At 38.1% G+C, this 130,239-nt stretch overlaps 15 protein-coding genes, 1 long non-coding RNA gene and 2 pseudogenes across 19 annotated transcripts; 10 read left to right on the top strand and 8 right to left on the bottom strand.

The window, feature by feature from the left end:
* Positions 1–2,767: 2,767 nt before the first annotated feature.
* Positions 2,768–11,422, bottom strand: LOC114824538 (uncharacterized). Its single transcript, XM_070820308.1, has 5 exons — positions 11,359–11,422; positions 3,799–3,895; positions 3,119–3,420; positions 2,869–3,019; positions 2,768–2,776 (listed from the first exon to the last, which is right to left on the bottom strand). Exons 2-5 carry the CDS (start codon positions 3,868–3,870, stop codon positions 2,768–2,770), a joined length of 534 nt encoding a protein of 177 aa, XP_070676409.1. The 5' UTR covers positions 3,871–3,895; positions 11,359–11,422.
* Positions 11,423–14,411: 2,989 nt separating this feature from the next.
* LOC103434250 (DExH-box ATP-dependent RNA helicase DExH12-like) lies at positions 14,412–22,174 on the top strand. The gene is made up of 4 exons (XM_008372574.4): positions 14,412–14,622; positions 14,814–17,804; positions 18,234–18,623; positions 18,781–22,174. Exons 2-4 carry the CDS (start codon positions 14,844–14,846, stop codon positions 21,970–21,972), a joined length of 6,543 nt encoding a protein of 2,180 aa, XP_008370796.3. The 5' UTR covers positions 14,412–14,622; positions 14,814–14,843; the 3' UTR covers positions 21,973–22,174.
* Positions 22,175–22,318: 144 nt separating this feature from the next.
* LOC103434366 (uncharacterized) lies at positions 22,319–24,344 on the bottom strand. The gene has a single exon (XM_008372699.3). The coding sequence runs from the start codon at positions 24,236–24,238 to the stop codon at positions 22,367–22,369; it is 1,872 nt and encodes a 623-aa protein (XP_008370921.3). The 5' UTR covers positions 24,239–24,344; the 3' UTR covers positions 22,319–22,366.
* Positions 24,345–25,488: 1,144 nt separating this feature from the next.
* LOC103419519 (uncharacterized protein At4g13230-like) lies at positions 25,489–28,021 on the bottom strand. The gene is made up of 3 exons (XM_029101540.2): positions 26,427–28,021; positions 26,192–26,251; positions 25,489–26,098 (listed from the first exon to the last, which is right to left on the bottom strand). The coding sequence occupies exons 1-3, from the start codon at positions 26,547–26,549 to the stop codon at positions 25,874–25,876; spliced, it is 408 nt and encodes a 135-aa protein (XP_028957373.1). The 5' UTR covers positions 26,550–28,021; the 3' UTR covers positions 25,489–25,873.
* Positions 27,464–30,032, top strand: LOC139195111 (wall-associated receptor kinase 3-like; annotated as a pseudogene).
* A 451-nt stretch (positions 30,033–30,483) lies between these two features.
* On the bottom strand, positions 30,484–33,394 carry LOC103434248 (probable UDP-arabinopyranose mutase 5). The gene is made up of 3 exons (XM_008372572.4): positions 33,089–33,394; positions 31,958–32,091; positions 30,484–31,716 (listed from the first exon to the last, which is right to left on the bottom strand). The coding sequence occupies exons 1-3, from the start codon at positions 33,200–33,202 to the stop codon at positions 30,675–30,677; spliced, it is 1,290 nt and encodes a 429-aa protein (XP_008370794.3). The 5' UTR covers positions 33,203–33,394; the 3' UTR covers positions 30,484–30,674.
* Positions 33,395–34,502: 1,108 nt separating this feature from the next.
* Positions 34,503–37,453, bottom strand: LOC103434365 (uncharacterized). The gene is made up of 4 exons (XM_029101539.2): positions 37,286–37,453; positions 35,334–36,820; positions 35,108–35,214; positions 34,503–34,916 (listed from the first exon to the last, which is right to left on the bottom strand). The coding sequence occupies exons 2-4, from the start codon at positions 36,817–36,819 to the stop codon at positions 34,689–34,691; spliced, it is 1,821 nt and encodes a 606-aa protein (XP_028957372.2). The 5' UTR covers position 36,820; positions 37,286–37,453; the 3' UTR covers positions 34,503–34,688.
* Positions 37,454–38,807: 1,354 nt separating this feature from the next.
* LOC103408685 (eukaryotic translation initiation factor 3 subunit B-like) lies at positions 38,808–42,705 on the top strand. Its single transcript, XM_008347517.4, has 11 exons — positions 38,808–39,156; positions 39,361–39,598; positions 39,760–39,906; positions 40,000–40,128; positions 40,243–40,371; positions 40,457–40,540; positions 40,615–40,739; positions 40,826–41,024; positions 41,139–41,689; positions 41,768–41,876; positions 42,177–42,705. Exons 1-11 carry the CDS (start codon positions 39,035–39,037, stop codon positions 42,510–42,512), a joined length of 2,169 nt encoding a protein of 722 aa, XP_008345739.3. The 5' UTR covers positions 38,808–39,034; the 3' UTR covers positions 42,513–42,705.
* A 510-nt stretch (positions 42,706–43,215) lies between these two features.
* Positions 43,216–48,031, top strand: LOC103408686 (protein PELOTA 1-like). Its single transcript, XM_008347518.4, has 16 exons — positions 43,216–43,752; positions 43,879–43,961; positions 44,419–44,497; positions 44,571–44,645; positions 44,731–44,787; positions 44,923–44,968; positions 45,200–45,275; positions 45,627–45,702; positions 45,788–45,820; positions 45,904–45,972; positions 46,190–46,296; positions 46,640–46,712; positions 46,807–46,845; positions 47,325–47,419; positions 47,531–47,637; positions 47,742–48,031. The coding sequence occupies exons 1-16, from the start codon at positions 43,702–43,704 to the stop codon at positions 47,813–47,815; spliced, it is 1,140 nt and encodes a 379-aa protein (XP_008345740.1). The 5' UTR covers positions 43,216–43,701; the 3' UTR covers positions 47,816–48,031.
* A 421-nt stretch (positions 48,032–48,452) lies between these two features.
* On the top strand, positions 48,453–50,586 carry LOC103408687 (sugar transport protein 10-like). The gene is made up of 2 exons (XM_008347519.3): positions 48,453–48,883; positions 49,059–50,586. The coding sequence occupies exons 1-2, from the start codon at positions 48,760–48,762 to the stop codon at positions 50,459–50,461; spliced, it is 1,527 nt and encodes a 508-aa protein (XP_008345741.3). The 5' UTR covers positions 48,453–48,759; the 3' UTR covers positions 50,462–50,586.
* Positions 50,587–52,775: 2,189 nt separating this feature from the next.
* On the top strand, positions 52,776–59,496 carry LOC103434251 (ATP-dependent RNA helicase DEAH13). Its single transcript, XM_008372575.4, has 11 exons — positions 52,776–53,019; positions 53,121–53,198; positions 53,278–53,352; positions 53,456–53,505; positions 53,614–53,674; positions 53,761–54,165; positions 54,578–54,823; positions 54,931–55,161; positions 55,812–55,925; positions 56,012–57,250; positions 57,735–59,496. Exons 1-11 carry the CDS (start codon positions 52,930–52,932, stop codon positions 59,190–59,192), a joined length of 4,047 nt encoding a protein of 1,348 aa, XP_008370797.3. The 5' UTR covers positions 52,776–52,929; the 3' UTR covers positions 59,193–59,496.
* A 1,356-nt stretch (positions 59,497–60,852) lies between these two features.
* LOC103434256 (uncharacterized) lies at positions 60,853–64,647 on the top strand. The gene is made up of 9 exons (XM_029101538.2): positions 60,853–61,300; positions 61,932–62,023; positions 62,160–62,860; positions 62,973–63,043; positions 63,191–63,280; positions 63,356–63,544; positions 63,681–63,785; positions 63,952–64,087; positions 64,352–64,647. Exons 1-9 carry the CDS (start codon positions 60,932–60,934, stop codon positions 64,513–64,515), a joined length of 1,917 nt encoding a protein of 638 aa, XP_028957371.2. The 5' UTR covers positions 60,853–60,931; the 3' UTR covers positions 64,516–64,647.
* Positions 64,648–65,214: 567 nt separating this feature from the next.
* On the bottom strand, positions 65,215–69,022 carry LOC103434255 (uncharacterized). 2 transcript variants are annotated; one of them, XM_017331764.3, is made up of 6 exons: positions 68,645–69,022; positions 67,988–68,088; positions 67,571–67,642; positions 67,362–67,433; positions 66,604–66,701; positions 65,215–66,218 (listed from the first exon to the last, which is right to left on the bottom strand). In XM_017331764.3, the coding sequence occupies exons 1-6, from the start codon at positions 69,020–69,022 to the stop codon at positions 65,632–65,634; spliced, it is 1,308 nt and encodes a 435-aa protein (XP_017187253.3). In that variant the 3' UTR covers positions 65,215–65,631. The 2 variants fall into 2 exon arrangements, with proteins under 2 accessions (XP_017187253.3, XP_008370803.3); XM_008372581.4 differs by having other exon boundaries at positions 67,571–67,648.
* Positions 69,023–69,097: 75 nt separating this feature from the next.
* On the bottom strand, positions 69,098–71,367 carry LOC103434254 (uncharacterized). The gene is made up of 3 exons (XM_008372580.4): positions 70,864–71,367; positions 69,635–69,904; positions 69,098–69,424 (listed from the first exon to the last, which is right to left on the bottom strand). The coding sequence occupies exons 1-3, from the start codon at positions 71,084–71,086 to the stop codon at positions 69,369–69,371; spliced, it is 549 nt and encodes a 182-aa protein (XP_008370802.3). The 5' UTR covers positions 71,087–71,367; the 3' UTR covers positions 69,098–69,368.
* Positions 71,368–71,821: 454 nt separating this feature from the next.
* On the bottom strand, positions 71,822–83,945 carry LOC103434253 (flavin mononucleotide hydrolase 1, chloroplatic-like). Of its 3 annotated transcripts, XM_070820089.1 has the most exons (8): positions 83,925–83,945; positions 74,478–74,736; positions 74,100–74,175; positions 73,794–73,845; positions 72,783–72,897; positions 72,634–72,704; positions 72,433–72,520; positions 71,822–72,288 (listed from the first exon to the last, which is right to left on the bottom strand). In XM_070820089.1, the coding sequence occupies exons 2-8, from the start codon at positions 74,621–74,623 to the stop codon at positions 72,153–72,155; spliced, it is 684 nt and encodes a 227-aa protein (XP_070676190.1). In that variant the 5' UTR covers positions 74,624–74,736; positions 83,925–83,945; the 3' UTR covers positions 71,822–72,152. The 3 variants fall into 3 exon arrangements, with proteins under 3 accessions (XP_070676190.1, XP_008370799.2, XP_028957367.2); XM_008372577.4 differs by lacking the exon at positions 83,925–83,945 and having other exon boundaries at positions 72,634–72,720; positions 72,856–72,897; positions 74,478–74,768; XM_029101534.2 differs by lacking the exon at positions 83,925–83,945 and having other exon boundaries at positions 74,478–74,768.
* Positions 76,002–77,428, top strand: LOC114824537 (probable glycosyltransferase At5g11130; annotated as a pseudogene).
* Positions 83,946–89,256: 5,311 nt separating the features above from the next.
* LOC114824536 (DNA damage-repair/toleration protein DRT100-like) lies at positions 89,257–90,318 on the top strand. Its single transcript, XM_029101709.2, has one exon. The coding sequence runs from the start codon at positions 89,257–89,259 to the stop codon at positions 90,316–90,318; it is 1,062 nt and encodes a 353-aa protein (XP_028957542.2).
* A 27,865-nt stretch (positions 90,319–118,183) lies between these two features.
* On the top strand, positions 118,184–119,971 carry LOC139195208 (uncharacterized). Its single transcript, XR_011579850.1, has 3 exons — positions 118,184–118,254; positions 118,953–119,011; positions 119,909–119,971. It is a non-coding gene; the product is annotated as an uncharacterized lncRNA (long non-coding RNA).
* Positions 119,972–130,239: the final 10,268 nt, after the last annotated feature.

Below are 130,239 nucleotides of genomic sequence, written 5' to 3' on the forward strand. Positions count from 1 at the left end.
ATATTGGGTCTCACATCCCTTTCCGGGGTTCTTCATTTTATTACTACTAAATAAAAATCAGACGACAACTTTTCTGCAACAGCGGCTCCAGCCAAAATATAGTGATTAAACTCTTATTGTTTTGTCCCGCATTGCTCTTATGGCTTATCATTCTCCCCCTGCAATGCAACCACAAAAAATAAAGCTGAATATATTAATATATTTGTTATTAGCTATTTTCGAACTTAATTAATTGGTACGTATAAACCCTGATTACTGTAGAACTTAATGAGAATACCCACCATTTTCACGCCTCTGCTGAGCAAGAAACATTCGCAGATGCGGATCAATGGGTAACCCCATGGCTTCGTACTTCGGATCATACAGGGAGTTCATGATCGCCCTGCAGGAAATTATACATAATTAATTTGAGAAGATTACTGCTGAATATAGAAAGTACACATGACAGTGAAAATAACATGCATATGAAATTAATTTAACCAATGAATTTGATAATAAAAGATGATTAATAATTAATTACCTAGGGGGAGGAGCTGGAGCACTGTTGCTATAGTTCGGAACTGGAAAATTCATGCTCCCTTGCCAGTTGTTCATTGGAATCTACGTATATGTGATGGAGAATATACATCATATCACTGATAAAATGAAATAAAACGAAAAACCACTAAATTAGATTAATTAGACTATACGTACCGTTGCAGCAGGCCTCTGAAACTCTCCCGCTAGCTGGTCGTACGCATTCACGCTCGTAAAGCTCGAAGGCTTCCCTTGCTGAAAAAGGATTCGGAACCATATATATCGATCTAAGACGGTGGTGGAAAGTAATGTGTATGTCTGCTAGGTCTAAATATTGCTACATGTATTTATATGGAGAAGGCAGAGCTACTCTCTATAGGTGAATGTGATGATATTTTGAATATTCTTCTAGGGTTTTTTAAGTGTTACTGGTGTGTAAGGTACTTAAAGCACGTTCATGTGAGGACCAATTAAACGTAATCAAGAACAAGCACATTTACTTCATAAATGTGATATATATGTTCTGTGATTGTCAGTGTCAAAGGAAACAAAATTATGTAGAGAGATACTATAAAGTTTATGAAGAAATAATGCTTACTTGAATGACGATGTTCTGGTATCCGGCCGATGGAAGGCTGCCATTGGATGCTGCAGTAGACTGATTTGCCATCAGCCCATGAAATTGGATTTCTGGGGACCTATATATATGATGCAACAACATTACTTTTTTTTTTTTTTCCAAAGCAAGTACAATACTGAGTTAGTGAATACTAATTTCCATTTAATCCATATTTGGAAAGCTAATATTTTGACTGGAGAATTTTGAAATTTCGGAATTTAATTTGCCTAATATTATGTCTATTTTAATTGAAATATGACTCGATACAAAGGTAATATTTTTCAACTTTTTTTAATTTAAAAGAGAAGGTCCAATGTATCGAGTCACATATTCTCTATTTTCCAATATAAATATAAGGGATTAATAATATTGTGTATAACATTCCGTTTTCTTATATATAACTAATATGAGTTATATAACATTTCGCTCACTCTCTTTCAGAAAAAGAAAAGACTACCAATTACCAAATAACTCAGCATAAAAAATAAAAAAAATACCAACAGCTAGGTTGATTAATCGGGAATTAACTATAAACAATAATTAAAATTTGAAAATCAATAGGAGAAAATTATTTAACTATAAGACAATAATTAACTAGAAGATTCAATTCAAATATGTATAATTTACACACACACACACACACACAGAGATATATTATAAGAATTAAACTCATGGACACTTTTGATACGTGATTAATTAATTATACCCAGAAAGAGTTGCAGGCTGATGCAGCTGCATGGGTTGCTGGGAACTCAAGGAAGCAATTGCCTGCGTCCTCATGTAGGGGGATCCACCATTTCCATTATCCAACTGTGCCTGCATATATAGACAAGAACCAACATAATAGAAAATATGAAATTAATTTATGTAAGATATGAAGACCATTTTTATCATCGAATTTCACAAATAAAAATAATATCAATTAATTCCTCACCACTGGGATGTTGTTGGTGGCATTTGTGTAACCACTTGCAATGCCAGTTTCGAAGCTCCTCAGTGGAACTTGATCATCAATGGGAAAAAACATACGATTGCTTCGGCTGTCTTCAGATGCCATGTTTTGTTGAAAACTAAATAAAGAAGTAAGCAACGCAGCTAGGGTTAATGTGATTCATTTGGAACCAATTATCTTAATTATATATTATATTGAACTGGTAGTATTCATAGTATAGTGATTGGTGAATAACTGATAGCTAATATGGCACCGAAAATGGTTGTCAATATTAATTATATAATATTGTCCAAAAAAATATAATATAAAATGCTGAGGTAGTTAGTTTACACACACACACATACATAGGCATTTGTTGAAAGTGTTGGTGAAAAGACTGCTGGATGCCGCTTGGCAGAGAAACACTTGACTGCTGATTAATTCCAAGGATATGGCCCATGAGAATTTGCTCAGAGTTGACTGTGTACTTCATGGAGTCTTTGGCTGCAGGTGCATAATCCACCTAAACAATAATAATAACTGTGGTAATTTCTCATTGAGTAAAAGGAATAACATGTATGCATATGGAAGTTGTTGTGTATTGGGCATTTCAAAATATGTCATGCACTTCAAATTTACAAAAATATTAGGGAAAACTTGTGTTGAGAAGAGTGAGGATAGCATTTCAAAAATATATCATTCTAAAATTCCTTTGAATTTATTTGTAGAAATAACTATATAATATTAGACTGAACATGAAATACATATAAATATATAAAGTAGTACACGAGAGAGATAATACCGCAGATGAAGAGAAAGGTGACCATGGCCCTGCTAATGCAGAATCAGTGGAGAGTGAAGGGATCTCGTAGAACCCTGGAGTAACCGGACTGCTGCCAGCGCCAACACCTATCTCAAATGCCTCTTGGGGTTGGGGCTCTTCCACCACCGGCCTATTTGTGTATCGTAAGATGTCAATTTAAATCTATGATTAGTCCCAAAATTAGAGAACGAATTAATCTATATAGTAAAACGATATGTATAAATATTACTGTTGATCATGAGGCTGAAGCAGCATTGCTGCAGAATCCTGCTCATCATCATCGAATCCACCACCGCCAATTAAATTCTCTTGGTTCTCAGAAATAATTGGTTTCTCATTTGCCTGTTCATCTTCTTTCATCATCTCTATTTGCTCAGCTAGATCGTCCACTTGTTCATTGTTCAGAACAACTTGCTCATTTTCCACAACGTGAACTTTCTCATCAACTGCAACTTTCACTTGTTCTTTAAAATCAGGATCAGCCACAGTTACATCCATTACATGCTGGTCAGCAGTTTCTATTTGCTCCCGCTGCAGGCATTTAATTATAAGAAAATTTGATCAACTTGTTTAATTCTTTACAATTGATCAGCTTATTTTTATATAATAATTAATTAGCTATATGCGTCTACTTTAGTACCATCTGTATGCTCTTACTGAAAAATGATTAAAAGTAAACATTTTAAAAAATAATAAGCAAAATCATAATACGATCTCATTGAACAACACTCAAACTGATGCTTGACGTTGCCATGTATGCTCTTGTTTTTGTATTTAATGAGTTATAATTAATTTTTATTACATTAAAATAATAATTAATTGTTAAATTCTTAAGATTTGTATATATAATGGGAGGCAAGCATGCATATTACAAATCCATTTATATTGAAGCTAGAATTCACGCATTACCCCTTTTTCGGTTGTAGGTTTTGAAGTGACTCCAAGGATGTTGTTGCAGGAGTTGCTCTGATTGGTTGACATAGCTAGTAAAGTATATATAGAGACCCTGAAGGAAAAAAAAATACAAAAAATGTCAATCAAATTTTACGTACAAAATAAAAGTATGACAAAAAAAGTTCAAAATAAAATGAACGATTATACAAAAAAAAAATAGTTATCACAAAGAACTAAGTGAAAATGTAATGTGATTACATAAACAATATACAATATGCTAAAGAAAATAATAAATCTTTTCTCAAAAAATAAATAAATAAACAAGGAAAATGCAAACAAAACTCGTGGACCCTTTTTTTCCATATGATACACCATATTATTCAAAGCATTGTCGTCAGCAACCATGAAATTATATATTCAGAATATCTCGGCCGACAACCCTAAACTACATTTTGCATTTGAAGAGCATCCCTGGCGAAAACCTTAAGCTATTTTTTGTACATTCTGCAAGATCCCACATCGCACAGGGGAGTGATCATTAAATGTATATTCTCATCCCTACCTAGCACGAGGCATTTTGGGAGTTTATTGGCTTCGGGTTCCATCGGAACTCCGAAGTTAAGCGAGTAGCGCGCGAGAGCACTCCCATGATGGGTGATCCACTAGGAAGTTCTCGTATGAGTTCTCAGAAACAAAACCATGAAGGCGTAGTCATGGCCCAAAACGGACAATATCTTGCTACGGTGGTGAAGCGGGCACGGGAAGTGATCCGCCCCAGGCCGGGATGTGACAAATGGTATCAGAGCCAATCCCTAGCAGAAGTTTGTCGACGAGGACGTCGGGCCCCTAGGGGGTGGATTGTAAGATCCTACATCGCCCAGGGGAATGATCCTTAAATGTATTTTCTCATCCCTACCTAGCACAAGGCCTTTTGGGAGTTCATTGGCTTCGGGTTCCATCGGAACTCTGAAGTTAAGCGAGTAGCGCGCGAAAGCACTCCCATGATGGGTGACCCACTAGGAAGTTCTTGTGTGAGTTCCCAGAAACAAAACCGTGAGGGCGTAGTCGGGGCCCAAAGCGGACAATATCTTACTACGGTGGTGGAGCGAACCCGGAAAGTGATCCGTCCCAAACCGGGATGTGACACATTCGAAATTCTGAATGGTAACACACTAAGGTGCCTTTAGCTTGTCCACAGCATACAGCCGACAATTCTAAACTACATTTTGCATGTCTAGAGCATCTCGGCCGGCAATCCTAAACTACTTTATGCATATTCGCCTACTCTTTATTTTGGATAACCTTTGCATAAACTTGAATTTGAAATGTTAAAAACTAAAAAAGTTACAAATTAAACTAGTACTTGCAAGATATTGAAATACTACTAGAAAACAAAACATACAAAGGACTGAATATTGGCGGAGGAGGCGTTGCGGCATTGATTCTTAAACCCGATAAAATATTTATGTCGATATATATACAGGCCGGTCGAAATACTAACTTTGGAATTTTTAGTAAAGAAATACTAAAGGGAAAGAAGATGAAATTAAAAAACTAAATAAGGAAATCCCACGTTGGCGTTAATATTATTATTTACCATGATCTACATTACAAATTTACAATGGTTAGTGAATCCAGAAGACAATTGCGATTCTTGTTAAGTTTCACAACATAAGTAGTATAATATTTAGAATTAGGAGGGAAGCCCCGAAAAGGGAATAACTTAAATGCTGTAACTATTTGCATGCATATTATAGATAAAATAAATTTAAAATTTTTATATGATAATTCTGATAAATTTGAAAAATTAATAAGGTAGACAATTAGAATAAAACATAGAAAGTAAATATTTAAAAAGCTGCCATAATTGCATAAATATATTGACATATCCATTTTTTAACAGCTAGTACGTATGGCAATCAAATTAAAATTCCTTACGGAAAATTGTTAATATAAGAAGAAATAAGAATATGTGCATTTAACAAATTAATGGAATATCTAGATATAGTAAGACCACATGATTATTTATCGAAGACCACATGAACAGAGATGCGAGTACAAGAGACTTATCCTAATCTATTTGTCAGTTCCTCATTTTGTATATAAGGGTGCGTTTGGTACGTGGGATGGGACGGAACAGAATGGGACGGACGCGTTCCATCCCACATTTGGTGCGCCAAAATTATGTGGAACGCGTGTCCCACGGAACGAAAATGGGTTAGATTTTGGTTCCCCCTTCCCCCCCTGGAACGGGTTTTTCCATCTCGTGGGACACAAAATTATATTTTTTTGGACAACAATACCCCTCTTATTTTTCATTAATTACATTGTCTACCTCCTGTTCTCTCCCGTAACCTCCCTCTCTTCTACCCTTGTCTCTCCCGTAGCCCTTCTCTTCCTCCACCACAAACCCAGTAACCCAACTGCTAACCCAATCCCAACAAACCCATCTGACAACGACGACGTCACCATAGCAAACCTTCTTCTTCTCCGATGCCGTTTGGCGTCACGAACATAACCCGCATCTCGTCATCTCCGTCCGTGTAAGCAAGGTGGATCTGATCCGGAACACGACCCGATTCGAAGCTAAGCTCGTCATCTGAGGTGGCGAGCAGGTGGGTGGTGCCGGGGAGGGGGTTGTGGTCCTGGTCAAGGTGGTTAGGGTCGACCTCGGACTCGTTCCAGCCGAAAATCCAGAAGGAGTAGTTGAATCGGAGATTGACCAGAGGGAGGGAAATGGAGCCGGACCCAGATTTCCATGTGGGGGCGGAGGAGAGGAACTTGCATCCTATAAAGTTGTCGTGGTGGGAGGAAGGGGGCGAGTAGATGCTGAGCCAGTCGAGTCAAGAGGGCGAGTCGATGCCGGACCATTGGATTAGGACGGAGTCGCCTGATTTGGAGAGGAAAGTTAGGGAGAGAGAGTGAAACAGTTTAATGGTTCGGAGGGAAGAAGGTGGATGCTGCACGGAGGATGATGACGACGCTGCAGAAATTGATTGAAATGAATTTTGAAATTTTTCTGTGTTTGATTTGAAGAGATAGAAATTGTTTGGGGGTCTAATTCGTCATTTTTTTTCTTCTTGTAATTGTTTGGGGGTCTGATTGGTTGTCGAGAAAACGAAGGAAAACGACAAAGCTACAGAAATTGTACAAACAAGGCTAAGTTAGTCATTTAACACGAAATCCGAACCGTTCCGTCCTATGCATACCAAACATAACACGAACCTCCATTTCGTTCTGTTCCATCCCGTCCCGTCCTGTTCTGTTCCGTCCCGTCTGCGTACCAAGCGGTACCTAATTGAACATAAGCAGGTGGCGTTAGTAGATGGAATTCTATTTTTCACAAAAATATATATATATATATATGTGGGGTTCACTCCTAATTCTTTTACAACCATTCGTGCTGTGTCTATTCTTTTCCTTTATAGATTGTGAGAAATGTGTGAAAGATTGTGAGAACGTGTGAAAGACAAAGTCTAGTGATAGGTCAAAATTCATACAGGCTTCCCTAGGATTGGCTTTGGTTTTTTGTGCAGCTTGGGTGGAAGGCAAAGAAGACCCATTGAGGAGGGTCTAAGCCATTAATGAGATATCACTCTGAAAGAGTTAGAATTTTAATTTTGTGTCAGGACCTACTGGTCAAGAGACTGTCTCAAGTAAATAGTTTTTATGGGCCGTAGGCATCTTAAAAGGTAACAAATGCATGTAAAGGTTTTCCTTGGGTCATTCGGAGATTGGCTCTCGAGTGCAAAAGTAGAAAGAAGCTCGACTGCAAGACCTACCCCTCATGGTTACTCCTTTTGATACCATATAATTTTATAGTGTAACCAACTTTTTTCTTGAAAAAACCCACAAGTGGCTCTCGCTTTTATAGATCCTTCTCCTTAAGCAATAGTAGTTTTGGTTTGGGTATATTCATCTTATCTGAGGGTGATCGTTTTGACCACAAACTGGCCGAATCAATGTTTAGGGTGGTCTATACACTTAATTTTTTTTTTTTAATAGAAGCGATAGAGTGTTTCATTACTAAAAACAACCAAATTAATACAAGAGGTGCCATATAGGTACAATTTATCCAATGACCAATTTCTTGATCTGGAAATAGTTTGTATAAGATGCAAATAATTTTAAACTTCTCTACAGCTACCATAATATATCAACACAAACAAAAGTACCGTGTAAAACTGTCGCAAAAACGGCAGATGCGACAATCCTTACACCGGTACCCTGACATAAAGTCATCAAGGCCACACAAATCGATTAAACGACACAAACAGATAATCGGAGCAACATAAAATCTACTAACCCAACTCGCTTACAGCACTACTAACAAATACTTAAAGCTAAACTAGAGTCGATGACGTGTCCCCAGGAAAGACATGAGTACATAAATACGTGGCAAAAGGCGTGGTTTGCAAGAACATGTGGGTGCATGGGGTAGTAAGGACGATAAAGGCTTGGGGCTTAAGTGGCAGAGTATTTCCCATAACACGCCAGAGCCACCGTACATTGTCATCGTCGCTATTACAGTAAATATAGAAATATAGAGAATAATCCGAATGATGAAATAATCCGAATGATGACTTTAAGGTTCTTTTTATATTTGTTTCCTTCGACAATGTGAACTTTAGAGAAATCTTGATTTGCAAAATTCTTATCACAATTTCGAGTTTCCTCTTCAATTTGAATACCCTTTTGCAAATTCTCCAAACTAATATTTTCCACCATGTGTAGAAGTTTCTTTCTATAGTTATTCCATGTTTGGGGTAATTTTGCCATAATAGCCCCAACTATCATAGGATACGGAATAACTATTTTAAGTTCACGAAGCTTTGAGACCAAGACCAATAATTCATGAACTTGGTCTAGGATGGGTTTGTTATCAAACATAGTGAATTCATAATATTTGAACATTAAAAATTTATTGGTACCTCTTTTTTCCGTTGTGTACTTGTGTTCAAGTGCTTCCCAAATTTTCTTTGGAGATTGAATGTGTGCATACATGTCATATAAACGATCGGATAATGTGCCCAAGATGTGTCCTCGACATACCAATTCATCTTCTTCACGCTTCTTTCGATCAGCAACTGTATTGTCCGAGTCTTTGTCACTTGGCTCACAAATAGGCTCCAATTTCGGGTCCAACACATATATGACATTTAGAACAGTAAGCATGAAACGCATCTTGTCCTTCCATCGGGTGAAATTTGATCCATCAAATTTGTCTAACTCGTAGACATCTTGATTGATAATCTTCAAAGCCATGTTATCAGATTTGTTATCCATGACAAAAATAACACTTTAAGATTGTTACAGTAAATATAGAAATATAGAGAATAATCTGAATGATGACTTTAAGGTACGACTTGAATCGTTTCCTTAAAGTGTTATTTGCCCCCACTCGAATTAGTTTGCTAAAGGGTTCTTGGCAAATCACTTCCAGGATACAACAAAGTATGGAATATTTGATTAGCAAAACCGAATTGTATTCCCTTAGAAATAACTAGAAAAAAATTGTATGAATGTGGTGAAGAGAGAAAAGATAGCAAAGAAATTACGTAGACAACAAATTTCTGAAATTGTGTATGAAACATTATGCCACAAAAGGTATTTATAGGTATTAAGGCACCCGTTCATCGAGTCATTTCATTTTAATTAAAGATATACAACTCTTCTTAAAAGTGTTGATCTAAAAGACATGTCTTCTATTTAGAATTTTCAGAAAATAAATATTGACTAATTATATTTTTTAATTTTACTCATACAATTTGAGTAAGCATCATATCTTTTAACCAAAAGTTCTAACCATTCAACAAGATGTACAAAGGTTGAAATCCAACCTTTCCGCCTATAGGCTTGCTGCGCACCGCAGCAGCCTTTCCCTATTATACATACAGATATGCTGCACAATACAGCACTAAGTCTATTATATATATATATATATATATTATTGAAATCTTTAGCAGTCGCCACCACGAGCTCATAGTAACAAGTATAAAGTCGTTAGCACCAAAAGCCACCAAGGGTTTTCGCTGACCGGAAAAAATCTAAGATCTATGAACACCAAGGTCACATGAAAAAATTGAAATCTTTCAAGTCATCTTCTGCATTATTCCGACAACTACGCATAAATTGAAGCAATGACTTGGGCAAGTGTGCATCAAATTTTCAATGGCAATGGCAAAGGCCTCAACTTGGAGGCCATGTGCTTGGCAAAGACATCAAAGAGTAGTGTGCGTAGCATAGGAATGCGGCGCCAAAGCCACTGACAACACCGTAAATGCGTTGTAGCCAGCCAACATCACTAACCTAAAACCAAAGGATCGAGCTCAAGCTTGTAAAGGGCATGCCTTAGTAAACCCAATCCAACCAACAGAGAGCCTTAATGGCTTCAGACATGCACATCGAACAACCACGAACACCCAAACTACCATCGCCGTGGACACGACCACCACGCTCAGTAGTGCAGAAGAAAACAAAATTAGGTCGTTATCAATAGGAAAGATAATATTAACCTGAGACTACTCAACTAGAAAGAGGTGTTGTAGAAGCCGATAGAAGAAGAGGAAATGGGATAGGAGATAAGGCGGAGGAGGAATTGGCTAGAAGGGGAAGATAGGACGAAAGAACATAGGGAGTGAAGGTGAGGAATGAGGACAGAGGGGAGGAGGAAGGGAGGCTAGAAGAAAGGAGTTGCCACCAGCCCTAAGCCGAAGCAAAGGGCCCACGGTTGTGACGCTTCTAGATTTAGGTTTTTTTTTTTTTTTTTTTTTTGGGAAAGAGAGAGGTGTGAGTTTCTTCCCACCCCCCAATTGATGATTGGCCATTTTAAATCAATATTTTTTTTCGACGTATCAACCAGATATTGGTTTCTTTCTCATTACCCTAGTTCTTAAGGCAACAACTAACCACTCAACTCAGATCTATCGAAATGCTTATGGCATGTCTGATATCCAACTTGGATGCAAAATTTTAATGTGTCGAATTAAAAAAATTTAATGTTAATTTATCGGATGTTTGAGCTCTACTTTTCAAATAGGATCATATTTCGTACCTTTTTTTTTAATATAAATGCTAATTATGAACATACGACGTATGTTATAACTATATCTATTTTCAAATTAAGTGTATGTTACAATCCTTTCACTTTTTTCAGACTCAGTTCATAAAAGACTATAACGTACACTTAATTTGAAGATGCGTGTAGTTATGACATGCTCCACGTGTGCATACATTTTTCTATCAAAAGAAGTGAAACATGATCCTATATGGAAAGTCGCGAGTGCAGACATTTGATAAATTAATTGATAGGTCGGATTTTGTAGTTTATCTACAATTAAATATGATTTAAAATGGTAATTGTACATCACTGTCGTCATCTACAAGAACAAAATTTTGTAAAATCTGACAATTAGGTAGAAGTATAGCATGGAAACTGTGTCATGCATGAATAATGCATTGCAAGTGTCAAAGAAATCATGTTACCAACTAAGAGAGGTTAGCTAGTAGGATGCTGAACAGTTGATGCTATGCATGCACAGATCTTACTACAAGTGTCAAAGAGAGCATACTGACTTTTTAATTTTTTATCTTCTAGCTAGTTGCTTGCAAGAATTCAAGCTTGAGTACCTTGAATCCTGCAGATCATGATGAAGAGAGGAGGGGTTAGAGTGAATATATAACAAGAAAATATAGGATACACATACAGATCTTAAATATCTCTTCATCAAGGATAGATAACATGATCAAAATGTATGATTTGATTGAGAAAAAGAAGAAGCAAAAGAGATAATCATGAGAATGCTATATACAAAGGTTAAATGCGCATCACAGAAAAATGAGAATTATAGCTATATAACAAAGGTAAATCTACACAAAAGAAGAAAATACATAAATCAAAACTTGTTTAATCAGTTGGTTATCTATGTGTCTGATAAAAAAACTGTGAAAAAAAAAATGATGAAAATGTTATATGGAAAGGCTAGATACGCATCATAGAAATCAAAACCAAAGCCTTTTAGTTGGCTATGTGAAATGCTAAACATTAACAAAAAGAAAATGAGAATGCTAGCTATATATCAAAGGTATATCCACACAAAAAAGAAATCACGTAAATCAGAGTTTGTGTTTCTAATAAAAAATAAAAAATAAATAAAAAAAAACAGTGAAAAAAAAAAGAGAAGATGATGAAAATGGTACATAAAAAGGCTAGATCTGCATCATAGAAATCAGAATCAAAGCCTTTTAATTAGTTGGCTGAGCAAGTTTCTGATGTCTCTGCAAGCCTTGATATAGCGAATAACTATTGGAAACTAACCTTCACTGGCCTCTTCGAAGTACTCCACTGCTTTGTCTTTGTAGTCCTACTTATATAACCTACAAGGAAAGCAAAGGTATCGAATAGATTAACATCACAAGTAAAGCACTCATCTAGAAAATAATTTGATGACACATGTAATTAAGTCTAATTTCAGAAATGGAAAATTTTATTTACAAGTGTACTTACAGATGTCTAGCCTAGCTAATTACTCAGATAAAGTTCATGAATTTACAGCGCATTCACTAGTAAAGTTGACACAATAGTCCACTGTTTTCACTAATATATTTCTAATATCTTCCTGTAACAACATTTAGTAATGGAATCAGTTAAGGTAAATTTTTTTTGGCTAAGCAATTAAGGTAATTACATATGAAGTTTTAATTACATCTACCATAAAAAGTTGGGAGGATGCATATAATTTGGTCGCATTTCTTATATGCGTATATGTTAATGTTTTCTTAATTAATAGATATCTAGTGTGGCATAAAATGATGCCCAGCTTTACAGTTCAATGGGCCGTATCATTTATTTTTACTTTTGTACATAAAAAATTATGCGATCGATCGGAAAACCGTGTTGTGGATGTCAAAGAGTTAGTCAATTAATTGTGTATTAAATTGAACAATATGAAAAATGTTAGGAAGATTGTATTACCACTACTACAAAAAACACTTGTTGCGATGAAAAATAATTCGCGGCGCATGATTCATCAAGAAAGTCCTTATCTCATAATTTTGCGCAATGAGTGGTGAAAAATTTTATCACGCAAAACCTAATTATATCAATTGTTTGTTACATTAATCTTTCGCGCAATTGAAATATTTCGTAGAGTAAATTTTTTGAATTTTAATTTAATTGTATGGATTTAATTTTTTATTTGAATTAATTTACTTTAAATCAAATTACTAATTTGACATATTTAATTTTTCATATTGGATACTAGTTGTCCTATATGTGGTGGTCCTGATGAAAATTTAATTCATCGTTTGAGGAAGTGCTCTAAAGCTATAGTTGTTTGGAATTCATTGAAGGCTCCTAGTAATATCTGCTCTACTTTCAATTTAAACTTGGAAGGATGGATTGCTGCTAACATACACTGTAAAACTCTTTAGTCACCAAGGGTTGGAATGATGTAATATTTTCTGGTTTGCGTGTTGGCATATTTGGAAGTGGACAAATTGTATTGTCTTCAATCCATTATATCAAGCTCCCTTTGACATTGTGAACACTATTTTGAAGTATGCATAGGAGTGGACCGATGCTAATAAGGTTAGTCATTATGAGCCCCATAATTCTTGAAAAGTTGGCTTGGGTTTCTTCAAATGAGGGATGGTTGAAATTGAATATTGATGGTTCTTGCCAAGGACAAAACCATGATATCGGTTTGGGAGTACTTAGAGATCGTTAGGGCTCTTGGATTAGGGGTTTTTTTCCAGCTAATATGGGAGTAGGAGAAGTCCTTGAAGTTGAGTTGTGGGGTCTCTTTTTAGGCTTTTGAAAATGGCTTTGGATAAGGGTGCTAGGAGAACACTTGTGGAATCTGACTCTACTGTTTTAGTGTCACTTGTCAAATGTATTGGGCATGAGTTGCATCTCTTGACTTCTTTGTTATATGGCTGTAATCACTTGATTACTTAATTTGATCAATGTAATTTAAGTCATATTTATAGGAAAAAGGAATATTGTGGCAGATGGTTTGGCAAATTTGAGCTTTTCTTTGGACTTGGGCTATGTTATGTTGGATGACCATCTTCCTTCAATCGTTTGCTTACTTCTAGATGATATTTCCGGGGTTGCTAGGAATCGGGCTATTTGTGTAAGCCTTTTGGGCTGATGTTCTTCCTTGTTTAGCATTTTTGCTTAGACTTTGGGCCCCTTTATAACAAAAAAAAAAAAACAGAGCACAAAGGGTGTATGAGTTATTAATTTCGATCCAAGAAAATTAGTAAACAGCTTATATGATAGAGTTAGACGAATTCATACTGTGATTTTAGATAAATTAACAAATAACTTCAACAAAAATCCGATTATGACTCTTCTTCAATCCAACTTCTCCTCAATTCAGTTCATTAATCTCCATTCAATTCATCCCACTCTAACGACTAATTAGTAAATATGCATAATAATAGTAATGCAGAACAGAGGGGAAAAAAAAATTAAAGTTTTTTTTGTTTTGGGTAATTTGTGTGCCGAAGCCCATCAAAACAAACCAGATAGAAATCATATTGGGCTACAAAACGCTACACTTGATCGACAACAAAAAGCAGCCCAAATCATCATTAGGCCCAAGTAATCCAAGGGGGTCATATTTCTCTACGCATTTCTGTGGAAATTGGGTGTCAGAGCCGAGATAAAAACAAGAAAATTGGAGGAAGAAAATCAAATTTAAAATCGGTTTACACTCTCAGACTGGCCAATAGTAAAAACCTGGCTGCCATACTTTCCGAAGGCGGCGTCCGAGACGACGGAGAGCGAGTATAAGAACCGGTTGCACGCTCGTAATTAAACCGCTACTCGCTGTGAGTGCTTTCATCTTCTCTACTTTTCTGCATCGTTTTTAGCTAGGGTTTCTGTTTGCGTTTTCTGGTTTTTTAATTTAATTTAATTATATATATATATTTCAGATTTTACGTTTTCGTCGTTATTTGAAATTGGAGTTGCAGTAAAACCCTAGGCTGACTTGTTTGGAGGTTTTGAATTTGTGTACTAGGGTTTCTGAGATTCGGATTGAGATCTTGAAATGGCGCAGCACTTGGGCGGCGGTGCGGAGGCGCACGCCCGGTTCAAGCAATACGAGTACCGTGCTAACTCGAGTTTGGTGCTGACCACCGACTCTCGCCCACGTGATACGCACGAGCCCACCGGCGAGCCGGAGTCTCTATGGGGAAAGATTGACCCCAAGCACTTCGGTGACCGGGCTTACAGGGGAAGACCGCCGGAGCTCGATGACAAGCTTAAGAAGTCGAAGAAGAAGAAGGAGCGGGACCCGAATGCTGAACCTGCTCCAGTTCGGCAGAGTAAAAAGCCGCGGCTTCATGAAGAGAGCGTGCTCACGGCCACTGAGGAAGGGGTTTATCAGCCTAAGACCAAGGAAACCAGGGCTGCCTATGAGGCTATGCTCAGCGTCATTCAGCAGCAGCTGGGTGGCCAGCCTTCGAGTATCATAAGCGGCGCTGCGGACGAGATTTTGGCCGTTCTTAAGAACGAGAACTTTAAGAATGCTGATAAGAAAAAGGAGATTGAGAAAATGTTGAATCCTATACCCAACACCGTCTTTGATCAGTTGGTTTCAATTGGGAGGTTGATTACTGACTTCCAAGATGGGGGTGATGCTGGAGGGTCTGCCGTGGCTAATGGTGATGAAGCCTTAGATGACGATGTGGGTGTTGCGGTTGAGTTTGAAGAAAATGAAGATGATGATGAGGAGAGTGATCTTGATATGGTCCAGGAGGACGACGAAGAGGACGACGATGATGTGGCTGAACCACATCAGTCTGGGGCTATGCAAATGGGTGGTGGGATTGATGACGATGAAATGCAGGAAGCAAACGAGGGTATGAGCCTTAATGTTCAGGACATTGATGCTTATTGGCTTCAGAGGAAGATATCTGAAGCTTATGAGAAACAGATTGATCCACAACAATGCCAGAAGCTTGCTGAAGAGGTGCTCAAGATACTCGCTGAAGGTGATGACAGGGAAGTTGAAACCAAGCTGTTGGTTCACCTTCAATTTGACAAATTCAGCCTTATTAAGTTTCTATGTCGAAACCGGCTGAAGATTGTCTGGTGCACGCGTTTGGCCAGAGCCGAAGACCAAGATGAGAGGAAGAAAATTGAGGAGGAAATGCTGCAGTTGGGTCCAGATTTGGCTGCAATTGTAGAACAGCTGCATGCCACAAGGGCTAGTGCAAAGGAGAGGCAAAAGAACTTGGAGAAGAGTATTAGAGAAGAGGCTCGCAGGTTGAAGGATGAGAGTGGTGGAGATGGGGACAGGGGTAGGAGGGGCCTGGTCGATAGAGATGCTGACAGTGGTTGGTTGAAGGGGCAGGCAGAGCTACTTGATCTTGATAGCCTTGCACAAGAGCAAAGTAGACTTTTGGTGTCAAAGAAGTGCGTGCTTCCAGATGGGTCTTACAGACATCCCAGCAAGGGATATGAAGAAATCCATGTGCCAGCCTTGAAACAGAGACCATTTAATCCTGATGAGAAGCTTGTAAACATATCTGCCATGCCAGAGTGGGCTCAGCCGGCTTTCAAAGGAATGACCCAGTTGAACAGGGTACAGAGTAGAGTCTATGAGACTGCCCTTTTCAAAGCGGACAATATCCTGCTATGTGCTCCTACTGGTGCTGGAAAAACTAATGTTGCAGTGCTCACTATACTTCAGCAGTTTGCGCTGAACATGAACAAGGAGGACGGTTCCATAAACCACAGTGATTATAAGATTGTATATGTTGCACCTATGAAAGCTCTTGTTGCGGAAGTTGTTGGAAATCTTTCTAATCGTTTGAAGGATTATGATGTCAATGTGCGGGAGTTAAGTGGTGACCAGACATTGACTCGCCAACAGATTGAAGAAACTCAAATTATTGTCACAACCCCTGAGAAGTGGGATATCATTACCCGAAAGTCAGGAGACCGGACTTACACTCAACTGGTCAAACTTCTTATCATTGATGAAATTCATCTCCTCCATGATAATAGAGGCCCTGTTCTTGAAAGTATCGTTGCTAGAACTGTTAGGCAGATTGAGACCACTAAAGATCATATTCGGTTGGTGGGGTTATCTGCTACTCTCCCTAACTATGAAGATGTGGCATTGTTCTTGCGTGTTGACCTTAAGAAGGGACTGTTTTATTTTGATAACAGTTACAGACCTGTCCCCTTATCTCAACAGTATATTGGAATCATGGTGAGGAAACCATTACAGAGGTTCCAGTTGATGAATGATCTCTGCTATGAGAAGGTCGTCGCTGTGGCTGGAAAACATCAAGTCCTTATCTTTGTCCATTCGAGGAAAGAAACAGCCAAAACAGCTCGAGCTATAAGAGATACTGCACTTGCCAAGGACACCCTTGGCAGGTTTCTTAAAGAAGACAGTGCTAGCCGAGAGATTCTAACTACTCATACAGATTTGGTCAAGAGCAATGATCTCAAAGATCTTCTGCCGTACGGTTTTGCCATTCATCATGCTGGATTGAACAGGGCAGATCGCCAACTGGTTGAGGATCTCTTTGCTGATGGGCACGTACAAGTTTTGGTTTCCACAGCAACACTTGCTTGGGGCGTGAATCTGCCAGCTCACACTGTGATAATCAAAGGGACTCAGATCTATGATCCAGAAAAGGGAGCATGGACTGAACTAAGTCCTTTGGATGTTATGCAGATGTTGGGGCGTGCAGGAAGACCTCAGTACGATTCGTATGGAGAAGGGATTATCATTACTGGCCACAATGAGCTTCAATACTATCTTTCTTTGATGAACCAACAGCTTCCCATTGAAAGTCAATTCATATCCAAATTGGCTGACCAACTTAATGCTGAAATCGTTCTTGGAACTGTTCAAAATGCTAGAGAAGCTTGCAATTGGATAGGATACACTTACCTGTATGTTCGCATGCTACGTAACCCCACACTCTATGGTTTGGAAGCTGATGTTCTCTCCAGAGATATTACATTGGAGGAGAGACGAGCTGATTTGGTAAGAATCGCTCAAACTTAGCATTATTTGCTGTTGACATTTTCATTCCCTTGCAACATTAGTAATAGTAGTATAGTATATAACCATATTCTTAATTGCACTAGATAACAAACAAGTGCATATCAATGGAGAGGAAACACGCGAACAAAAGGGGCTTGACATAGTAATGTCAAAAAGTAGTATTGGTATAGGAATTTGCTTGTCCCATTCTATTAGATATTTTATGGCATTTGAGTCTGTGTTGACCATGATGGTTTTTGGGTTTTGATATATTTCATCTTTAATTCTATCTGGTTTCTCTTGGACTCATTTAGTGCTCGTCCATTCTGTTCTTATCGTTGCTGTGGCACTTTGTAGCATTTATCTGGATTCCTGCATTCTGTATTTCTTATGGATCTCTCATTTTGTCTCAACCATTTCATTTTGCAGATCCATTCTGCTGCAACCATCTTGGACAAGAATAATTTGATTAAGTACGACAGAAAAAGTGGATATTTCCAAGTTACAGACTTGGGTCGCATTGCAAGTTATTACTATATAACTCATGGAACAATATCCACATATAATGAGCATTTGAAGCCTACAATGGGGGATATTGAGCTTTGTCGATTGTTCTCGCTCAGTGAAGAATTTAAGTATGTTACTGTGCGGCAGGATGAAAAGATGGAGCTAGCAAAGCTTTTGGATCGTGTTCCCATTCCGGTGAAGGAAAGCCTGGAAGAGCCCAGTGCCAAGATCAATGTCTTGCTGCAAGCATATATCTCACAGCTGAAGCTTGAGGGGCTTTCGTTGACATCAGATATGGTCTACATTACTCAGGTTTGTATTATTATTTCATGCTTTTTTCTCATTTATTGTTTGAGATACAGTTTGGATTGTGCTGCCAGCTTGTTCTAGCTTACGTATATATTTTGTTTCTCTTATCCTGTTATTCATTTTCTGCTCTTTTTTTTTTTTCGGTTTTGGATTTGTTCAGAGTGCAGGGCGTCTTCTACGAGCTCTTTTTGAGATTGTCTTGAAACGAGGATGGGCTCAACTAGCGGAAAAGGCTTTGAACATGTGTAAGATGGTTAACAAGAAGATGTGGAGTGTCCAAACACCTCTTCGCCAATTCACTGGTATTTCAAATGATATTTTGATGAAGCTGGAGAAGAAGGATTTGGCCTGGGATAGGTATTATGATCTCTCTTCGCAGGAGCTAGGGGAGCTTATTCGTATGCCAAAGATGGGAAGAACACTTCATAAGTTCATCCACCAGTTCCCCAAATTAAACCTTGCAGCCCATGTGCAGCCAATTACTCGCACTGTATTGAGGGTGGAGCTCACTATAACACCAGATTTCCAATGGGAGGACAAAGTTCATGGATATGTGGAGCCATTTTGGGTAATAGTGGAGGATAATGATGGCGAGTTTGTCCTTCATCATGAATATTTTCTGCTGAAGAAGCAGTATATTGATGAGGATCATACTTTGAACTTTACAGTGCCAATATATGAGCCCCTTCCGCCTCAATACTTCATTCGTGTTGTGTCTGATAGGTGGCTCGGGTCCCAGACTGTTTTACCTGTTTCTTTCAGACACCTCATTTTACCTGAAAAGTATCCTCCACCAACAGAGTTATTGGACTTGCAACCACTTCCCGTGACTGCATTAAGGAATCCGTTATATGAAGCTCTGTATCAAGATTTCAAGCATTTCAATCCTGTTCAAACTCAGGTTTTCACTGTTTTGTACAATTCAGATGACAATGTCCTAGTTGCTGCACCAACAGGGAGTGGGAAGACCATATGTGCAGAGTTTGCTTTATTGAGGAATCATCAGAAGGGCTCTGATAATGTCATGCGTGTTGTGTATATTGCACCTATTGAAGCTCTTGCCAAGGAACGTTACCGTGACTGGGAGAAGAAGTTTGGAAAGGGTCTCAATCTGCGAGTTGAATTATTAACAGGGGAAACAGCCACAGACTTAAAACTGCTTGAGAAAGGTCAGATTATCATCAGCACTCCAGAGAAATGGGATGCTTTATCCCGCCGCTGGAAACAGAGAAAGCATGTTCAACAGGTTAGTCTTTTTATTATAGATGAACTCCACTTGATTGGTGGTCAGGGTGGTCCCATCTTGGAGGTAATAGTCTCTAGAATGAGATACATAGCGAGTCAACCTGAGAACAAGATTCGTATTGTGGCTCTGTCAACTTCTCTTGCAAATGCAAAGGATCTTGGGGAATGGATAGGGGCTAGCTCTCATGGCCTTTTCAATTTTCCTCCTGGTGTGCGCCCAGTGCCTCTGGAAATACACATTCAGGGGGTGGATCTGGCTAATTTTGAAGCCAGGATGCAAGCAATGGCAAAACCCACATACACTGCAATTGTCCAGCATGCCAAGAATGGGAAACCAGCTCTTGTTTATGTTCCTACAAGGAAGCATGTTCGACTAACGGCTGTGGATCTGATGACCTACTCAAATGCAGACGGTGGGGAGAAACCGTCATTTCTGTTGCGGTCTGTAGATGATATTGAGCCTTTCATTGAAAGACTTGGCGATGAAATTTTGAAAGGCACTTTGCGCAGTGGAGTGGGCTACCTGCATGAAGGTTTAAGCAGTTTGGACCAAGAAGTTGTGTCACAGCTGTTTGAAGCTGGGTGGATTCAAGTTTGTGTCATGAGCAGTTCAATGTGCTGGGGAGTGCCGTTGTCAGCACATTTGGTGGTTGTGATGGGAACTCAGTATTATGATGGCCGGGAAAATGTTCACACTGATTACCCTGTTACTGATCTGTTGCAGATGATGGGTCATGCTAGTCGCCCTCTACTAGATAATTCTGGGAAATGTGTCATCCTCTGCCACGCACCTCGTAAAGAATACTACAAGAAGTTCTTGTACGAAGCATTCCCTGTTGAAAGCCATTTGCACCATTATCTACATGATAATCTGAATGCAGAAGTTGTTGCAGGAATAATTGAGAACAAGCAAGATGCTGTCGATTACCTTACATGGACTTTCTTGTACCGGAGGCTCACACAAAATCCCAACTATTACAATCTTCAGGGAGTTACTCAGCGGCATCTTTCTGATCACCTGTCGGAGCTTATTGAAAATACACTGAGCGACTTGGAGGCAAGCAAGTGTGTTGCAATCGAGGATGACATGGACCTTTCTCCTTTGAATCTTGGCATGATAGCTTCATACTATTACATCAGTTATACCACCATTGAGCGTTTCAGTTCGTCTTTAACTTCCAAAACAAAGATGAAGGGTCTTCTTGAGATTCTAACTCACGCTTCGGAGTATTCACAACTTCCTATTCGACCAGGGGAGGAAGAGGTAGTTCGGAGGCTAATTAACCACCAGAGGTTTTCCTTTGATAATCCCAAATGCACAGATCCTCATGTTAAAGCAAATGCTCTGCTTCAGGCCCACTTTGCTAGGCAGCCTCTGGGTGGTAACCTAGCGTTGGACCAGCGAGAGGTGATCCTTTCCGCTAGTAGGTTGCTTCAGGCGATGGTTGATGTCATTTCCAGCAATGGCTGGCTAAGCCTTGCTGTCTTAGCCATGGAAGTCAGCCAGATGGTGACTCAGGGCATGTGGGACAGGGACTCGATGCTTCTACAGCTTCCTCACTTCACAAAGGAGTTGGCAAAGAGATGCCAGGAAAATCCTGGAAAGAGTATAGAGACAGTGTTTGATTTGGTTGAGTTGGATGATGACGAAAGGCGTGACCTACTTAAGATGTCAGATTCACAGCTGCTGGATATTGCACGATTTTGCAACCGCTTTCCCAACATTGATATGCTATATGAGGTGCTTGATAGGGATAACATAAGGGCCGGGGAAGAAATCACTCTGCTAGTCACTCTCGAACGTGACCTTGAAGGGAGGACTGAGGTAGGTCCTGTGGATGCCCTGAGGTATCCCAAGGCCAAAGAAGAGGGCTGGTGGCTTGTGGTCGGCGATACCAAGACAAACTCGCTGCTCGCCATCAAGAGAGTTTCGCTGCAACGGAGGGCCAAGGTGAAGCTCGAGTTTGCTGCTCCTGCCGAACCCGGAGAGAAGAGTTTCATTCTTTACTTCATGTGCGATTCATATTTGGGATGCGATCAGGAATATGATTTCACTCTTGATATTAAGGATGCAGCAGGACCTGACGACGACAGCGGCAGCGAATGATATGTTCCCTGTTCTTCCAAGCATTTTCTCTTCTGTTATGTTTTTTATTTCCGCTGTTTCTGTTTCTTAAAGGTTATGGTTCGTATGTTCCATATGATGTAATATACTCTACTGGATGACGATAATTTTGCACGCATGCCCCCTTTCAGATTAAAGGGCTCGTTGGGGCTGTTTTTTCTAACAATATATTTTCTGCTTATAATTTTGTTATTAACTTATCGAAACTTTGTATTTATAGAGTTCTAATTTGAAATAAATATGAAACATATTTGAAACAAATATGAAAGAAATTATACAACAATCAAGTCTAATCTCGCTAAGTGAGGTCAGTGAGGTCAGTTGAAAGAAATCGTAAATCGTATGTACTATTAAACTGTAATACATAATAGTGCAATCACTCTGGTGGAGGTCCTTCCAGTCGGATGTAGTCGTACATAACTCCGGCGAAAGGTCCCCAGTTTCTTGATTGAGTAAGGTATATGGTGTTGTATCCTTGTTGTAGTCGATAGCTCGGCACATCAACACTGAAAAGCCAGTACAAACCATGAATTCCATGCCTTGCTATGGCATTGTCCTTCCCTATTAGCCCTGTCGAAAAATGAGGTGTGTCGGTCTGGTTGTTGAATCGAACCTGCAGTTCAGCATAGGTGGCCGAAGCCAATGCCAATTGGAGCGTATAATCTCCGGTCCAAACGTCTTCAAGTTGAAATACAATTTGCCATGTCGTTGCCTCGTATGTACCGTTTCTGTTTCTTGTCACATGAGCGTAAAACCAATCATCGTTGTAATTGTCTGTGCCGACGGTGTAGATGAGATCATGGTCAGGGTAATAATCTCCATATCGTTCCCACAAGCCATATTGCCTAAACTTGTTTGCGTAATTGTCAGTGAACAAACGGTTCACAAGGGTCGGATATGGATCCGGTATGTTGAACTCTGCGGCTGACCGATCGGGGATGCCAATCTCCCACAAGGTTGGACCACTTCTCGGAGGTTCGAAGGTAATATTAGCTAAGTTGATTTCACTTGCAGGTTCAATTGTAATATCATGCTCGTACTTGTAGTCCCCAATGAAGCCGGGAACAGTTGCATACAAACTATAGTTCCCCGGTCGAACATCTTTTATGTAGAAATAACCTTGCTTGTCAGCTTGAGTCCAGAACTGATAACCCTTGCATTCCATTTGCCATGATCCCGCGTATCCGCGTGCAGCCAATCCCACATAAGCATAACTTGCTGAATCTAGGCCCTCGTGGAAGTACGAATCCCATATTAGTAACTGACCAGCAACTGATCCACGTTCATCGGAGCTAGGAAAGTCTTCGGACTGAGTGAAATTGTACGGCCAACTCTTTACTTCTTCATACATCTGTTCCTTTGCATTTTCCCAGAGAGAGAAGGAGGCATTCGAGCTTGGAATGTCCGAGTTAAGATACACAAAGACAGGACCAAAAACCTTCTTCCATGCCTCACCTTCTGCGAAGGTCAGTCCAAAACCTCTCCCGACGTAGTGACTACTAAGAAACACAGTGAGGGAAGTTGGTCCCACATGAGAGGTAAGTTCCTGCTTGAACGGCCCCGCTGAACGAAACTCAGTACTAGGTGTGATCATCCAAAGACCTATAGCATCGTCAGTGCTAATCCAACCGTGAACCTTGATGTCTTTGACTTCACTGGAGTATTGGTATTTGTCATCCACCTCTCCTTTAAAGTCGGGATTGCTTGGATTAGTTAAAAGAACAGCTTCGCGATAGGCAAGGGCCTGAGCGTGGTCTCCGTCGCGATCTTTGGCTGTTGGCATGAATCTTCGTCTGTCGTCTGATACAGCCATGAATTGAAATTTATCTTCTCGAAGTTTCAAAACGAGTCTTGTTTGACCTAGGTGCAATTCCGGCCACCCTTCTAGACGCTCATATATGGCATATGCATAGAACCCAGCGCGGCCACGCTGCATTATGTATCTTTTGTCAACATTTAAGGGTAGCGTCCAATCACCGAGGGAAATATCAAAAGTTTTATTAAAAGAAATCTCTATTTGGTCTGCCGTCGATGTAACAATCTTGAATGTTGTTCCTTGTAGTCTGTCCAAGCCATTTTTCGAGACAAGATCCCAGTAACCTCTATTGCTTGGGGGGTTTTTGATTTCGAGCAAGTTGTCAATTCCCTTGTATTGAATTCCAATGACATCTCCTCCAGGATAAGAAAAAGTGACTCGGACAATGCCATTGTTCAGCTCCACCGTGTTATGAGTTTGTTGTGTTAGCATCTGGTTGAAATTGAGCTCATTACCATTAACACTCCTTAGTGCTCGCCTTCCAGAAATCGTTATCGTCTCAGAAGCACCATTATTATTGTGGAGGAAGAAGAGCAAACCCAGTAGTGCGACTGAAAAAACTCCGAGGATACCCCATCTCCTCCATTGCCTCACCTCCTCCATCGAAAGCATGTCAGCCTCTCTCCGCTTGGAAAAATAGAGTACTTGTTCGTAATAACAAATCAATGTAGTTTTTCTGTTTTGAGATTAACTGATTATATTCGATATTATATAGTCAGGCACATTCATCCTCATGTAGTTAGGACTCCTCGTGTTGTTGGAATTCCTAATATAGAGTTTGGTTTGATTTTCCTTAAATTAGAATATACGTCCGCTTTTATGTTTCTTTGTTACTTAAAAGTTTTCCTGGACGATTTAGGAAGTCTTGTTCCTTTTAATTTTCGGTAGATAATTTGTTTAGGATTTGGTTTGAATTTTCGTGGTTAAGTTGGGATTTCCGTTTGGTTGGTTTGGCTGCTACTTGCTCTCAGGTTAGGGGGTTTGATTTTTGGCAGAGTTCTGATTGCTTTCTGGAATATAATTTTTGTGTTTGAAATCCTCGGGTTTGATTCGAGTGCTGCTAAGCATGTTCCAGCTGTTGGTGTTTCCCTTCGAATTTAACCTAGTATTTGCTAAAATGAAACAGCTTCGGATAGACTAGGATCAGGTGACATCTGATTTTCCTCGTTGATTTAGGATTTCCCTTTCCCTTTTATGTTTCTTTGTTAATTAGAATTTCCAACTCCTAGTTTCCTGTAATACTCCATTGATAATCCGTCTAGTGTTCGGTTTGAATTTCCTTGTTGAGTTAGGATGCAAAGAAAGGTCAAGGTAGGTGAAGCTTGAATTGCTGCTCCTGCAGAACATTTTTCCTTCTGCGGGGAGAGGATGAGATGTTTTTTTTTCTTCTGAACATTTTTCCTTCTGTTATGGTTTTTGATTTCCACGCGCTATCTGTTTCTATAACATTTGGCTCATATGTTGGCTGATGATAAATCTCGCATCTGTAAGGCAAGCATTTGCTAAAATTCGCTTGCCTTCGGTTCTAGTGAATGGTTACAGCAACCCCTAATGCCTTATTTTTCTCGGCTTGTGGTTGTGCCAAGGATCTTCTTATGATATTCTTCTGTGGCCGCTCATGAATCTAAATTATTGAGAAATTGAGAACGAAAAAACTCAAAATAATAACAGCTTTTGAACTATTTGTACAGATAATTGGGAAGGATTTATTGACACTTGAATTTCCTTTACATTTGATACAAGAGAGAGAGAGAGAGAGACCAAACACTTTCTTGCAGTGTAAGGAACAATATCCCAATTTAACAAAATAAAAAAACAAAAGGAAAAAAGGAACAAAATATCTCAACAACAGGAGAAGGACTTACGTGAAACCCTAAGATGGTGGTGTTCTAGACCAATTATAAGAGGCTAAAACGTGCCATCATGTTATTAATCTAAAACACCATGCGTCCGGTAATGTAGGTAAGTCTCTCTCCCATAGTGGATACATTTGAAACGGGAAATACGTATATAACACAATTTTGAAAAGGAGGGTTAACATGAAATATGAACAAGGGACAGGATGAATTATATGGTCTCTTTCTTGGTATTCATGCTTTTCTTGACCTGCTCAGCATTTTCTTTGACGAATTCCTTGGATTCGTCGGCCTTGCCCATCACAGTGTCTGCCGCCTTCTGGGCGGTGCCCTTAGCTTGGCTCCATGCATCTTGTGCTGTCTGCTTTGCTTTCTCAGACACATCTTGTGCGGTTGCAGACACCTTGCTGGCCATGTCTTTGGCTGTCTGCGAAACCTGGAATCACACGATGAATCGTCAATACTATAAATTTCCCGAGAAATTTGTGGTTAATTACATGCTCCGCAGTAGAGTAAGTCTTGTTTTTACATTTTCAGCAGCATTCCTAGTTTCATTGACTTCTGCAGCTGCATCTTGCTGTGAACTTGCCTGCGATCATGAACCAAATTAATTGTTCTTCAATACATGTAATGTCATCAAGTCCACTAAATTGCAACCGAGGCTCCGAGTTCAATTCCCCCTCCCTAAGTATCGATCGCTTGTATAAACAAAAAAAATACAACAATAAAATCGGGACATGTTTAGTGATATATTTTATGCTTACTTGAATACGTCTAGGGGCTGTAGCCAAAAAAATCCTAGGGGTTGAAGTGGCGTTCCTTGCAACGGATGCTCCGACAAGGCCGGATTTGGGGACGGTGGTAAACAGACTAGTTAAGCTTGCCATAGTTGTTTTTCGATCCTTAATTAATGTTGACTTGCTTCTTAATTCTTGTACTGAATTTGTAAGAGGTTGCAGGAAGCCAAGTATATATATACAGAAGCAAGAGAAGTGAGATGGTCTGGATGTGCATGCATGCAAATTGCATCGAGGAGCATTTTCCGCAAATGGTTGGCTGGAAAATTGGTCTTTTAACGGTCGATCGGACGACCCAGTCAGTAAGAAATGGGATTCACTAATGTTGTCACTAAATTACTCTGAGGATTTGCTAAATGCTAATTAATTAGTAAAAATAGTAGGCGCTGTTCTTAGACATGACTTATTATACAGGGGCCACAGGCTATATAGCTAAAAATAGTTTGCCCTAAACACTAAGCTAGAAGGAAGAGGTATGTTGCTCAGTTTGTTAAGAGCTTTTACCCTTGAACTCGAGACCTGAGTGTCGAATTTGATTCTCCCCTACTTTCCTATTGCTTGTATTATATATGCCAAAAACGGAACCTAAGCCAGAAAGCTAGAAAGATTGAAATTGCTTAACTTAATGCTCAGCAAGTAAGATGAATATCATGGTTTAACTGACACTTAACTGTAAATGTTTAAGTTTTAATGTTGCCTTCATACAGGATTTGATTTGTTGATTTGGATTCTCCCTTGATTTATTATTGATTTTGAACCCTTCTGGAATCAAGTAACCTCTCCAAGAATATGTTCATTTTCTTTTATCTATATATAAATTTCCACCCAAAGTCTTTAATAAATAATATTAATCTTTAATTAATTTGCTATCTATACCAACTATTCGATAAAAGAAGGTAGTTATCCCTATGGATATGCTCCACTATGCCTTCTACATCTGATTTCAGAAGCTGGCTAGCTAGGGTTAGGCGCCATAATATTCTTTACGAAACAACTACAGTTTAATGATATTTTTTTTCATCCGTAATCGTGAGAGGTAAGTTCAAATTTCATGAATAGTCTCGTTGTATAAAAAACTTAATTAAATAAATAAAAACTTAGGGTTTTTTTTTAATAGTACAACGATATATTTTACACTAAGGGGGGTGGGGAGAGTTTGGCTAAGCAACACAATGGGCAACCTAATTTAGTATTGAATTTGCCATTCACAAGATTCGAACCTAGGACTTATCGCTTACAAGTAAAAAAAAAAAATCACCAAGCTGTTATTGGAAATACAAATAAAAACAGGTTGTAAATGGTTGCTGCTAGCTGTTAGTTGCTTTACAGGTTGTATTCACACTTGCTGCAACTACAAAGACTAAAGTTTCCTCCATGTGCTAGCTGAAAGTGTGTTGAAAGTGTCTAGTAGCTGGTGCATGTGTGAAAGAGTGTAAAGATGGTAAACACCATCATTCATTGCATGTGTTGTTGTATTTTTTATTAAAAGCACTTGAGTGGTTAGTCACTTTTTGCATGTATAACTAAGCCTCTTGTAAGGCTTTAGGACATTACATCTGATTGCCATTCCATTTCAGCAATTGAGTTTGGAAACTCTTTGAAATATATCAAAGTGCATTGTTTGCCGAAGCTTGTTGCTTCCCTCCTTTCTTTTTTTCTTTTTGTCCAATTTTATTGAGAGTGCAAAGTGAGAGGTGTGATAGAGTTTGTAAACTTATCACCCACATATATTGGTATTGAGTTAGTAAACTTTGAATACCAACAGCTGTAATACTGAGGGGCAAAACATAGGGTTTGTTAAACTTCCAGTCTGTCAGTGAGCGGGTTAGGAAGGGTCCCCATTTCTTTCTCACTCGGTAAATATTAAATACACAAACCTCCAAACTTACGGCAAGAAATAATATCAAAATATTCTGAAAATTGTGCAGAAGATACATCTACATTATTAGAGCTGAAACCCTAGCTTGTAATGTATACGTGTATATGTTAATATACATTTGGCTGCGGCCAATACTTAATTATCAGTATATATATATATATATATATATATATAACTGAAGATCACGAGAGAACACGAACGAGTATTCCGGATGATGATGATGATGATCATGGTGATGCCCGGATGCTCAAGCAATTATGGCAATCTTACCGACATTCCCTATCCTTTTGGCACAACTCTAGAATTAACCTTTCTCATTGCTTGTAACAGTAGAGAAAACGGACAACGACAACCATATTTCCCTAACTCCAACATAGCCATCCGTGCGATTATTCTTTATTGTAGAAGTTGATGAATACAACTTCTCGTCTTCAGATCTTCTAGACTTTCGCAAGAGAGTGACTTAGTTGGAGACGCAAAATGCAAATGTCGAAAAGGATTCAAGGGGGATGGATTGACAAGTGAAAAAGGTTGCGTCCGAAACGATGATACTGCATTTAAAAGGCTTGCTATTGCAATAGGTAATTAAGTACTTTAATAATTTCATTATATTCGTTTGCTTCTTACATGTAGCAGTTTATGATATGATAATAGGTTGAGGGATTTGCTCGTCTGATTTGAATACTAACATTTCTCGCATTTGTGGGTTAAGATAATTAGTCATGATAGTGTGCCCGACCTCTTCTAAAAAAAACGAAATCGTAAGCATTTTCAGATTTTGCTCAGGCATATATTTGCCAATGCCTTTTGGCGGTTATAGGGACTGTTTATGGATTTATTGGGGAACAAAGAGAAGAAGGTTCATGAAGCTCAAACAAAATGGTGGGCTATTGCTACAACAACTCTCCGATCATAGAGAACCCGTTGAGACGAAATTTTTAGCGCGGAGGAACTAGAAAAGGCCACGAACAATTATGATAAAAATAATGTCCATGGCCAAGGAAGTTTTGGAACAGTTTACAAAGGAGTTCTATCAGATAACACGGTGGTCGCCATAAAAAAGTCCAAAATTTGTGGCGAAAGGCAAATCCAAACATTCGTTAACGAGGTGATCGTGCTTTCTTGGATAAACCATCGTAATGTGGTTAAGCTTTTAGGCTGTTGTTTGGAGACGGAGGTGCCCTTACTTGTTTACGAGTCCATCACGAACGGGAATCTTTACAGACACATTCATGATCGGAAGCAAGGAGATTCTTCCCGGGTTCTTTCGTGTCAAACACGTCTTAAAGTTGCGATAAAGATTTCAGGAGCTCTTTCGTACTTACACTCGGAAACTTCCATACCTATCATACGAGACGTGAAGACTGCGAATATATTGCTGGATGAGGATTACACGGCAAAGATCTCCAACTTTGGAACTTCGAGGCTTATTTGGATCGATGAGAGTCAGTTAACTACGTTAGCACGAGGAACGTTTGGATATTTGGACCCGGTATACTCTCTGCGCAGCCAGCTGATAGAAAAGAGTGACGTTTATAGTTTCGGAGTGAGCTGCTAACTGGTAAGCAGGTCATTTGTTTTTCAAGGCCGGAGCGTGAAAGAAATCGGGCTATGTATTTTGTTTCTCATACGAGTGAGCTGCTAACTTTGGTACATGTTTTCTGACAGTTTATCGTTTGGTGAATTGATTTCCGCATGCCCTTTTTTCTCTTTGCACACCATGTTTATTTCTCTCTTTATTCTATTATGATTTATTCAATCTAAAAGGCCCAAAATAACCACTTAGTATTACGGTCTAATGATATTCATATTTACTTGTAAGTTAGAAGTAGGTTCGATTCTCGTCAAAAGTCTAATTCGAACCAAATTATTATGACAAGCCCACTGTGAGGTCAATTGAGAAAAGAAAAGAAAAGAAAAATGATGCACTAAAATCACTTCCCATTGTTAAATATATACTTCTACGTGCTAGTTTCGGATCAGCTTTTGTGTTTAGTCTTACCGGTCTGATATTTCATGCAGTTTTAGATTAGTTGAGCAAGCATTCTAAAGCGATCATCCGTTTGATACCCAAGATCGAATTCCCCTCCCCGTAGTTTAGATTAACTTAGTATAGTACAATTGCTTCTATTAGAAGAATAGTAATTAGAAAAACATAAAAGACCAAATTATATAAACCATCTTCATGAAAACAACAACAAACAAGGTATCAATTATTTTCACCCACATATAATCTCATCATTAGTCTATAAGGGAGATCATCATTAGAAGCTTAGAAAAATCTGTATCAAATAAGGAAGGAATAAAACAGAAGAGGCTGAATCAGAATTTAGGAATTAAACTTCCGGTGCACTGGATCCCACCGACTTCCAGAGCTTCACCCAATCCGCCATGGCATCACCTGCACGAGCAAACATAGGATCTACCTTTCCCAACTGCTCCTTCACCGCCTTTGCCATGTCGACAACACAGTCTTCTGCAGTGACCGCTGATCGTGGCAACCTAACTGACTGAAAGAAAGGAACCACTTCCTCCATTAGCTTCACACCCTCCCACTCTTTCTTCAAGCTTTCAATGGCATCACCTCTTTCCTTTCTCCATACATAAGGTATCCCAGTTTTTACGCCAATTCCCAGGTGATCGCATATGACCTTTACACACATTCCAGACCATAGATCTTCCACGGTCTCCCACCTGATCTTTCCTTCCGCTGACAACCTCAAAGCCGGGAACAAAGCTGGCCCCACCACCTCACGATCAAAAGCAATGTTTATTCCACTTACAGGCATTAAAGATCTCACCGGAACAGTCATTACAGCATCCACATATCGAGAATTCCTCTGCTCTGGCTTGAGGGCCTGTGTTGGTGCATCATAGTCTGCCAAATTGAGCCACAGTCCACATGATAGCGCACATGTGACCCCACTCCTCAGGCTAAATGGGTAACCACGAACAAAATCTGCTCCCTTCCGATACGGATCATAGAGTGTGTTAAAAAAGAATGGGGTAGCTGGAGCTTTGAGATTGGCAATATGCTGTGCCACTACATCTACTATATGACCATTGTTGTCCTTAGCCGGGATGCAGTCATCATCAATTGAGATAATATATTTTTTCCTTGAGACCAGATAACCAAAATACCTGCATGAGTAACCAGAGAAGAGAATGGAATGGGAAGAGCCCACCAGCCGGTTTATGTCAGATTTGGTAAAGACATCCACGTTAAATCCTTCTGGAACATGGAGCTCCCCATCCATATCAGGGTCTTTGACAATAATCAGATGGAACGGGGAGAATATTGGTCTCCATTCATTCAAGAATGGAGTCAGGTCGGAGTTGATTGCCGCAACCACGATGTCAACCTCACTAGGGTTGATGCTTGTGTCAGACATCTTCAAACAGGAGTTGGGAGAGAAAAACAACAAAACTTGCACGTGCTTGTTTGATTAGTTGATCTTTGTCTTCCAAAAGTTATATACTCTGCCCACACAACAACACCCAATCTCAAAACTTTTCAGAGCATCCTGCACGAGATATTATTATAGGTCAGAAGAAGGCCGCCAAAATCAGTTTCAAATATTACAGGAAAGGAAGGACACTGGAAATTTTCAAACAAAACTTACTGGTAGGAAGGACAGGGGTGAGGGTCTGCCGAATATTAAGTGACTGGATTAGTGAAAGGACTTCTTCCTTGCCAGTTGCTACAAACAGCTTCAACACTTTCTCATTTAGCTTTCCTGCTCTCAAAGTTTTCTGCCATTAAACTGAATATTACTATTCCCATATCCCAAATGCATAATCATACATGAAAGCGGAAGGCAAACAGAGACCTTAGAAAGGCAAAATGACGAAGGTGTGGTTGCAATTTTGACAAATGTCTCAAATCAACACAGCAGTATAGAAAGCAAGAAGGAAAAAATGACGCCGGCATCAGACTATGAAAAAGTGATGTTCTGGTTTTCTCTTGATTAGAATCAAACAATCAAACACTATTTTTCATTTTCAGCTAAATCTGAAATTTCAATCTATAATTCTCCTCAAGCACAACGTTTCACAATGTAACTAACACAGAACACCTTGCTGATCTTTCACAATGGGGAGAGGGATCGGTTGGGGGCTGAGGGTGGGGATGATGTTATTTTCTCTCTGCTAAATCGACATTATCCACTAGTGATCAATGAGAGCAATCTTTTACAACAACTTGCAGGAAACACAACAATCTTGATCATAGGCAGTCCACATCTGTCTCATGATTGACCATGTGGAGCTACAGATCGAATATAAACATTGGAAAAGTCATCAAATTTACATGATACAGGTAGCACTCCATGCTTCAGGAAGCTAACACATATTCAACATTCTTTACCATAAAAGATTAGGCAGATAAATTGTCTTTAAAAGAAATAATTCAGTAAATGTATGCAGGATGACAACATACATATGCTATTACAAAACAAACCCAAAATCCAAAAAAGGTAGAAAGCCCTAAAATCCCCAAATCATGCGAATCAGCAATTCATTCAACCCACGTCGATTGACATCAAAATTTCAAAAATTAAGACAAACCCAATTCATATCTCACCAAATCAAGCCTGCCCATGTCCACAATAAAACAAACAATCCATTTGAGACCCAAAAGAAAGTTACTTTCGCGGTAAAATCAAGAACAAGAATACCAAATTACCAATCAGCTGTCTAATATTCTAAGGTCCTAACAGAAGGGAGAAATAGAGGAGGATAGAGAGAGTACCAGGAAGAGATCGAGGAGGATGTGGTCAGGGAGAGGAGAGAGATCGGATATACTGGGGAGGTTGAGGACAGCTAAGTCAATGGTGAGAGATAGCAGAGAAGGCGGAGTTCTCATTCACTCATTCGTACAAACATGAATATTTATGCGTAGAAATCACTCTCTCTCTCTCTCTCTCCTCTTTCTCTCTCTAGAAAATTAATAGCAGAGAATAATTGGTCCAACGTAGTTTGTCCGGGATTGCAGAGACTGCGGGGAAGACGAGAGAAGGAAGATAACTTTTTTTTGGTTTTTTGGATTTCGGGATTTCTGACTGTGTTTTCTCCGTCTATCATGGCCATTGGCCACCTGTGTTTGGGTTTGCACGTCACTTGTCGTTCGCACGTGTGACCGACTTGTTTTATTTGAAGCTTGGATAATCCAATAAAGTTCTATTTAACGTAAAATTGGTATAAAAAAAAGTATGCGATTGTTTGTAAGTGCTTTAACATCACTAAGAAAATGTTTTGGAGTTTTAAAATTACCTAACTGTGCTTGTTGTAAGAAGCACAATTATACGTTTTTTACATGAAGTATTTCAAATACTTTTCTAAAAGCATCTCTAATAAAATCTTTAAATGCAGTCCTTACCACTACGTCTTTAAATTTGGAGACTTTGTGGCTTGACAGAGCCCTAGTTCCTATACTATAGGAATTGGCGGGAGTACTCAAAAGTTTGCTCACATTTGAGGACTATAGATAGGGACAACTTTGAGTGGGGATGGAGGCACACCCACGTGAAAGACGAAATACAATGGGGAGAGATGAATTGTCTGCCCTCTTCTTTCCATACTCTTCTCATGCCCTCCTGTTTTGTACGATCACGATTAAGCTACGTCAACATTTTATATTAATTTTTTTTTATAAAAATAATGAGGTAAAAAATAAATATTGACGTGACTTAACCGTGATCGTACAAAACATGAAAATATGGGAAGAGCATGGACAGGGGAGGACAGACAATTCATCTCCATAAAAGGGAAGTACAAGATGCAAAAGTTAGGCGTTAGAAGTGAGTTCCCCGACTAAAATTCCTAAAGAAAAGTTTGTAGCACTTATTAAAACCTTTGACTTCTTTTATGGCAAGAGCCGAACCGAGCCATTTCGTTAGGTTTGTTTTTTTTTATGTCGAAGTCAATTTGTTAGGTTTTCTGCAGTTCTACAATTGAATTTTAAATCGCAAACCTTTGACATGTTTAGTAGACAGAGATTCAAAGCCTAAAACAAATACAGAAGAAACCACCATGAGAAGCAAACATTATATCGACCGACGAAAATGGTAAAAGTAGAGCCAAATACACAACTCTTGCAGTTACAGGTACTTAAGTTTACAGATAACTTGAGACTTCCGAGACTAAAACGCACTACGGGCAGAGGATATGAAACCTTACAGTTTGTAGCTTGTGGGAAGCACAAACTTTGGATCAAAACGTTTTCTGGCATCTGCAGCTTACAAAAGCTAAACCAATACACACGATCTAATGATCTACTAATTAATGCCCTTAATGTGACATCAAAACGGAAACAGACAACAAAAAATCTACAAGTACAAGCCGCCAGCAATTCACGAGTCCAGTTTAACTCCGATGATGGACATGAGAAAGCGAAGTTTGTGATTAACTTGTTCGAGATCAGGAGGGTCACTAAATGATATCGTCGGGAGTTCCACACCGGTGAAGAGGTAAAGAGCCTTCAGTTCCTCTATGCATGTTGCATGGGGTGTGCCCTTGTATCCGACTATACTTCGCATAGCACCGATCTTCTCCCTTATTTTAGCATCATCGTACAGTACCTGAAGATGCAGCGAGTGAAGCAACTCAGCTATCGGTCACATTAAATAATTGAAACACTTTGCAACTTTAAATACACTTATTCGATCAGCAGGCTTCTATCACCAGTTTGTGTTTCCCTCTAAAAGAAGGGCAGCAACTTAATTATATGAGATTATTATTTAAGCACATAGAACATGAAACAAACTCTAACCCCATTTGGTTGCATGTTGAAATCCTTTCCGGATGACATCCCAGAATCTGTAGATTCATGTGCAATGCCTGAAACGGGAAGCTCTGTAGCTTTATCACCCACATTACCTAAAGGTCCTCCAAAAGTATGAGTTAGTACTAGAATTACTGAACTGGGAACAAATTATTTGCAAGGGAAAGAAACTACAGTGTATAAAATTACTGTGATGATCGTTTTAAAAACTTACCTTCGGAAGTTTCACAAGAAGCACACCAGTCTTGCTGACCAGAAACATTTTTGTCATTGAACAAATGAAGCCCGCCTGCATCTGAAACTGAGGATACCACAGTTTCCTTCTCTTTAATCAACTGAAAATCTACGTCACTGATGGTATCCTCGGTTCTCCTTCCTTGCTGTACTGGTTCCTCTCTGATTATCACGGGCTTTTGCTCGTCTTCCACAATGCTGCTCACCACAGGTTTCATATTTCTCTTGTCTGCCATTTTCTTTTCTTCCTCTAAAACATCGTTAACATTCTTGGTTTCCCCTATTGGCTTCTCCACTTCTAAATTTTTCTCAGCATTCTTGCTTTCCGAAACACTCCCAATATCTCTGGTCGGTTTGACATCCTTGGAAACAGTCTTTGCATCGTTCGCATATCTCATTTCTTGGAATCCTTGCATACCTTCACATTCATCTGGAACTTCCCCAACTCCACCTTCCATGGTACTAGTTGGTTCTTGCGATCCAATATCAGCAATTCTAGCTTCAACTGGTATCTCAATGTCTTCAGCATGTGTACCAATTTTTTTATTTCTTACCTCCCCACCTCCTCCAGTTTCTCCCACATACTGCTTGTTCATCTCCATTGCATTATCACCGTTGCCTTCATCCCTTATTTTTTCTAGCAATCCCCTTGTCTCTTCCACCAACTCCTCATCTTCTACGTTATCACTTACTCCTTCTTGACCCTCGCTCTCTTCGATTACTAGGGTAGTCACTTCAATCGGTGTCACTCCCATTTGATCATCAGTTTCATCACCCTCAAGCACATTCAACACCAATCCACACACCTCATCGACTTGATTCTCATCGAGTACAGAATCATCCTTAAAATCATCAGTCAATCCTTCAAATTTCACCTCGTAAATACTATCCAATATTAGCTTTTCCTCCTTGTTCGTAGACTCATCAACATCCTCCTGATATCCATTTTCTTCTACAATTTCATCCGCATCTTCAGTTACATTTCCTTGTGAATCCTCCACAATAATGGCATAATTTTCCTCATCTACAAATTCTACTCTCATCTCGCCACCTTCAAGTCTATCCCTCCAATCCCACCCTTCTTCCTTTTCGATGTCAGTCTTCCCTCCTACCCATGTGTCCTGTTCCCATTCCTCATCTTGCTCGAATTCTTCGTTATTCGTCATTAACGTTCCATTATTTTCCGACAAAAGAGGAGGTTCACCATAAGGGAGCAACTTGCTCATGATCTTCTCAGTGCAAGCATAACTTGCCAAGACAACACCGGATGGAACAGAAACGGCAAACCCAATTGCGGAAATAACCACAAGTGGCGGAAGAACAATTGGGGCAGAAGAAATTACCATACCAGTCACCAGAATTTTCAACCCAAGTCCCCATCCTTTGTTCAAGATCCACCTCACCTTCCCATAGTTAGCTTCAGGGCAGTCTTCTTCTAGCTCGGACTCCCCACTTGGATCCTCCATCCTATGCATATATATGATACATGTAGCAACCAAATTATTGCCAGTTAATGAATTGAATTTTGAATTTCGACGAGGTAAATAAACTTGGAATTTTAATAAAACGTCGGAATTTCTAAATTGAAATACATCAATCCTCTTATTCATGTTTGAGGGCAAACGACAATGGATTTTAATAGAAATTATGTAACAATACAATCTTCAAATAGGGTATCCTGGATAAACCTTATTCACTTGAATTGCTTGGAAATTGATTGGAAAAAGCGAAAAATTAATTTAAAGAAGAAATTTCTAGGCATCATATAGCAAGCAATCGAACAAAATAACACTATCCCAAGTAATGAAAAATAAATAGAAACAAACATGATAAATTAATCCATTAATCTGGAATTTAGTTTTCCCCTAGCAAGACATATTCAAGAACCTCAGCAAATTAACTAAAATAATCTTAAACGTAAGGTCTAATTACCTGATCGATCTGTGCGAGCTGCTACTTTGCTTGACTTGATTTCATGGTAAATCCAGGTAAAGGTAAATTTAAATCTATTGGAATTTTATAATTACCACCACAAGGCTCTTCGGCTGAAGTGAAAGCATAGGAGGAACCCTAATAAAAATAACTCGTAGTCGATGGAGAGGAAGGGTTTAAAGCAGACGGCGGATGAAGTCTGCATGCGACACGCGTTGATAAAAGTCTGCATGCGACATGCAGACGGATAGGATCGTATAATTGTCCTCAACGTGGCTGCAGAAAGCACCGCCACCTGCACCTCCGCCTCTGACTAGGCAAAAAATACCCCCACATGCTAGTTCACTCCTTCCATATAATATGTTAGAACGAATCGGTATGTCACTTGAATTTCTGAAACTGTTCGGTCCTTTAATGCCCTTAGTCTTGTCTCTGTTTAGAGAATTGCTTATATCACAAGCACCTATTGAAGACTGTTTCTACTACGAATATGTAGAAATATTACTAAAAATTTTACTATTTAAAAAGAAGAAGCACGTAATAAGTAATTTATACAACCCCTGTTATGATCCCGAATACTTAAATTTTTTTCTACTAAAAACAAGCCAATAGTGAGGAACGTTTTTATTGGGTATTTTGGTCGCACGGTTTTGGAGACGACCAAAGATGCTTTTACAAGGAGAACTGCTTCTACGTTTTTCTGCCATACGCAGTTTTTTTTTTCTTGTTCCAAACATGATCTCTGCTATATGCAGTTGGAAGCGTGTTTAATTGTTATAAAATCATTTAACATTTACAAAAAGCAGTTTCAAACAAGTTCTAAAATTGAATCGTTTAGAAGTGCTTTTAAAATGATTGAAAGCGTTTTTGGTTATTTAAAAAAAAATTCGTAAAAGTGCAAGTGAATCTTGGAAAAACACTTGAAGTGCATCCTGCATGAAGCACATAATGGTGCTTCTTGTACGAAGCACTTCAAGTGCTTTTGAAATACAAAAATATTTTTATTAAAAGTACTTTTAACCATTTCAAAAAAACTTTGAAATAAGGAAACGCAAGCTACATAGACTCAAGGCCATGAAAAGTATAGGCCTATTATAATCTTTTTGGTGAAAGGCCCATGATTGTCATTATTTTTTTTGGGCTTGGCCTTACTTTAGTATGTATTAATTGATTTTAAAAGGTTTTGATGAAGTTTAGTTGATGGGAGAAATTTCACATAAAACTTTGATTCCCCGAAATTCAACGAATGTTAAAATACAAAATGAAAATTATCCGATTCTCTCGATCTCTCAACTTTTGTAGTTTTTTAAAATTAATTCTTAATTAGAAACACTTAATGTTATAAATTTCTTTAAAACTCTACTTGAATATATCCGAATTTTTAACAATTTCGATAAACTATCTTAAATTTATAATCTAATACACTTTACACTTCAAAAAATTATTTCAAACTTAAATAACATACTTTTAAATTTATTAAAAAAAAAATCTCTCAAAATCCCAACCAAACACAATTACAGACAAAAAGACATAAATATTTATCTTTTCGTTTTATTTCGCGGGGACCAGGTTCCAAGTTCCAAGTTCCAAGTTCCAAGTTCCAAGTTCCAACTGAGCAAATAACGCATCCGCAACACAAGCGATAGCTGCTACACACAGTCGCACCAAAACCCTAAAAAGCTTTCCTCTTCACCTCCGTCGCACTGCTGCGCGAGGCCCTCTCGAATATCCGGCTTCTCCGATATAAACATGGCGGACGTCATGACGTACAATGACATAGAGGCGACGGCGGCCCGAATCGGAATCGACCTCTCGCAGCTGGACCTCGATTCCATCCGCCTCCCTGCCGGCGAAGACTTTGGCATTATCAGGTAATCCTAGCTCCGAACCAAACCCTGACTTTCCAGAAAATTGATAGCAAGATTCGTTCTTTCCCAAACCCTATCGTGGTTCCATAAGTTTGATAACGGAAGTTCCTTTTTTTGGAATTTATTAATTTTGTGTTTTTGCTCTGTAGAAGCATGATTTGAGTATTTTTTTAATTAATTAAATGGTTGGTTTTTATGGTTGCGTAGTGATGATGAGGATATATACAATGTGGACAATTCAGAGTTGGACGCAGGGTTTAGCAACATAATTGTTGTTGATAACCTCCCTGTTGTTCCTTTGGAAAAGTTTGAGAAGCTCGAAAACGTCATTCGTAAAATCTATAGCCAGATTGGTGTGATCAAAGACGACGGCTTTTGGATGCCTCTTGACCCCGAAACCAATAAAACCTTGGGGTATTGCTTCCTTGAGTTTAATACTCCTCAGGTATCTTTTGTCTCATAAATGGCAAATTGTGTGTATATTGTGTTTCCAATGAAAATTCGCAGATTGATAGATACGCGTAATGAATAATCATCACTTGGGTCCCAAACTATGTCTCTGTGTGCGAACGATTGATATGTAACCTTGCATTGTTGTGATTGTAGGAAGCTGAGCTTGCCAAAGAGAGGACTCATGGATACAAGCTGGATCGATCACATATTTTTGTTGTCAACATTTTTAACGACTTTGATCGGTTCATGAGTGTTCCGGATCAATGGGCCCCTCCAGAAAGTAAACCGTATACACCAGGGGTAATTATGCTCTAATCAATCAAATTTTTGGACATCATGAATTGGAAATAAGCTCTGGTATTTATTATGTTATCTTCTTGGGCATCATTACAGGAAAACCTTCAACAGTGGCTAACCGACGAAAAGGCCAGGGACCAACTGGTCATTCGTTATGGTGCAGACACGGAAGTGCTATGGAACGATGCAAGGCACCTGAAGCCGGAACCGTTCTACAAACGCACTGTAAGTGGATGTGTATTCCCCTTTACACATTGTTAATGTTTTCTCTCTAAACGGTCACCTTCTCTTATATTGGATACTTCAACCGAGAATAATCATATGTATTATCTGTTACAGTTCTGGACTGAGAGCTTCGTGCAGTGGTCCCCTCTGGGGACTTACCTGGCCACCGTTCATAGGCAGGGTGCTGCAGTCTGGGGAGGCGCCTCTACGTTCAATCGTCTGATGCGTTATGCTCATTCCCAGGTTATTTTTGGTTTTTGGTTTCAATTTGAGGGGGTATCTGTATTTGTTTTCTCTCTCGGTCCTTACCCCTAACTGTCAACCGCAGGTTCGACTGATTGATTTCTCACCTGGTGAGAAATACTTGGTGACATACAGCAGCCATGAACCAAGCAATCCTCGTGATGCAAATGTGAGTGAGATTCAATACTTTTTGTGATTTTTCTTTTCCCTTGTTTATGCTTCTAATGTGAAATTATTTTACAGAGGGTCGTGATAAACATTTTTGATGTGAGGACCGGAAAGGTAATGAGAGATTTTAAAGGAAGCCCAGATGATTTTGCTATTGGAGGAGCTGGAGGTGTTGCTGGGGTGTCTTGGCCTGTTTTCAAGTAAGTTTATATGATGCAAATGTGAAATTGAGTGTTTTGAGTGTTAACTGTATTTTAATGGTTTACCTTTCTTTTAATATTTGCAGATGGGCCGGGGGAAAAGATGACAAGTACTTTGCCAGGATGGGAAAAAATGTTATTTCTGTATACGAGACGGAAACATTTTCTCTTGTAGACAAAAAGTCAATGAAGGTGGAAAATGTCATGGACTTCAGTTGGTCACCAACTGATCCGATTCTTGCACTATTTGTTCCAGAACTGGGTGGTGGCAACCAGCCTGCTAGGGTGTGTGTCTTGTTCCATTTTACTTTCTGTTTTCCTAGATCTGGTCTTTTCCTCTTCCCCTTTTCTGTATTTCACTGTAGGGTAGTTAAACTAATGCTTCGCTGATACAAATAGGTGAGTCTTGTTCAAATCCCTGCTAAGGAGGAGTTGAGGCAGAAGAATCTTTTCAGCGTCAGCGATTGCAAAATGTATTGGCAGAGCAATGGGGAGTATCTAGCTGTTAAAGTCGACCGCTACACCAAAACAAAGAAAAGCACATACACTGGATTTGAGCTTTTCAGAATCAAGGAGCGGGACATTCCTATCGAAGTCTTGGAATTGGAGAATAAGAATGACAAAATTATTGCATTCGCTTGGGAGCCTAAGGGCCACCGGTTCGCAGTAATTCATTGTGATAACACGAACGCGAATAACAACCCAAGGCCCGACATAAGTTTCTACTCCATGCGAAGTGCTCACAATACTGGCCGTGTTTCAAAGCTCACTACTCTCAAGGGAAAGCAGGCAAATGCCCTTTACTGGTCACCTACCGGCCGCTTCATCATTCTGGCAGGATTGAAAGGTTTTAATGGGCAGCTAGAGTTTTACAATGTAGATGAGCTGGAAACCATGGCCACCGCTGAACATTTCATGGCGACGGATATCGAATGGGATCCCACCGGAAGGTATAATTTTGGATATCTTACTTGTCAGTTGGTTTCTTACTTGCGTCTTGATTTTGACATGCTAGTTTTGTCTTTCAGATACGTAGCTACTACAGTGACCTCAGTCCATGAGATGGAGAACGGCTTCAACATATGGACATTCAATGGCAAGCTACTTTATCGGATACTAAAGGATCATTTCTTTCAGGTAATGCCATTATAGAGGAGGCACTGAATCTTTTTCGCATGCTCTATATTCTGACATATTACTCAATTTTTAAAAACTTTAATCATCTCTAATACAATTTACATCAAGGTTCTTACAACAGAAAAAGAAATGAAGGAATTGAGTATAAAATAATTTAGTTTACAAATTATTGTAATGTCGTAGTGTTGTATGCAATGAAGTTTGTGATGATAGATTTGGAAGTACCAGATCCCTTTGTGACAAAATATAAATTCTAGTTGTAATAGATTCATGCTCTAACTGTGTACCCGTTTGTTGTAGTTCTTATGGCGCCCAAGGCCGCCATCATTCTTGACTCCTGAGAAAGAGGAGGAGATTGCAAAGAACTTGAAGAAGTACAGCAAGAAGTACGAGGCAGAGGACCAGGATGTTTCAATCTTCTTGAGCGAGCAGGATCGCGAGAAAAGAAGAATGTTGAAGGAGGAATGGGAGAAGTGGGTGGCTCAGTGGAAGCAGAAGCACGAAGAAGAGAAAGAGGTGAGGAAAAATCTTAGGGACGGAGAAGCAAGTGATGAGGAAGAGGAGTACGAGGCTAAAGCTATTGAGGTCGAAGAGGTGATAAACCAGGTAGAGGAGGTCGTTGCTTTCGAAGAATGAGTGGTGTTCTGATTATAATTTTGGAGCTTATGAATCTAGATCTTGTCTTTTGAACACTGTATAAGTACTTAATACATCTTTAGATTACGTTTCAGAGCATTTGGATGAATTTTGATCTTCATCCATGTTGCGTTTTTGTTTCTGAACTAATGTGTTTGACCGAAAGCGTTATAATTTGTTTCGGACTTCCAAAGAGTTGTCTACGCTACGTTATTAGTCGTGTTTTTATGTTTCTGTTCTGTTGGAATCCTGGTCCGTTTGATCCTTCGTTGTTGGGGCCTTACTGCACATCTAATGCATCATTCGTCCGGTGCACGGCGTGCGCGCAAGTGATGAATTTAGCAAAAAACCGTAACAAAATTGATGGGTGATATGTTGACATGAATTGGAAGTTTATGGGCGCTCAAAACCAAATGAAAAGTTTAGATACCTGATGTGTCATTTACTTGAGTATTCATACATTCGGGGAGTGTTACACATTCAAAGGCAAGTATTGTAATCTTATTGGGGTAAGGAATTAACCTTGTCAGATTCTACCATCTATCTTACATTAGATATTAACTTAGGGTTGTAACCCAATATCATATCTCTTACATTATATATAACCTTATTAGAGTTGTAATCCTATTGAAATAAAGAATTAACCTTTCCTGTTAGTATAAATAAATGCACAACGAGATAGGAAAACACATCTCAAAATTCACCAAATTCGTTGTTTCTCTATGTTTGCCGCACCTTTCTATTCTCTCTACAATTCATCAGTTAAATCAGGCCTACAACAGCAGGTGCAATCCAAGATCAACCATACGACACCACTGTTTTTAAGTTTCTCATTGCTCAAAGACGTCGTCACAAAACGTTGCTGAATTTTTTTCATACGAACAAGTTATCAAAGCGCAAAAAAGAAACTTTATACAATCGAGTTATCGAAGCACAAAGGGATGGTTTCTATATACGCGTCAAACTGTGATAGGTTTAATCTGGAGCAATAGCACGGGTCTACCGGAGCCCCGGGTAAACGACCCAGGAGTCTTTCGCACGTGCACGGGCGCACCACTACCGCCACTCAAACCGAAAGCTTCTTACGCTTCTCCTCCTTCGTCTTCCTTCCCCTCGTCGTCGGGACACCCAAAAATCAAAACTTTCTCCGTCGAGTTTATTCGGACAAGTAATCCTGTACAGCGAGACGATGAAGATTGTTCGGAAGGACTATATTCCCGGCGGACCCGGCAGCGTTAAGGTAACTTATGATTGATTACTTCATAATTGTTACTGTTAATACAGTGATTCGTTTTCGCTGGTTTTGGTGTAAATCTGTAATTTTGATTTGAATTTTGGGTGAATTTTGAATTGGTGGGTGTGTCAGATGATACCGCTGGATTCCGATGATTTGTGGTATGCTTATAATTTGATTGCTCCGGGAGACACAGTCATGGCTGTCACTGTTAGGTAAAACCCTTTTTTTTTTTCTTAACATTCTGATTTACTGATTAATTGTAGTTCTAATGTTTATTTACTTGTTACAAATCCAGCTGAATTCAAATTTAATAATTTAATTGGAGGAATTTGAACTTAATTATTAGCTGCATTTAATTTGTTTCTAAAAAAACTTTCATTGTTTTTTTTTTTATTCGCTCGAAATTTTTTTCAAGGAGTAAGCTTGAGTGAAAACATTAGTGTATTTGTACTTGTGATAACATTGTCTGAGAAATTGTAGGAAGAAAGGACAAGTTTTACTTTGCAATCAGTGCAAGTCGAATGTTTCTATAATTCTGAGTGTATTTTTTCTTATATTCGGAGATGGTATACGAATTCTTTTTTATTAAGATGTGCTCGGGAACCAGTTTGATTGGTCAACATGCATCCAGTAGCAATTTTCATGACAACCGTATGCATTGTGTAATAGGAAAGTTCTGAGAGAAGCGGCTGCTGGTGGAAGAGATTCAGAGCGCGTGAAGCTGAAGTTAGAAATCAAAGTCGAAGAGGTATGGAGAAAAATTTTGCTCTAATTATGCTTTTTGTTCGGTGTTATGTTCTTATTTTGTATGTTCCTTTTAGGTTGCTGATTATGACAAAGTAGGAGCTGTCTTGCGTATACGTGGGAAGAATATCCTGGAGAATGAACATGTAAAGGTGAATGTCGTCTTAAATTGAATTTAATACTGATCAATTGGGAATTTTCAAGTTCTGCTCTAAGCTTCTCATCTTCCTAATGTAGATAGGAGCATTTCACACTTTGGAGCTTGAGCTGCACCGACCTTTTGTGTTAAGAAAGGTATGATTTTTGTTGATCTGCATAAGTTTATAACAATCCATATTTATTTTTCTGTTGAATCTTTTGAGTTTCATGTGATATAAACCTGTTATGCAATGCATTGACTTGTGTCATGCTATGTTATATGTTTTATAGGATGTCTGGGACTCATTGGCCTTGCACGAACTCCGTCAAGCTTCCGGTATATACTCTATTTTGCCCCCCAGCCTCCTCCGTTTTCCCCTGTTTATATATATTAAGATAAATAAATAAACTCTTTAGATTCTTAAATTAATGTTACTCCTCTTTCTTGTGATATTGACCAATTTCTCTTTGAAATGGTATAATGCATAACCTCCTCCTTTATTATAGGGATAGAGATTGATATTTAGGTCTAATACTTACTTGATGCTCCTGTTTCTACGATTTTCAGATCCTGGTGCAAGTGCTGATCTAGCTGTAATTTTAATGCAAGAAGGATTAGCACATATTCTCCTTATTGGTAAAAGGTGTGCCTTACTTCATTCCCAACATGATTCGTTTAAACGGTGACGAGTGATGGTGATGGTGCGGACCCATTGTCCATCCCTATACATTACTCTTGTAGTTATTATTTTCCCCTCTTTTCTGGTAGTTATTTGCATTAGGATCCTGGTTATATCCTTAAAATGTGTGTTAGGAAAACTGCTTGACAGATTGGTTAAAGTCTCTTCTTTATGAAATTGTGGATTTTGAAAATATCACTCAAAAAAGCTCAAAAGCCAAGATTGTGCATATGCATACTGTTATCCTGCATTACTTACCATGAACCTGAAATTATGACCTTATGAGACTAATGCTCTTGCAACTATTTCTATCAGTATGACAATTACTCGTTCACGAATAGAAACTTCAATTCCTCGCAAGCACGGACCTGGGATTGCAGGTTATGAATCGGTACGTTTTTCTTTTAGAATTTTTTTTTTCTGAAATCAAGTTTTCTGTAATTATTGCATTACTAATATCTTTCCATCTTTTACAGGCTTTGAATAAATTCTTTGAGAATGTGTTACAGGTAATTTCAAATTGAGTTTTTCCCAGAAGCTCCTCACACAAACATAGCTTGCATCTAATGAGGCAGGTTTCTGTATGTGATAGGCTTTCTTGAAGCACGTTGATTTCAGTGTTGTTCGGTGTGCTGTGATTGCAAGTCCAGGTTTCACAAAGGTTTGATATGACTCTGTATGAGCCTTTGAAACTCATTAGTGTGAAATTGTGAATTTCCTTCAGGCCTTATTTTACTAGTGGACTAGCACTACATATAGAGCTTTCTTCTAAAATTAGTTACTTGTGGAATCAATCTTTACCTGGTTTTAAGAACTGACTTTTATGTAAATAGTAAAACAATTTATTTGATATTAATATGCGTTCTTATCTGCTTCAGGATCAATTTCATCGTCACCTATTATTGGAGGCAGAGAGAAAACAGCTGAGAAATATTATTGAGAACAAGTCGCGGATAATTCTTGTGCACACAAGCTCAGGTTACAAGTATGGTCACATACTCAAACTACTACCATATTTATGTTGTAAATGTTCTGGATTCCTTGTTCCTGTATCATTTTCATTTTTCAGTCTTCATTTTCCATTGCTGGAGTTGGGGCTACTGGGGTTACTTTTTAGCAATGAGCTGTGAACACATCATGTTTATAACTTTGTATTTTATAGGGTGACGGGATTTACCAGTTCATACATCCAGTACATGTGATACTAATTTACTCTTTATTATTTAATCTTGTTTCTGACTTGAGAATCAATACACTATTTCAGTGATCGTCTATGCTTTTCAATCTTAATTTACAAGTGTGTGGATTTTATCTTCTTGCAATGACAGGCATAGCTTAAGGGAGGTTCTGGATGCTCCAAATGTTATGAATATGATAAAAGATACTCAAGCAGCACAAGAGGTACAACACCCAACTTGGTTAATATTCGTAACTCCATAATTGTCATTGCTAAAATAAAGAAAAATAACATTGTATTGGGCCCTTTCTTCTTCAGGTTCGAGTTCTGCAAGATTTCTTTGGCATGCTTTCAAATGTCAGGTTCTAAACTGAAATATGTTTTGCCTTAATTTAAAGTTATACTTAGATGCCAACTTACCATCCTTTGGAACAATGATTGGAGGCTTGTTCTTGATAAGCATGTATACTAAGTCATTGATAGTTGAAGACCAAAAAATGTGGGTTGTACCTCTTAGCGAGCATTGAAGTTTGATTGATTTCATGATATCTAAGAAATCACTTAATACAAGGTCTTGCAAAGGGATTTGTGTATAGGTAGGTAGGTAAATACAAAAGAAGCTTTGAACATATCTGGTCATAGTAAGAAAACTAAGATAGGATGGAGAGTAACAGCCGCAAATGAGTTAAAAGGCAGCTTCAATTCAGTAGTTACTCCCTCCACCCTAAAAGTTAATATAAGTTGTCAATTAGTCTGTCGGAGGAATAAAATCTCTGTAATTTTTACTCGTATTCTCAAGCTTTTAGCATAGTTATTGAATTATTGTTGTCAAGCAGGATCCAGATCGTGCATGCTATGGACCGAAGCATGTTGAAGTTGCTCATGAACGAATGGCTATCCAAACCCTTTTGATAACAGATGAACTCTTCAGGTTAGTTTAATTGTCTCTTCTTTACTATCAATGAACTGGTCCAAAAGATCCTTTTATTATAGGAGAAATGTAGTTTAAAGGCTGTAACAATAAGAATTTCTCGATGGACAGGAATGCCGATGTTGTAGCGAGGCAAAGGTATGCCAATCTGGTGAAATCGGTGAAGGATTCAGGGGGCACTGTTCATATCTTTTCTTCTTTGCATGTTTCAGGAGAACGTAAGTATTTGCATCGTTCGTACCAATGCTGCTTTAAGTATCTGACACTTTTTATAAAAAAAAATTCTGAACCAAACTTTCTAATCATCTTATCATATGAACAGAACTGGCACAAATAACTGGCATTGCTGCAATCCTTCGTTTCCCTCTACCCGACCTGGACGATATAGAGATGTAACGGAACAAGCGATCTGTTGGAAATCATCAGGCTTGTGTTGTAACGTATATGTTATAGTTAGCCTTCAATTTGTTACACCTACACAAATAACAGTTGTAACGGGCTTATAGCAATTTCTTGTTTCATTTGTTTGACCACGACTCGTTAAAATGTTACGAGTATTGTTTATATCGTAATACGATAATCATATTGAGTGAAGTATATTTTTTACTTTAATTCGAATACTCCCGGCTCTTTTAATTATCTTTAGGTGCTGTGGGTACATGAAAAAACGGGGTGTTCCGAGTTGTGGTTGGTCCGAAAACTTTTGCCACCTGGTGTTACTAATCCATGTACTATGGTTGACACCGAGCATGTTATCATGTTATGAAGTTGTATCGAAATTTCGGAACATCCCGTGGAGACGGCAAATCAATGGAAGTCAAAGGGGTTTGCTATCCAGAATTACAAGAGTAAATTCCATCTCCTAAAACAGGTGATATTTGACCAAGTTGGAAACAAACACAGGTGGTGAAAACAAATGAATGGATAACCTACATTTTTGGAACTTTATAATTTGAGGGGCTATTTTAAGAGGAATTCATCTGTATCCCGAAGAATGAGGGATAAAATTGAATTAAGAGGAGATACAAAGATTGCAGTTTCGTTGTTTCTTTCGTTTCCTCGTTAGAGTAATCCACGAGAACGGAAGTGGTGGTTAGCTTTCTTACGCTCGAATGCCATGAACAAATATCTTAAATTCACAGCATTACTTGGCTAAGAAAGTTAATCACCTCTCCGTAGATTGTTGTTTTTGAGGGGGCTAAAGTATTTGTACGGCTCGAATGCTATAGTACTTCCCCCCGCTACCACGGCAAAAGTTTGGTGTATTACCAAACCCTTTCTTGAAGAACAAGAAACAAGGAAAAAAGGAGAAAGAAAAATTTGTTTAGATTGTTGAAAAGATGTCGAGAGGGGCTGTCGTGGTTGTAAGCGGGGTACGGCAAAATGACGGTAACATCACCAACTTCGTGTTGGTGAATTGCCTGGTTGCTGCCTGGGCTGGTCTCCTCTTTGGTTATGACTCAGGTTGCCCTCAAGCTCTTATCAACCATATAATTTCCTTTTACATTTTGTACTAACATGTTATCAAAATACATTTTTCACCGCAATCAATACAATGTTGATGTGCATCCGTTCGTTTTGCTTAGAGAATTTCTTTTAAAGAAGAAGGTATTTATGTAATGGTGGAAATGTTTTGCAGGAGGTGTGATTTCGAGGGAAGCTTTTCTGAGGAAGTTTTTTCCATCGGCATTCAAAGAAAGGGAAGCGGACAACGAAAACATGTACTGCAAACCACACAACCATCTGATGATTTTGTTCACCTCTTCTGTCTACATTGCAGCAATGGTATCCGCCCTGGTTGCTTCTCCAGTAACCAGGGCCTTCGGTCGAAACATTTCCATGAGCATTAGCGGCGCTACCTACTTGATCGGTGCCATCCTCAGTGCCGCCGCAGTGAACGCTGTAATGCTCATCATCGGTCGCATTTTCCTCGGCATTGGCATTGGTTTCGCCCTTCAGTCGAGTATAATCTTTTTGTCAGAAATGGCGCCGGCTTTTATCAGAGGAGCTCTCAACTTTATACTCCAACTGAATGTGACAATTGGGATTTTAGTGGCGAATTTCGTCAACCATAGCGCCGGACATATAAAAGGTGGATGGGGAGGGAGAGTTTCTTTAGCATCGGCAATTATTCCGGCGCTACTGCTTTTGGTCGGGTCTCTCTTCCTGCCGGACACTCCCAACTCCATGCTTGACAGAGGCCAACCGGCTGACAAGGTAAAGAAACTGTTACGGAAAATTCACGGCACGTCAAATGTGGAGGTGGAGTTCCAAGACCTTGTTTTCGCCACCGCGGCTGCGAAAAAAGTAAACTCGCCCATGAAAAATCTCTTGTTTCATCCCAAGTACAGGCCTTACCTTGTCATGTGCATCTTTATTCCGATTTTCCAACAGCTCGCCGGCATCAACGCCATCACATTCTACGCGCCGACCCTATACAAGAAATTAGGGTTCGGTCACAAGGCCTCACTTATGTCCAGCGCTATAACCGGAGTTGTGAACGTTGTTGCTACGTGTGTTTCCGTCGCGGGTGTGGACACATTCGGACGGAGGCCCTTGTTTCTTGTAGGCGGTGTACAAATGTTTATATGTCAAATGGCGGTGGCAGCAATGATGGCGATCAAGTTTGGAATTTCGGGACATGGGAACATGTCGAAAAGCGAAGCGGATTTTTTGGTGATTTTAATTTGCTTCTACGTAGCAGCATTTGCTTGGTCTTGGGGGCCATTGGGATGGTTAGTACCAAGTGAAATATGCCCATTGGAGGTGAGATCAGCAGCGCAGGCACTGAATGTATCTGTCAACATGTTGTTCATGTTTGGAATTGCTCAATCTTCCCTCACTATGTTCTGCCACCTCAAGTTCGGTCTCTTCTTCCTCTTCGCCGGATTCGTGTTGATCATGACGGTTTTCGTGTTCTTTTTCGTGCCAGAGACGAAGAACTTTCGGATGGAAGACATGGACAGGGTGTGGAGGGAGCATTGGTTCTGGGGGAGGTATATACCCGAGCCGCAGGAGGTTTCTGACTGTGAGATGAATTAATCAAAAGATCATCTCATGTTAATTTTTTGACAAAGTTCTAGGGTGGACTCTAGGTGCAAGTTAAATGTACAAATTTACCATGTGTACTTTCTTTCTTTGTCCATAAATGAACTTGATGAGCATTAGTTTTGGGAGATTTTTTTTTATTGGATTGTGCTATCTACATACATTTTTTTACTTCTTATACATCCTTTTAATTTCTGACCATCGGATCGAATGAATTGAAGAATATCAAATGATATAAATTAGGGATGTGCTATCCACACATCCCAAATTACTTCTCACACATCCTTGTTAATTTATGTCCGTTGATCTTCTTCAATTCATCCAATCCGACGACCGAAAATTAGAATGGTGTGTGAGAAGTAAAATGGGGTGTGTGAATATCACACCCTATAAATTAATAAGGAGTATGAGAAGTAAAATGGGGTGTGTGGATATCACACCCCTTTTTATTTTTAGGGTGATTTTGTGTCAAACCAATAAAAATTTACAATATTAATAATATATCAACAATATTTATGTTAATTATAAATAAGTCAATCATATATTGTGATACTTAAATGCATTTAAAATTAACAAAAATTACAAAATCTGTTACTACAACTGACACCCACTTCAATTGACACTCCCTTTTTTCCATAGTTTTTATATCTTGGAATAAGTCAATATGGATCATCCGTGTCTTTCTTGATTCTATAATTTTTTTATTTATTAAAAGCATAATTATTAGTGTCCATATAATGAATTTTCAAATGACAAGTATATTCCCACATATATTACAAATTACGGATGGGGATCCTCTTCAGATCCTCCTTGTGAGGACAAGATAGATTTTATCTGTTCATCGTACATCATGCGATTAGCTTTCGTTAGGTAATGTTTGTGTTTAGTTTTAAATAAAGAATTCAAAATGGTTTATGATTGCATGATGCACGATAAATAAATAAGATGTGAGAATCCTATCCGAATGGGATCTAAACTCCAAAATACCAATTTACCAAATACTCAATAAATTTATTTTACTTTATTTTCACAGTTTTTTTAATAAAGTAAGCAACACCAAACTAGCGCTAGTAGGGCAGGGGGAATTTGGAAATATAAACATTTTGAGAAGCACCTAATGAAATATAGCCTATGTTTTTCATTTGTTATAAAATTAACCAAAATTGAAGTGAAAAAGACTTAATTACCCGTATGTTAAAACTCTCTCCTCCTCCTACCTCTACTGTTCGTCTCCTACGCTCCAAGAGGTTGAAGAAAGAGAAAGCATTCATTTTTGCAGAAGAATCGCCCAAATCCAATCCAACACAACACTTTCTCATTTCCTTGCTCTAAACTGAATTCCTCAAGGGAGGAAGACAATAATAGCAAATATTAGACAATTTAGGAGGTATATTTAATTAAGAATTTGAGAGATTTTAATGAATTTATAAATTTATAGAGTTTTAATTGATTTGTAGACATTTCATATAAAATTTTGATTCAATTATCTTGAATCAGTATTGTGAGCTTTTTGTTAAAACTCTGTTCATTAAAATAATTAAAATCCCTCAAAATTTCAATTGAATATACCCTTAGATTACGATAGCATGTATTGCTCTTCCCCTTTGACTCGTAACTTTCCGGATACAGGTAGGTAGTGGATCGGATTGATTTTCAAATTGCAACTGTAATCCTATCGTTTTCTTGCGTTTTCTCGGCAGCCAAACAGTCAACGTTTCTATTATGCGCGTGCAGATTCTCGGCAACCAACCGATTGAAGGTTTTGATTCGAAATCAATTGAGGGATTGAGATTGAGATTAGCATTGAGGAATTAGGTGCGTTGGAGACAAACAGTCGAGGTAGGAGGAGAAGAGAGAGTTCACTTGAGGGTAATTAAGTCCTTTCATTTCAATTTTGGTTAATTTTATAACAAATGGATTACATAGGCTACATTGCATTATGTGGTTCTCAAAAAGGTTATGTTTCCAAATTTTGGATAGAAAAATCATGAGCTGGTGGTTCAGTGTAAATAACGATTTACAAGGTTTCTTTTTTTAAATTAAAAATTAAAGCTCTCAGGTTTGAAATTCGTTGTTAGTGTGGAACCCAAATTTGTGGTCAATGAGAGTTTAAAACATTTCAGTGAGTTTTCCTGATTTTTAGGTAACCGTGCCTTGTCATCAATTGTTTTCTTTAAAAAAATAAAATAAAAATCCGATAGGGCAGCTTAAAATGTTTCAATGAGTCTTCCCGACTCTTAAGTAACCGTAACTTGACACCAATTGTCTTCTTTGAAAAAAAAAAAAAAATCCGATAGGGCGGCCAGGGTTTAGGGTTTATGGGCAACTATTGTTATTGACATGACTACTTGAACCCTAAACCCTGTCAATTGAACATCAAATCAGCGACGTCAGCCTGTTCTACCGTCGTTCCGGGGCTGTGGCGTGAAGCAGAGGCCGGCAGGTAAGTCGACGAACCAACCATGGAACTCTGCTTGGGAGATGGCGGGGTAGATAGCAACGCCCTCGTATTGCCAGCCAAGAGAAGGAACAAAAGGAAGGGCACCAATCAGGTGAAAAACTGAAATTAATTTACTGATATCACTGCTTTCTTTCTTTTCTGTCAATGAATTCCAATTAGTTTGTTCCTGAATCTAATTTGATTTCACCCTAGGAGTGTGGAAAACCCAATAAAAGAAGAAAAGCGCCAACGGTTAGCAAATCCCAGCGGAGGAGGCTCAAGAAGTTGGAGGTTCGTTGGTTTATCTGTCTGCGTTTTCGGTTTGTTTTGATCTTTGGTTCGTTCTTCGCTTAATTTGATTTTACCGTAGGGGAGTGGAAAACCCAATAAATCAAAAGCACCAATGGTTAGCAAATCCCAGCAGAGGAAGCTGAAGAAGTTGGAGGTGTGTTGGTCTATGTATCTGTACATTTTTCGTTTTGTTCCATTTCGGTTTTCTCTTAAGTTGATTTGGATTTGGAATGGTTTGCTGTTTTTTAATTCTCCAGGATGAGAAGGAAAAAGCCCTTTCAATCTCCAAAAGCATTGAGGCCTTAGAGTACGCCTATATATACCTTCCTTGCTCCCCCCCCCCCCCCCCCCTCTTCTTGTTTGATATACAGATGGGGTTTGATGAAATTAATTTTGTGTTGTTTACGTTTATCAGGAAATATGAGCTTCCAGAGGCTGCATATTCTCTTCTGCAGTCTTCAAAGAATATTGGCAAGGTTTGTATTTGCCAATTTAATCAAATTTTGATGCATTTTTTCATTCTTAATAGGAGTTTCATTCTGTTTAATTACCATGTTTTTAGGTTGAGTCTAAAAAGGAGAAACGTCAGAAGGCCGTACTATTTTCCAAAGCTGGCTTTGAAGCTTTCATGACTGACCCCCAACCATTTAACAAGGTAGATAGTGACCAAACTTCTAGTGAAAGTGAACCTGAGGTAGAAAAAACTCAATCAAGGCGGGATATTGGCAAGAATGACCTGGTGCAGTCGAAGATATTACAAAAAGAAATCCAAAAGAAGACATCTTTTTCATTGGACTCATCTCAGGGTCAAGTTTGTGGCAGAGGGCAAGGCGTCAATGGCGGAACTGCTGCTGCCTCATCAGTTATTACAAATGCTATTAGCAACAAACTTGAAATGTCTTTGCAACAAGATACAAACATTTCTCCCACTTCATGTGTGAATGGTGATAATGAAATATCAAAGACGGTGTGTTTCTCTTCATCATATTATGAGTTCTTCAAAGTATCTTTTCTTCATGTTATTCATTTTGCTAACTGATTACATCAAATCCCATTATTGGTTGATGCATCTTAAAAGGGAAATTTTTGTTGCTCTTTGGGCTTATATTCTATTGGAGCGATACTCCCTCCTTCTCAGTTGAGAATAAAAACAGGAACAAACAAATAACGGCCTATGATCAATCCAATATCACATTGGATTTTGGATAAGTAGTAAGGGTAACAAACTAACAATGTGCAAGACACAATCAACATGCTATACTTTACTGTCTAACAGTAGTTAGAACTGTGGTATTACAATTTTTTGTATATCTTCCGGCTGACATTCATTTATATATGACTGCTACCAACTAACTGTACCTGGGGATGGATTTGGATAGGACCACATAAAAGAGACACCAAAAGCAAATGTCAGCAGGGTGAGTAAATCATCAATTTCTCCTGCACTGAGGCCTCTAATTTCCCCAACCATAGTCCATGTATCAAGACCTGAGGAAGTTGAAAACACAAGGAAGGATCTCCCTATAATAATGATGGAGCAGGAGGTAATGGAGGCTGTTAATGACCATTCCACTGTTATTATATGTGGAGAGACTGGTTGTGGTAAAACCACCCAAGTTCCTCAGGTAGGTTTATTTCCATATTATTGTTTTTATATTTATCGTTACTGTGTATGCTTGGTCTTGATTTCCTTTACTCTCCTAATTTCTACATTTTGGTTCACATATTGCAGTTTCTTTTTGAAGCTGGCTTTGGTTCTAGCTCCTCTTCTGTACGAAGTGGTATAATTGGTGTTACTCAACCTCGCCGTGTGGCAGTCCTTGCTACTGCTAAGCGTGTGGCATATGAGCTTGGTCTTCATTTAGGTAAAGAGGTTGGGTTTCAAGTTAGGTATGACAAAAGGATTGGTGAAAGTTGCTCCATCAAATTCATGACAGATGGAATATTACTACGGGAACTTCAGGTTCAATAGCCAAGCAGTTTTTTCTAATGCATATCATGATATAAATAACTGTGCATCAAACAATTACTTTTTCGCTACTTGTCCTCTGTGTGTGTGCACGTGTGCGATTAGGATTTTTGGGCCAAATTATTTGCACATAATGTTACATCATCTGTGTGGAGGATTAGTTTTGAAGGGAACATGATAAACAGATGGTTTTAGATAATGGAATCAGACCAACAATATCATTCCTGTTTTTTGCTTGAAAGTAACACCCCCTTCTCCTCGCTCACATTCCTTGCTTTGTTTCTCTCATCTTATCAAAAAGCCAACAAAGGATAAGAATGAAGCCATTAATGTCAAGTTGCAGTATATGATAAATATGCATGTATATATTTATATACATACTATTGAACCATGAGGATGGAATTACTAGATCATTAAATATTATTTGCACAATATACTTTTGCATGAAGATGTTCAAATGGGCCACTTTTATTAAGCCCTGAACTGAACATGTAATGGTTTTGGTTTTCCCCCTTTCTCAATTGTACAAGGATTGATCGTTACTTGGGATCTATTTCCATCCCTTTTTTTTTTTTTTTTTGCTGTCACGTTTCCGCAATATATGTTCAGCGTAGTTAAAGCAAGCTCTTTTTTTTTTGGTACAGAATGACTTTTTGTTGAAGCGATACTCTGTCATAGTTCTTGATGAGGCTCATGAGCGGAGCTTGAACACCGACATACTTATTGGAATGCTTTCACGTGTAATTCGTACTCGCGAGGTGAAACTCAAGAATGTTTATTGCCAAGAATTTTGTTAGTCATGGTTTTTGACCCTTTTGTTGTACTGATTTGCATCTGGTGGCAGGAAAGATATGCAGAGCAGCAAAAAGAAATGCTTTCAGGAAGAACTATAAGTCCTGATCAACGGATTTTTCCATTGAAACTTGTTCTGATGAGTGCCACCTTGCGAGTGGAAGACTTCATTTCTGGTAAAAAGCTTTTTCATGATCCCCCACCAGTTATAGAAGTTCCCACCAGACAGTTTCCTGTATCCATTCACTTCTCAAAGAGAACTAAGGAAAAGGATTATATTGAGCAAGCATATAAAAAAGTCTTGGCAATTCACAAGAGGCTGCCACGTGGGGGCATACTTGTCTTTGTCACTGGGCAGAGGGAAGTAGAGTACTTGTGCCAAAAACTGCGTAGAGCTTCAAAGGCACAGATTATAAAAACATCTAAAGGAGATAACAGGAGTGATGCCAGTGCAGTTTCTGAGATAAATTCTGCTGAGGAAATAGACATGAAGGAGATTAATGAAGCGTTTGAGATTCATGGAAGTTCAGAGGGCCATCAGACTGATAGATTTAGCTCTATTGATGAAGATCAGTATGATATAGACGAGGATGAGTTGGATGCCTCATATGATTCAGAAACAGGGAGTGAACTGGAAAGTTTTGGCGAGGATGGTGATTCATTGTTCCATGATATCCCTGAAAATGATAGTAATGTTTCTGAAGTTTTAGGAGAGGAGGGGGGAATTGCTTCACTGAAAGCCGCTTTTGAAGCTTTAGCTGGAAAAACTTCTTTAAACTCCAACTCTGATGTGAAAGAACCTATTTCAGATACTGTAGACTCTTGCTACAACCCACCCAATCCTAGCATGGGGAAAAAGTGTCGGTTTGAAGATAATAATTCTCCTGGTGCATTGCATGTTCTCCCTCTTTATGCAATGCTGCCTGCGGCAGCTCAACTTCATGTATTTGAAGAAGTCAAGGAAGGAGAACGTCTTGTTGTTGTGGCCACTAATGTGGCTGAAACCTCTTTAACTATACCTGGGATAAAGTATGTTGTCGATACTGGAAAAGAGAAAGTGAAGAACTACAATTCCTCAAGTGGCATGGAAACATATGAAGTACAGTGGATAAGTAAGGCATCAGCTGCTCAACGTGCAGGAAGAGCGGGAAGAACGGGGCCTGGCCACTGTTACCGTCTGTATTCTTCTGCAGCATATAGTAACATATTTCCTGACTTTTCTCTGGCTGAAATATCTAAGGTCCCTGTGGATGGTGTTGTCCTTCTCATGAAATCCATGAATATTGACAAGGTAGGTGCAAAATGTGTTTTAGTGTTAGGTCTATATCTCTTATAATCTTCTAGCTGTCTTGTTTTTCATGTTAACAATTTACAACAGTGGGGGTAGACATATACTGATCCCTAGGATATTAATGTACCATAAAACATTTTGAAGTTTTTTTTCAGTAACTTGATTTGTGGGGGGTGGACACATGGTTTAACTTCACAAGATTTTCATGTGCATTCTCCGACTATGCATAAAAATTGACAATACTGACCTCATGGGTTAAGTGTGGTATCTTATTGGCTGTAGATGTATCGTCCATCTTCTTTTGTTCATGGTTTTGGATGGTTCTTACTAGGTTTTAGGCAGTGTTTTGTTTCACATGAAAATATATTAATTTTTTTTATATTGATGCTATTTGGTAATAATGTTTTATATGGTCTTATGTATGCTTCCTCTTTTACGCCTGGACTGGTGTTATACTATATGACCTTGTTTTTTCGGCATCCAGGTATCCAATTTTCCATTTCCAACTCCTCCAGATGGTGCTGCCTTGGATGAAGCAGAGCGTTGCTTGAAGATTCTTCAAGCACTTGACAAAGGTGGAAGACTGACACCTCTAGGGAGGGCCATGGCTCATTACCCCATGAGTCCTCGCCACTCTAGGATGCTCCTTACTGTTATTCAAGTCCTGAGTAAGAAGAAGAGTTCCGGAGCTAATTTAGTACTAGCATACGCAGTTGCAGCAGCTGCTGCTTTGAGTTTGTCAAATCCTTTTGTCAGGCAGTTTGAAGATAGCCACAAAGAAAGCCATGAATTAAACGAGGATGGGAACATTAAAGTTATAGACAAGCTAGAGAAGTTGGGGAGGAAGAAACTAAAAGAAACTGTGAAAATGTTCCGTGAAAAATTTTCTAATCCCAGCAGCGATGCTCTGTCCGTAGCTTTTGCTTTGCAGTGCTATGAACTTGCAGAGAGCCCAGTGGAATTCTGTAATGCCAATGGTCTACACCCGAAAACAATGGAGGAAATGTCCAAGCTGAGAAAGCAACTACTCCAGCTTGTCTTTAATCAAAGTGGTGTTTGTGGTGGCGAGAATGACTTTTCATGGACTTTTGGAAGTCGGGAAGATGTTGAACATGTTTGGAGGGTTTCCCACGGTAAGAACCCTCTTTCATTGTATGAGGAAGAGCTCCTACGCCAAGCTATCTGTGCTGGTTGGGCAGATAGGGTGGCGAAACGCATTAGAGGAAGTTCAGTGTCATCTGAAGGAGATAGAAAAGTTCATGCAGTTCGATATCAAGCCTGCCTGCTTAAAGAGAGAGTGTTTCTCCACCGTTGGTCATCTGTTTCTAATTCAGCCCCTGAGTTTCTGGTATACAGTGAGTTGATACAGACAAGACGTCCTTACATGCACGGTGTTACTAGTGTAAAAACAGAATGGCTTGTTGAGTATGCTCGGTCTCTGTGCACTTTCTCGGCACCCCCAACAGATACCAAACCTTACTATGAGCCTCTTAATGACCGAGTATTACATTATGTCATTCCAGCCTTTGGTCCTCATTTGTGGGAGCTTCCACTACATGCTGATCCAATTGAAGACCATAAAGACCGAGTATCTGTTTTTGCTTATGGTTTGCTGAACGGCCAGGTGCTGCCATGTTTAAGATGTGTTGTCGAGTCTATGGCGGCCCCTCCTGCTACTGTTTTAAGGCCAGAGGCAGCAGGTCAAGCACGCGTAGGGAATCTTTTGGCCAAGCTGAGAGTGAAAAAGATAGACAGTTGTGCTATGTTAAGAAAGGTCTGGAAGGAGAATCCCAGCGAATTGAAAACAGAAATGCTAGACTGGTTTCAAGAGAGTTTCCGCCGCAAGTATTTTGAAACTCTTTGGTCGCAAATGCACGTTGAAGTTCTTTTAGAGCCCCAAGAACGATTCCCCAAGACAAGGAGGAGAGGAGAGCAAAAGTGAAAAAATAGAAGTGCTGGTGATATAACTGGAACACCCCTGGTGATTTACTGGCGTACTTGTTGAGGTTCTCTATTACTGGCTTTCAGGCACTCGCTCACGTACGTGCAGAAGACATTTTTTAAATTACGGCGTACTATGCACGACTTACAAGTTTTAAATGTATTTATATGCGTGAATTGACAAAAAAGAAAGTCAAATATTTGAAGTAAATGATGAGTCTTAGATCATGCTAGAAAAAAAAACCTCTCTCAAACCAATCGAACTAGTAGCTAAATTCATATAATAAAATTGGTCTTTCAATTTCTATCTACATTCTATTGAATTTACATTAAAAATGAAGAAAATAATATTTAATAAACAACTTATTAAATCACATTAGATCATCTTCTTTTCTTAGTGTAGATAATATCGTTTGTTTAAAAAAAATTAAAAATAATCATTTGACAATTATGAATAATTTTTTTTTATAATCGGCATTATATGTCTCAAGATATTTTGAATGTGATTAGCTGGCGTACTTGTTGAGGTCTCTTTGAATGTGATAAACTGGCCTACTTGTTGAGGTTCTCTATTATTGTATGTGAGAGCTAATTCTACGAGAAAGTAATTCAACAAGTGTGTCAAACTCCACGTGTCTAGATAGCATTACTCCATTAATTAAAAATGGTTTGTAAATTCAAAAGTTGCTTTGATAAAAAGAGAGATTTTTCAGTTTGACCGGTACACGGGGTGGTATATCATGTCATTATACAAATGGAGGGATATGTATGCTAAAATTTTCCACCACTCCTATTAAAATATGTGGTATACCACTTATGTTTCCGTCACAACTAAAAATTTCTCTGATTATAAAAAGGGGAGAACAGTATATAATAATAAGAAAAGACAAAGAAAAAGAAGAAGAAAGAGATGGGTGGTGGATCCATCAATCATTCAGGAATTAGCTTCTCTCTCTTTATACTATCCACTTTACTCTAAAAAATCAATTCTGATACTATTCACTTTACGTTTTATTTTGTTTAAAACTCAATTTTTTTTAATCATTTTCATTAATTTTTCTATAAAAAAACTCATCACATTCCAACCCAACCCAACTCAATACCCTCTCTCTCTCTCTCTCACACATTCTAGCACACACATGTAGGTGTTGCAGTTTGACTCAGAAAGCACCACAACAAGTATCATCCAACCCAACCCACTTTACTTTTCTAAAGTTTTCTTTGTTTTTCACGGGAACTCTACTTTTCGCAAGGAATTTGTAGTTCAATTGCTTAAAAACATTTACTTTTACACCTTCAAATTCCGAGTTCGATTTTCTTTTCTTTGTTAACCCAAAAAATAAAATCAAACTAAAATACAATACAATACAAATACACTGTTTCTAATCATCATTACTTTAAACTCTCCATATATAAACAAACTGGAAAGAGATTATCTCCTAATCTCTTCCATTAAGCCTATCTAATCAACTGATCTAGGTCCTTGAAATTTGATTCAACGGTTAAAGTTATTATAACTTTTAAAAGAATCTTTATTTTTATCCGTTAAATCAAATTTCAAAAGTCTAAATCACTTGATTAGGTGGTTTTGGTGGAAGACATAACTTTCACTTTTCTTGTTCCTCCTTATCAAACCCCACAAATTATTTCGGCTTTATTCCACCAATAAAACATATAAATTTTCTCTCTCTCCCTCTCTCTAAAAATCCAGTCTTTCTCTCTGAAAAACAAGAAGAAAGAATGCCATGTCCGCCAAACAGCATCAGCTACAACGGCAGCCAGTGCGCCTGCGCAGTTGGGTACATTCTAAACCAGACCGCCGCCAGCTGCGTCCTGTTTGCCGCCAGTTCCACCATCTCCACCGACGGCGGCGTCGACAGCTACGCCATAAGATTCGCGGAGACCATCTTCTCCTTTGACTCCATAAAAAAGTTCACGCAATCCCAAGCCGTCTTCTTGGAGGCCACGCTTGTGCTCCTGCTCTCTTGGCTCTGCTTCTGCTTCTTCCTCAGGTTTATGAAGCTCGACAACGATGGTCGGAGCATTTGGTTCCGGCTCCGCTGGTGGATCAGCAGATTGGATGTTTGCTTTGCCACTAGTCATTGGCTGGTAATTAGTTATTTATTTATTTATTAATCATCTTTTATTAGCTGAGCCATTTTTTTATTTATTGATGTTATTTAAATCTTTGATGCAAATTATGCAGCCTTTAAAAGGCAGGATGTGTGTTAGGTTAGTTGGTCAGGGCAACTTCGAATTCCCTCCTCCCGTAGAATAGAGTAGTTTCGAATAAAAAAATGATAATCACACACTATTTTTCTCTACCTATATGCTCCTCTTTATTTATGGCCATTGAATTAATTAAATCAAACGAAAACAATAAAAAGAATTAAACATGGATGTGTAGGGAAGAAAAAGAGTGTGTGATTATCATTTTCCTTCGAATATCGTCTTGTTCAAATAGAAAAAGAAGTGTTGTTTATGAATCTGAACTTCTTTTATCTTCTTTGTTCTTGGTTTCTTTGAGTCTATATAGTAGAATTAAGAACATTTCTAGGCCAAGAAACCAGACTAAGGCATCATATGCACACTTGTTATTTGGAGAACTGATCTGTTGTGGATTGTTTATGTGGCTACTTGTTGAATGTAGTTTCGACATTCAATTTTATAAGTAGATTTGTGTTCCATCGCGATCTCAAGTTATGCAAATGGATGTTAACTAGCTTCTTTTCTGGCACAGGATGATCAGAAGGTAGTTAAGAAACGGAAAACGGAACTTGGTGGAATGTTCTCAATAGCAAGTTGGATTCTCTTCATTGGTTTGTTTGCTGCGTGAGTATTATGATATTAATTTTTTTTTTCCAATCATCAGTTCTTTCGTGCTGATTTTATTAGCTGTGCTGTGCAGATCTTTTCTGGGTTTCTATAAATTAGCTTATATTTACTTGGATTGTCAGTTTCTTCACAGGTTGCTCTACAAAACCATATCAAAAAGAAGTATCGAGGTGCATAACGTTAGAGCAACAAATGCACCTGATCTGGCCGCCTTCAAGAATGACATGGAATTTAACATAACCACGGTTTCTAGTATGAGCTGTTCAAACTTACGTGGTCTTGGTACTTTAGTTACTGGAAATCCTGGCTTCATTGACTACAGAGTGGCTCCTCTGTCAACATTTGGGAACTACTCATGTAGGAATACGAGTATAGGACCAACTATAAATCTTAGGTGCAGCAATTGTCAACCAATTCAAGACAATTTGTACATTTCATGGCAGTTCGTCGATCTTCCTAATAATCCTGCTGCTGCTGCTGGATTTCAGTTCACTCTCAGTACAAGGAGTCATGCTAACAAAAAACATGTTAGTTTTGTTAGCGGAACCCTAAAGAATGGAAGTAGTTTGGATGATACACCAGTTACATTCAGAGGAACTACTACAAATATATTAAAATTCAGTTTATTTCCCCGGATATACCATAATCATCATGATCTAAGGCTCATCCAACCTCTGTTTCATGAGTTTGTTCCCGGTTCATTTTTCAGCGATGCAAGTCAGCTCCAAGCGTCCCTTGAAAATTCCAAGGATGGAATGCTCAACAGTACATTGTATGTCAACTTTCTCTCTGCCTATATCGTGGAGATAGATAACCAAAACATTATGGGTCCTGGTGAGTATTCTACATCAATGAAAACGACTCCAAAAAGATGAATGATTTTCTTGCTACGACATCTTAGTTAAAGTTTTGATTATCTAATATTTTTGTCTACCTTGACATGCAGTGAGGTTCCTTGCGGATCTTGGTGGCCTGTATTGCATCTGCATTGGCATTTTTTTGTGCCTTCTGGTGCAAGTACGTTACTTGATCATAAATTTTTTTTTTCTTCATTGCTATGTTCATGTTCGATTATAAAGGTTATGAAGAAGGAAAGCCTAATGCAAAAATCTGGGTGAAAAAACTATGTTCATGGTTTCCTAATTTTGTTGTTTACTTTTGTAGTGTGAGTTCAGGATAAAAAAACTCCGCAATGAAGATATCGTGTTGCGGAGGATCAGAAATCGGCGAAAAGCTCAAGACCACTGGGATAAAGTAATTTCTTTCAAATGTTTCTATTTTAGTTAAATTCATACAATAACACTCACTGATACATGTGCTTTTAACTAGTTGAGGAAATATGTGATGTATACATGGGGCTGCAAGGCATTGGATGATTATTACGAGAACATAAACAAGGGATCAGGTTGCGTTAGTTTTGGTACACAGTCATTTCATCGAAATGGATCATCACATAAGCAAAGGCAACAAGAAACGGCGATTAGTTTTAACAGGAAGCTCAGCTTGCCTAAGAAGAAGGTAATGTTCTATGTTTCTTTCTTTGTTTAGATCCACAGGAACCTGTTTTCCAGGTTCTGATTCATAATGTTTTGTGCTTTCTTTTTAAGAAAGTCACCCTTTTATTTTTATTTTTAACTTTTCATTGATCTTGCAGACTCTGGTTCAAGAGTGCTCTGACACTGTTGGGAGTATGAAATCATTTACACCGGGAACCACACCGAACCCAGAAGAAAGTTCATCGCATTCAGCAGTCAGACCTGTGAGTCACTCTTCTTAAACCCGAAATTTGGGAATTCAAATCAATATTTGAGAATTCCGACTCATCTATACAGAGTCTTTCGAAATGCTGTATTTCTTACAATTACGTCACTCATCAGTGAATGACATTTTAATTTTGTATATCTCTTTCAACCTTATGTCTTCAGCATATGCAAATGGAATCGCTTGGCTCTACAGAGGATGGAAAACAGCAATTTGTTCGTGCGTCTAAAGAAGATTCCTCCCCGCCTAAAGCCTTAACTCCGACAATCGATGATATCATTCCTCCACCACCGTCACTAGGTAAGAGCTAAACTCATGAAGTATAGCTGTATAGGGCTACCATCTTTTTTTTGTTCCATTCAAGGTCGGAGTTTTTGCTTTTTAAGTTTGTATCTCTGGTGAAATGATTGGATGAAGTACAAACTTTGATGGTTCCGACGGTGTATATTGAGATGAAGTGTAAACTTCAGATACATGCAGCCATTGAGTTTCGATTTAAAACCAGGAATGCTGGCGCTCTTTGCCGATTTCCGTGCTTACCTTAAATTTTGTGTTTCACTGCAGAACTGAAGGATGCTTCTGAAATGGATATGTCTGATGTACAAAAGAGTCTTAGAAGTTTGCACGAGTACAACGTTATGTTGAGGGAAAAATTAGTAGCTGCGCAGTCTTTGTTCCATTCTTCAGCTACAAAATCCTCATCTTCTGTAACAGAAACCCAAACGTAGCTTGCATGCGTGAGTGTAAACTGTACTCTCCGATTACGCATCATATATTTGGCACGAGTGACCATGCAAGTACAGAGCGACTGTAAAACCATCATCGTGCAGAAAACGTTAAGCAGCAGAGTTGAGTGAAAAGGTAAACTCGTCATGCCTATATACTTTAATGTGAGTTCGATCGCCACTCATTCTCCTCCCACCAAGGTTTTAAAAGACTCTAGGCGCTAGTCGGGTGGCATGCTGGTGCCTAGCGCCTAGGCAGACATCTAAGCAGGTCTAGACATCATTTCTTAATTTTCAAACGCCTAGAGATTAATCAGGGAGGTGGCCAGCCGCCTAATGCGGATTATTAGAATAGTGCCTCCCACTAACAACTAATAAATACAAATTTTTTTTTTTATACAACGATATTGGTTTGGTGTGCCATCTGGTCATGCCTGGACCGATTTCTAGCGGCCTCCTTAAATTCTTGACGTGAACGTGAAGAAACTTGTGGGACATCGAAAATAACAAGAAAATAGGTTTTAAGTGTGTTCTGTCAAAAATTTTGAGAACTGTTCGTTATATATAGCTCTCATAATCGAGTCTAGAACATGTTTCCGGCGGGCGAAATGCCTCTTGAGAATTTCGTGAACTTCAACAAGCTTAGGATGCAGAAAGAACACGAAAATAAATCGTGATTGTTTTTGTAGGAATTCGCAAAACTGAGTAAAAATTGTGAGTTATAGCTTACACTTCTATTAAAACACAAATTTTTCGAGTTTTCGAGAGATCTTTTGCTTGAGAAGTAGAGAAAATGTTAAGACAAATACAAGAGGACTCCCATAATCAACACAACCTATTTTCGACATTGGCAGACGCTTAAGAATCTGCTGCTTGTATCGGCTGGCTATGAGGATAATCTTTGTCCATCCATACAGAACTGAGCAGCCACCAGCATTCCACCCCCGAAAGGCTTCCCTCCCTTTGACATGCATCTCCTCACATGGCATCAGAACTCTCAACACATGTCCGTAAACCATTCACTTGACTGAAGATCCAAGATGCTCCGGTGCTTGATGTGTTCCGGGTACAATATGAATGAAACAGCAAACCGATATACTTTTCTAAACACTTCAACCATTACTCCGTGCTATCATGCTTTATCTCGCTGCATTTCGAGAGAGAACTATTCTTCCCTGAACGCATTCCCAAGGCATTAGCAAACATCCTCTTTGCTGCTCCCACCTGCTCCCTTTTGATGTATTCCTCATCTACACCATGTCCACTTCTTCCATTATTGTCACCTTGTTTCTGGGATGTCTTCTTTTCACTTCGGGTAAGAGCTGGGCCACGATTACTACGGTGGTTGTTTTTCACTTCACCACGTGAGTTCATATCTCTGTTCGAAAGGGAGACTGTATGCTGAAAAGATTCTGCGGTCAAATCAGCCTCATCTACAACATTGCCTTGAACACGTAATTCATCAGTCTGCCCTCCAGAAGCTTTGCAATCCTCGTGAGGAGAACCCTGACTGGATGGACTGATTCTCTGGCCTAGTGCATGCGCTATCATCCGGCGGGCAACAACAGGATCACTACGTGGCTTCTGCCTGACAGATTCGTTTACCTCGCCCAAGTCTCTTGAAAATATTCGCTCTCGAGCAGCCAAATAAGCTGCTTCTCTCTCCTCAAGTGAATGTTGGAGTAAAGGTGGTTTTGTTCTCAACACTAGAAACAACAAAAGGCTTCATTTAGCACGGATAAGAGAATGATAGGGAGATAAAAAAAACAGATTTCTACATAGCCTACATCAAACCGAACTGATTGACCAAATCTGTTATGAAACTAGATATCTAACCATGTGTAGCATAGCATGAGACAGCAAGATTACAACATTAGACTTTGAAATTAATACGGATTAAGAAAACTAGCATATGATACAATTGCTTATTGCAGCTGGGGCATTTAATTACAGTTTATAATATGAACACCAACAATATTCCTTTAGTGCAATATGGATATGATCGCATGAGAACGATACTAATTTTATTACTATCAAGCGTCATTATTGCAGAAGATACAGCAGAACGGAAAAATAAGGGAAATGCATTACCTGGGGGGCTTTCGGTCCTCTTTAATAACAGGTGTGAAGTTGTTGGAGAACTGGGCTCATCATACTGCCACAAAATATCACCAACAAGGATAGAAGGTCTGCAACCAAAACACACTGATTAACAGAAGAAAAACAAGGACACTCGACTGAGAATCAGCTCTATCAATCCTCAACCTTCATAACCCAAATCACCGTTAGTTTGTTGACTTCAAATTCAGAAAGAAAAACAATATTGATGTTGCTTAGTTCAGTTTGAAGAAATCTGATACCTATTCTACACGCGTTGAATTCTACTGAGACAAGTTTCTCTTATGCCATATATCAAAAAGCATGATTACATCGAAATTCCAGCTCTTGTACCCTAACCCTTTAACCAGTCCATTACAACTTCCAATGCTACAGTTTTCAAAATTAATTTGAACTGTCCCCACTCATCCCACTCTACCATCTATAAAAGAGTGCTCATTTTCTATCTTTCTTGCCATACTGTTCATCAACTAGACAATCTTCTCATATCTACACCCGCTCATGGAAAGGCTTGGGAGTCTGATAAGTACAGATTGGAAGACAAAATACATGTCTTATTTCAACTTATGTCTTTCAGTCCCACAATGTGAAAGAAAGCATGTCAACATGCAAGATATCCAACAAAGCATTGGTAATTATATTTTGTGCATAACATCATACATCATGATTTATAAGCAAATAGGCACAGCAAGTAAAGAAATTTTTTATGTAAAGAAATTTCCGGGTCATACATTGATGTCTCTGGGCAGCGCTCCAAAATTAAGTGCCGGTCCTCTCCTTCACCAACAGATTCATGGGAAAACCTAGCATAAGCAATAAATGATTGCCAACAGAAGTCAAAAACATGTGAGCTACAACATTCTTCAACAAAAACATTATTTACCCACCAACGAAAAGGAAAGATATGATACAAAACATATGATGGAGAAAAGGAGAATACCCAAATATATCTGCAAGACGATGCAACAGAAGACGGTTGTATGAGTTCATTGGTTCCAACTCCAAGACCCCACTGGAACTGCAACCCAAATTATTATTTTTTTGTTCATATTAGTAGTCACAGCACAGACAGTGATTACAAAAGAACTTCATAGGATTTCCCAATAATCTTAAGGTCGACATCAAAACAACAAGAATCTACTCTGATCAGCAGAAAAAGAAAAAAGACGAAAACATCTGTAACACGCACAACCAGATGCTACAGAACACCAATCGAAACTAACGACTTCTCCAGTTTTACCCTAGATATACCACAAAGAATTGCATCACTCCTGCTCAATGTAATCTTAAGTTTACTCTAAAACTAATCTCATAAGAAAAGGCAATGCTAATAACATTAGGAGTTTGTCTTACATGCCTGGTATCACTCTGAAGGAAGTCCACCAAGGACTCTTCCACTGAGAGAATAAGATGCTTGCACGTAAGATTGTCTTTGACAAGAGAAGCCAATTCCTCAACCTGCATTTCGGTAGCATTCTAGTATGAAATATCGAGATTCAAACACGAACTCCCGCACTCAAAGCATATCATATGTATACAAATGACAAAGATTGGTCTAATCTTCCGATGCTTCGATATTATTTTCTAAAATTCTCTCAGAGGTGTCAATGTGCAGATTTAGCAGAAGAAATGATTTATGCAACAGCTCTCTTAAAATTACATAACCTTATATCGGGTTTGATATAAAGCTTACTGCCTTCGGGATTTAAACCCTCCCTAGCCCCTGCTTCCTAGTTTAGAGTAGTAATTTCGCTTCGTAATTAAAAAGCTTAAATCATTAACATTTCAAATAGAGTGATAGGTAAATTGAACTTTGAAGCGCTAAACTCCCAAAATTTATAATTTTTAGTTCATAAAGCAAGAAATTAAACACAATTTTTTTCTATAAAAAAAAAAGGGACTACCCAGAACACATAATTGGAGCATCATTAAAAATTACACAACTTTTTCCTAAATTCATAGTAAAATCGAAAGAACAACCAACAAACAACATTAAAGCTAACGAAAACCATACCATGGCGAACTGGGTCAAACTCATGTTGTCGAAGAATTGAATCAAATTCCAGGAATTTCTCAGTCCCTCTAGAGAGAGAGACAGAGAGAGACAGAGAGTACGAAAATCTCTCTCCTCGTTGAGATTTGCTTCAACGGTGATGGGTGTTTGGTCGTGGGTTGGTTCCTCCCTTGTCAATCTATCGTCGTACTTGCGTCTGTCGGAGGACATTAAGCAATATAGTCTTACCCATCTCAGGGTCTGCCAACGTGACAAACCAATGATATCCTGCCACGTACCTCTTGTCCTTTTTGGTAATTTCAATTGCCCGCCCCAAATTTCTTTTCTTTTGCTCTTAAAATAAAAGAGAATGTTGAACATGGAAAGCAAAAAATGCATACGTTCTTCACTCTATCCTCGTGGAGTTTTTGGCAATGAATTGTTCGAACTCGAATGCATAGGGAAGAACAATCGTTTTAGCTTTAGCTAATGTGGCTATGTTTATACGTTAATTGCGATGTTAACAACAGTTTAAGTTTACAGAGATTGATATCGTCCATTGTTTATTGGATTCAAATAAAATGTTCTAATTCGTCCCAAGCCCGAACAGAAGGAATGGTTATAACTTATAAGCACTTTTCTAGCACCCGAAGTCACGCGTTCCGTTCCTCCTTCCACAACATCCATAAACCTCCATTCACCATAAAAACAAGAGAAACCTTTTGCATATCTTCATATAAACGGTTTACGAGCACATTGCCTTCTCCAATAGTTCCTGCAACTCCCCGCTTTTATATGCATCTGCAAACAACATTGTTTCGTCAAGATTCATATCCTCAAGTTCTTATCCGTCAATGAAACATCATCCTAATTCCGTCCGTCATTAACTCTCAGTTCTTATCCTCAAGTTCATTGTACTTAATTCCGTTGATTATGTGACTATGAAGACGAAGAGTAGACCACGAGTTTGCAGTTAAAAAGCTCACATACATAATAATTAGGTTAACTTACCAACAGTGATGTCACAGCCTCCGAAAAACTCTCCTTCAATGTAGAGTTGAGGAAATGTTGGCCAACTCGAGTACTCCTTCAATCCCTGGCGCAGAAGTTCATTTTCTAGTATGTTTATTGTTTCGAACGGTGCATTCAAAGACCTCAATATCTGTACGCAAGTGTTTGAAAAACCACATTGTGGAAAATCCTTTGTTCCCTTCATAAAAAGAACCACTTTGTGTGAAGTAACAACTTTGTCCAATGTGTTCTTCAGCTCCGGAGTTAATGCTGCACACACAGGGCGGAGCGATGGGGGATGAGAGAGTTAGTACCTTGTGAAACTTCAAAAATGTGGACACTTTATAAGAACTTCCGACACTATAATCCAATCCCGAAATTTTAAAATAACGGGTACATAAATGATAAATCTTCTCTCCTCGACCAGTTGCTAAGGAAGGCCTTGTTCGACAAACAATTTAAACAACAGTGAATCGCGCTAATAGGCAACGTAACAATCACTTGAAAGAAGTATGCCACTTTGGACAACAGTTAACAACCGCAATGGGCTGCTCAACTATCCAATTTATACCAGATCCAACATTTTACATCCATTCAATCCCCAACCACAGGGTTGATTCCGATTCAACCCTCTCATTCATTCTCTTTGTTTACATCTCCAACGCATAATCATACATATCAAGACAAAAGATAAGATTCATAAATTTGGGTCTATAGCTCCTGAATCCAAATCTCATTGAACCAATGCCATTCTCCTAAACTAAACATAAAATTGTTTCATGACCAAGATTTAACATCTATTATTCGACAATCAAATATTTACATTCATCAGAGCATGACACCAACCAAGATCCTCACGATAATTGTGAATAATTCGCAAACAACGTCTCTTTTTTCGAAGAAAAAGGACTCCAAGTTGATACATTTAGCATCAATCTTACTGCCAATCAATTATTTTACTAGAACAATTACTTCTACACATGTTGAATTTAACCAAAACATCAATTCTTGTAATCATCGTCCAACAAGAAGCGTCCTAATTTTGGATATACCGATTCAATGACATCAAATTCATCTAAATCAAACACAACCCAAATCCGAAAACCTCGAAATTCACAAGAAAATCTGCCTAGATTTACCCAACATAAACAACCAACAAGCAGACATCAAACTGCAGAATCAGAGCAATAAACAGCAGAATAGTAGTGAGAGAAAGGTGAGTGGCGTACCGGCGTAGCATCGGAATGAGAGGGTCTTCTTCGTAGAGAGCTTGGGTCCGAAGGACGAGTGATATGAAAGAGAGACGGCGGAAGGAGGGCAGGGACGCCGAGAGGCACCGTGGAAGTGGAGTGAAGCGAGGGAATTGGTGGGGGATCTGCTCGCAGCTCCAGCGAGAGGAAAAGAGGCAGACGGAGTTATGGTTTTTGAGTCCAAGGCCCCAACACACCACATCTTTCGAGACTTTGCTTTCTTTCTTCAACTCTCTCTCTCTCTCTCTCCTCCCTCGTTCTCTCTCTCTCCTCTGTAAATTTCCAAGAAGTGGCAGCCACAAAAGTATGAGGGAAAAGGTTCAGTCAGTCGGGCGCTCTGATGAGGTCTATATTATGGTTGCGGAATTTATTTGTTTTTTCGGATGAGCAAATATTCACCTGAAAAAAAAAAATACACGAAATTTTTTTTTTGCTGATGACGTTTTATTTGCAGTGTCGGAAAACGATGTTGTCCATACACCATCCTCACCAACCCTCCTTCCCTAAAAACTAACATATTAACCCACTTATGCCATTGTTTGTAAACAAAAATAGAAAAATAGAAATGGAAAGTTTTCATTGATACAACGATATTGTGAGTAACCTATGACTTGTCGAGTGAAAATAAATACTACTAAACTATAATATTAGTAGTAAAAAAATAAGTACTTCTATTTTTAATACGCCGATATCCTATTCTAACTCAATGTGATATTTGACTCTGGGTAGAAGGTATTCGATTAAGCAACACAAGAGTTGATCAAAATTAGGTGTGAAAACTCAATAATATAATTATTATGTCATTGCTACCTGAAGCCTCGTCCTTACAAGTGAAAATGAATATTATTAAACCGTCATTATACAAGACTACAAGTTAGTATAGAAAAGAAGTTAAATGTTTGTAGAATTGCTACAGAAAATAGGTTTCCTCTTTGGGTTGGTAAAATAGTTTTCATTGACATAATAGTTTCTCTTACATGTGGGAAAATGCTTGAATTTGATTGCCGGATCACATCAATCGTTTGACACACCTTGTAAAAGATGAACCCTTATATTTGGTCTCACTCAACCTTACACTAGTCCTACACGCGAATGAGTTTCAATGAAGAAATAATGAAGGCCTTATTATCTTCAGCAATTGTTAATCCAGCTATCTGGAAGTTGATCAGAAAGTTTCGTTCTGGGAAAATCTTCATTCCCAGCCAGAAAGCAACTGGAAAAACATTTGATATAAATGACAAATGAAACACAAAAAACGATGAAGACAACTATTGTTGTTGAAGATTGGTTTGTTTCGTTGAAATGTCAATCCCCATCAGTGAAAGATCTTGACGAAGCGAATCTGCATTTTTGAAATGTAGACCGATCATGCCAACTTCCTTCACAGCCTCTACATTTCTTATCCTGTGATGAAACCATGAAACGACACGACTAAGCTTGCATAGACCAACGTGTTGAATTCAACCGAGACTCTAGATGAACTTAAGTAACCAACCAAAAGAAATGCTGCAAGAACTTCAGTGCAATGAAAATTGTGTCGTAACAAACCTGTCATCGACGAAGATACAGCTTCCCGGATCAACTTTTAGATGGCTCACAACTTCCAAATAGAATTCTGGATCGGGCTTCCTCTTCCCTGAAACGCAAAAGTGAATAGGAAGAGAGTTGAGACGTTCATGTAGATATGCTTGTGCAGCTAGCAGATGGAAGAGAATCTCAAAATGTGTAGTGTCAAACCACTTAACGTACCGTTTATACATGAACAAAACGTCCAAGATAAATATTTTGATATGTTTAGTTTGTTCTCGATCATCTCGTACCTACAAAATAAATTTCCTGAAAACATGATAAATTGCTTGACTTAATAAGAAAACAAGATCGTCGATTTTTCATCTAACCAGATGGGATAGTTTGTGAAAGCATGCATCTCGTAGTTGTTATCTTTTAATACATAAAGCAATTCTTCAACACCTTCAACATAGTAGTATCCTTTTCTCATGCAATTTTTCAGGCCTGCAAAGATCAATGAAGCACTTTCCTGTAAGATTCAGAAGTAGAGCGCACAGATAAAAGCAAATTATATGAGAATGTAATCATGGCAAAGTACAAACTTCAGTTCTTCAATATCTCCAATCAATACAATTGACAAATGAATATTTTGAAAGTCGCTCAGAAGCAATTTCTGATAAAGCTTTCAAACATAACGACGGAGATAAAAGAAATTATCAATTCCTATTATAACTTATGATTTTGGAATCAGTACAACGTATCTACACTTTGCAAGAAAAATGTAATTCGGGATACATACTGGAAAAGACACTGACATACGAACAAGACAATGTACTCCGTTGAGTTAAATGAAGTCGTGACCAATCAACCAAAAGGAAGGAAAAATTTGCAGTCCTGGCCAAGTTTTAGCAGAGACTTAATACAGTGTTCCAATCTCACCGCCAACATTTTACAATAAGATATCATTTTCCCCGCCCTTTTCAAATGCGAATCAAAGGGATTGATTCTAACAGGAGCTATATTATGTTTGCAGATAGGATGCTGTTTCACATTCACCACATACCTAAGAGACATGAAAAATACTCATGTATTGAGATTTTGATGGCAAACAATTTAAGCTGCATAAAACTTTCCCAAAAAAAAGCGAATCCCACAGTACATAAACCATTGCTCTTTTCACTATCAGTTCCAAACTTCATCAAGCACGAAAGGGAACCATTTACACAATAGATTATAAGCAACAAAAGATGCAACATGAAAAGCATTTTCAAGTCGGACAAAGTACATTCTTACTTGTTCTAGCGGCTAAGGAATAAGTTAAAACTAACGAATGATTCAGTATTTGAATTACATAAAAGACCGCAGACATCGCTGGAAAATAGTGAGGAACTCCAACTGACCTTCCAAATCTAGAGGCCTTCCATCCTTAAAGAATGTTTTTGCAAGCTCCACCTGGGGTAAAATAATTTTGTGACAGAAATTTGACATGCTATAGCAAGGACAAAACACACAAACTTCGAAGGTATAATTTTCGTTCAATTCCGTTCAAACTGAACAAAACTATACACTTTAACTTAAGTTCAAACTTTTATTTTTCACAAAAGCTTCTCGGAAGCAATCATAGCCAAATTGCCAAGCAAACATATATTGATTTTCACTTAACAGTCCAATTAAACATAAATTTGCAACACCAATTCCAAGTGTACCTCATCAGTAATCCCCTTTTCGAACTCGATCCATGCAGTCGGGTGCTTGCATTCGATTAATTCATCGAAAGACATTCTGCACATAGAATCTCACTGTCATTAGCTGGGATAGTGTGATTTCAAATAGAAACAGGACAGGAATTCTCGAAAATACAGAACAGTCCACCATTCCAAGACATCCAATTTTCTTAAACTAAGATTCACTTCGAAAATTCCGATAATTGTTTTGCAGCCGAGATGTTGATATGCCAAATCGAAACCAGTGAAATTTAATAAATTTCTCATCTTTTCTCGATTATAATCCAACCCAGTTGAACCAACAGCAAGAAAACACAACCCAATTGAGGAAAACAGAAAAGGAAAGAGAATTTGTGTTACCCGAAGAAGGCAGGGACATCGCGGTAAAAGGGGTCACGAACAACTGTGTCCATGATGTCGAAGAGGATTATAGGAAGGTTTCGAGTGGTACTATGAAAGGAGGAGGGCTTGGTAGTGTTGCGGGCGTCGTGTTTTGTAAAAACCATTGTTGTTGCTATGTGAAATCGAAGTGAGCTCGTCCCGCTGCTGTTGCGTCTTTAGACTTAGAGGGAAGGGGATCGGGGGTACTCTCAAGAGCTGAGCCATTATTCAACTTCTTCTCGCTCACCATTTCTCTCAATCTTTGACACGTTTGACTTTAGTTTTTATTTCTTTTCTGTGAAAAAATCCAATAGATTATGGGATGCGATATTCACAAATCCCTTCGTACTTCTCCCACGTTTTTTTATTTTCAACTGTATGATCTGATAAATTGAAGAAAATTAATAGATAGAAATTAACAAAGGGTGTGAGGATACACACCCCACGATTATTACCATTGGATCTCCACGATTATTACCATTGGATCTCCACGCCTCCACGGTATGCACATATTTTCCGGATTGGCTAAATCTGATAAACGTGATAGCACATTCGGAAGATTACATTTTTTTAATAACAAAGTTAAGTGTGTATTCAATTAGGAATTTAAGATAATCTTAAAATTCTATGTAAAAAATTGATTCAATTCTTTTAAAATCTCATGGAGAGAGAGGTAAGATTTATAGATACTTAAAATACACTAAGAAATTTCTCTAATTTTAATTAGGAACGTAAATTAACGAAATTAGTTTGGGGATGAATTTTAAACTCGAGTGCAAATTCTAAATTTACTCTAAACAGAATAATTGCGAAAGACACTTGTGATGAGAAGTAATAAAAGTCAAGGACATTGGGGTTAGTCCTGTGGTGAGTGAGTTAGAATAAGTTCAAGATTCAGTTTTAGTACGGGTTCAAAATTCAATTTCCTCTAGCATAACGTAACGTAATGAAAAAGAAATAAGAGAAAATTAATAACGAGAATTAAAGAAAAGAAATAGAAATAAGTGAATGTAAGATAAGAGAAGGGAAGAGACTTTTCATTTATTTATTCCTCCTCCTCATGTGTTGTTTATTCCTCAGAAATATTATAAATATAGAGTTTTGTCTCACTTTTTCCAAGTGTAGAGAAGATCCCAACGGTTGTTTTTCTCATCATAGGAATAGGCTCCTTTGCGTCTAATGCTCCAAGAATACTTAGTTGCAAAACGGAGATCATCTCGTTGAGGGTTATACAATTCAAAGACATTAGTGCCATTTTGCCACCACAAGAGGCAAAAGAGTCGTGTCTTGGGAGTGACGACATCGGATTTGAAGCTATGAGAAAAGGAGTGGTGAAACGAGAGGGTTTGTAGGCCGAGGTTCTCACCTAGGAATGCGCAGTGAACGAGTAAGTCAATCCTTGATCCCAAGTCATTAGTTATATTCACAACTCTGGTTATAGGAGGATCTTGCGCACCCAAACCACCTTCAAATAGCATAAAGAATAAACAAATAAGCAAGAGTATGGACACCTTAGCAATTGCCATTGCTCTATACCTATATCAAGGGGTAAATGTTTGTTTGTGTCCAAGCAACAAGCAAAGCACCCCTTATATATTTTTGTCAAACAAGCTCTTTATGGAATGGGACTGCCATGCATGCTAATTACCATAAACAAATATATAATGCAGAAATGTATTTTTCTAGAAAATCAACTCTGTACATTGTACAAGCGCTATTTTTCTAATTCATTACCAAATCCTCATTATTATTATTTGCTATAAAATATATGGCAAATCCTCATTAACTAATTGCCAAGATTAATTCTTTTCTCATCTCAAATACGAGCATGATGGCATTGTTGCTTCTTTAGCGAATGACATTATTATATTGAACAGAATGAAATGGCAAACAAATTAACAGTAGTAGGGCTAGCCAAGCCATGATTTTTGCTTTTATTCTCTATTTTGTTTCTTTTCTTTTTACTTAGATGGATAAATTGCATGTAACACGAACTTAAAACTATGGTGAATCGGAGTATACACCCTCTATGTGTATCTCTCGTCAAGGGTATATACACCTTAAATATTTTGTCCTCACTGGAAGATGGTATACCAAATTAGAAACAATAGAGCCTTTCACCACTAATACATATGCTTGATTTTGAGATATTCAAGTTTTGGAGTGTAGATGTCAATCTTCAATATAATTTTAAGTCGCTGAATTAAAGTACAGCTAGGAAAATATGTTGATGCTCAACTAAAATGTATTTAATTTTTTAGGCACCAATTATCTCAACTGATGACCTTAGGCCCTACAAGATTCTCATGAAGGTGTATGCAACACGAACACCTCTGAAGGATTCAAGTCTACAAGAGACGTCTCATTACGGAATATAACCTAAAAGCCCTTGACCTTGGGGCGCCCTGCTTCAGAGAACCCCCAGATAAGCGTCCGCTCCTTGTCTTCTTTGCCGGTGCTGCTCATGGAAACATCAGGAACATTTTGTTTGAGCATTGGAAGGAAAACAATGACGAAGTTCAAGTTTACGAAAAGCTCCCTGAACCTGAACTACCCCAAACTAATGGGACAAACCAAGTTCTGCCTCTGCCCAAGTGGGTCTGAAGTGGCACGTCCTAGAGTTGTGGAGGCAATGTATGCAGGGTGTGTCCCGATGTTGATTTCTGACTACTATGCAATACCATTTGATGATGTTCTTGATTGGAGAAAGTTTTTGATACAAATTCTGCCCAAGAGAATATCAAAAATCAAGACAATACTGAAAGCTGTTCCATCCTCAAAGTACTTGAAATTGCAGAAGAGGGTGATGCGTGTAAGAAGGCACTTTGAGCTCAACCACGCTACCAGCTAAGCCCTACGACGTATTTCACATGGTGCTTCACTTGGTGCAGCTTAAAAGGCTCCACGTTAGATTACCAGATCGGGTTTGAGCATCTTGTAAAGTTTCTGATAAATTTATTTATTTTTGCATGAGATTGAACTCACTATATATGATGCATCACTGAGTTTAGAATCTTCAGATATGATATTTTATTAAACTCACTATGATGCACTCAATAGTAGTCACGCTTGCAAGTGGCCCCTTACCATATAGTGACAGAGAGAAGTGTTGTCTTTGTACCACAACATGGATTAAAACCCTCCTCCCAACCGTCGGCTCCCTAATCTAACATCTAAAAGGTTGTACCCAGTGCACAAGGCTCCCGCTTTACGCAGGGTCTGGGAGAGGTGAATGTCGGCTAGCCTTACCCCCATTTATGGAGAGGCTGCTCCCAAATCTCGAACCCGAGACCTACCGCTCATGGGCGAAGGCACTTGCCATCGCACCAAGTGCGACCTCTCTCCCTAATCTAACATCTAATCTAATAAATTTCTCGTTTGATAAAAAAAATAAAAAAATAGTAGTCACGCCTGGCCCCAAGCTGATCAGGTAACGGCATATCGGGTCACATCCCTTCCAAAGGTAAACTCGACAAGGACCTTCTACTTTCTTCTTTGAAAGAAGTCGCAGTTGACTCAGAGAGTAGTCTTCAATGTTTCCTGCATACGGGGTATCATCAATTTAATTGAAACACCACTATTCCGATAACCAAAACTAATCAATCACTGTCATGGTTAAGAAGATTCAGAATGAATGCCCTCCAATGTAGCCAAAACTAAAATGAATGGTTTTGTAATATTTTTCCTTTTGCCTTATAAACTTAGAAGGTGTAGTTGTTTGTTAACTAAATATGTGATGTTAACTTGGGTTAAAATAGGAGTCACATAGAGGAAATTTAGCATTGACCCACAATTGTCCCACGGTTCCACCACCAACATTTACTCCATAGAATATAAGGGCAGTATATATTTGAGATGCAATGCAACAGCAACATCCTGAAGAGGGCCATGCATGCAATCTTCTTGCGTTGAGTGTGTCCAAGGTCATCGACTTCCAGTGAAAACCTCACCACCAGACCTTTTTTCATCGACTGGATGGAATCTGCACCGACTACTTATATTTATGTTGTAGCAAACTAATACCCTTATTGGAATAGGAGCAGTGGAGTCGATCATTTTTTCCTCTCACCGACTGAAACTTGAGTAGGGCCGCTGGTACAGTACTATGAAAGGAGGCTTTCGAGTGGTACTATGAGAGGAGTAGGACTTGGTGGTGTTGTGGGCGTCGTGGGGTGTAAAAGCCATTGTTGTTGCTCTGTGAAATCGAAGAGCTCGGCCTGCTGCTGTTGCGTCTTAGAGTGAAAGGGATCTCGATCGGGTACTTTCAAGAACTGAGCCATCATTCAACTGTTAGCCTTATAAAGTTATACAATTAAAACACAAACGAATGAGTGATTGACCTGATTCCAATGGTAGTTATCGAAGATGCAGCAGCCATGCAAGCAAGACGTGATCGATACAACTCCAATCTTTATGTTTGCCGTGACAAACAAAAACACCAACTCTTCTGTAAACTCCTAGCTTTATGACAATGCTCTATGGGAAGCATTAGTTGTCGTCTCTAGGGTTAGCAGCGACCGGTGTTTATATATAGGCTAAAAGCTAGGGTTTCCTTCCATAAAGGAAACCTAAACTTACTTTATTAGCCTCCAAGTCAAGTATCATAATCATATTCAATTAAGGATTCCATCAATCCTACTTCCAATATAAGACACCTTATATAGGATTGATATCTTTAAGAGATCAAATCACAATTAACATTATTCTCCAATATTACATTCCTATTACATGTAGTAGACCACTTAAAGGTTGATTTATATTGGATAAATCCAACATTCTCCCACTTGGTCTACAAAATGTAATATTCATGTTTATACTTGAGATTGGAGACTAATGTCACTTTAGTGGCCATGTAACAGTGATTACATCTCGTCCTTAATGCAGCTTCTGTCAAATGCATTTCTTAACATGGAACTAACAAGGTTGTAGAGTTGACACAACCCAGAACCTTCATAATCACACATGCTAAGATCCTCATTCACATGAAACACAAATTATGATCAAGAGATGAAACTTTAAAATTAAACTTTAAATTAACCAAAATGTCTTACTTTATATCATCTCAGGTCCACCTTATTGTAACTCACAAGTTACACTTTATGCTTCTTCGAAGCCTTAAATCTGCCAATGCGGATATCCTTCATCTAATGAAACCACCATAACCTGCAGGTGTGAATACATCTCCAAAACAATCATGCATCAGTTTCATTAGACCGATAACAATACAAACAATGTTTGTAACCAACGGACACAACTGAAAATACCAAATAGGCACATGTCCAAGTAAAATATCCCAAAACTTCATAAAACAAAATTAATTCAACACTTGTGAGCAAGATGAATTAATATGTTTTTGACACTAATCTATGCACCATACCAGTTACTTTCATAGTGATTTCCAACACCTGCGGGCAAGATGGAAATCCTCACAACTGAGCCAGTGCACAAACCATGCCATGCCATTTAATATGCAATTTGATAACAACTTGATATCTGATATTTTATCAGATGATTGACTAGCACACGAAAAATGTGACTTAATAAATTCAACTGGAGATTAAAATGAATACATGGATTCTATACATACTTTATAGGTCATTTGCAAATGTAAGGCATTACTAACCCGAAACTCAAACTCCCACTGATCTGCAACATCATTACTTAATTTGCAAATCAATACATAAATCATACTTTTGAAAATATGCCTTTGGGAATAGCCTTACTCAGTTAATGAATGCATATTACCTTAATGAAAGGTATAACTAAACATGAAAGCATTCACCACTGTTACACAAAACTTGCATCCAACAACCATCTTATATGTATTAATAAGTCCACATTTATGCTAAGTCCTTATGAGCCTCAAAACAATATGATCAATCGAGAAATCTAAATGATTGCAAGCAATAGAAAATGTACGCATATACCAAGCATCCATTTGTGCAACTTAAACATATTATAGACATTCAAGTAACACAAATTCATGGAAGATAGAATAATGCTTTAATAGATTCATGCAAGTCCACTTAGTGCTCAAAATTTTAGAACAACTCCCACTAAGTTATCAGAGTTTATGCTTGCAAATAAGTTAATGAGTGTGAAGCCCAATTTTCGTTCACTAAGGGTGCGTTTGGTACGCAGACGGGACGGGACGGAACGGGACGGGACGGGACGAGACGGGACGGGATGGAACGAAGGTGTAATTTTTGAAAAAGACATGGGGTATATTTGTCTTAAAATGGTAAAACATTGTGTTCCACATACGTGGAACAAACCCGTTCCAGGGGGGGAGGTGGAACGCAAAAACACCCAAAATCTGTCCCGTGGAACAGCCCGTTCCACCCATTTTTGGCGCACCAAACGCGGGACGGAACGCCTCGTCCCGTTCCGTCCCGTCCCGTCCCGCGTACCAAACGCACCCTAATTCTCCCACTTGGGCAAACACTCGTTAATATATTCTTTCAAAGATGTACCTAAAGAAAATGTCTTTATATATTAGACATAATAAAATAGACATCACAACCAACATAAAGTTGTCAAACAGAATTTTCAGCAACGAGTTACGCTTACTTTAGAATTAATCATAATTAACTTATAAGCTTGATTGCTACCAAATTTATACTGATCAAAATAGACATACTAATTTTCATAAAATAAAAATATAGAGCCGTTTTGGATCAAAATAGTAGTCTAAAGTCACGTCTCAAAAAGACCAACATAATCTGCCAGTAAAAGTGCTATACGAGTATGGGTTACTAATAAATTCACCATAATTAAAATACATGGCATAAAATTACGAAAATTTGTAGACACATAGTAGACATATATATGTTGAACATATCAAAAATTCAGGTCATTTGGTGACCATTAGACATGTCATTCACCCGATTTAAATCAAGGCACGCAATCTGCCAGAAACAATTATGTGCATCTATCATGAATTTATGCACCCATAACAAATTCAATTTCATATCATTTCAATTTTGATGTCCAAAGGAAATTCTAGTAGTCAAATTTCATCCTCTAAACCGACATCATAATTCAAATTGAAAAGATTTACAAGCATAAGACTTAAACAATGCGTACCTTAGCAATCCTTGATTAACTTTCATGGATCCAATACTTTGCATCAACAAGTCTCATGAAGAGACACAAAATACGTCATGATGCAACCGATTTCCATGCCTTAAAACCACAACCTATTATGGGCTCATAGTGGAAATATTTTAACTGATGGCATGGAACTTTATCCCCAATAGACTTCATGAAACTAAATTAATTTACACCTGTAGGCAAGAAAATTAACTAGTTTCTAGTACTAGATTTTATGTCACAAAAGTACCTTCATGAAAAAACTTCAACACCTATAGGCAAGATGAAGGTTTTCACAACTTTTGTAAAATAAAACCCACAATATGCCATCTTAATTAAACTAAAAGAAGTAATCCACACCTGTAGGCAAGAAGATTATTCCTTTTATTCTAATTAAGATGCAAAGTTGACCGAAGTAACTCAAAAACACAGTCTCATCATCAACTAAGCCGTTGTGGCTTCCTTTAGTTGAAAAGACATTTATCAACTCCGCCCTGAAACAATGCAAAAGTCACATGGATTAATTAACTGTAAGTGACAAAATTATAATAACCTGATTCAAGCGTCGAGTCTTGCCAACAAATGGCACTAATTCCTTCATGAATCCCTTTGACATTAAATTAATCTCAAGAAACCTGACAGCATACTTGAAAGAGATTAATCACATATAGAACAAGTTTTATTCCACCACATGAATGTCAATACTTATCATTATGGAGTCAATTACTTAAAATAGAATTTCTTTGTGTAATGGGAAAGAACTATACGTTCCTTTAATTTAAAAGCTTAATCGCTCAAATTTTTCTTAAGTCAAACGAGTTCCTTTTCTTTCGTACCTTTCTTTCCGTAGTACAAGGCTCCTAAAACATTAGCATCAAAATCGTGCATTAGCCTTGTAAATACCAAATTAAATAAAGGAACTACCAAAATTCTGTTCTTCCAAAAGAAACATCTCGAATACATGCCATACATTAGCCTTGAATGATTTCTTTTCTTCTACCCTTATGGCACAAAATAATTGACTGATCAAAACATTGTTTAAATTCTTTAGGCATAGAAAAAATTAACAAACTATATACAAGTTTGAAGACTTATGCTTATCAATTTACTCACATGCTCTAAATGAAATACATACCTTATGCCTTCATATGTTCACCACTTCTTTATAAACATATTTATAATCACATGACCAACCACAATTCTCATATCAATAGATAAAATACAAACGAGAATTGTCACATAATTACTACAAACCTCATTCTATTTGTATAATGTCCTTGTTCTTGCCACTGAATGCTTTCTATCATTCTCAGTCAATTCACAAGTTATGCATCAATTTCATAATTAACTAGTCATGTACAATTGACTATACTGAGATATGAAAGCAAAATTGTAGACAAAACTAATTTGATTAGTCATGCAAATTCCTTATGGAGTTAATATCATTATAAACTGTACTTGAATTAATCCCCAATCATACTTAAGTGCTAGTATACTGCATTACTAATCAACACATTTGTGTCTTTATATAAGAACATCTCAAGCTTAAAGCAATATAGAACATCTCCAAATTCCTATTTGATCCACGACTTGCTGCTATTCTTTATAAAATTTCCCCAAATTTATGCCATAAGATTATTAAAAGATATTCTTGATTAAAACAGAATGGTTATACAACCTATTAATAATCCTCAAATTCCACTAATTAATCCAACACGGTGATGTTGCCGAAATCACAATTTGGATTTAAAAAACCGCAGTCCAAAAGAAAAGATATTATATAATCAAACTTCAAACCTAATAGGTTTTAATCATATAACCAGTGGCTCTGATACCAATTGTTAGCCTTATAAGGTTATACAATTAAAACACAAACGAAGGAGTGACTGACCTGATTCCAATGGTAGTTATCGAAGATGCAGCAGCCATGCAAGCAAGACGTGATCGATACAACTCCAATCTTTATGTTTGCCGTGACAAACAGAAACACCAACTCTTCTGTAAACTCCTAGCTTTATGACAATGCTCTATGGGAAGCATTAATTGTCGTCTCTAGGGTTAGCAGCGACCGGTGTTTATATATAGGCTAAAAGCTAGGGTTTCCTTCCATAAAGGAAACCTAAACTTACTTTATTAGCCTCCAAGTCAAGTATCATAATCATATTCAATTAGGGATTCCATCAATCCTATTTCCAATATAAGACACCTTATATAGGATTGATATCTTTAAGAGATCAAATCACAATTAACATTATTCTCCAATATTACATTCCTATTACATGTAGTAGACCACTTAAAGGTTGATTTATATTGGATAAATCCAACATCAACTGCCTCCCCCTCACCATTTCTCTCAATCTTTGACCTGTTTGATTTTTCTTTTAAAATTTTTTTCTATGAAAAATCCAATAGATTATTACCATTGCATCTCCACGGTACGCACCCATTTTCTGTAAGGGCTAAATCTGATAAATGCTCCTTGGTAATAAGGTATTTAAAAGATAACCTTGTTATTAAAAATTTAAGAATTAAAAGTCTTAAGGAATAAACTCCAAATTAAAATTTATGTAAGTCATTGTAAACATGAAAATCTTGCGACAAATGACAAGATAACACGTGTACAGAGTAATAATTGTATTAATGAATTTATAGGGTTACAATATCTTTACAATTTGATCATCTGATTCGATCTTCAAAATGTGTAGACGTGTAATGTAGGGGTTATTGATCCAAGGGTCGCAATGACTTGATCTTAGATGAACGATTGACTCACGAATTTGGCTTGTGACGAAGGAAGAACTGACACCTAGATCATAATAAAATATTAATAATTTATATATTAAATAATATAATATTAGAATTTGTTATTATCCAGCTTCTTAGTCGAACACTGCATCAAACGCTTCATTAAGTTAGTCCAGCTTAGTCTAGTCTAAGCTAGTCCAGCTTAGTCCTTGAAACTAGTCCAGTCCGAGATAGTCCGACGCAATAAACGCCCCCTGAGAGTTTTAGAGTTTCAAAGCTTCAACTTCTGGACGTGAAATGATTTCTGGACCATTTTCTTTTTCTTGGAGCTCCTATTTATAGACTCTCCAAACTTTGCTTACGAAAAAATCAGGACTTGATTTGCGTGTCAGTTCGTGACTTGTGATTTTACTCCATCAATTAATATTTGATTTAAATAAATATAAAACAAATAAATCAATTCATTTAAATTATTAATTTGTTTAATTTTAATTAAAATCAAATAATCCCTTTTTGTCATATGCTGACAATTGTCCTCTTGATGAGTCAAATACCATGTGTACAATTTATGAGACACGTAGTACATGTCACGTAAGCCTTCGCATACCAAAATTTAATGCATTGGTGAACATTTATTTTCATTGAAATTTACATGTCCACAACCACCATCAAAGGTCTGCACATGTGATGAGCCTTACGTGCAAAGTTAAATTAATCTAAAAGTTTGAAATGATGAAATCGCTTTCTAAGTGTCGGAGTTCTTCCTGATAAATCGAGTTCGAGGTTAAGATGTTCGCAAATTGAAATCCACCACTCAAATCTAAAAGGTTAAAGGTCCCAACATCAATTAGAGAAAAAAGACGCACATATTTTCATTAGTTTATCATATTAGGAATGAATTGAATGAATTAAGTAACACGGAAATTTATGAGCTAATACGATTTGAATATTAGTCGATCCCCTTATTTTATGATTTGATTTTGACCAATTTTGTCTTGAAGAACATAAGAGCAACTCCACCCTTGGAGCCCTTCCCCCTGGCAATCCACTATTGAATCCACCCTATTGAACAGTAACTGCCTTTAATGAATAGTAACTACCATTAATGAATAGTAATTACATTTTGCATCTCCACCCTTGGAGCCGTCCCCCCTGGCAATAGGTAATAAAATAGTAGTTTTTTTGTTTGTTTAAATAATATAAAATAAAAAAACACAGGGAAATGGGCTGTAGGGCCTTGGGCTGACACAAAAAACAATAAAAAAATGTCTTGGCCCTCGGGCTGCAGGCCTGTCAACAATCCACTCCCCTTGTGCTCGGGCTCCCACCCTCACTCGGGCCCTCCATGGCTGGAGAAGAATCAACTGGCCCTCGGGCCCCTTCCTGCAGCCCGTCCCCCGAGCAAATGAGAAGGCTGGAGTTGCTCTAAAGGACGTAGCCACGAGGGTTCTAACTTTCTTTATTCATTTTATTCTTTTCAGTTTTCACCAAACGTGAGTCTTGAGGTTATTTATAATATATAAGGGCTTGTTTGGAACTTCATTTTATAGACTCGTCAATGAAAACTGATTTTCATACTTATTTCTTATTTGTTTACACTCTTCTTTTTATTTCTGGTCACGCGATTAAACAAATCAATAATTGGAAATGAACAAAAACAAGTACATAATTTATAAGGAGAAAATGAGAGCGAAAATCATATTCCTTACCAATATGTCTAAATGCTTATTAAAATTTTGAGCGCTTTCATCATTCATAACTATTTCTAATGTTTATTTTCTTTTACAAACAATGCAGAATGTAGTTTTTTGTTTTAAAATACTTTTAACCGTTACAAAAACAATAAGCTGGAAAACAAATACTAAACCGAACCGAAACCTTGTTTTGTTAAATTTTTTTTTTATCACCTTAAATACATACACATATACATGTATATATATGTATTAGTAGCTATAGTCTTAAATTAATTAAGGAGGTAAGTTGGAGCTATCAAATGGCAGAAACGGGAAGAGAAAGAAATGCAAGATTAGAACATTTTGGGATTGCTAGCTATATTTGCAGTTTGCTTGTTTAAAACTTCATTCGGAAATCGGCAAAAAATAATTGTCTAACGATGCAGATGCATGCAACTTGAAGGCTTTCAAGATAGAAACCATCATTTTTGTTTCTTTAAATTGGCTACAAATGATTTGATTACTTTCAACCAAACTTGGCTACAAATTATTTGATTCCTTTCAACCAAATTGAAAGAACAAGATAGAAACTATCACAGGGCAGAAACTATCACAGGGCAGAAACTATACGACAAGAGAAAGAAATGCAAGATTAGAACATTTTGGGATTGCTGGCTATATTTGCAGTTTGCTTGTTTAAAACTTCATTCGGCAATCGGCAAAAAATAATTGTCTAACGATGCAGATGCATGCAACTTGAAGGCTTTCAAGATAGAAACCATCATTTTTGTTTCTTTAAATTGGCTACAAATGATTTGATTCCTTTCAACCAAAATTGGCTACAAATTATTTGATTCCTTTCAACCAAATTGAAAGACCAAGATAGAAACCATCACATGGCAGAAACTATAAAAGATCAAAATTGGCTACAAATGATTTGATTCCTTTCAACCAAAATTGGCTACAAATTATTTGATTCCTTTCAACCAAATTGAAAGACCAAGATAGAAACCATCACATGGCAGAAACTATAAAAGATCACTTGCAAGATAGAGACATTTATCCACGATAAGGAGAAGGATTTAACTTTATTACTTCGTTTGTTTTTTTTTAATAATAAAATGGATTAATTTTAAAATTTGGGCGTAAATTTTTATGTCTTAAAATTCGGTTCTAAATAAATTTAATCGATTTCATCTGTTTATGGATTTGTAATGTGCAGTACGTTATTGAACATGCCTTGCATAGTTGGATTAAAATGTTGGTTGGAACAATATGTGGATGTAACAAATAAGAATGTGTATACAAATAATAAACAATAAATTACAAATTTGTAAGTCGTGCGTAGGACGATTTGAAAAACGCATCTTACTGATTTTTGGTGAGAGAGACTCAACTATGTCTGGCAATAAGTTGAAGCGATGATGGGATGTCATTTCCATCCCATTGATCCCATTACGTATTTCCCCCCATCTCCGTCTTCATACCCCTGAACCCTTGATTGGAAAAGAGAATAAAAGTCTCTTGGCATCCAAATGTAGACTACTGGTTTATTTAGTGGTTTTTAAATTTATTTGGGTGCGGCAGGTTGAAGGAGAAAATGAACCAAATGTAAGATTTTAGTAATTTCAAACTTTAATTAGGAAATAAAGCAAATGTAGATTGGTATATATTCATAATCTTAAACTTTAATTAGAAAATACAGCACATGGATATGGGTATATTTAGTGGTTCCAAACCTTAACTGGGTGTGTGAAAGAATAGTAGATGGCTAGATTAATTAGAATAGGAGTGCAAAATAAAACCACTTTTGTTGGTTTGCTAGAAAAAATAAAAGTTTCTGGCAATTTCTGATTAATTGGAAGCAAAATAATAGCAATGCTATCAGATGGAGGGTTGTTTCTTTGGTGAATACCATCGTGTTCACATGTTTTATTGGGTTGCATGTGATTCAATATCTTAGTAAATAGGGTGTTGGATCTTCACCCATGCATCACCAGATCGAAACTTCTTATTCTTTAAATTATAGGAATAGTTCCGAACTCTCCATCTCACTTATTAATAATAATTCTTCAAAGAAAAAAAAACTATAGATTTTTTTAAAACTATCAGTTATATCTAAAAACACACTTGAATAGATTTAAATGCCCTAAAATTAACTCCCAATTACAACATGCCTGAGTCCTTGGACTATCGAAAGGTGCACAAGCTACTTCTCATCATAAAAAACTGACTTGGACTATCGAAAGTGGACTTCACCAAGAAAGTTTCAACACCATAAAAATGTCAAAAACACTTACCAACATTAGTTAGCGCCTAAATTATTTCGTTCATGGAGGGTGAAAAAATTAGGGTACTATTCCCCAACTTGGTGTGGTCATGTACTTTGACCAAATATTTAATTCTTAAGTTAACTTTTTGGTTTTTTTTTAAATACATGGAAAATCTATTTTGTAAATCAATACATGTCGGTCATAGGAGTTCAATGGAGCTCTTTGGCTTGCTCTTCACTAATGATTATTTCTTTTCGTTGTAGAAATTGTTAATGGATTTTGAGATTTTCTTAATTTTCTTTTCCACTCACCTAAATCAACTTCATGAAATTTAAATTATTATAATCACTATAATTCATTTGTTCTGTATGTGATATCAACGAGGTTGGATCAAACGAAGCTTCACTTTTTCACTAAAATCAAGATAAACTGATTTTTCTGACTTGCATTGCCCTTTTATAAATGGCAGAATTAAATTAATAGGTTTATATAGTTGCATGCAACAACTTTTCTCGACAGTAAACCTAGAAATATCTTATGAAATTTCCATACTTTTATCAGAACTGGAAATTTCCATACTTTTATCTAGTAGGGTTCTGATTTTAGGTTTATGTTGTTTTTAATTTTGAGGGTATTTGAGTCTATTCCTTGTGGTTTTTGGCTATGTTTTGAATTTTTTTTTAAATTGACATTTATAAAATTTGGGCATAAATTTTTGGCTATAAATACTCCCGAGCGACCCCAGAATTCCACAGAAACAAACCGCGAAAACATGATTTCTTCTCCTCTCTTTTAATCGGAGCAGAGTTGTTGTAGTCTGAGGGTGAGAGCAGTGAGGATCTGTAGGTTGGAAGCAGTGGTGGCAGTTGAGGATAGTGTCAAAGCTACGGGTTGCCCAAAGATTGAGCCTTCAGATTTGCGACCCTCGTTCTTGAATTGATCAGAGCTCGGAAATACTCGTCGTCGGAGGCTAAAATGGCTATACAATTGGCTGATTTTTCTTGGGCGGTGATGGTGCCGAAGAGCACTAGCAAAATGATGATCAAGTTTCTACTTGTACTGCTCATCAGCCTCTCAACCGTTCTGGCGGAGGGAAACGCATGCAATCCGATGGACCTGAAAGGGCTGACTGATTTCAAAGCCGCCATCCACAACGACATTGGCAACCGCCTAGCATCGTGGGTTGGCCACCGTTGCTGCATGTGGAAAGGAATAACTTGTGATAACAGGACCGGCAGAGTTACCGAAATCTATCTACCAGCTTCGAGTTCCGGAGCCCGCCTGGAAGGCTCTCTGTCTGCTTCCATAACTCTGATATCTTTCCTTCAAATCCTTTATATTGGTGGCAACCCTGGGCTTGTTGGGGAGATTCCACAAAGTCTTGGGAGTCTTACGAATCTGTTTCAGCTGTATTTGGCCTCGAATCGGCTTTCGGGTTCTATTCCTGAGTCGGTCACAAATTTGACAAATTTGGTGCTCTTCGATCTTCGTAACAATTCTCTGACCGGTCACATACCGCAGAGAATTGGTCAGTTGCAGGCCTTGGTAGATTTTGATGTTTCAAGAAACCTTTTGTCTGGGAAGCTTCCACCTTCAATGGCCAATTTATCATCCGTTGTAACTATATGGTTGCACAATAACTTTTTTGAGGGGCCAATTCCAGTTTTAAAAATGCCATCTCTCAAGCTTTTATTGCTCGCGAATAATAGTCTCACCGGAAGCATACCAACAAACTTTGGAGATTTGATTTCGCTCCGAGAGGTTGACCTATCGAACAACAAGCTTGAAGGAGCAATCCCAGACTCCCTGGGAAACTTGAGCATGCTACTGGTGCTCGAGTTGCAGCAAAACCGCTTTTCGGGGAAAATTCCAGACGAGTTTCTGAAGCTGGGGAATCTGGAGGTATTGAATTTATCAAACAATCATCTCGTGGGGAAAATTCCAGAGGGAAAACCGCTCAGTGACTTTCCCAAGAGTTCTTACTCCGGAAACACAGGCTTATGCGGAAAGCCTCTCACTCCCTGTAAGCCTATCTAGTTGTAGGCCAGGCCGCCAATATATGTAGCTAAATAACCTTTAAACTTTACTATTATAGTTTGTTTCGTACATGCTCGGGGCTTACGGATGACTACCTTGTTAGCATTCATGATATGAAATTATGAATATGAAATTGATTTCAAGAAACCAGTTGTTCTCATAGTTTTCTGTTGATGAATCCCCTTGTTTATGCATCTGATCAATACAAGGCTGTGGCCACGGAAAAATTAAAGTACAGTGACATGTAATTTGAAATGTTCGAAACACGAAAATGCCTAAATCCCTGGCTACTTTATCTGATTACTTAGTGTTGGTAGCAACAACAATTTCTTCTTGTTGCATATCAAGTATCAACTAGCTTCCTTCACTTAAAGACTGAACCTTTCCAGAAAAAAAAAACATATATAGCTTAACTCCATCAATTGGTGAGTTTCCAACCAAATTAAATATCGGAAAATGGCAGAAAAGAAATTAATAGAATCGCAGCATTCGAAATAGCTCACATCATCCAAAAATTGCTTCAAAAAAATTTCTGCAGCTTTGGCACTAAAGTACTGACATGCCTTACATTATTATGATTTAGGGAAAAATTAAAGGATGCCCTGTTTGGTCGAATCCAATCCAGGTGGAACCACTTCTCAACGAGAATGCTCCACCAGCAGCCATTCCTAGCATTGTCAAATGTCAATAAACTTTCCCAACTTTGCCAGCATCATGGAGGAAAATCATCTTTGCAGAAACTTCTGTTCCAATGTAGGTTTACCAGTTTCTAGGCTGTGAGCATCGATGCAAATGATTACACTCGGGCCTTCCTGGTGCAAATAGAGTAACTTTTACAGAAGGAAAAATTCAGGAGTGTATGTGGACTATATAGCTAAAGTAATCTTGATATGAGTAGATATATCTATACTGATATGAATAATATGGTTTCATGGTGATAAGGGTCATCAGTTTGATAGTTTGATAAGGATTACATGATGGGAAGTATCCTTATCAAACACCACCATTTAGGATATATAATAGGGTCCCCTGCTCTCTCACTAATTAAGCACAAAAGATATCAAGCCCCATTGATTATAGCAGTGCATTCGGTCTGTGTAGAGAGTAGAAGAACCCTTAGTTCATTGCAGCAATGGCGTCACAAGGTTAGTGGTTAATTTGGTATCGTGAATTACATGTTTCCGCATATATTGATTTTACATTTGGTATCAGAGCTTTCACATACCAATTAACCCTAAGAAGAAAGCTTAAGGAATTGTTTAAAGTTGCAGGTTACGGACTAATGATGTACTATACATGAAGAACATATTTATGCACATTATCTATTCTAAAATTGAAGGGGGGACGACACTGTAGCTGCCTCATTCTTTGCCACTCGATTTCACCCTATTTACAACAATACCGGCCGAATTGCATGGGTTGGGAGGGTAATTCTCAAAATTTAAGAGGGTAATTCTGTCCATATGGCTTATCAGGGAGCCACTCAATTTCATTCTATTTACAACAAAACCGTGAGGTTTGGGCTGGTATTGGGGCTGGGTTGGAAGGGCAATTTTGTCTTGTTTGTTTGAGACGGATTGGGGTGGGTTTGGGTTTGCTGTCATTCAGTGAGGGTTTCGGGGATGGGAGGCCATGCCTCCGATAGAGAGAGAGAGAAACAGAGAGAGACAGAGCGAGAGAGGGAGGGAGAGGGAGGAGTGGGGATCTCAGCGCCATTGCATTATGATGCTCTTGATTGAGAAATGTGACGTGATGTGATGTGGTGTGCAGGATTGTCAGCTATACAGGGCCTCTCATTCGCTAGCAGTCCAGAATCCCGGATTGTCTTCCTTAGACTAGAGAAAGCAGATTCTGTGAATCATTTTCTGTCATTTTCTGCCTCTCTACTTTTAACTGTAATGGTTGCGGTTATGCAGTTGTTGAAAGAGCATTCCATCTTTGTGGTCGCCTCCAAAAAGTCAACGCTTGATAAATGTCGTCTTCCATTAGGAATTAGATTGTTCGTCTCCGCTGGCCATACGTAATCCGATCTGTTCAAGGCAGCTGCATCCATGAAAGGTGTTGCATAATTGGTGCTAGATTATAGTGCATGTTATAAAGAACTCACTACCTGATAGCTACAGTCAACTAAAAGTATCTTATAATGCCTTGCGTGACAAATGGGATGCGAATGAGTTAATTGCTATATGTGAAGAAAGGATGAAAAAGGAAAAGGTTGAGTCGGTCAATCTCATGCATGGTGCCTACAAAGCACACAAATCTTCAAATATTGATGTTGCGAGAAAGGATTCTACCAAAATGGCTCTCTCCTAAAAGAAACACCAAATAAGGATATTGGCAATGGCAATGAAAGAAGAGTTCAAATCAAAGCTAATTAGGAAGAGTTAGGTTAAATGTTACATTCCACGTCGACCAACGGAGAGGGGATGATGTGTCTTATATGTACATGCCTACCTCCATATAGCACGAGACCTTTTGGGAGCTCATTGGCTTCGGAGTTCGTCGGAACTCCGAAGTTAAGCAAGTTCGGGCGAGAGCAGTCCCAGGATGGATGACCCACTGGGAACTTCTCGTGTGAGTTCCCAGAAACAAAACCTTGAGGACGTGGCTGGGGCCAAAGCGAACAATATTGTGCTACGGCAGAACCGAGACTGGGATGTGACACTAAAATTAAAATTTGGATTTTGTTTAGAATTAGAAAACGTTGTCCATGTGCCTTCTCATCATGAGAAGGAAGTTGAATTTAGTTTCAAAGTTAGTTTTTGTTGGGTTTTTATTTTACTATAAATAATATTGACTTCAACACATTTTACAAATCTTCTCAAGTTGGTACTGGTTTTTTGAAAGATGGTATGTTTAAATTAAAACTCCACAAAGTTAAATGTATTTTTATTGTTATTTTTTAAACATTCAAAATCAACATGCTAAGACTCAACAATCTCAAACTTATAGCAAAAGAGGCTCGGTCATATTTCATTATGAAGGATGGAGTTGCTTGTCAAAAATGATAATTTTGCCTTCATTAAATTTTTAATGATTTTGAGTTTTGTGTTAAAGAAAAAAAAATTGATAAGTAGTAAAAAGAAAGGCTAAACAAGAAGCAAATAAACTTTAGAAATCATCCACACAGACTTTTGTGGTCTTTTTCCCACCCAACCTATACAACAACAACAACAACAAAGCATTTTCCCACTAAGTGGGGTCGGCTATATGAATCCTAAAACGCCATTGCGCTCGGTTTTGTGTCATGTCCTCCGTTAGATCCAAGTACTCTAAGTTTAAGTTTATCTTACATTGCCGGTCCCAAGCCCGGATAAAGGGGGAGGGGGAGGGTGTCAGGTAGTCGACAACCGGTACTCCATGATCACGTCGAATCCTTATGAAAATGAATCCAGAACGAAATCGCGCTAAAGCTAGGGCGTCACCCGTAAGTGGCGCGCTGTGTGGCCCGAGCACAGTGATAAGTGAGTAAGGGTCGCTGTATCTCCATCGGCACCCGGATGCAGTGTTAAATGAGCAAGGAGGCCATAAAAACTTCTTTTCAAACGACTCCACTCAAAGTTGTTGAAGGATTTATTTTGAAAAACATGTTCATTTGAGCAACATCATATAGCATGCAATTAACAATTAAAAGGCGGAATCATGCTTGCATGCACTAAAAAACAAAACATTACCATGAAATTCAAAGCCTAGTAGATTGGTGAACCAATAATCAACTCAAAACAAAGTGAGTTGAAATTATTACCTTTGTAGATTCCTCTTTGCATAAGCAAAGGCTAATCACCCAAAGAGATAGGGCCTTCATTCCTTGCTTCTTAGATCCATGGATTTGGATGGAAAAATAGGTTTCTCCAAGTTCCCAAAATAGGGAACCTCTAAGTCTCTTCACCAAGGTTTGATTGTAGAAGAAAATGAGTGACCTTGGAGTAGTAGGATTGCTAGATGTACCCTCCAAGGTGTTGGCCTCTTTAGAGAGAAAATGGAGAGACAATTCTCACCCATTTTCACCCAAAATAAACCCTTAATCACTTAATGAATATTTGGCTATAAAGTCCTTTATATAGTCCCTTCAAATAAGTGACCTAAAGAACAAAAACCCTAATTCATCTACATGGCCGGCCTACTTTGGGATTTTTGGGCTTTTGGGCCTTTGTGAATCTTTATTCATTAAGTTGTCATACATCTTAAGTCAATGGGCTTGACATTCGAAGCCCATTGGGCCTTAAGGTCCAAAACTATCCCGAGGTCTTTAACGAACCTATTCGTTTGATTAATTAACATATTAATTAATCCTTGCCATAAATAAATGATTAAACCATTTAATCATTCTTACTCATTTCCGTTTAATCTTCAATCTCCACCTTTTATGGTGTGCGAACCATTAGGTTCCTTTTAGCGAGGCAGTGGGCGATTAAAACCATTTTACATCGATTGTGAATTGAAACAATTTTCAATTCTCCCTTTAGTGGTTATACACGTATAGGGCTTCCACAAACCATGGTTGACGCCTAGCAGCATGTCATGGTTACCCAAGCTAATCAGAAGAGGTTAGAGAACCTATTCAGTTCGGGATTACAAATGCAATACGGTCCTTCTCTAATCTAATACTCTTGACCACATTGTTTGGTATGATAGTTTATTTACTCATGTCTACTATCCAATGTGAATCGTTTTCTTATATGATTTCCTTGAATGTGATTTGGAACGCATTCCCCAATCTCATTCATACTCTGGCCAGAGATTCCAAATCATATCATAGAGTATTCTCCCTCAACTGTTTGAAGGTTAGAGATCCCTTGTTGCGCATTCACTTGTCTCCATAGCTAAGTGGCTTAACCCCAACGATGCCGTGACACCCCGAGGGGGTGAATTAGACATAATCAAAGATTAAGGACTTAACCACAAGACAACTGTGATGCCTCAGGTCAAATGACAACTTTGCATTATCCCAACCATGAGTTCTCATGTGACATGGAATATAAGAACTCTTCGTTGATCACGTTCAGTGAACTCATTCTCTTATTGAGCACCTACGTACTTGTCTTGATGTCACACACACCAATGACTCGAGACTAGTCACTCTCCCTAAGAGAAGACACAGTACGTACTGATCTTAACGGACTGTCAATGCCCAATTGGTAATCCTATGATCAGGAACATTTAGGATGTGTCTACGAAAGAATGGTCTCATTAATCTAACTTCATTAGATTGCATTCTCCCAATCACATATTCCTTGGACTTTATCGTTTAAGCATATAACATTTATATGAGACGGCTCAAACAATAATCTTTGCCCTTTATATGTTAAACTAGATTAGTTTAACATTTGAAATGTCCGTAAAGTATCATCATATGATTGGTTTTAGGGCACATTTCCAACAATCTCCCACTTGCACTAGAGCCAATCAGCATTGGTCATCAGTGATGATACCTCTTCTGTAGTCATTTCATAAATGGCTGAAAAGTAGGCCTAGACAATGGATATCTATATGTGTTATTCATAGAAGCAACCTTGAGAATAACGACGTCAGCATTATACATGATTCTCAATCATGTGGTTCAGTCACTCATTTGAGTTCGGATCTTGATGAGACCTTGATTCCCAGGCTTGAGCTATCGCCCCATTAGTGTCATACACTTTCTGGTTGGAACCGAATAGAGAGTTCATAAATGAACTTTCCCATCCAAACAACATTGTTGTAAACTTCTATATGGCAATATATCTTGCATTCATAATGGAACACACTAAAGTCATACTTTAATGTTTCCATCCAAATATCTCTTTAGTCATAATAAAGAGATATATGTTTATCTCTTCATTCATAATGAAGAAACATCCAATGATGGATTAGATTCATAATCTAATACATTTACGCTTCCATTACGTCACTTTGATTCTTCCTCGATCTTTGAGGAATTTATCATTTAGTATTTCTCAAATACTTAAGGACTCACTTGACAGTTGCCATGGTTCTGATCCTGGGCTTGCACTGATATCATCTTGTACCGTTCTAGGTACAACTCATATCAATGTTTTTCATACAATATGAAATACATAAATCACCTTTCTGCGTATGCATAAAGGATTCAATTTACGCATTATTTCTTTGGGAGTAAAAGGGTACGTTCCCTTTGAGAAGGGCAACTTGCTAGTCTCACTAGAATCGTCCTTCTTATTGAAGTTTATCATCATATGAGAAACTTCCTAGCATCCATTGTCTATTATTAGGGATTTGATATAATCCAATTATATCATGAAATATATCATTATAGATTTCCATCCCATGTACATAGACTATATCTCCCATATACATTCTATCTTCATATAATGTATTAAAGTCATAACTTTAACGAAGAAGTATTATTTTCATTTCCAAAATAAATATATCATATATATTTAAATTTTTAGGAACATGATTAACTCCCACTAATCTTTTGTAAAACTAGTAAACAAAAGATTCATTTACATCTTTATGAGAAATCAAACGATTTGATCCTTTTTCTCATAAAATGCAAATAGCTCCCACTAGCTTGCTAAGATTCATGATGGATGGATCTCTACAACTTACATGTCTTGTGATTTTTAGTTTTAGACATATATTATCAAGACTATCTTAATAATGGTTTCGGAAACCCATATTATGTCCAAACATTGAATCACCATTTAGTTGTAGCTAGCAATCTTCGAATTAATTGAAACTAAGACTATCTCAAAGATGGTTTCTTCAAAGTCAACCATTCTCTTTGATTGTAGTCACCTTAAGCTACCAATTAGCTATGAAGGTTTCATTATTTCGAGTCAAATGGTACTTTACCATTTCCTTGAGTATATATCGTATATGCACTCAGTGTAGTCATAAGGATTTTCATTCTTACTTCTTTCGAATTAAGAGGTGACTCTATGACATAGTCATAAAGTTCAAAACCATTCAACTGAGACGGTTTATAAATCCTTATCGACTACCTTGGAGCTTGAGGTATAGGAACTAGGTTGTTATATTTGTTGATTACTTTCTTGTCTCTCAAAGAACCCATTCTTCGAGTTCTATCTCTCGTTCATTTGCTTTTAGGCAAATCACATTGTAGAATTACAATGAACTACCCAACAAAACAACATTTGTTAGTTGGTTTATAGAAGCGATATCCAAAAGTTAATTTAAGGATATCCTACAAGATTGTTATCAAACAAATATTGCTTGTTAGCACACAACCCCAAATCTTTAACATGCTTAAGATTTGTCTTTCTTTTCCAACTACATCTTATGGAGTCATGAAAATATTGGAAGATCTTCTCATTGACAATCATATTGTTTTAGAAGTATATATCCTATATATGGGTAATTGATAACATCTAACGAACTAAATCTTATTCGAGTTCGTTCTTCTCCTAATGGAGAAATACATTATCTTATGATGCTATTTTCCTTGATATCTTTCAAGGAAACTCATCTAAAGTGTTACCTTTCCTTGGATCAAATCTAAGGAGGTAAATACTTTAGACTTCTTACTCATCAACTTACATTACTTGAATTCTTTGAAACATTTTGCAAAGTATTCGGACTTGTGTTTATTCAAAATAAACTATAGTCCAACCGAGAGTGATCTTCGGTGAATGTTATCCAACATGAGTAGTATTATGTTTGTGGACAAGTGCCACTAACATCTAAGTGAATTAACCTCAACAACTTTGTGATTCTTTCTTCTTTCCAAAAGAATAAAGATTCGAACATTTCGCCTCTATACAATTTTAACAAGAAGGTATTGGATCCGGATCTAACGATCCAAAGCATCCTTGTTTCACCAACTCGTAACTTATGTTTTAGAGGTATCACAATTTAGTTGGGATTAGTCACTACCTTGCAACCTTTTGGGTTTTAAGCATCATTATATTCTAAACAGTTAACACTACCATATCATCTCTACTATAGAGACAATCAATTAGATTACTATAATCCAATTTCTTTGGTAGTTCATATGAGGAAGTAGGTACTATCTGCTTTCGCAGAGATCTATATCTTATTCACGTTCCGTATGTGAAGCACCTTTTCTTCTCTCATATATCTTCTACTTCTTATTAGTCACACTTTTACAACGATTTGTAAAACATAGTTACTAATACGGAATCATACATTCAAGTAGAAGAACCAACTGTTTTGAACTATTCAAGAACAATTTACAACACCTTCGAAAGGTGTGTTCTTGACACTTGCAAGACATTTCTTGCAAATACCCCTTCCAATGTCCATCATTTCATAAAGAAAGTTTGTTCCCTTGGAGTTATTTATCTTCTTTATTTGACTTTCACCTTTGACTACATTAGTCATGGTCCCTAAACTCCCACTATCTCTCTTGAAACCTTTTTCAATTGTGTTATACACATCAAACAATTTGGAGAGTATGTGGTTATTGTTCACTACATAGTTTACCATAAACTTTAGTGAACCATTAGGATAGGGAAACAAAGGTGAAGTCCTTGCCTAGTTTCCGTCTCGTTAAGTGGTTTAACACTTCAACACTCAATGATTCAAAATCATCATAAGTCCATGTTAATGGACTATTTTTGTCAACCAACCATTATGTTCTAAATATAATTACAAACTTTCAAGAGTTGTACAAGGCAACTCTCATTTCTTCATACAACAATTTGTAAGTGAAGAATCATGGCACATAAAGTGTCCATGCCCTTGTGCTTACTTCTCAAGTTCTTTGTTCAATTAACAAAGAAATAAGCACTAAGTGTTTGTATTGACTAAGGGTTGTTCAAAGCAACTCTTATTTCTTCATACAACAATTTGTAATTGAAGAATTATGACATTAAAAGTGTTGTCCTCTCTATGATAGACCTTTTCTAACATATTTTTCTAATGATACATTATCAATAGGAAGATTGTGAGGATGAGACTACTTTGGTACTTTTACAAGCCATTAAAGACAATCTATGGTTTTGTAGTACCAAGTCCGTAAACTAAACGTTCGGCTTTTATTTGTCAAGTGTTGGATAGCGTTTGCAAATATATTGGTAAACAAATACATAACGAATATAGATTGATTGATTTTAAGCCATTTGATTCGGGTCTTTAAATCAAAATAGCACCACCCACTATTTTTGGCAAATTCCATATCCCTCATTGGAATTCGAGAGTTTTGGATGAAACTCTTAGTAGGTTATGGGAGGCTCACTATTACCAAGCCCACCTCAGAAGAACTCCATATTGGCTAGCAACAATAATAATGAGAGAGTACGCTTACTCATTTGCAACTAATGCAAGTACCCATCTTGTTTGGCCTCTAGAGAATGATGCCTCAGAAGAACTCCATATTGGCACCATTGCACTTAGTTAAGTCATTCCCACCATGCTAGTTCAAGTAGGGGTTCAAGAATGGCCTCAGAAGAACTCCATATTGGCCACACTCGTTGCCTACCTTTCACTTCATCATATGTTTATAGGCTTCTCCTGAATGTAAGCACATACTTTGCAACCCCAGAACTGGACGAATACATTGTACGAGTCACAAACGATTGAAGCCCACCACGGTGGAAGGCCACGAAAGAGTGTTCTAAGCACTCTCACGCTTATCAACTTAATAATGGTTTGGTTGAGGGTTTTAGGTCTCATCACATATAAACATACATTTTAATCTCTATTAAAACTATTTTAGTCCTATTACAACTATTGGTCCATATGATTGTTTTAGTTGTACATAATACTCCCACTATGCTTTTAAAACGGTTTTTAAAGCAAGAGTATATGTTACTACTAACATAAGGTTTGCATTCATTTGATGGACTATATAGTTGCCTTAGGGCCTTAGGATGACTATGAACCTTTGTTTAGATTCAACACGAGCCTTGTGTTGAATCTCGGTCTAGGGATGGAGATTGATTTTAGTTACGCGTTTAATCACATTAAGGCGTGTTGTCTTAGGGGCGTTGGACCCAATTACTTCATTTTCATGCATATCATATAAAGCAAGAAAGAAATACTTCAAAGTAAAGGATGAGCTTATGCTCATTACAACATTTGCATAAAACAAATTACCTTAAAGTAAAGAAGGACTTATGCCCTTTTACAACATTTGATCAAATCAAATTACAACCAAAATCTAATCTACACATTCCCATGGTTCAAACAAATTTGAAACGCCTTTCACATAGCTCAATTATATTAGGCTTAGGTTCATAATCATCCTTTAATTAATTAACGCTTTAACTAATTAATTGAATGCAACATTTTCATTTGGTTTTTGTATCCATAAAATTGATTTAAGTGGAGCTAAACAAAATGAAAATCCAATTCTCATTTAAAGAGACAAAACAATTTTGTTCTCATCCTATTTGGGCCATCATGCAATAACCACAACTTTTTGGGCCATATTGCGAAAACATAAACTTTTGGGGTCACTTTGTAAAAACACAAAAGTCACTACTTCATGTAAATACAACTACAACAACAACAACAACAACAAAGCCTTTTCCCACTAAGTGGGGTCGGCTATATGAATCCTAGAACGCCATTGCGCTCGGTTTTGTGTCATGTCCTCCGTTAGATCCAAGTACTCTAAGTCTTTTCTTAGAGTCTCTTCCAAAGTTTTTATGAAAGGTGCAAAACAATTTGTCCTTTAGCGTTTTTAGGCCTTAACGTCAAAACGTAAACTTTCGGGTCAAAGTACAAATACACAAAAGTATCAAAACTTTATGTAATTGCATAAAAGCCCCAAAATTACCCTATTTTATTAGGGTGACCGGTTTTTAGGGATAAAAAGGAGTGGTGGGTGTTTTGATTTATTAGTTTTGTCAAAAACAATCAAGTAGTGCTTTCACCTTTCATAAAAATAATATATGTTTTGATGATTGATGTTTCCATCATCATTTATACAAATATTTAACACTTTAAATACTTTAATAAAATTAATATATGTTTTGATGATTGATGTTTCCATCATCATTTATACAAATATTTAACACTTTAAATACATGATAAATCATTTGAAAAACATATATCATAAACTTTATGAAATAAATCAAAACTTTGAATCAAAACACAAACCTTTGTGTTCTTGGCAAGAACATCAAGAACATATGAAGAACATCCATGAAAACCCATAAGAGCTCCATGAATGTTTCCATGCAATAAAACTCAAATTTTTATCATTCAAAATGAGGCTAACATCCTAGGGTACTTAGGGGTTCCAAAAGTCACCTTAAAACCATTTTAACAAGACAAACATGAACCCAAAAAATCACCCTTTGGATTTGGCCGAAAATCCCTAAAATCATGGCACCAAATTTTAGCTCCAATATTCATCCTCATATGAACTACATCTACAACATTTGAGATCGCAAATTTTCAAACAAAATTTACATTCAAAGAAGCAAGAATAAAGCTTGTAACAATTACAACTTTTAAATCATTAACTTATGAACTACAAAACCCAAAAGGATTCACCAACTACTAGACCTAGGCTCTGATACCACTTGAAGGATTTATTTTGAAAAACATGTTCATTTGAGCAACATCATATAGCATGCAATTAACAATTAAAAGGCGGAATCATGCTTGCATGCACTCAAAAACAAAACATTACCATGAAATTCAAAGCCTAGTAGATTGGTGAACCAATAATCAACTCAAAACAAAGTGAGTTGAAATTATTACCTTTGTAGATTCCTCTTTGCATAAGCAAAGGCTAATCACCCAAAGAGATAGGGCCTTCATTCCTTGCTTCTTAGATCCATGGATTTGGATGGAAAAATAGGTTTCTCCAAGTTCCCAAAATAGGGAACCTCTAAGTCTCTTCACCAAGGTTTGATTGTAGAAGAAAATGAGTGACCTTGGAGTAGTAGGATTGCTAGATGTACCCTCCAAGGTGTTGGCCTCTTTAGAGAGAAAATGGAGAGTCAATTCTCACCCATTTTCACCCAAAATAAACCCTTAATCACTTAATGAATATTTGGCTATAAAGTCCTTTATATAGTCCCTTCAAATAAGTGACCTAAAGAACAAAAACCCTAATTCATCTACATGGCCGGCCTACTTTGGGATTTTTGGGCTTTTGGGCCTTTGTGAATCTTTATTCATTAAGTTGTCATACATCTTAAGTCAATGGGCTTGACATTCGAAGCCCATTGGACCTTAAGGTCCAAAACTATCCCGAGGTCTTTAACGAACTTATTCGTTTGATTAATTAACATATTAATTAATCCTTGCCATAAATAAATGATTAAACCATTTAATCATTCTTACTCATTTCCGTTTAATCTTCAATCTCCACCTTTTATGGTGTGCGATCCATTAGGTTCCTTTTAGCGAGGCAGTGGGCGATTAAAACCATTTTACATCGATTGTGAATTGAAACAATTTTCAATTCTCCCTTTAGTGGTTATACACGTATAGGGCTTCCACAAACCATGGTTGACGCCTAGCAGCATGTCATGGTTACCCAAGCTAATCAGAAGAGGTTAGAGAACCTATTCAGTTCGGGATTACAAATGCAATACGGTCCTTCTCTAATCTAATACTCTTGACCACATTGTTTGGTATGATAGTTTATTTACTCATGTCTACTATCCAATGTGAATCATTTGCTTATATGATTTCCTTGAATGTGATTTGGAACGCATTCCCCAATCTCATTCATACTCTGGCCAGAGATTCCAAATCATATCATAGAGTATTCTCCCTCAACTGTTTGAAGGTTAGAGATCCCTTGTTGCGCATTCACTTGTCTCCATAACTAAGTGGCTTAACCCCAACGATGCCGTGACACCCCGAGGGGGTGAATTAGACATAATCAAAGATTAAGGACTTAACCACAAGACAATTGTGATGCCTCAGGTCAAAGGACAACTTTGCATTATCCCAACCATGAGTTCTCATGTGACATGGAATATATGAACTCTTCGTTGATCACGTTCAGTGAACTCATTCTCTTATTGAGCACCTACGTACTTGTCTTGATGTCACACACACCAATGACTCGAGACTAGTCACTCTCCCTGAGAGAAGACACAGTACGTACTGATCTTAACGGACTGTCAATGCCCAATTGGTAATCCTATGATCAGGAACATTTAGGATGTGTCTACGAAAGAATGGTCTCATTAATCTAACTTCATTAGATTGCATTCTCCCAATCACATATTCCTTGGACTTTATCGTTTAAGCATATAACATTTATATGAGACGGCTCAAACAATAATCTTTGCCCTTTATATGTTAAACTAGATTAGTTTAACATTTGAAATGTCCGTAAAGTATCATCATATGATTGGTTTTAGGGCACATTTCCAACAGTTGTTTGGGAGCATATGCTCCTATCAACTTTCACGGGACACACAAAAGAAGTACTTTGATCCTATTAGACGAGGGAGGGTGAAGAAGCTAGGACAGAAGAGTAGAGTTCAAGAGAGCAAAATGCGTTTAGGAACGTGGAATATAGGAACCTTAACGGGAAAATCTATGGAAGTAGTGGAAGTTATGGTGAGGAGAAGGATAAATATTATGTGCCTACAAGAAACTAAGTGGGTTGGTCGTAAGGCAAAAGATCTAGAAAACTCAGGGTTTAAACTTTGGTATTCGGGCACAAATAGAACGAGAAACGGTGTTGGCATCATCGTGGACAAGACCTTGACACAAGATGTTGTAGATGTCAAGAGGGTAGGAGATAGAATCATGGCAATCAAGATTATATTAGGACAAGAACTTATGAATGTGATTAGTGCGTACACACCTCAAGTAGGGTTGGATACGAGTTCGAAGGAGAAATTTTGGGAAGACCTTGGAGACTTGGTGCAAGGAATTGCTCAGACGGAGAAGTTATTTATAGGAGGAGATTTAAATGGACACGTGGGCAGGGAGACAGGCAACTATGGAGGTTTTCATGGTGGCCATGGTTTTGGGGAGAGAAACGAGGATGGAGAAGCTATCTTGGATTTTGCAATGGCATATGATCTCTTCTTAGCCAACACCTTATTTAAGAAGAGAGAAGAACATGTGATCACCTACAAGAGTGGGTCGTAAAAAACACAAATAAATTTTCTTCTAATGAGGAAAGGGGATCGTATAACTTGTAAGGATTGCAAAGTTATACCAGAAGAGAGCGTGGCTAACCAACATCGCTTGTTGGTGATGGATGTACATATCAAAAGAGTGAGACAAAGAACAAGACTTGGAAGTGCCAAAGGACTAGATGGTGGAATCTAAAAGAAGAAAAACAAGCCATTTTCAAAGAGAAAGTAATCACCCAGTGTGTGTGGGATAGAGAGGGGGAAGCTAGCCAAATGTGGGATTCCATGGCTAGTTGTATCCGAAAAGTAGCAAAAGAGGTATTAGGAGAGTCCAAGGGCTTTGCCCCACACCAAAAGGAATCTTGGTGGTGGAATGAGGAGATACAAACAAAAGTGAAGGCTAAGAAGGAATGTTGTAAAGCCTTATACAAGGATAAGACCGATGAAAATGGTGAAAGGTATAGAAAAGCGAAGCAAGAGGTCAATAAAACTGTGAGAGAAGCTAAGTTAGCGGCTTACGACGATATGTATAAACGACTAGATACCAAAGAAGGAGAGTTGGATATCTATAAACTAGCTAGAGCAAGGGAAAAGAAGACAAGAGACCTAAACCAAGTGAGGTGCATCAAGGATGAGGATGGAAATGTTCTTGCTACAGATAACGCGGTTAAAGACAGATGGAGAGGTTATTTTCATAATCTTTTCAATGAAGGACATGAAATGAGTGCTTCTTTAGGGGAGTTGAGTAACTAAGAAGAGTGTAGAAACTACTCTTTTTATCGTCGAATCCGGAAGGAAGAAGTGGTTGTAGCTTTGAAGAAGATGAAGCATAGAAAAGCAGTAGGCCCAGACGATATACCAATCGAAGTGTGGAAAGTTTTGGGAGAGATAGGTATAACATGGCTCACTGACCTTTTCAATAGGATTTTAAAAACGAAGAAGATGCCAAATGAGTGGCGAACGAGCACTTTGGTGCCTATCTACAAGAATAAGGGCGACGTACAAAATTGCATGAACTATAGGGGTATTAAGCTAATGAGTCATACAATGAAGCTCTGGGAGAGAGTCATTGAGCATAGATTGAGGCAAGAGACACGGGTTTCGGACAACCAATTCGGGTTCATGCCAGGGCGCTTAACCATGGAGGCAATTTATCTCTTACGAAGATTGATGGAAAGATATAGAGATGAGAAAAAAGATTTACACATGGTCTTTATAGATTTGGAAAAAGCGTATGATAGGGTCCCAAGAGACATTCTTTGGAGGATTTTAGAGAAGAAAAGAGTACGAGTAGCATATATCCAAGCTATAAAGGATATGTATGAAGGAGCAAAGACTGCCGTAAGAACTCATGAAGGACAAACCGAAAGTTTTCCCATAACTGTAGGATTACATCAAGGCTCATCATTAAGTTCTTACCTTTTTGCGTTGGTAATGGATGAGTTAACAGGACATATTCAAGATAATATTCCTTGGTGTATGCTTTTCGCAGACGATATAGTGTTGATAGATGAAACTCAGGAATGGGTAAATGCAAAGCTTAACCTTTGAAGAAAAGTGTTGAAATCTAAAGGTCTTCGCCTAAGCCGATCAAAGACAGAATATATGGAGTGCAATGTCAGTGCAAATGGAGGCTAAAACAAGTTAGGGGTGAGGATCGGAGATCAAGAAATACCAAAGAGCGACCGTTTTCGTTACCTAGGATCTATCTTGCAAAAGAACGGAGAACTAGATGGAGATTTCAACCATAGAATACAAGCTGGATGGATGAAGTGGAAGAGTGCATCCGGCGTGTTGTGTGACCGCCGAATGCCACTGAAGCTCAAGGGAAAATTTTATAGGACGACAATAAGGCCGACAATGCTGTATGGCACAGAATGTTGGGCGGTGAAGCATCAACACGTACACAAAATGGGTGTAGTAGAGATGACGATGCTTCGTTGGATGTGTGGGCACACGAGAAAGGATAAGATTAGGAATGAGGATATCCGGGGTAAAGTAAGAGTAGCCGAAATTGAAGGAAAGATAAGAGAAAATCGGTTACGGTGGTTTGGACATGTGCAAGGAAGGCATACTGACGCTCCGATTAGAAGATGCAACTATGGGACAGAGGTTCAGGGCCAAAAGGGTAGAGGAAAACCTAGGAAAACTTTGGAAGAGACTCTAAGAAAAGACTTAGAGTACTTGAATCTAACGAAGGACATGACACATGATCGAGCACAATGGCGTTCTAAGATTCATATAGCCGATCCCACTCGGTGACTTGGATTTTCTAAGTCTCCAACCGAGAAGTTTTCCTCACTCAGGAAATTAAGGAAACACTACCTCAACCTATATGCTCCACTCACAAAGCTTCAACATACAAGCTTCAACAAAAGAAAATTCAAAGAACTTAGCGAAGAAGGCTTTGGTGTATTTAACACAATACGTTGAAATGAAGGAAAGCTTATTTATTGATATCTCCGATAAGTTACAAATATGTACATATACATGAGTCAAAATAAACAAACAAGAGGGAACCTTCACAAAGGTTTCTTAGGAGAAGTCTCAGCAGTCGGTAGAGCTCCAGAAAGAGAAGGCACCGGAGGGGGATCATTCGGAGCCTCAGTATTGGACAGAATCCTAGAAGGAGGAGGCATCAGAGGTTGATCATTTGGAGCTTCATTACGCGGTACAGCCCCAGAAGACGAAGGCAATAAATGCCATTGGAACAAACCCACAAATCTCTGATGATTAAGTAAAACCTGACCATCAGATTCCTTCATCTGGTCAAGCTTACTCTTCATGTTTGTAGCACAGTCATGTGCGAGCCGGTGCAACTGTTTATTCTCATGCTTGAGCCCTATAATCTCCTGTTTGAGACTCATCACTTCAGCCGCCAATGATTCAACTTGGCGGGTTCGAGCAAATAGGCGTTGGGCCATATTAGACACAGAACCTGCAAACTGAACACTGAGAGCCAGAGAATCCTTAACAGCTAACTCATCAGACCGTTTGGAAAGTAGTTTGTTATCTTTGGGAGTGAGAATGTTCCTAGCCACCACCGTAGCGGTCATATCATTCTTCATCACGGAATCCCCAATGGTAAGAAGACCAGTAGGGGAGACGAAGGATGGGCGCCATATGTTGTCTGGAAAAGGCGGGGCTGCCTCTTCAACAAGGTTCAAGTCAAAACGACGGTCGGAGGGGCCATACATTTTCAAAGGTGTTGAAGAGAGAAGAGGTCGGACAAATCAAGATCTTAGCAGTGCAAGAATGGAGCTTCTGGTGAAGATTCAAGTGTGCTTTGGAACTTAATGCCAGCCCCTATAAAAATCTATACTCGACGGAGCTTCAGAAATTGAAGAGGCGCCTGCTCAGAAATCGAAGAGGCGTTTGCTTTCTCAAAAGCTGGGCTGCTCAGAGGCCACGAGGGTCGATCTCAGAAATCGAAGAGGCGTTTGCTTTATCAAAAGATGGGCTGCTCAAAGACCACGAAGGCCGATCTCAGAAATCGAAGAGGCGTTTGCTTTCTCAAAAGCTGGGCTGCTCAGAGACCACGAGGGCCGATCTCAGAAATCGAAGAAGCATCTACTTTTCCAGCCTTGTCAGCACCTGCCACACGCACACTCAGCTTTGCGGAAATTATGGGCATTCTGTCGAAGACTTCTGGTGAAGTAGAAAGCACATGAATCTTACTGTTCAATCACCCACTTCCCATACGCAACAGTAGCTTATGGGTACCACAGATAACTTTGCCAAAGTTATCTGCCAAAGTTGAGACACGTGAAGCTTGCAGCTCCCACTACATCGCTCTGACCAAGAAGGGTAAAAGAATAGCAAAGAAACACAACTAACAAAATTTAGACACATAAATTTTGAAGGTCTAGCTACCATATTATTACCCACAAGGGTAAAGGAACAGTACCACTGCTGGATAATTGGAAAATCCCTGTGTGTTAACCTCTGTGCTTCGTGGCAAGGTAGATTAGCAAACATACCCAACCTTTACTCACATTCGAGAAAAAACTCCCAACAAGATTGCTTGCTCCAAAATCGAAGAGAGGGTAAAGGAACAATACCATTGCTGGATAATTGGAAAGTCTCTGTGTGTCAACCTCTGTGCTTCGTGGCAAGGTAGACTAGCAAACATACCCAACCTTTACTCACATTCGAGAAAACACTCCCAACAAGATTGCTTGCTCCAAAATCGAAGAGGCACTGCCATCCGAATCTCGAGAGCCAGACTCCCAACATGATTACTTTCTCAAAAATAGAAGAGACACTGCTCTCCGAATCTCAAGAGCCAGACCCCCAGCATGATTGCTTTCTCAAAAATCGAAGAGGCATCGTTCTCCGAATCTCGAGAGCCAGATCCCCGATAGGATTGCTTGTTCGAAAACCGAAGAGGCACCACTTTCCCAACTTCAAGAGCCGGATCTCCTTGGATAAAGCTTGTCTGTAATCTTCACACGCAACATCAGCTTTCTAGATACCACAGACCACTTTTTCAAAGTGCTCTGACAGAGTTAAGACATGTGAAGCTGGCAGCTCCCACTACCGTGCTATGACCAAGCAGGGTAAAGGAATAGCATTACTACTTGTTGTTAGGAAGACTCCTATATATGTCGACCTCCATCCCCAACTGACAGACAGACCTGCAAAAATGCTCAACCCTTCCTTATATCTGAGAGGGCACTCCCAACGAAGCCTTTCGAAATATTCAGCTTTCTTTTCCCCCGATAATACCTCTGCAAACAAGCTATACTAGAGCAAGAATATCTCATATCATCAGGGTTAAAAGCAAGAGTATCCCATATCATGCTTTTTCCCTATCTTTTCCTTTAGCCTTGTTCTTACCTGCAAGACAAGAGAACGAGAGCAATCAGTCAGCACTTGGAATCAAGCTTCCAACCAGGAACTGACTGCCTGGAACCCCTTACCTGATTACTTACATGGCATTGCTCTCGAGTACTCATCTTCAACATCTTATGCTTCCAGGGAAGATACCGCATCTGCCTGAGGGACAGATAGGGCAAGTGAGAAAGATACAAGGAAGCATGTGGAGACAAGCGTAACAGCACACGTGCCGATACATCCACTACTCTGTCAAAAGCAAAAGTATCCCATATCAGCAGGGTCGAACGTACTCTAGATTTGATGGACTTATTTTGACCCTCAAATTCTTCAGTCGGCCTTATACTTTGGAGGAAACCAGAGCTCTGATTGCTTACCTTGTCTGTCACCTCTTTCAGCATATCCCCTAGCTCGACGACTTGGGGGACTCCTACTACATGGTTTGTATCGCGCTTGACCAAGCCTGAAACTACAAGTAAGCTTCAAGTGGAATAGATACATTACCTTGTGCATCTCCACCAGTTAAAGATACCACCCCTGGATGGAGGAAGAGTACTTCCAGAGAAGATGCCACATTTACCTATGAGACAGATAAGGCAAGTCAAGACGATACCACACTCCGATACTTAGAAGTTTCATGATTACGAAATCATTCTCCCACAATATTTCCTAATGTCATTTGTACTAAATCATTCACTTGTACTCACTAAATGAGAGCTTGAACCTATGTATTTGTGTAAACCTTTCACAATTAATGAGAACTCCTCTATTTCGTGGACGTAGCCAATCTGGGTGAACCATGTAAATCTTGTGTTTGCTTTCCTATCTATATCCATTTATATACTTACCCACACTAATGACCAGAGCAATTTAGCGAAGATCACAAAAAGCGACCGTTTTCGCTACGTAGGATCTATCTTACAAGAGAACGGAGAATTAGATGGAGATCTCAACCATAGAATACAAGCTGGATGGATGAAGTGTAAGAGTGCATCCGACGTGTTGTGTGACCATCTTAGGCCACTGAAGCTCAAGGGAAAATTTTATAGGACGGCAATAAGGACAGCGATGTTGTATGGCACAGAAGGTTGGGCGATGAAGCATCAACACGTACACAAAATGGGTGTAGCGGAGATGAGGATGCTTCGTGGGATGTGTGGGCACACGAGAAATGATAAGATTGTGAATGAGGATATCCGAGGTAAAGTAGGAGTAGCCGAAATTGAAGGAAAGATGAGAGAAAATCAGTTCCGGTGATTTGGACATGTGCAAAGAAGGCCTACTGACGCTCCGGTTCGAAGATGTGACTATGGGACAGAGGTTCAGGGCCGAAGGGGTAGAGGAAGACCTAGGAAAGTGCGATGGCAAGTGCCTTCGCCCATGAGCGGTAGGTCTCGGGTTCGAGACTTGGGAGCAGCCTCTCCATAAATGGGGGTAAGGCTAGCCGACATTCACCTTTCCCAGACCCTGCGTAAAGCGGGAGCCTTGTGCACTGGAGGAACATAAATATTTCTTAACCTAGTTTCAGAAGAATCAAATGCACTTTAAACTTTTAAGATTTACAAAAGTAAGGATGAAAATCAATTGGAAAAGAAAATTAAGATGGATAGGTTTGATAAGGGAGGTGAATACAAGGGTAGATAGACAGAAACTGGCAAACATCCTGATCCCTTTTCCCATTTTCATTTGTACAAGAAAATTGAATTGTAGCTCAATACACGACACCTAGAATCTTCGAGCAAAACGAAGTGGTTGATATAAGAAATAGAACCCCAATGGCAGCAACCACTGATTAAACTCACCAGTTTTGGCAGTCGGTGATGCTCCACCATTATTGAAATAGGGTAAGAAAGTCAACATTCTCATCAAATTTTGTGTATTTGGCAGAACCATATTTTAATTTATCAAAGTTCGATGATCCTAGGACTTTCAAACAAGCCATCACGAGTCCAAAACCAAGCAAACAATTAGAAGCTATGGAGTCTGAATTGTCATCAATGGAAGAAAACAAAGTATGGGAACTAGTGGAACCAAGAGAAGGCATGAAACAGAAAGGTTGTAAACGGGTGTTTAAAACCAAAAGAGACTCAAAGGGAAATGTAAAGAGACATAAGGTCGGATTGGTGGCCAAGGGATTCATTCAAAGAGGAGGTACCGATTATAAAGAAACTTCTAGTCTAGTACCAACGAAAGATGCATTCAGAGTAATCATGGCAATTGTGGCACATTTTGACTTGTTTTGCATCAAATGGATGTAAAAACAACTTTCTTAAATGGTGATTTGAAGGAAAGTATATATACGATACAACCAGAGAGTCTGAAGGAGAAAGGGAGAGAGCATTTAGAGGTGAAAGATTTAGGTGAGCCCTCTTATGTGATCGGCATCGAGATTAAAAGGAAGAAGAAAAAAAGAAGGATTGTTAGGGTTGTCACAAAATAATCATTGAGAAAGTTTTAAAGAGAATCAACATGTCAGCATGCGACACAAGTGGAATGTCTATATTGAAGAATGCTAAGCTAAGCAAGAAGCAATGTCCCATAAATAATTTGGAAAATGAAATGATGAAGGATAATCATTACGCATCATTAGTAAGGAGCTTAATGAATGCTCAAGTTTGTACTAAGCGAGACCTATCTTTTACCATCAATTTTTTTTAAGGAGATTCCAGTTTGATGCAGGAGAAGCACACTGGAATGCTGGGAAAAGAGTTCTAAGGTACTTGGAGAAAACTAAGTCTCATATGCTGGTTTATAAGAAGATTGAAAACTTGGTCTTAGAATGATACAATGACGTAGACTTCACTGATTACTCAGATGATTTGAAATCAACTTCAAGCTATGTGTTCACGATGGCTAATGGAGTTGTCTCTTAGAGGAGTGCCAAGCAAGACATCGTTGCATTCTTCGACCGTGGTGGTTAAGTACTTGTCTTGCTGTGAAACTATGAATTAGGTAGTTTGGTTCAAGGATTTTATCATTGGTCTTCATATTGTTGACTCAATCTCAAGATTCATTCAGCTTTACTGTGATAATAGGGCATCGATTATCTTCACAAAGAACAATAAGAGATCCAATGCTACAAGGAACCTGGAGATAAAGTTTCTTGTTGCTCGTGAAAATGTGATGGATGGTTTGGTTAAAATTAATTATTTGGAGACAGGTTCTATGATAGCAGATCTGTTGAACAAGGCCATTCCAGTGGCAGTATTCAAGAAACATATAAGGAAAATAGAAGTGCTGCAAGTTTTTGATACTGCAGAACAGTGGGAGTTTTGATCATGTTTAAGACATTTGTTCTTTGACGTTGGTTGATTCAGGTATTTTTGGAATATGCGTTAAAGTATTTATGTTTAGATCATCTTAACTAATAAACTAATACGCTGTGTTACACCCACCCCCACAATTTAATTATATTTCTATTTTCCTCCCTAGAACATGTTTAAGTCTATCAATTTAATCCCTTATCTCATTTAATCCTAGCCATCGATCTAGATTCCCCATTTCTTTTAAAATTCCAAGTGGCAGATCCCTACCTCTCTTCTCTTTTCTCTCTGCCCGAGTCTTCCCTCTCAAACATCTCTCTCTCCCGGAAGCTCTCACACTCTCCAGAGCTCCGAGAGCTCTTGTTTCCTTTCCTTTTCGAAAATTAATCAAATCCAACATATTAACCACATATCTAGAATCCTTGGGGCTTAAGGAACTCAGCTATAACCCTGCATGTATCATTAGAACACCTGTGTGTGTTTTGCCAATTGAAGCCAAGAGCTTCAAATGCTCTAAGACTCGAACTTAGGTGTGACTTGTGTTCCTTCTTCAAATTTCTGGGTTATGCATGTTGTTTTATGAATTGTGATGTTGGTTTTATGGAAAAACTCGAGGGTTTTGACCTCAGCTCTTCTCTATGCTAAGAACCTAGCTCCGACGACAAACTCCGGTGAAATGTCGTCGAGTTCGAAGTTGGTGGGTGGCTTAGTGCATCTAATCCCTTCCTTTTTGTCTATATGATAACTGGGATGAGGTTTTGAACCCTTTATTCAAGCCCTAACCCCTGCCATCCTTTTTGCATGCATGTTCGGTTCCTACGATGAGGTGTTGTGCTGTGTGTGTATGGTATGTGTGTGTCTGTGTAAGCGCGCGCGCGGGTGTATGTTGTGCCCATGTGTGTGTGCGTGTGGTGTGTTACGTGTGTGCATGTGTAGGTGTGCATACATGTTATGCATGTGTGCATGTGTGTACGCTGGCGTGTGTGTATGTGTGTTGTGTGGGTTAACCACCCATTTTGTTCCTAACTATTCAAACCCAAAACCCAATAAGTCCTAACCCTATTTAACCTAAATCCAAGACCCATTTCCATTTCTCGAAATTCTATAGTTAGGTAGTTTGATAAATTGTACATTTTTTGTGCTTAGGTGAAGTTGCTTGTGGGGATTTCGTTAATCCTTTTCCACACAACTCTGCTGCTATGGAGTATTTGTGTGTGGACCTCTTCTAAAATTATATGATTTCATAGTTTAATTGCATAAATGAATAACATGCTTTACGAGTTTATGAACTGATTTTATGTTAAGCATGTTTATGGAATATGTTGTTTATCGTCTTGTTTTTTGTGATGAATTAATTATTAGCCTATATTGAGCTATAGTTTAATATATTGTATTTTCTATAAAAACCATGAACTGGTAGACTATATGATGGATGACGATAGGATGCTAAAACATGTTTTAGAAAGCCCTCTTTATAGTATAGACGATGGATGACTTTATACTATGAAGTGGTTATTTATTAGAGGCGTAACTATTTGTGCGTACCTAGTGGACACTATGCAGCTTGGGGCGAGGATCTGGTCTTGGCAAATAGGCCGGGAGAAATAATCCCTAGTTACGGGCTAAGGGACATGGAGCAGGCATTGGGCCGGGAGTTGGTAATCTTTGGCTACGGGCGCAGAGACCACGGTGCTGGCATAGGGCCGAGAGTTATATTTATTTAGTGATCTTATTGGCAGCACACCACGATTACGAGACGATCTGTGAGACGTTTGATATTTTGATTTCCGCGATGTCTTTTGAGATATTTTTGGCATGCTAGGGTTTTCAGTAAACCTATCACTTATTATGCTAGAAGTTTTCTTTATATTAAATGTGGGGGTTAGTATCTTGATAACTATTTTATTATTATTGTATATATGAACTTGGTCCACTCACCTTTGTTTTGTGCCCCCATTCAGGTCTTAGAAATGAGGTTTACTACACAACGTAGGAGGCATACAATCCCGGCATCCACACATTTCCGCATGGCATCTTCGAGTCCTCTCGGTGTAGGACCCACTCCTTTGTTCAACCGATTTTTATACTAATTTCTTTTAGTGTTCTAGATTAGATGTGTGCTTTGAACACATTCCTTAAATGCACATTCTTTATTCTTTTATATTTATAAGTCTTATCTATCCATTGTTTTCAGCATTTGCACCCAATAAATGGCTTTTGTCACCCTCGAGTGTCGGCCAGCACGTGCCTATCCTAATATTTGGGGAATATCGGGATCGGGGCGTGTCACGCTACTAGTTGCAAAGGTTTCCTAGAAATTGTAGTGTTATAATTATGATACAGATACATTATGAAAGTGTATTTTGGATGACAATTTGTTTGAATTGTTGTAACAGAAAAGCAGCTTAAGGGTCTCAGTACGAGACGATAAAGTGGACTAGTTTACTGGTCTTAAGGGAGGACCATAATGCAAGTGTATTATAGAAGCATTCATATTTGCATCTTGAATTATTTTTCATGTCTTGATGGAGTTTCATGTGTTTGATGGTTTCATGACAGTAATTTTTGGGATAATGTTTATATATTAGAGCATGACTTCCCTTTAGTTCTTCGTGAATACTAACTTATGACAGAAACTTGTTATCGGGGTTTTGTTAATCTTATTCTCATGGCCATTCAAGTATGATTTCTTATTAGGTGCTACTATGATAAACAAGTGTTGGCTCTAGTGGGAGAATGTAAGCTTTGTTAGAGGTGCTCACTTGTTTAACATGTGCTTAAGGGATTGAGATCATAAGAGATTAAGATTGACTATACTTGTAAGCTATCCAGGAGTGTATGTGGACTATATAGCTAAAGTAATCTTGATATGAGTAGATATATATCTATACTGATATGAATAGTTTGGTTTTGTGGTGATAAGGGTTATTAGTATGATAGTTTGATAAAGATTACATGATGGGAAATATCTTTATCAAACACCACCATTTAGGATATATAATAGGGTCCTCTGCTCTCTCTCACTAATTACGCACAAAAGATATCAAACCCCATTGATTGTAGCAGTGCATTCGATCTGTGTATATAGTAGAAGAACCCTTAGTTCATTGCAGCAATGGCGTCACAAGGTTAGTGGTTAATTTGGTATCGTGAATTACATGTTTCCACATATATTGACTTTACATAAACTACTGGCTTCCGATCAAACTTGCAATATATAAGATGTTAATAGTGAACATTTTCATCTGCGGTTTCAAAATCCTTTTCATTCTACTTGTGGCATTTGTATTGCCATTGACAACATTAGGTTTTCGGCTTTCTCTGGCTTAATTCCATTGAGCACTACGTGTTATTGAAACCACACGTGTATGAATGAGAAATAAGTTTGGGCTTTGTTGTTGGTTAAAGTTGAAACGCTCGTATTTGAAAGTTAGCTCCGTAGTCAAAATATTAAGATTTAAATCCTTGTGGTGAACTCCGTTAACAAATTTAATTCCAAAACATTTTCCATTAGATACAGGGGTCAAAATGTACTTTGACATGTACACCTTCTTTTCCCATGTCTGACACACCCCGATCGAAGTCAAGGCATGCTGACCGTCACGTGAGCGTGACGTAGCCATGTGCGCAGTGTGGAAGCGATAATTTAAGGAAAGTACGAATAATTCAAAACCAAATACCATAGGTTCTAAGATAAGTTTAAGTGTGAATACACAACCAGAGCACAAGGTCTAAGTGCAGTCAAACATAAGATGTACTAATTTAACAACACTCGAAGATAATCCTACATGAGTGATGGTTTGTCAGAACTTCAGCTGGAAACCTCGAGATCCAACAACAAACTCTACCTAGAACCTGGAGGGGCGCAAAACAAAGTTGAGTGGGTCAGCAAAACAAACTTATTCAAAACCTTCTTTTCTCTTGAATATATTAACCCCTCGCTGTAAAACAAGTATAGTTTCCCAGGAATAAAGTATATACTCATATACGTAATATATCTCAAAATCATGCTAGACAATATGAATGTACATCATGCCAAAGTATCATAATTGAATGCTCATCATCTCTATATGAATATGATGGAATAACATATAATCAATTCAATCATCGGCCATAAATCTAGTTTATACTCTTTCATCATAATCAACTCAGCCATCGGCTGCATATATAGCTCATAATCATCTCATCACATCATGTATATATATATATAAATCCTGCACACAATCAATACCACCTTACGTGGTCTGCAATTCATCACTGTATATAACATAATATGCTCTAGTACTACAATCACGTGAAAACTGTGCGATAAATCGCGGGTCACCTACGAGTCGAACCCACTAAAAGTGGTCTATACGACAGGACTGTGCACCTAACTTGGATCCAAGGCGAGCATGCGGTGCGGGAGGTGAACATCACGTGAAAGACTGTGCCCCTAACTCTGGGCGGGAGCACTAATATACGTGTGCAAGTGAATGAGCTTTCAATCATATCTCAATCATAACCAACATCGTATCTCATCATATCTCAATCATAACCAACATCGTATCTCAATCATATCTCAATCATAACCAACATCGTATTTCAATCATATCTCAATCATAACCAACATCGTATCTCATCATCGTTACCAGCATAATATACTTACATGTAGCTTACCTGGGCCTCCTCAACACCATGCAACAATATGCATAATTATAATAATGCACATACTAAAATATGATGCATATATGACAGGATAATTAAATCACATTTCCTTAAAATACGTTTTCTGGGAAAAACGTCAAGCATACATATATATATATATATATATATATACTGAAAAATAACTGCCCACTCACTGATATGTAGCCAGTTCGTAACCCCCACGCCTAGTCTGGTTACGTTCGTCCTCCGTATAGGTCTCGCCTATAAGAGAAATAATTATAAAAACGTTATTTAAAAACACATACACAACATTCGCTAATAACTTCTCATATATTACTCAATTTGGGTATATGAATATACCACCGTGACCTACTCGACGTCACGAACCCGTACAAATTTTTAAAATAATTTTTGCACCCCACTGTCACAGCCCGTCCCGGAATTTTAATTCCGAGGACGTGAAAAGACGAAAATGCCCTTAAACGGGACTAAGGGGCGAAAATTTAACAATTGGTTTTACTTAAAGTTCCTAAGTTATTTGGTTTTAGGAACTTAAACTAGGCTTAAGTTTGGATTTTTATGTTGGAACTCAAAACCCTCCCCATAACCCGTAACATTGTCTCTCTCTCTCCTCCCTCACGAAACTCTCAGTTCTCTCTCCCTCTCCTTCGAACTCACACGGACCACCACAAAACCACCCTAAATCTATACCAACGACGAATCTAAGACAACCATTGGAACCCTGAAGACTTCACGATCACGATGGTACCCATTTCAGGTAAGTTCTACTTCGGGAAACCCTAGTTTTTAAGGTCCCGTGTTTATGTACTGTTCATGATCTTTTAAATGGTTACGTTTTAGGACAATCCAAGCTCATAGTGAGCTTAGTGAGGTCCCAAGGAAGCTCGGAGTGCTTCGTTGGAAGTTTTTGGACGTAAGAACACGGAGATTTTGGCCGGAGCTTTCGAGGCTTTTTTCGGCGAATCCCCGGCGAGTTAGGAGTCGAGGTAGGTATCAATCTCTTCGTCTCGTCAAGTACTACAACTTTCCTTTTTTTTTCACTCAATTTCGTTGAGTATTGAAGAAGTTATACTCATTTGAATCTTACCCAGTTTTCGGCGACCTCCGAGGCTTTCGAGGAAGTTTCCGGCCAAACCACGGCGAACTAGGTGTTGTGCAAGGTACCATTCTCTTTGTCTCTTCAAGGGATACAACTTTCGTTTTTGAATCACTTGATTTCGTTGAGAAATGACAAAGTTATGGCAATTTGAAAAACTGCCCAGAAAACGGCCGCCGGAAAAACCAGTCCGGCGACCCAAGGAAGAAGAAGGTGCGCGTGGGCGCGCGTGGACCCGTGCCTTCCTTGGTGCGTGGGGGCGCGTGCTACAGTAAAAAAATATTTTAAAAATATTTCGATGTCCGTGACGTCGAGTAGATCACTGTGGTATATTTATATACCCAAATTGAGCATCGTATGAGAAAGTTATTAAGGATTGTTGGTTAGGTGTTCGAATAACGTTTTATAGTTTTCGCATTGGATCGTTACCAAACTTTGATACGTTGTAATACGTAATATTTGAGGATTATTGGAACTTACGGATTGGGAATCCGAGTTACGGATCTTCCGAAATTAGAATTGTAAGTTCATAAAATAAAATGTTAACCGTCACTTAGTTTTGGAAATTGACGGAGATCCGACCGTTGGATGGTAATGAAATTTTAGGATGTTATCCTAGAGATATATTGTGGACCTCTGGAAGTTATGGATTTAAAATCTGAGTGGCAAATCTTCCGGATCGATCTACGTAGTGACGTCTTTTATATAAGTTATATATTCTATCGATATGAATTCTGAGGTTGGATTTGATTACTGTTCTAGGCGGCGATCGTCATGACGCCTTGGCGTATTGTGCTAAGGAGTTGTAGGGCGAACTCCAGGTGAGTGGGCAGTTTTGTTTTCCGTATATATATATACTTGACGTTTTCCCAGAAATTGAATTAGAATGAAATTATGTTTTAAATGAAAGGTATATAAAATTATATGAAAACAGGAATTGAAAGGTCATGCATAGAAGTATATGAAATATATATGGAAATGTAAATTGAATTACCATGCATGAAATGATATGAATCAAATGATATGAATGAATGGTGCGGCGGACGCACATGTGAGTATCAGGTGAGTATTTAATTACTGTTATGATGATGTTGATGTATATTGAGCTCAAATCCTGCACCATGGTTTAGTGCTTATAGTATTCACCGCATCGCACGCTCGCCTTGGATCCAAGTAGATGCTGGTCGCACAGTCCACGCGGAGTGGGTGCGACGGGCCAGTCGAAGAGTGTTAGTGAGATTTCGACTGGTGGGTGACCTTAGATTATGTGCACAGATGATTGATGAGAAAGCACTAGAGCGTAATATTAACCATTAAGTCGTACAGACTACATTAGGTGGTTCCGACTTATGTGCAGAAGGCTGTACAGGTCACAGTTGGTGACTCCGGCAGAGTGAGAGTGATAGATTTTGAGCTCTAGGTTCAACCGTACAGGGCTATTAGAGGGCCTCCGGTTGATTACTTTCTTGCACCTGATATGATTATTGTTGATGCATCCATACTTAACTGTTGAATTAGACATGGCATGGCATGATTGATAAAGAAAAATGTTGAGATAGTAAGAATGAAGTTTTGAGAATATATATGTATATTTATATTTTACATTTCTGGGAAAGTATACAAGTTTTACGGAGAGGGGTTACAATGCTTTGAGAAAAATTGGATTTGAAAAGATTTGTTTTACTGACCCACTCAATTTTGGTTTTGCGCCCCTCCAGGTTAAAGAATAGCTGAGGTGTGGTGGCTACGAGGAATTCGACGGTGTTCTGACAGATTGGACAAAAATTAGGACTCACCTTCGGGTGTATCAACTTATAAATTGTATCTTAAAGCTTCCGTACTGTGCAAGTGGTCTTTGTTTCTTCGATCTGTGAAGTTTTTGAGAGTCTTGTTGTTTTGCCGTGAGTGTAGAAAGAGAGAGGGAGTGAGAGAGAGCTTGACGGGAAAGAGAGAATGAGGATGAGTTTGAGGGAGCAGGACTGAGGGAAAGAGGGAGTATGATTGAGGGAATCCTGGGAGAACAATGAAAAAGGGGGGAGAAATGTGTAACCTATTTATGCACATTACAAAGGTTACAATAATTCAAACACTAACATACAAACCGTCCAACTTTAATAAAGATTTAGGGTACTAAACAAACCCTAATGTTCTAAGTCTTTAAAACGTTTAAGGATAATACATTAACCTTACACTTACGAGAACGTTAATACGGGACGGGCTGTCACAATGTCTCTCTCCTCTCTATGTAATTTGTATTTTCACTTACTCCCATTTCGGGATTTTGTATTTGCATAATTAATTTATAATTAGTTCGCAATGTGCATAATTAGTTTATACAAGCAAAAAAGGTCGCGCGATGTTGTGGGTTTACAACTCTAGTTACACATAATTACAACAATGTTTCTAATTCTACTACTACATATATACAACCATACTGACAATCATATCTACACACATACTAATCAGCATTTAAAACTATGTTAAATGGGGAGAGTTTTACCTCAGTACAAAACTTGATAAAATTAAACAAATCCTCATGTCATTGGTTCTTCATTTTGACCCCAGCTCTTATAAACTAGGCTAAATGTTGTACATAGAGCATCGATTTCCACCGCAAATAAGGGATTCTCGATCGTCACCACTATTGGTCTTCTCTTCCTATTTTCCTTTGCCCAGATAATGGAAATTCCAATTTTGAAGCCATTTTCTCACACTAAATAACAAAAAAAAAATTTAAAAATTAGAGGAAAACAAAGAAAAACATCTAATAACTTATATTTGGAGACAGAAAAATAAGCAAAACCCAGTTGAGAACTCACCATAAAAAACCAAACTATACCCAAGAAAACTCCAAAAAACTAAAAATAAAATAAAATTGAAGAACGCATTTGAAATTTACACATAATGTAGCAAAGGAAAGACCAAAAAGAAAAAAGTAAAGCCATCAAGCTCAACCCTTTAGTTTAAACTCCAAAAAAATTAAACACAACCCGATTAAATCATTAATGTTACTGTAACGACAAATTATTATGGCCAAACTTTTGGCTCCTATCAAAACCAAGTTTTCATATATAAACAAAGCATCTATTTAACGAATGAATTGATGGAGGGCAAAAAGAGAAAAAAAAAGGGGGCCATTAGTCAATTATGTGGAGAATTACTGGATACGTACAAAAGGTTTGAAAATTAAACTGACATTAAAAAAAAAAATGAGATGAGATGGAGTGGAAATCACATACCAACATCAAGCTTAAATTTGTGGTGCTCATTTGTAAAGCTATTTGAAATTAGTCTTATCAGGAGCTTCTGCACTGGTTGATGTCTCGGTCTTCTCCTTAGCTGCATGTACATTGTAGACTTGGGTAGATAAGAAGCAGAAGAAAATAAAAATATAAGTTAAAGTTATAACTTAACTATCTATGTTGATTCATGTCCAATACATAATAACAATAGCAAAAATTGAAAGAATCAACCAAAAAGACATGCATTCTGAAAAAGAAAACTTACAGGTGTTTATGTCTTATGAGATGTTGAACTGAAGCACTTACACCTAGAGGCGGATCTATTAAGGGACCAAGGTGGTCCCAAGACCACCCGGAAGCTCGGGAAATGGCTGTGAGGATCTTCAAGGACTACCCAAATTTGGGCTGTGGTGGAGAGGACCAGCGGGCATGGCTGCTTCACCCTGTGCAAAACAGAAGGAGGAAGAAGAAAGGTTTTTTTTTTTAAATAACTTGGCCAAAACGACGTGGTTTTGAGCCAAGTTATTTAAAAAATTTAAAAACCTTCACGTGATAGGCAGTGGCCAAATTCAATAAACTAGCTCTTGTTGTCAGATTCACTTTACCAAATTCAATAATACCCAATTGTCTGTAAGTTTTCAAACAGGAGGAGGAATCCTCACGCCACTGCAGGTAGGTAACCCCAACTTTTTTATTTGCTTGGTATTCAAATCATGATTGTGTTATAGGGATTTTTTTTTTTGTTGAAGATTGTGTTACAAACTTACATACTACAGTCAAGGGTTTTTAGTTCATACATATTTTAAATTGATATAGATTTTTTTATTAATTGATATGTGTAGAAATTAGATGTATTGAACGATCTTACAAGCGAAAATCATCATTTATTAATTGATACAGATTCAATTCACTTTACTAACCTAATTGTATGTTGCGTTGTTCCTCATTCTACCCAAGCCAGCCGAACTGCCGAAAGTCATCAGCATCAACTTTAAAATTTCTGTAAGGTTTCTAATTTAGTGTTAGTTCTTACTTATTTTTAGTGTTAGTTGATACATATTTATTGTTAATTTGTTAGGATTTTTAGTTTTATTTTAGTGTTAGTTCATAAATATTTATTGTTGATTTTTTAGGATTTTTTCATATTTATTTTAGCGTTAGTTCATACATATTTATTGTTGATTCATTAGGATTTTATGATATTACTTAGATTGTGTTATAGGGGTTTTTTGTGGTTGAAGATTGTGTACTAGTTCATGCATATTTTTTAGTTTCATCAATTGATATAAAAAAAATTATTAATTGATATGTGTAAAATTTAGAAGTATGGAACGATATTACAACCGAAAATCATCATCGATTACGAATGAAAAGTTGATTGGTAGTTTACCTCATTGAAGCGATCATTTAATTACTTAAATTTTAAGAGAAATAACATTGTGTGGCTTAAAAAATATTGAAAAAGTGGTCAAATTAATTAGACAATAATTAAAAAACAAAACAAATCTCAACATAAATCAGCACATTAAATAGCAAGTTAAGTGAACCACTGCTCTGCTTACACCTGCCTCAGGACCAAGGAGGAAACCGAATACTTTAAACTTGAAAAGCTTTGTCAAACCCCTACAACTCCCTCGAAAACGAAGCCATTAGGATTTCGTTGAAATAAACACAAATTCGATATAAAAATGACATATAATTGTTATAGGATATACCTAAATTCAAAACAAATCGTTTGGTCGTGTTTTCAAGGCATGCCGCGCCAAGATTGGACTAAAAATTCTTCGAAAATTCATCGTAAAGCCGATCCGAACTCGGGGTCGGGGACCGAAACAGAGACCAATATTCTTAGGGGGTGTTTGTTTGCCCTCACTAAGTGGGACTGGACTAGACTGGATTAGGTGTTAGTGTAGTCCCATGTTTGTTAGAGGAAGGGACTAGCTTTAGTGGGACTAAAGTTCACTCGCCCCGACTACAGGGCTCGCTAAAGGGTCTTAGCGAGACCCTCCAGAAACCAGCGGATTGCTAAGCCCGTTCTGTCGTCCTTCTCGACTCCTCGTCCTGCTCGACTCCTCGACTCCTCGTCCAATTCAAAGTCACCCACCACTCCCCGCATCGTCTTCATCTTGCTCCACGACTTTGCCAAACCATCCCTCCGACCACTGCTGCGTCCTCATAAGGCTGCCGCGGCTTCTCTTTTCCATTTTCTCTTCATTTTCTTCGATTTTGTTGTGAAGATTCGTGAAATTACACTGGGTCTTGATCGATTTCTAGGTTTTGATTGATTTTTGGTTGCTGGAGCTTTTATTGATTTCTGGGTTTAATTGATTGTCTGGGTTTCGATCGATTTTGTCGCTGGAGCTTTTGACCGATTTCTGCCTTCTTCTGTTGCACCGTCACTATGGCCAGCTCGTCGGCGGTGCTTGCTCTTCCGTGGCCCAAGCCTGGGAGAGCTGAAGCAGCGCTACTGTAGGCAAAAATCGCGAGTTGATGGAGCACCTGGCGATGCTACCGTCGGTGGGCGTTGCTGACGAGAAGCAGATCGAGAGGTTGACGATGAAGGTTGGGGAGATCTGTTCAATTTTATACGATTTGATTATTTGGTTGCAACTTGGGGAGATGGTGAGATTGTGGAGATAAAAAGGTAAATGGAGGAGCTTGCCGGAGAAATCGAGAAGGGGAAGAGCAGAGTTTGCTAGGAGAAGGATTGTAGGAAGAAATTAATTTTTTGATAGAAAAGAAATTAATTTAATAAAAATTATAGTACTGTTATAATTTAAAAATGAATTAAAAATAATAAAAAAAATACTATGGGACTTGAAAAAAAATTAGTCTCTAGTTTAGTCCGGCACTGCACCAAACACTTCACTAAGTCAGTCCAACTTAGTCTAGTCTAAGCCAGTCCAGCTTAGTTCCTGAAGCTAGTCCAGTCCGAGATAGTCCGGTGCAACAAACGCACCCTTAAGGTCTTGCCCCAACGATTATGAAATGGGGATACAACGGTCGAAACCAAATTTGTGGGTTTTGACAAAACGTGAGAAATCTGGGTTTCGAAGGATAAGTAGTGGGTAGGAGAAAGGGAAATCCCCAGAACAACAAAAACCAAAATGCCTTTTGTGGGCATTTGCAATTTCCCATCCCTTTTTCAAAATTTTATTATTATATTAGTTTCTCTCTCATAATTAGTAGTCATATTCTGATTTGTTTTGAAAAGTTAACTCTGATTAAGCAAAAGAAGACGTAGGTGTATGGGGAGGATTCACCAAAGTTTAATATCATTCGATATACATAATATCTTTCGATAAAGGAGCAACATGCTATCAGGCATCTCTAATAAGAAATTGCAAATTTGAGATGAGAAAAGAATTAATCTTGGCAATTAATTAATGAGGATTTTCCATATATTGCTGTATTGAAAATAATAATAATGAGGATTTGGCAATGAATTAGAAAAATAGAGATTGTACAATGTATAGAGTTGATTTTCTAGAAAAATACATTTCCGCGTGATATATTTGTTTATGGTAATTAGCATGTATGGCAGTCCCATCCCATAAAGAGCTTGTTTGACAAAAATATATAAAGGGTGCTTTGGTTGTTGCTTGGACACAAACAAACAAACAAACATTTATTTACCCTTTGCTATAATTTTTAGAGCAATGGCAATGGATAAGGTGTCCATACTGTTGCTTATTTGCTTATTCTTTGTGCTATTTGAAGGTGGTTTGGGTGCGCAAGATCCTCCTGTAACCAGAGTTGTGAACATAACTAATGACTTGGGACCAAGGATCAAATTAGTGGTTCACTGCAATTTTCACGGCAAATCCCATGACGAAAACCTCGGCCTACAAACCCTCTCGTTTCACCACTCCTTCTCTCATAGCTTCAAATCCGATGACGTCACTCCCAACACACATCTCTTTTGCCTCTTGTGGTGGAAAAATGGCCATGATGTCTTTGACTTGTATAATCCTCAACAAGATGATCCTCGTTTTGCATCTAAGTATTCTTGGAGCATTACACGCAAAGGAGCTTATTCTTATGATGAGAAAAAACATCGATGGGATCTTCTCTACACTTGGAAAAAGTGAGACAAAACACTATATCATATATTCCGAGGATTAAATAAAACTCTAGGAATAAATAAATGAAAAGTCCATTCCGCTTCTCCTCTCTTGCATCCACTTATTTCTATTTTTCTCTTGTTAAATTTTCATATATCAACTTTCTCTTCTTTCTTTTTCATTATGCTTCTTTCTTTTTCGTTATATGATATTTAAGAAAAAAAATCTATCTATTATATTCGGAATAAGTTTTTTTTTCTTTCCAATATTAGGAATAAGTTGAGTAAATTAAGAAACACGGAAATATATGAGCCAATACGATTTGAATATTGATTGTTCCCCTTTATTTTATGATTTGATTTTGACCAATTTTGTCTTGAAGAACATAAAGGACGCAACCTCTAGGGTTCTACCTTTCTTTATTCATTTTATTCTTTTCAGTTTTAAGCAACGTCTTGAGATCGTGTATAATATTTAAGGGCTTGTTTGTTTCGTACATGATCGGGGCTTACAGATGACTACATTGTTAGCATTCATGATATGAAGTTATGAATATGAAATTGATTTCAAGAAACCAATTGTTCTCATAGTTTTCTGTTGATGAATCCCCTTGTTTATGCATCTGATCCGTCTATGGCCACAGAAAAATTACAGTACAGTGACATGTAATTTGAAATGTTCGAAACACGAAAATGCCTAAATCCCTGGTTAGTTTATCAGATAAGTTTTGGTAGCAACAACAATGTCTTCTTGTTGCATATCAAGTATCTGTTGGAATTTATTAGGTTTATTTAGGAAATTAATTAGAGATTTAATTTGCTTTTGTAGTAGGGTATTTTTGGCATTTACGCATTAGGGTTTCTTAGGTTTATTGCTCTATAAATAGAGCTTGTAATTTAGTTTGAAAACAAGTTATTCGCAATGTAGCCTCTTAGAGTTTTGTAGCCGTTTCGGCATTCTCGTTTGTTTAATAATATTTTTATTATTCTTGTTAGTCTTATTCGTTGCGCACTCTGACATTCAACTGTATCAACTAGCTTCCTTCACTTAAAGACTGAACCTTTCCAGAAACAAAAACATATATAGTTTAACTCCATCAATTGGTGAGTTTCCAACCAAATTAAATATCGGAAAATGGCAGAAAAGAAATTAATAGAATCGCAGCATTCGAAATAGCTCACATCATTCAAAAATTGCTTCAAAAAATTTTCTGCAGCTTTGGCACTAAAGTACTGACATGCCTTACATTGTTATGATTTAGGGGAAAATTAAAGGATACCCTGTTTGGTCGAATACAAACCAGGTGGAACCAGTTCTCAAAGAGAATGCTCCACCACCAGCTGCCAGTCCTAGCATTGTCAAATGTCAATAAACTTTCCTAACTTCGCCAGCATCATGCAGGAAAGTCATATCTGCAGAAACTTCTGTTCCAATGTAGGTTTACCAGTTTCTAGGCTATGAGCATCGATGCAAATGATTACACTCGGGCCTTCCTGGTGCAAATAGAGTAACTTTTCCAGAAGGAAACATTCGGGCTGTGTCTTGTGAGCGCGCAATGCGGAAGATTGCTAACGATAGTGTATATTTTAAGGATGGATGTGGAGAAACATGTATCTACCATGTGTTTTGTGTTATAAACTACTGGCTTCCGATTAAACCTGCAATATATAAGATGTTACTAATGAAGTTTTTCTTCTGCGGTTTCAAAATCCCTTTCATTCTACTTGTGGCATTTGTATTGCCATTGACAACATTAGGTTTTCGGCTTTCTCTGGCTTAATTCCATTGTGCGCTACGTGACATTGAAACCACACGTGTACGAATGAGAAATAAGTTTGGGCTTTGTTGTTGGTTAAAGTTGAAACGGTCGTATTTGAAAGATAGCTCCGTAGTCAAAATATTAAGATTTAAATCCTTGTGGTGAACTCCGTTAACAAATTTAATTCCAAAACATTTTCCATTAGATACAAGGGTCAAAATGTACTTTGACATGTACACCTTCTTCTCCCACGTCTCTCTCCTCTCTATGTAATTTGTATTTTCAGTTACTTCCATTTCGGGATTCTGTATTTGCATAATTGATTTATAATTAGTTCGCACTGTGCATAATTAGTTTATATTTTTCATCTTCCCATCCCTTTTTCAAAATTTTATTATTATATTAGTTTCTCTCTCATAATTAGTAGTCATATTCTGGTTTGTTTTGAAAAGTTAACTTTGGTTAAGCAAAAGAAGACGTAGGTGTGTATGGGGAGGATTCCCCAAAGTTTAATATCATTCGATATACATAATATCATTCGATAAAGGAGCAACATGCTATCAGGCATCTCTAATAGGAAATTGCAAATTTGAGATGCGAAAAGAATTAATCTTGGCAATTAATTAATGAGGATTTTCCATATATTGCTGTATTGAAAATAATAATAATGAGGATTTGGCAATGAATTAGAAAAATAGAGCTTGTACAATGTATAGAGTTGATTTTCTAGAAAAATACATTTCCGCGTGATATATTTGTTTATGGTAATTAGCATGTATGGCAGTCCCATCCCATAAAGAGCTTGTTTGACAAAAATATATAAAGGGTGCTTTGGTTGTTGCTTGGACACAAACAAACAAACAAACATTTACCCTTTGCTATAATTTTTAGAGCAATGGCAATGGATAAGGTGTCCATACTGTTGCTTATTTGCTTATTCTTTGTGCTATTTGAAGGTGGTTTGGGTGCGCAAGATCCTCCTGTAACCAGAGTTGTGAACATAACTAATGACTTGGGACCAAGGATCAAATTAGTGGTTCACTGCAATTTTCACGGCAAATCCCATGACGAAAACCTCGGCCTACAAACCCTCTCGTTTCACCACTCCTTCTCTCATAGCTTCAAATCCGATGACGTCACTCCCAACACACATCTCTTTTGCCTCTTGTGGTGGAAAAATGGCCATGATGTCTTTGACTTGTATAATCCTCAACGAGATGATCCTCGTTTTGCATCTAAGTATTCTTGGAGCATTACACGCAAAGGAGCTTATTCTTATGATGAGAAAAAACATCGATGGGATCTTCTCTACACTTGGAAAAAGTGAGACAAAACACTATATCATATATTCCGAGGATTAAATAAAACTCTAGGAATAAATAAATGAAAAGTCCATTCCGCTTCTCCTCTCTTGCATCCACTTATTTCTATTTTTCTCTTGTTAAATTTTCATATATCAACTTTCTCTTCTTTCTTTTTCATTATGCTTCTTTCTTTTTCGTTATATGATATTTAAGAAAAAAAATCTATCTATTATATTCGGAATAAGTTTTTTTTTCTTTCCAATATTAGGAATAAGTTGAGTAAATTAAGAAACACGGAAATATATGAGCCAATACGATTTGAATATTGATTGTTCCCCTTTATTTTATGATTTGATTTTGACCAATTTTGTCTTGAAGAACATAAAGGACGCAACCTCTAGGGTTCTACCTTTCTTTATTCATTTTATTCTTTTCAGTTTTAAGCAACGTCTTGAGATCGTGTATAATATTTAAGGGCTTGTTTGTTTCGTACATGATCGGGGCTTACGGATGACTACATTGTTAGCATTCATGATATGAAGTTATGAATATGAAATTGATTTCAAGAAACCAATTGTTCTCATAGTTTTCTGTTGATGAATCCCCTTGTTTATGCATCTGATCCGTCTATGGCCACAGAAAAATTACAGTACAGTGACATGTAATTTGAAATGTTCGAAACACGAAAATGCCTAAATCCCTGGTTAGTTTATCAGATAAGTTTTGGTAGCAACAACAATGTCTTCTTGTTGCATATCAAGTATCTGTTGGAATTTATTAGGTTTATTTAGGAAATTAATTAGAGATTTAATTTGCTTTTGTAGTAGGGTATTTTTGGCATTTACGCATTAGGGTTTCTTAGGTTTATTGCTCTATAAATAGAGCTTGTAATTTAGTTTGAAAACAAGTTATTCGCAATGTAGCCTCTTAGAGTTTTGTAGCCGTTTCGGCATTCTCGTTTGTTTAATAATATTTTTATTATTCTTGTTAGTCTTATTCGTTGCGCACTCTGACATTCAACTGTATCAACTAGCTTCCTTCACTTAAAGACTGAACCTTTCCAGAAACAAAAACATATATAGTTTAACTCCATCAATTGGTGAGTTTCCAACCAAATTAAATATCGGAAAATGGCAGAAAAGAAATTAATAGAATCGCAGCATTCGAAATAGCTCACATCATTCAAAAATTGCTTCAAAAAATTTTCTGCAGCTTTGGCACTAAAGTACTGACATGCCTTACATTGTTATGATTTAGGGGAAAATTAAAGGATACCCTGTTTGGTCGAATACAAACCAGGTGGAACCAGTTCTCAAAGAGAATGCTCCACCACCAGCTGCCAGTCCTAGCATTGTCAAATGTCAATAAACTTTCCTAACTTCGCCAGCATCATGCAGGAAAGTCATATCTGCAGAAACTTCTGTTCCAATGTAGGTTTACCAGTTTCTAGGCTATGAGCATCGATGCAAATGATTACACTCGGGCCTTCCTGGTGCAAATAGAGTAACTTTTCCAGAAGGAAACATTCGGGCTGTGTCTTGTGAGCGCGCAATGCGGAAGATTGCTAACGATAGTGTATATTTTAAGGATGGATGTGGAGAAACATGTATCTACCATGTGTTTTGTGTTATAAACTACTGGCTTCCGATTAAACCTGCAATATATAAGATGTTACTAATG

The sequence above is a fragment of the Malus domestica genome, chromosome 04 (genome assembly GCF_042453785.1).
Source record: "Malus domestica chromosome 04, GDT2T_hap1".
In the NCBI taxonomy this organism is placed as follows: Eukaryota; Viridiplantae; Streptophyta; class Magnoliopsida; order Rosales; family Rosaceae; genus Malus; species Malus domestica.

Bases quoted from the DNA above. Each gene is read 5' to 3' on its own strand.
- LOC114824538 (XM_070820308.1), bottom strand. From the start codon at position 3,870: ATGTCAACCAATCAGAGCAACTCCTGCAACAACATCCTTGGAGTCACT. The intron at 3,421-3,798 runs GTAATGCGTGAA...AAATGCCTGCAG, and splicing joins AACCTACAACCGAAAAAGGG to CGGGAGCAAATAGAAACTGC. The intron at 3,020-3,118 runs GTAATATTTATA...ATACACAAATAG, and splicing joins CTTCAGCCTCATGATCAACA to GCCGGTGGTGGAAGAGCCCC.
- LOC103434250 (XM_008372574.4), top strand. From the start codon at position 14,844: ATGGCGCAGCACTTGGGCGGCGGTGCGGAGGCGCACGCCCGGTTCAAG. The intron at 17,805-18,233 runs GTAAGAATCGCT...TTCATTTTGCAG, and splicing joins AGGAGAGACGAGCTGATTTG to ATCCATTCTGCTGCAACCAT. The intron at 18,624-18,780 runs GTTTGTATTATT...GGATTTGTTCAG, and splicing joins ATATGGTCTACATTACTCAG to AGTGCAGGGCGTCTTCTACG.
- LOC103434366 (XM_008372699.3), bottom strand. From the start codon at position 24,238: ATGCTAACACAACAAACTCATAACACGGTGGAGCTGAACAATGGCATT.
- LOC103419519 (XM_029101540.2), bottom strand. From the start codon at position 26,549: ATGGCAAGCTTAACTAGTCTGTTTACCACCGTCCCCAAATCCGGCCTT. The intron at 26,252-26,426 runs GTAAGCATAAAA...TCATGATCGCAG, and splicing joins CAGCCCCTAGACGTATTCAA to GCAAGTTCACAGCAAGATGC. The intron at 26,099-26,191 runs GTAAAAACAAGA...GTGTGATTCCAG, and splicing joins CTAGGAATGCTGCTGAAAAT to GTTTCGCAGACAGCCAAAGA.
- LOC103434248 (XM_008372572.4), bottom strand. From the start codon at position 33,202: ATGAGAACTCCGCCTTCTCTGCTATCTCTCACCATTGACTTAGCTGTC. The intron at 32,092-33,088 runs GTACTCTCTCTA...GTTTAATGGCAG, and splicing joins TCCTCCTCGATCTCTTCCTG to AAAACTTTGAGAGCAGGAAA. The intron at 31,717-31,957 runs GTTTTGTTTGAA...GTCTGACACAAG, and splicing joins CCTGTCCTTCCTACCAGTAA to CATCAACCCTAGTGAGGTTG.
- LOC103434365 (XM_029101539.2), bottom strand. From the start codon at position 36,819: ATGGAGGATCCAAGTGGGGAGTCCGAGCTAGAAGAAGACTGCCCTGAA. The intron at 35,215-35,333 runs GTAAGTTTTTAA...GAGGACCTTTAG, and splicing joins TTCTTGTGAAACTTCCGAAG to GTAATGTGGGTGATAAAGCT. The intron at 34,917-35,107 runs GTTAGAGTTTGT...CTGCATCTTCAG, and splicing joins TCAACATGCAACCAAATGGG to GTACTGTACGATGATGCTAA.
- LOC103408685 (XM_008347517.4), top strand. From the start codon at position 39,035: ATGGCGGACGTCATGACGTACAATGACATAGAGGCGACGGCGGCCCGA. The intron at 40,129-40,242 runs GTAAGTGGATGT...TATCTGTTACAG, and splicing joins AACCGTTCTACAAACGCACT to TTCTGGACTGAGAGCTTCGT. The intron at 41,877-42,176 runs GTAATGCCATTA...CGTTTGTTGTAG, and splicing joins TAAAGGATCATTTCTTTCAG to TTCTTATGGCGCCCAAGGCC.
- LOC103408686 (XM_008347518.4), top strand. From the start codon at position 43,702: ATGAAGATTGTTCGGAAGGACTATATTCCCGGCGGACCCGGCAGCGTT. The intron at 44,969-45,199 runs GTATATACTCTA...TACGATTTTCAG, and splicing joins CGAACTCCGTCAAGCTTCCG to ATCCTGGTGCAAGTGCTGAT. The intron at 45,703-45,787 runs GTACGTTTTTCT...CATCTTTTACAG, and splicing joins GGATTGCAGGTTATGAATCG to GCTTTGAATAAATTCTTTGA.
- LOC103408687 (XM_008347519.3), top strand. From the start codon at position 48,760: ATGTCGAGAGGGGCTGTCGTGGTTGTAAGCGGGGTACGGCAAAATGAC. The intron at 48,884-49,058 runs GTTGCCCTCAAG...AATGTTTTGCAG, and splicing joins CCTCTTTGGTTATGACTCAG to GAGGTGTGATTTCGAGGGAA.
- LOC103434251 (XM_008372575.4), top strand. From the start codon at position 52,930: ATGGAACTCTGCTTGGGAGATGGCGGGGTAGATAGCAACGCCCTCGTA. The intron at 53,506-53,613 runs GTACGCCTATAT...TACGTTTATCAG, and splicing joins AAAAGCATTGAGGCCTTAGA to GAAATATGAGCTTCCAGAGG. The intron at 54,166-54,577 runs GTGTGTTTCTCT...GGATTTGGATAG, and splicing joins ATAATGAAATATCAAAGACG to GACCACATAAAAGAGACACC.
- LOC103434256 (XM_029101538.2), top strand. From the start codon at position 60,932: ATGCCATGTCCGCCAAACAGCATCAGCTACAACGGCAGCCAGTGCGCC. The intron at 61,301-61,931 runs GTAATTAGTTAT...TTTCTGGCACAG, and splicing joins TTGCCACTAGTCATTGGCTG to GATGATCAGAAGGTAGTTAA. The intron at 63,281-63,355 runs GTAATTTCTTTC...GCTTTTAACTAG, and splicing joins CTCAAGACCACTGGGATAAA to TTGAGGAAATATGTGATGTA.
- LOC103434255 (XM_008372581.4), bottom strand. From the start codon at position 69,022: ATGCATTTTTTGCTTTCCATGTTCAACATTCTCTTTTATTTTAAGAGC. The intron at 68,089-68,644 runs GTATGGTTTTCG...ACCGAAATGCAG, and splicing joins GTTTGACCCAGTTCGCCATG to GTTGAGGAATTGGCTTCTCT. The intron at 67,434-67,570 runs GTATTCTCCTTT...TGCTTATGCTAG, and splicing joins CGTCTTGCAGATATATTTGG to GTTTTCCCATGAATCTGTTG.
- LOC103434254 (XM_008372580.4), bottom strand. From the start codon at position 71,086: ATGTGGTGTGTTGGGGCCTTGGACTCAAAAACCATAACTCCGTCTGCC. The intron at 69,905-70,863 runs GTACGCCACTCA...CTGTGTGTGCAG, and splicing joins CTCATTCCGATGCTACGCCG to CATTAACTCCGGAGCTGAAG. The intron at 69,425-69,634 runs GTAAGTTAACCT...TGTTGTTTGCAG, and splicing joins AGGCTGTGACATCACTGTTG to ATGCATATAAAAGCGGGGAG.
- LOC103434253 (XM_070820089.1), bottom strand. From the start codon at position 74,623: ATGGTTTTTACAAAACACGACGCCCGCAACACTACCAAGCCCTCCTCC. The intron at 74,176-74,477 runs GTAACACAAATT...TTCTATGTGCAG, and splicing joins GATGTCCCTGCCTTCTTCGG to AATGTCTTTCGATGAATTAA. The intron at 72,289-72,432 runs GTTTGTTACGAC...GTTTCATCACAG, and splicing joins TGTATCTTCGTCGATGACAG to GATAAGAAATGTAGAGGCTG.
- LOC114824536 (XM_029101709.2), top strand. From the start codon at position 89,257: ATGGCTATACAATTGGCTGATTTTTCTTGGGCGGTGATGGTGCCGAAG.